This window comes from Ostrea edulis, chromosome 2 (genome assembly GCF_947568905.1).
Source record: "Ostrea edulis chromosome 2, xbOstEdul1.1, whole genome shotgun sequence".
Classification (NCBI taxonomy): domain Eukaryota; kingdom Metazoa; phylum Mollusca; class Bivalvia; order Ostreida; family Ostreidae; genus Ostrea; species Ostrea edulis.
In genome coordinates this window covers 61878321-62018320 of record NC_079165.1, presented here as the reverse complement: position 1 = coordinate 62018320, position 140000 = coordinate 61878321, and the positions used below count along the sequence as shown (strand labels likewise).

At 35.5% G+C, this 140000-nt stretch overlaps 3 protein-coding genes and 1 pseudogene across 7 annotated transcripts; 3 read left to right on the top strand and 1 right to left on the bottom strand.

Annotated features, from left to right (window-relative positions):
• Positions 1-42907: 42907 nt before the first annotated feature.
• Positions 42908-66643, top strand: LOC125648756 (uncharacterized). The gene is made up of 5 exons (XM_056153419.1): positions 42908-42991; positions 43091-43158; positions 47614-47745; positions 59903-60004; positions 66393-66643. The coding sequence occupies exons 1-5, from the start codon at positions 42930-42932 to the stop codon at positions 66641-66643; spliced, it is 615 nt and encodes a 204-aa protein (XP_056009394.1). The 5' UTR covers positions 42908-42929.
• A 325-nt stretch (positions 66644-66968) lies between these two features.
• On the top strand, positions 66969-76026 carry LOC125678180 (uncharacterized). The gene is made up of 5 exons (XM_056154722.1): positions 66969-67945; positions 69618-70556; positions 70656-70723; positions 71675-71806; positions 75365-76026. Exons 2-5 carry the CDS (start codon positions 70495-70497, stop codon positions 75652-75654), a joined length of 552 nt encoding a protein of 183 aa, XP_056010697.1. The 5' UTR covers positions 66969-67945; positions 69618-70494; the 3' UTR covers positions 75655-76026.
• A 30502-nt stretch (positions 76027-106528) lies between these two features.
• LOC125680000 (uncharacterized) lies at positions 106529-119238 on the bottom strand (annotated as a pseudogene).
• Positions 119239-128072: 8834 nt separating this feature from the next.
• On the top strand, positions 128073-135823 carry LOC125678168 (uncharacterized). 5 transcript variants are annotated; one of them, XM_048916407.2, is made up of 7 exons: positions 128073-128708; positions 129729-129775; positions 132743-132821; positions 133833-133897; positions 134004-134141; positions 134246-134445; positions 134545-135823. In XM_048916407.2, the coding sequence occupies exons 1-7, from the start codon at positions 128674-128676 to the stop codon at positions 135088-135090; spliced, it is 1110 nt and encodes a 369-aa protein (XP_048772364.2). In that variant the 5' UTR covers positions 128073-128673; the 3' UTR covers positions 135091-135823. The 5 variants fall into 5 exon arrangements, with proteins under 5 accessions (XP_048772364.2, XP_048772361.2, XP_048772362.2 ...); XM_048916404.2 differs by having other exon boundaries at positions 128075-128708; positions 134246-135823; XM_048916405.2 differs by lacking the exon at positions 128073-128708 and having other exon boundaries at positions 129363-129775; positions 134246-135823.
• The last annotated feature ends 4177 nt before the right edge of the window (positions 135824-140000 follow it).

The following is a 140000-nucleotide window of genomic DNA, read 5'->3' as shown; positions in this document are numbered from 1 at the left end:
GTGGCCTTCAATTCGACTTTTAGATATATCGATGACGTTTTGTCTATTAACAATGATAGCTTTCATTCATATGTCGATTTGATATATCCCTGTGAGCTCAAAATAAAGGACATCACAGAGTCGTCCACTTCTGCTTCATACTTAGATATTTTATTGAAAGTAGACATTAACGGCAAACTGACAACTCAGCTGTATGACAAACGGGATGATTTCAGCTTCTCCATCGTCAACTTCCCATATTTGTGTAGCAATATTCCATTATCACCTGCATATGGTGTTTATATATCTCAACTGATTCGATATGCAAGAGCTTGTTCTGCGTATAGTCAGTTTTATTTAAATCGAGGTAAGCTACAGTAACTGACAAACAAGTTGATGGTACAGGGATTTCAACAGTCTCGATTGAAGTCAGCATTTCGCAAATTCTATGGTCGTTATAACGATTTACTTCGTGAGTACAACCTCGCATTGGGTCAAATGCTGTCTTACGTGTTTCATACCGATTGTTAAGCCGTTCTTAGCACACTGATTTTGACTGCGGATAACTCCGTTTACCTGATCGGGATATAGGGCTCACGGCGGGTGTGACCGGTCAACAGGGGATGCTTGCTCCTCCTAGGCACCTGATCCCAACTCTGGTGTGTCCAGGGGTCCGTGTTTGCCCAACTATCTATTTTGTATTGCTTATAGGAGTTATGAGATTGATCACTGTTCGTTATCTTCACCTTACATAGAACTGTCTGTATCCTTAGTGCATGCTTGTGAAACAGAAGCGTTTTTAGATGTCTGAGTAGATCATAAAACTTGTGCTGTAGATGAATGAGATAAATATAATATCTGTCAATTGCCAAGGTCAAGGCTTCCAAGAAAAAAGAAAAGATGACTTAATTTTTTTAAAATCCAAGAAATTATATATATATATATATATATATATATATATATATATATATATATAGTGCCTACAAGAAACACACTTTGTAGAAGATAGAAGATATGCATAATATTTTCCTAAGTGAATGGGGCTTTGATAAATGGTTTTGGTTTTTTTTTTTTAGTTCTTATGCATCCAATTCAAGAGGGACTGCCATCATTTTTAATAATACTTTTGACTTCAAAGTGCATGAATATGTATGTGATGAGAATGGTAATTATGTAATTTTGAATGTCGCTTTGGAGAACACACGAGTATCACTAGTCAATAGATATACATGTAGTCCAAATAGGGATCGTCCTGATTTTTATAAATTGGTTGTGCAAAAGGCAAAAAATCTTGAATATGAAAATTACCATGATTTGTGGTGACTTTAATCTTATTCTAAACCCAACAATAGATTGCAAGTATGATAAGGAAGATACCATAAATAACCCTAATGCTAGAAAATTCGTGTTGGAAACAATAGAAGAATTAAATCTTTTAGATATATATAGGGAATTACACCCTGATACACTCAGATATACATGGAGAAAGAAAAACCCAAGAAAAATGGCTAGATTAGATTTTTCTCCCCTATCAAATAGACTTTTATACTGTATTCATGACTGCAATATAGATCTTAGTTACAGAACAGATCATTCTATAGTAATTTTATCTTTAAAGTTTCAAGATTATCAGAGAGGTAAGGGGCTATGGAAATTTAATAATTCACTTTTATACGATACAGAATTTGTTCCAAACTTAAAAAAACTATAACTAAAAGTAAATCACAATATTGTCTACCAGTATAAAATCCTGAACATGTTTTTAATATACCTGATAATGAAATTACCTTCTTCTTTAATGATCAGTTGTTTATTAGAAGTATCAAAATTGGTACCGTATAAGTTTTACATTATGACCCCTGGGTCGAGGCCTCTGCTGGTGGACTGTTAGTCCCCGAGAGTCTCTACAGCCCAGTTGCTAAGTACTTCGTTACTAGCTTGAAAATACGGATGTATATTTAATTGCTGTTATAAAATTTAGAAATTCATTTCAAAATTAAGGTTTATCTCCCTTATGCATAGCTCTTATCCTTGGAAGAATTTGGCTCCACTTGTTTGGCACGCTGTTTTTGGCTATATTTAGATCTAAAACTTCATAGTTATTTCGGATTTCAAACATTTCGGTTGAGCATCACTGAAGAGACATTATTTGTCGAAATGCGCATCTGGTGCATCAAAATTGGTACCGTATAAGTTTTACATTATTAATACGATTAATTAATTAATTAGAGGTCAATCAATTTCTCATTCCTCTTTTGTGAAAAAAAAAACTAGGAACAACAAAGAAAAAGATCTACAGGCACAAATACAATGCTTTGAGGATAAAGAAAGTGAAATACATGTAGATGCATCTCATATTGAGGAACTTAATAAACAATTAGAAGCTATAAGAATTGAAAAATTAAAAGGTGCCATAATAAGACCTAAGGTTAAATGGATTGATGAAGGTGAAAAACCTACGGAATACTTTTGTAACTTAGAAAAAAGAAACTATACTAGTAAAATTATACCAAGAATAGAAACTGATAGGGGGGTGGGTATTACTAAACAGGGTGAAATTTTAGAGGGCATATTTGAATTTTATGTAACTTTATATTAGAGTAAATCTTTAAAAGATGATTCACAAAAATGGGATCATGATAATGTATTTGATTACACTAGATAAGTATCAGTAGAAGAAAAATGGAGACTGGAGGGTGATATTAGTTATAATGAGGCAGCATACACTCTGGAAAAATTAAATAATGATAGAAGTCCAGGAAGTGATTGATATACTACTGATTTTTTAAAAAAAAACATTTGGAGGGGTTTGGGACTTTTGTTGTCAGATCTTTGAATTATTCTTTTAGAAATGGTAATTTATCTGTCACTCAAAGACAAGGTAATATAGTATGTATACCGAAACCTGATAAGCCAAAACAATACTTTTAAAAAATGGCGACCGATTACATTACTAAATACTGTTAATAAAATTATGTACATTGCACACAGAATAAAATCTGTCCTACCAGTACTTATACATGGAAACCAAACAGGATTTATATCGGGTCGAAATATGGCAGAAAATACTAGATTAATTTATGATATTATGAATTATATCTTTGGATTAATTTTACTTATAGACTTTGAAAAAGCCTTTGACACGTTGTCATGAAACTTTATGATACAAGTGTTGAAATTTTTCAAATTTGGTAATTCAATAATTAGTTGGGTAAAATGTTTTACCACGATATCATAACAACAATTAACGAAGGTGGGAATTTGTCAAGGTGGTTCAAGAATGGACGAGGTTGTAGACAAGGAGGTCCGATTTCTCCTTATTTGTTTATCTTATGTGCAGAGATTAAGAGGTAATAAAAATATTAAGGGAATTAATATGGGGAAGATACATATCTAATATTCCTCTTATACGCAACTAGGTTAAGGGCTTCCATATTCAAATGCACAATAATCATGGGGTGAAATTGCACCTCAAATTCACAGGTATCATTACACTTGTTACGGTTAAACACCGAAACGTTACTACCCATATGTTGACTGTGACTGAGCTACCGTAAATTCCCCTCATGGTAATTTCACGTGACGTCAGTTAAATATCACGTAACACTTTATTTTTGGAAAACAGCATGAGGCCCTACTTGTGAACGAAAGTTCAGGTTCATGCGGGTAAATTTTGCAAATTACATGTGAAATGTAAGTAAAAGGGCGATATAATTATCAACAATCATGGTATCGGGATATACATACTCTCTATCAAACAAATCAAGGAGACAGAGAGATGAAATGACCGAGAAAGATGGGTTTAAATCATCAATTTCAACTCTGTAGACCTACTCGTGAAATGCGAACGAAGGGTTTGAGGTAAGTACGGGTTTATGAAATTCGGTTACAAATTTGAATGATCAAAATATATGTACCACACTCTATGCAATATGATGTTTGCAGAAATATGGTGTAGTTTATGAAAATCGATCTCATACTCGGTGATACTGCGTTTTCTCCGCTTTGGAGCCGAGCCCTCATGCTCCACAGTGTTGACTCCTCGAATGTAACGTTGTATACGATGTATATGGTATTTCTGATAGATTTGAAACTTTGTACGATGCTTCATTGTCATTTGTAGATTGTCGGGATAGGAGGATCCAACCATTTTCCTAAAAGTCATAGTGAATCTAAGAGGGCTGGATAATGTAAAATAGCTTGTGAACACTTCTCCCAAATGGCTTATCGGATATATTTGAAATTTTGTACACGGATTCATTGCCATTTGTAGGTATGCATATTTGTGGGACGGTAGGATCCAATTATTTTCGTAAAAGTTATAGTGAATGTTAGAGGGGTGGAGGAAACGCTTCTCTTCCTCTATGACTTACCCGAGACCCGGGTTAGAATAGGTCCTCAGTACCCCTTGCTTGTCGTAAAAGGCGATTAAATGGTGCGGTCTTTCGGATGAGACCGCAAAACCCGAGGTGCCGTGTCACAGCAGGTGTGGCACGATAAAGATCCCTCCCTGTTCAAAGGTCATAAACGCCGAGCGTAGGCCAAAATTTTGCAGCCCTTTGCCGGCAGTGGTGACGTCTCCATATGAGCGAAATATTCTCGAGAGGGACGTTAAACAACATTCAATCAATCAATCAAACAATACTCCAATGTCATTTGCAGGTGTGCATATTGTAGTGACAGGATCCAATCGTGTCCATAAAGTTATAGTGGATCTAAAGGGTGGAGGGTGTAAATTAGTTTGAAAACACGTCTCCTATGTGACTTGTGGGAGTTCATAATGTCTATGTTCCTGCTCATGCTTTTTTCTCCATATCGCGCAGTACATTAAGTGGAGGAGGTTTCATTTGGAGCACTTTCAATTTGGGGAGCTGGGGAGACATTTGTTTTTCATCAAATCAATCTTTAGTTCACTTCCTCATTTGTGTTCAAACGATATCATTAAAATACAAACCTTAAAAAAAGTTGATTAACTATCTCCCAAAGCAAGCATGTTTCCGACGGTTCGGATGCTTTTATGGATGGCAAAATTTATAATTTCTCAACAGTCATCTGTAGAAGAGAATTGCTTAAAGTAAGATATTAATAATAGTGTTTTCAGCATGACAATATGTAGTGATACATGTACAAGAATACAGGTAGATTTTACAAACTTTATGAGCTCGTTTGTTGAACATATAACCATTTGTTGTGACCGTGAAACATCAAATAAATTTGCAGTTGATTTACGTATTTGTAGAACTGGTCAAGGAACATCCTGTTGTGCGGACTATTACAACCTTGCGGGAAAATGTGTTCGTAAGTATATAATGGTTTATTTAGACATCATAATTCTGTACATGGAGATTATATTTGTCCCATTTTCAATATCTATCTGACGAGATATTGTATTTTATTTAGCTTGTCCGTCGGGAAAGTTTGGACCCTACTGTATGCACACCTGTCAATACGCAAAATACGGACGCCGATGTTTGGAGGGGAGATGTCGGTGTCCACCAGAGTTTTGTGATCCATCCCTTGGTTGTGGAGAACGTAAATATATATTTTGTTTTGTAATTGATCAGTTTTTAAATCGAGGGGTTTCAACAGTCTCGTTTAAAGTCTGCATTTCGTATATTCTATTGTTGCAATATCGATCTAATTTACCAAAAAACCTGTATTTTGGTCAAAAACAATTGTTAGGCCGTTTCTGTATACACACTGATTTTAACTATGGATTACCCTGTTTACATGAGGCCAAAAAATATGTTTGTTTCCACTTTCACCTCAAAATTTTTAAGGCTCGGTAGGTAGGTAGTTTTTGTTATGTTAATTTTATAGGTTGAATAATTTTCTAACAATTTAGTATTCTACTATGCATAAAATAAAGTGATTATTTATAGTAATCAAATAAAATATATATGATGATTCAATACATTTCTTCACTTTACTGTAAACAAAAACTTTCTGTGTTTTAGAATCTGTCTAGTATTAGTGCTTAATAAATACATAACTTCATCAATAAGTCAATAAATATACTCTTGTTGTAGTGATGACATTTGCAAAGTCTGTGAGAATGGGGAAACATGTGTTAGGGTCGGCAGATATTTTTAGGGTAGATAGGGAAAGTGGAAACCAACATTTTTGTTTTTTGCCTGATCAAGATACAGGGTTACCGGTCGACAGGGGATGCTTACTTCTCCTAGGCACCTGATTTCTCCTCAGATATATCAAAGGGTTCATACTTGTCATACTCGTAAATCTTTATAGGAGTTATTAGATTGATAACTGTACATTATCTTCACATTTTCATCACAATAAATTAGTTGAATAAAAGAACACCAATCATAGTCAATGCAGTTATGAATTTTGACTTTATTGCATATTAGAAGTACTGTTTAGAATTGGAAAATAAATCTGGTAGAAACTTATGTGTTGTAGTTACAGGCAATTGCATCACTTTAGGTCGAATTTACAATTAAAGAGTTGTGCTCTTTAATAGTAAATTTGAATCCAAGATTTGTCATTGCCTGTGATTATAGTCGCAGAATGCTAAATTCATGTTTCCCAACTGTTTCAAATAAAGGGACATATGCAGATACAAATTGGTGTTACTTATGAAAAGTGAAATGAGGTATCTAGGAGAAGAAAGCACCCACGCTTGACCGGTCACACCAGCCGTGAGCCCTATGTCTTTATCAGGTAAACGGAGTAATCCGTAGTCAAAATCAGTGTACCATGAACGGTCTAACAATCGGTATGAAACACGTCAGACAGCATTTGACGAAATGATAAGTTATATTGTCAAACTAGATAATTATAACAACCATAGAATTCGCGAAATGATACAATTGTATCTGGGTTCTCTCTTCCACCAATAAAAACTGGGCGTCACCAGATAACTGAAAAATTGTTGAGTGTGTCGGAAAACATCAGTAAATCAAGTTAGTCATCTTTAGACAATACTTTACAAACTCCATTTCTTATTACATTGGTTACATATATTTAAATTAATTGCATATAATTCATCCAACGTTTCTATAGATTTTACATCCTGTGGGGATCCGGGTTAGATTGATTGAATGTTGTTTAACGTATCTCTCTCGAGAATATTTCACTCATATGGAGACGTCATCATTGTCGGTGAAGGGCTGCAAAATTTAGGCCTATGCTCGGCGCTTACGGCCTTTGAGCAGGGATGGATCTTTATCGTGTCATACCTGCTGTGACACGGGACCTCGGTTTTTGCGGTCTCATCCGAAGAGCCGCCTCATTTAATCGCCTCTTACGACAAACAGGGACCTTTTCTAACACGGGACGATCCGGCAATAGTAACGTATCCATATGAGTAATGTATTCTCGAGAGGGACGTTTAACAAGATACAATCAATCAATAAATCTATAGATTTTAATATATCTGACTCCATAAAAAAAATTCAAAATAAAACTGATTAGCATATAGCTTATCCTTTATCAACTTCCCATATTTATGTAGCAATACTCCATTATCACCTGCATGTGGTGTTTATATTTCTGAATTGATCCAATACGCAAGAGCTTGCTCTTCGTATGATCAGTTTCTAAATCGAGGCAGGCTACTGACAAACAAGTTGGTGGTGCAGGGATTCCAACAGTCTCGTTTAAAGTCAGCATTTCGCAAATTCTATGGTCGTTATAACGATTTAGTTTGCCAATACAAGCTATCATTGGGTCATATGCTGTGTGACGTATTTCATACCGATTGTTAGACCGTTCTTGACACACTGATTTTGACTACAGATAAGTCCATTTACCTGATCAAGATGAAGGACTGACGGTGGGTGTGACCGGTCGACGGGGGATGCGTACTCCTCCTAGGCACCTGATACCACCTCCGGTGTATTCAGGGGTCCGTGTTTTCCCGTCTCTCCGTTTTGTATTGCTTGTAGGAGTTGTGAGATTGAGCACTGTTCGTAATCTTTTCCTTTCATCTATGCAAAAAGACAAACTGTTTTCATTTCTCAAGATCTAAAATTACATGAACTGATTCTCTTTCAGCAGAAAAGCAAACAAAAGGAGTTCTCTCGAACCTGCTGACAATGGGTTCCTTGTCTGTTTCAAATTCTGAATCAACTCTTGGTACAACAAATGTAAACTCTGGAACGCAATCGAAACCAGACCACACGAAATATACCTCAAATCCAAGTTCGTCCTTGGTGATAATCATCATTTTAGTAATTGGTGTAATATTTGTTATAACTAATTCTTTTGAAAATTGAAATACTTATCCTAACCCGAATATTAAGCACCAAACTATTTCCGTCCGTGTAATATTCTTGTCAATTGCATCGGAATATGATTATTAGAAGTATTTTTCTAATTAACATAGTAAGTAAATCAAAATATAATGAGTACATTCCCCTCTAAATAAATCAAATTAAATTGATAACTCTCATCCATGGGGAAACAATCTATATGCATGTATAAATGAGCAATCGACAGGTGAACCCATGGATATTCGATTTTTGATCAGCCATAAAAATACTTGTTGAACATGCACAAGTACTCTGAAGTTGATGGTGAAAAGTGCTAGAGTTTTTCATTGACAACGCATATTCAAATTCTGAATCAATTTTTGATACAACAAATGTAAACTCTGGAACGTAATCGAAACCAGACCACACGAAATATATCTCAAATCAAAGTTCGTCCTTGGTGATAATCATCATTTTAGTAATTGGTGTAATCGCTGTCGGGTTATTTGTTGCAGTTGTATTCTTTCAGCTGAGAGGGAGAATCAAATTACGATTTAATAAACTGCCTAAAAGAGGTTCTCTTGTATCGTCCAAACGACAGGTACATGTAGATACCTACTGTGAAATAGAAGACAGCGATATGGTTCAGGATGGAAGTAACACCACAGAAACCGAACTGGAAGTTTATGAAATCATTGATCAGTCTAAAAAAGACGCAACAAAGTATGCAGCTTTGCCGTCCAGAAATAGTGTCTCTAAGTATAGAAGTAAAACACCATCCAAGATACTGGAATGTAGTGAAGAGGATAAAGAAAGAGAGGTACAGATGAGAGAAGACAAAACACATTTGCAAATTTCACAAAACAGACTCGGTAAAACCTCTGCACAAGTCAGTGGTTATATTGATATGGATAAGAGGATACAGGAGGAATACGTATCCACGGATGGCGATAGTCTCGTCAGCGCCATTGCTGTATCTAGCGAAAATGTTGAAATTGACAAAACATTTAATGGTAATGGAGAGTCAAGGGCATAACAATATCAGTTTAAAAAAAAAACTAAATATGAATTCTGTTTGGTGTATCTGAATAAATTTCAAATAAATATATTAGAAATTAATTTGTCCAATCCAACGAGTTCGTTTTTTGTTTTTCAATAGAATAGTAAAAAAAACCCAAAATGGGTGTGTGAAACACAAATGCTCCCGATAATGGCCAATTCTGAAGATGACCAAGGTCACAAGGACAAAGAAGTACCAGTAGAAATATCTTGTCACAAGAAATGCTCATGTACAATATGAAAGCTCTAATATTTACCATTTAGAAGTTATGACAAATGTAAAAAAAAAAAAAAAAAAAAAAAAAAAACAACAAAAAACCTAACAAAAAAAAACCAAACAACCCCTTAAAAGTAGGTCAAATGTCAAGGCCAAGAGGTTAAGTACCCACGGAAAGGTCTTGTCACAAGGAATACTCATGTGAAATATCAAAGCTCTATCACTTACTGTTCAAATGTTTTAAAATAGCAAGGTTAACATTTCAGACAGAATTACAGAATGACAGACAGGACAAAAAAAAATTACAATTCAAAAACATTGATTCTTTGTTACAACTAATTCTTCTGAAAATTGAAATACTTATCCTAACCCGAATATTAAGCACCAAACTATTTCCGTCCGTGTAATATTCTTGTCAATTGCATTGGAATATGATTATTAGAAGTATTTTTCTAATTAACATAGGAAGTAAATCAAAACATAATGAGTACATTCCCCTCTAAATGAATCAAATTAAATTGATAACTCTCATCCATGGGGAAACAATCTATATGCATGTATAAATGAGCAATCAACAGGTGAACCCATAAATATTCGATTTTTGATCAGCCATAAAAATACTTGTTGAACATGCACACAAGTACTCTGAAGTTGATGGTGAAAAGTGCTAGAGTTCTTCATTGACAGCGCATATTCAAATTCTGAATCAATTTTTGATACAAGAAATTTAAAGTCTGCCACCCAATCGAAACTAGACCACACAAAATGTCTCAAATCCCAGTACTGCTTTGGTGGTTATTATCATTTCAGTACTTGATATCAAATAATCATCTATGTTTTAATGTTATGCACTGATCCTAGCCTGATTGTTAAGCCATTGTGAATTTCATTGGAATATCATCAACAGATGTACTTTTGTAGTTCATAGAGGAAGAAATCAAAATACAATGAGTATATTCCTCTTTAAATAAATCAAATTAAATTATGAAATCTCATCTATTGGGAAACAATATATATATATATATATATATATATATATATATATATATATATATATATTAAAAGAATTAGAATAAACAGTACACAAAGTTAAAAATTTAACGCAAGCGCTTTCATTTTATAATCCTCAGGTGTTACATTTTAAAATAGTCTGACGTCAGACCATTTCAAAACTATTTTAAAATGTAACGCCTGAGGATTATAAAATGAAAGCGCTTGCGTTAAATTTTTAACTTTGTGTACTGTTTATTCTATTTCTTTTAATATTTTATACCGGACACTGTGATTTTTTTAAAAACACAATTTGGAGATATATATATATATATATATATATACAGGTAACTCTCGAATTATCGCCACTCAATTCACCGCCATTTTCGTTATAACGACGTATTTTTCTAGGAACATTTTTCCTGTTACTTAAAACTCTCGTTAAACCGCCAAATTCGCTATCGCCATTTGCCACAGTGTTTTCATTACAAAAGTCTATTTCAGTGTGTTAATTATCTCGATAAACCACCATGGGTGCACGTGGTCAGTGAAGCAGTAAATTGGTCATTATCGATCTCTGGACCACCTGGACAGAAGGATCCCAATAATTGCTGTATTGAATAAACAAGAAAATTACTCGAGATGAACTGTAGTCAAGTTTTTTATACATCATAGAAACACATTTCAATTTAGCTATGGCTTTGCCACGAAAGAGGGTCCTGTTAAATTTTGATGCGAAAAAGCAAATCATTATGTACTAATGACATCATCCAAAATGTACCCATCAGGATATTGCAAATCATTTTTCTGTGGGCGACATCTTAGAAGGAAAGGATGGAATTCTTGCCGACCCTGACCCATCTCTGAAGGCCCGCCTGCCAGGAAACGGCACCGCAGTGGACTTAATACTGACTTAGAAAAGGTGTTGTTTATGTGGTTTACGCAAGTCAGGACAAAAAACATTCCTGTTACCGGGGATATGATAATTGAAAAGGGAAAACAGTATTGTGCAGAGCTAGGAATGTCCAATTTCAATTATTCTGAAGGGTGGCTAACTCGTTTCAAACAACGTCATGTAATTTCTTCCAGAATTATAAGTGGTGAAAATGCCGGAATTTATGTGAGTTTGATCATTGATGGCCGGAAAGAGGCAATAGAAGTGATGAAAAATTATGATTGAAAGATTTATAACATAGACGAGACAGTATTGTTTTACCGAATGTTACCCGATCGCTCACTTACGTAAGTATTGTAAAAAGAGGAAAGATAACTCTTATATATAAAAGAACAGTAACTCTATTTCTTCAAGATGGCAGTAATTCAATTCATCGCCAAATTCGTTATAATGCCATAATTTCATAAGAACAAAAGGCAGGGCTCGAAATTAGCGAGAAATACTCGCAAAATGCGAGTACATTTGAAAAATAGCGAGTAAAAATAATGGACACTCGAAAATCTTAGCGAGTGGTGATTTACAAACTATGATCGTATCGTATCCGTTTTATACGGTGATGCGCTATTCGCTTTTCTTAAACTTGCACTCTGAATCATACAAACGCTTACATGAACGACCGATTTCAATAACCGTTTCTATCCGGATTTTTCTTTTATGATTTTTTAAGAAACTCGGAGTCAAACAAATGCTTTAGAGGTCGGACATCGCATATCGACATGTGCCACGAGTCCTGTTCACCTATAGGGGTGATTAAATTGAATAATTCCAAGTATGATGTTTTTGTTATTCATTTATCTACAAAAATTATCGGAGTCTATGTTTTACCAAGTCTTCCGGTAGTTATTTTTATCAGAATCATGAGAATGTCCTATCTAAATTTATTGTCATATTGAGGTCGGGTTGTAGTGACGACACGGGTGCACTTCTCACCGCGTACATGCTTATCGAAAAAGTCATAGGACTCGTGATCGTGCTGCTTATAAAACCATGAGTCCTGTATTCGCTTTAAAAAATCACTAGTGACAACCCTGATGTGGCATGAAATTGGAAGACTGGATCTAGACCTGCGGTAAACAAGTTGTGGATTAGACTGTTAGAGGTGCGATAATCAAGATACCATATGACTTACGTAACTTAGTGTGTTGTCCAAACGCTGCCTGTTGACCCACTAGGCTCAGTAATGATGGGGGAAATCATTGATTAAAAAACATATATTTATAAAAGAGCACTGCTTCATTATTTTTATTTTAGCTTGTAGGTTTTCATTTTAGCTTGTGGATTTTTTACCCACGGGCTAAAATTAGCCTGTGGTAGAAAAAGTTAATTTCGACCCCTGAAAAGGTGGCGGTTTATCGAGAGTTGACTGTATATATATATATATATATATATATATATATATATATATATATGCATTAATGAGCAATCGAAAAGTGAAATATTCGGTGTCTGATCAGCCATAAATATACTCGTTTTACTATTTTGATTATATGCACAATTACTCTGAAGTTGATGGTAAAAAGTGCTAGAAATCCTCACTGACAGCACATATGTAATCTATAGATATTATGTCACCCAACAGTGTGTTTGAATTGTTATGGACACAAACCATGTTTCTTTATTAGTTGACATTGGAAGTTATTTTCAAAAGCTTCTACAAGAGAAGAGATCTCTTGTTGTGGCCTTCAACTTGACATTTAGATACATCAAAGACGTTCTATCTATTAACAACATTCTTTTTCATTCTTATGTCGATTACTGAACAGAAAACGTCAGCTTTAATGCATATCTTGTGACTTTCCCTTACCTAATCGTCACATTCGTTCAAAATACATTGATGTTTTGCCCATACGCATTGGATATGGAAGAGACCCCATGTACTGTAAATTCAATTTTTTTCTTTTATAACTCCGGAGAAAGCCAACATTAGAACTACTTTATATACATGTATATGGTGAATAAATCTCTTGAAAACTGAATTGTGATGCCTTGGTATAGCTTTGGCATACAGTAAAGCACTACAGATTGCAGTTGTATTTATGAAAGTATAATGCAATCACCTTGAGGCATGTGGAGTATAGGAAAAGGTGCAAATAATGAACAGTGACTAATCTCATAATTCCTAGAACACAAAATTAACAGTAAGGCAACATGGACCCTTGAACACACCAGAGGTGGAATCGGGTCCATGTGGAAGTAAACATTCCCTGTTGACCGGTCACAACCTACGTGATCTTTATGTATTGATAAGATAAACGGAATATTCAGTAGGCAAAATAGATATGTAAAAAACGGTATAACAAGAGGCCCACAGGCCTTATCGGTCACCTGAGTACTAGTGAAAAATTATCAGTACTCCCAAGGGCTATGAAATCTAGAGAGAAAAAAATCCTGTTCTGAATATCTAAGCTAAACACTAAAAATTTTAACACTCAGCAAAAGTACACAAGATTGATTGAATAATGTTTAATGTCCCTCTCGAGGATATATCACTCATTATGGAGACTTCAACACTGCCGGTGAAGGACTGCAAAATTTAGGCCTATGCTCGGCGCTTATGGCCATTGAGCAGGGAGGGATCTTTATCGTGCCACATCTGCTGTGAAACGGGACCTCGGTTTTTGCGGTCTCATCCGAAGGACCGCCCTATTTCGTCGCCTCTTACGACAAGCAAGGGGTACTGAAGACCTATTCTAACCCGGATCCCCACTGATTATAAAACAAGATGTGTTCTTACAACTTCAATAAAATAAGATGTGTTCTTACAACTTCAATACCCTCATAAGTGTATACACCGATGAAAAGCTTCACATAATATAATATTAACATAATATTAACATTAAAACTTTAAAAGATATGGCTAATTTGGACCCATCCTAGAGTTAAAACCCTGGGTTGTGAAATTCATCATTTTTTGTACATCTTTTTCTGCTATTCCATAATGTGCATTTAGATGTTATACAGTATATCAACAAACTTACACAAAGACTATATACTAAGTTCAACCCCACCCTGGGAACCCCTAACCCAGGAATCATGAAAGTTACAATTTTGGTAGAAGCCTTTCTGCTTTACATCTTAATGCATTTAGTTTGGGTTTTTTTTAAACATTTACGGTTCTAGAGAAGATCTATGAAAATTGGTTAATGTTGGACATTTTTTGGCCCGCCTCTAAGGTACCAGTGGTGCAGGAATCCTAAGATTTACAATTTATGTCCCCCTTGTCCCAAAGATGCTTTATACCAAATTTGAATAGAATTGGAATGATGGTTATCAAGAAGAAGTTAAAAATGTCTATTCACACATTTAATAACTGACAATTTTGGCCCCACCCTAATACCAACACCCCTACAAAATAAAGACTATTATGAATCCCAATTTAGTAAGAAATTGAATGTCTTTTTATATTCTTGTGACACATTATAATGGTTCTTTCTCAAATTGTTTCAAACTTAAATTCAGCTCATGAAGCAAACATCCGTGCGAATTTTTGAGGTACTCGATATTAAACACGAGTGTTTGAGAAAAGTAACTACTTTCATTCAAAGTATGGGACATATTCCGTTTCTTAATACTTCTATGCGTTCCATGCGATATATGTTAGACAAAGAAAATTCTCATTTATGTTGTTTTTGAGAAAATTAAAACGATCGATCGCTTCAAATATCTAGAAACCCTGCGTTACTGAATCTTTTCACGATGGTGATATTCACACCTGATGCTGAGCGTTTGGCGATGGAACTGTCACTATCTGTTTTAACGACTTAAGTCTGTTGCGGCTGGGATTCGAACCACAACCTTCCGCATGCGGGGCGAACGCTCTAACCTCTAGGCCACCGAGTAAAATAAGAACCGAACACAAACAATAAGTCTCCAAACTTCGTTTGGGAGACTTAATGAGGGGTCACTTGAGACAAAACACAATCGTGTAATGAAAAGGCCATCAATATATCCTAAATCTACTGACATCTCAATTTAATTGTCTCTCCGAATTGATCGTCATATCAAATATTTTAAGCGGTTTGAAGGTTGAAATGTTTTACTATCGTCATTTGCATCAGGTGGGTGTAAATGACAACTAAATGCATATACATGTATTTATATTTGCTATACACTTGAAATAAACTAGAACTTTCCTAGCGGGACTAAAACGCCCGCAGAGGCACATTGGATAGTGGAAAATGGTGAATTTGTGATAATCGAAGAATAAGCACATCCTTTTGACATGAATATTGTTGAGAGCAATAAATGTAAATGCAATACTATGTATTCTACAGTAGAGTGTTACTCAGAATATTGAAGATATGTTTAATATAATTTTGAATAATATTACATGGATAACTGCTATTCAACGTACATGAGTAAAAAAAAAACGACACATCTTTTATTAACAAAATTATCCATGAACAGACAGACAGATGGACTGATGATTCCATTATACCCTCTCCTTAACTAATGCATTATTACTTAGTCTCTGAAAGAACAGATACAATGTAAAGCACAAGTCAATAAGGTTGAAAAAATCACATGTAAAATAAAAATATCCATAATTTCCTAGAATGTTAATGAATCTCAATAAACATGAAAGGAGCACAAAGTGTGAATCAAATCTGTTCATTGGTTTTAACAAGAGGCCCACAGGTCTTATCGGTCACCTGAATACTAGTGAAAAAGTATCACTACGTCCATAGACAATGAAATATAGAAAAACAATTCCTTTTCTGAATATCTAAGCTAAATTCTAATGTTCAGCGACAGTATAAAACAAGATGTGTTCTTAAACTTCACTGCCCTCAAAAGTACATACACTGATGAAAGGCTTTAAATAATAGGTGTATTAACATTAAAACATGTATTTAGATTTTATACAGTATCAGCAAACTTACACATAAATATTATACACTTAGTTTGTTCCTACTCTGGTGTCAGAACCCTTACTCTGGGGATCATCAAATTTACAGTTTTGGTAAAAGACAACCTGATCTATCCATTTAGTTTCAATTTAGTATCAATAGCACTAAAAAGCTGTTATTCAAGTGTTTTACACATAAGCACTATATAACAAATTTGTCCCCGCCCTGAGGTCAGAACCCCTACTCCGGGGATCATGAAATTTACAAATTTGGTCGAGGTCTTTCTGCTCTACATCACCATGCATTTAGTTTTTCTTGCACGTGTACAGTCCTAGAGGAGAGGAGTTTTGAAAATTGGTCTATTTTGGGCAGTTTTTGCCCCACCCCTAAGGCCCCAAGGGTGCAGGAATCCTGAAATTTATAATTTATGTCCCCCTTGTTCGAAATATGTTTCATACCAATTTTGAAAAGAGTTGGATTGATAGTTACCAAGAAGAAGTTAAAAATGTCTATTGTTCACACATTTAATAACTGACCATTTTGACCCACCCCGATACCAAAACCCCTACCATGGGATCATCAAATTTACAATTTTGGTAAAGGACTACCTGCTCTTTCTAAATATCCATAAACAGTGCGACATTTAACTCTGGACACGACAAAAGTCCGGAGTTTCGCCAACCCTTTTATTAAGGATACAAATAAACCCTTTACAAAAAAAGATGGGATTTTATGTTCACAAGACATGCACCAACATTTACACTTGTAACTATTGTAGTTTTTAAGATATTTCACCTGAAATAAAAAAATCCCATGGGATTTTGGAGGGATTTTTAATCCCACTTGGGGGATTTTCACTCCCACCAAAAATCCTGTGGGAGAAAAAATATAATTTCTCCCATAGGATTTTAACTCCCATATTTAAACTTATTATGGGATACAATGTCCCATAGGAGGAAATGTCCCATAATGAACATGAAATGGCAGTAAATATCCTATTTGAGCATGAATGGGAATATATATCCCAAATAAAGCACAGGATGGGATTTTTATTCCATGAATATAACAATAAAACAGAAAATTGTATCTTAAAAAGTGTTGTTTGTCATGATTCTTAAAATATACTTAAAAGCCAAGGCATGACATTAATTTTTAAATATATATAGTAATTATAAACTCTTATGTGTCGGTCTATGTGTTTGTGAATAAATGTCTAAAAAACATGAGAGATAATAAAGGATATTAGAGATCTGCATTACTAAACTTTTCCCCATGCAATTTTAATTGTATACATATAACCTTGCACAAAAATCTCCATATAAAATTGGACGGGACTATATTATTGCAACAAGCAGACAAGAACACTATGAAATACTCATTCACACACGGGCACTGTAAGTTAATGTAAATATATAGTATGTGCATGTTTAAATATATATACATGCACATACTACATGTATCTATTTACATCAACTTCCATTGCCCGTGCATTCACATGCAGTTGCTCACATTCACAACCCTTCATATGTCGTCAGGTGTTAAAATATGTTCACAGGAACCGGTAATTTGTCAGTGTATTAATAATAGTGTGGGAATACCATATACCGTACCATCCCCTAATCAGCTGCTATTGGGGGGGGGGGGGGGGGGGGGGGGCTACAAGGGCTGATACTTCACTCAAAACTTCGTTTCAAAATAGTTCTTAAAATTATCGTCACCCACCATCCTTGTGGTTTTATAAAGGGTAGCAGTATTATTACTACATATTAAATTACCAGTCCCTGTGATATGTTGTTGAATTACGGAATAGGCCTAACTTACAACTTGTTTACATATTCTAAAATTAGTGTTAAGAGCTTACGGTGAAAGATGAACTCTGCTAGGTGATGCTAAGTTGTTTAGTGAACCGAATCAGACATCTCAAATAAGATTCTCGATTATTTAACAACACAAGAATCGTTTTACAAAATGCATGCTTCGGTCCATCTTTCCCTCCCTTCTACAATCGTATTCATTCTCAAGTCAAAGTACTTTCTCCGATTGCTACCATTACCTTAAGCGTCGAAAAGACTTTGACAGGCGTGTCAGAATAAACGGTTAACAGACGTCTCGGCTCTAGGGAAGTTCGGCTCTAAGTGGTCTAAACATCTCGAGCGATTTTATAGTGATAAACTTCTATGATTTTCGACATTTGTGTATCAATGTTTTATGAATATTGTAGACTTTTTTACTTATAAAGCAAAGCAATGTTATCGCAAATTTTTAGGTCTACTTACAAATGTATTAACCCCGAGATCCGCCATTAATTAGTTACACAAGTTGTGTGGTTACAACAGTCTTCACTTATCATTTTAATTTCATTGGATGATAAAATAGATGACGTTAATATTTTGAATACCTTGTATACGCAAAAGAATTTAACTATACGATGTTTATTTTTCAAATTATAACTTCAGTGGCGAATGGGCGGATCCCCCGTCCCATTCCCATCCCTCACGCATAATACTAATTATTTCCCCAGCCACTTAATGACCAGATATACACGACTATTGAATGTAAAGCACTTTTCAGTCATTGTGTACTCCCAATTAATTAACAATCTACCCTCGTAAATCATAATCGTTACGCTTCGTTGGACATGAAACCTTAAATCAATCCATTGACACTACTTAGTCAACGATTTTGTATTGTGATACATTTCTATGATTTCGGACATTTATATATCAGGATTATCTGATTTATTTATCAGTGTTCAAAAAGCAAAGTACATGTACCGTTACAACGATTTTATACCTACTTCTTATAATACCCCCCTGGATCCGCCACTAGCTAAATTAATTCTGGTGATGCCTATAACAGCGGTACGTACATGTACTCACCTATCATTCTAACTTATTGAAAGTTAAAATAAATGTAGATATAATGTAAACATTTTGAATACTATATATATATATATATATCATATGATGAAGGCATGCCTTCATCATATGATGTTATGATGTTTATTAACTTTAGTGGTGGATAACCGAGAACGACACCCCACCCCTACTTCGCACAATTCAATTTCTAATATTGACAAGCGGCCCATTTTGACCAGATAGACATTACCCTTGAACGTAAAACACTGGTCAGTCATTGTGTATTTCTAATAAACAAACTTCATCATTGAATACAGACCGTTATGTTGCCACTGACACTACTTAGTCGTGAGTTGATTTTGTAGGTGATAGATTCCTATGATCTTTACTCGTATGTTTCATTGCTTATTTGGAGTTTTTATTTGTTTGGTTTTTCCCCCTCCTTCTTCTTCTTCTTCTTCAAGAGCAAAGTATTGATATTGCAGTTTAACCCCCTGGAACCGCCAGTTATTAGGTAGACGTATTGTGTTGATCTACTAATTAGGTAAATGAAGTCAATGGATATCTGCGGTAATATTTAGCGTTATTCACTTAATATTAGCTTCCTAACTATATTGAAAGTTGAAATAAACAACGTTAACATTTCGAATACTTTAAATATCTAGGATACATAATCATACGAGGATTATTTTTTAATATTTTGAAATTAGAAAAACAACTTTAGAGGCGGAGGAGCGGAAGCCATCCCTCTTCCTGCAGGATTTATGGTCCAAAATTGACAAAAGGCTCGTTTTGACCAGATAGAAATGGCACTTTCAAACGGAAAATATTGGTCAGTCATTGTGTACTTCCAATTAAAAAAACTACTCCCATTGTAACTCTACTTAGTCCCTGGTATTCTACAATGTACAATTTGAATATTTCATATCTGTATGGTATAAACAGTCACACGATGTTTAGTTCGGAAATAAAAAAAAAATGTAGTGGGGACACTGGTCAGTCATTGTGTATTCCCAATTAACAAACTACCCTTTTAAATCCTACTCGTTACGGTTCGTCAGACATGACAACATATCCGAACTAGTCTTGTATGTATGGATGTACTTGTTTATTGTAATTAAGGTCTGCTTCGCAATGAAAACCTGTTATCATTGACAATTAATTGTTATTCCACTTAGTCATCGATTTTTTATGTGATACATTTCTATGATCACGGACATTTATATATATATCAGGGTTGTCTTGTCAGGGTTTATTTATCATTATTCCAAAAGCAAAGTACTGTTATCACGATTTTAAGCCTACTTCTTACCCCTCTGGATCCGCCACTAGCTAAATAATTTTGGTGATGCCTATAACAGCGGTACTCATCTATCATTGTAACATTATTGGAAGTTAAAATACAAGTAGATATAATGTTAACATTTTGAATACTTTACATATATACATGTTAAGGAATTCATCATATGATGTTTATTAACTTTAGTGGTGGATGACTGAGAGCGAACATCCCCCTCTCCCTCGCACAATTCAATTTCTAGAATTGACAAGTGGCCCATTTTTACCCTTGAACGTAAAGCACTGGTCAGTCATTGTGTAATTCCAATTAACGAACTTCACCATTGAGTCCTGACCGTTACGCTTCGTCAGACACTAACCCACTAATACTACCTAGATACTGATTTTGTACGTGATAAATTCCTATGATCTTTACTAGTATGTTTCATTGTTTATTTGGAGTTTCTATTTGTTTGGGTTTTCTATTTTCTTCTTCTTCAAAAGTAAAGTATTCATATTGCAATTTAACCCCCTGGATCCGCCACTTTTTTAAGTAAATGTATAAATATAATTGTGTTGATCTATAATAATTAGGTAAATGAAGTCAATGGATATCTGCGGTAATATTCAGCGTTATTCACTTAGCTTCCTAACTATATTGAAAGTTGAAATAGACAACGTTAACATTTTGAATAATTTAAATATTTAGAATAGATAATCGTGTTTATTTTTTAATATTTTGAAATTTAAAAAAAAAAACTTTAACGGCGGAGGAGCAGAAGCCACCCCTCCTCCTGCAGGATTTATTGTCCAAAATTGACAAAAGGCTCGTTTTGACCAGATAGAAATGGCACTTGAACGGAAAATACTGATCAATCACTCTACTTAGTCCCTGATATTCTATACAATGTACACTTTCAATACTATATGTACAGGAAATAATCACACGGATATAAAAAAAAAATATAGTGGCCCAACTGGTCAGTCATTGTGTATTCTCAATTAACAAACTATCCTTTTAAATCCTAGTCGTTACGCTTCGTCAGACACGACAACATAACAGATTGACCCTAACCGAACAAGTCTTGTAATTAAGGTCTTCTGCTCCCAAATGGAAACCTGAATAAGATATCATTAAGGTCTTCCGTTTCCAACGGAAGATTCCGTTGTTCTTGACACTACTTAAATAATAATAATAAAATAAAAAAAAATAGTGGTCCCACTAGTCAGTCATTTTGTATTCCCAATTAACAAACTACCCTATTAAATTCTACACGTTACGCTTCGTCAGATACGAGATCATAAGTCATTGACCCTAACCTATCTAGTCTAGTATATATGGGTTTTTTGATTACTGTAATTCAGGTCCTCCGCTTCCAACTGAAGACCTCATTGTTATCTCTGTTATCATTATGGTCTTCCGCTTCCAAAGAAAGATTTCGTTGTTATTTTTGACACTACCTAGAGACATAATCTCGAACATTTATGTATTGATGATTTGTTGTTTGTTGTAATTTTTGGTGGAAGCTTTACTGGAGTTGAAATAGTTACGGTTGATATTGGAAATAGATTTTACAATGAAGAACTAATACTGTCTTCATTACTAGGAAAACTTTAGTAGCGGACTGATCAAAGCACCCACCCTTTCCCCAACCCCTCGACCAGCCATCACGTATAGTTCATTTTCCAAAATATATAGATGCAACACTTGATCGTAAAATAGTGATCAATCAATGCATATTCCTAATCAACAAAATACCTTTAAAAGTGCGACATTTAACTCTGGACACGATAAAAGTGCGGAGTTTTTTGTCTATGACAACCACATATTTTCTTCAATAAAAACACTGAAATTTCACTCTGTCATTAAATGTACGTATACGACGCGATCTAATCAAGCCGGCATAGAGGCGCCCCATGCGAAAATTACCCTTATCAAATGTTACATACTTCGGATTTTTATTGAGCTTAATCCTAAATATTGCACATCTAGATAATTTTCCAAAAATATATGAAACTTTTTACTTGTATCAAAATTCTTTCTGTTTTATATCTTCTAAATTTTACCATAGAGTTAACTAACAGTCTCACTTGCGGAATTAAGGGGTGTGGAGATCGCACCCCCCCCCCACCCCACCCCCCCCCCCCACCCCCATCATTTCAAAGATAAGAATTTAATGTGCTTGAAATTGCTCTGCTTCAATATTTTCTCCCGTAAGGGAGGGGGACAACCCCTCCCGAACCACCCTAACCGTGATTTGGTTAGTCCTCAATTGCAAAGCCCCTGTAGTCCAATATCCAGTATCCAGTTAATGTAGGGCTTTTACATGTAATATGTATATCAGATATGTTTTATCCCGTGGGGATCCGGTGTTGTATCATAGACCCCCCCCCCCCGGAAAAACGGGCCCGGAATTGCGCCCCAGCATATAATTTCCCCCTATGTACAAAGTCAGTAAAGAGTCTCCCCTTTGGCGGAAAAATCACCCTGGTATATATAGAACCCCCCCCCCCTGTTTCCGGATTTCATTTGTTATAATAGTTTAAGGAAATAGATATGCGCTCATTAATATTACGATATTCATAAAACAAACGAATATTTTTTGTTGTTGACATGATGAAGTTGGATTTACACGCTGAAAACTTTGAAATGCATATTGTAAATACAATATGCTTACCAAAAGACTTTAACGATGGTCAATATAAGTAGGATTTTTCGTAAAAAATCGACTATAAGATGTATAATTAAATATTTGAAAAGTAAAATAGATGAACTGTATAAATAAAAGTTATTAAATTTTCTCGTTTATTTAAATTAAAAAAATCATTTAAGTTCTTCCCAACTTTACTAATTCAAATGTTAGATACTAGTAAATAACGATAAAGACTTTTAAGATGTCTGAATGAATTTTGATATACCATTACACGATTTGAGCAATTTCCTTTTTATAAAAAATCATAAGATGATGATTGTTCACGATACACACACACAAAAATAATCAGAAGAATTACTGGGTCTAAATAAGCAAGATAATTCTAGTAATAGAAATGGAAACAGATACATAGCTAAAATGTAAGAATGGGGGTGTACTGTCATTTAGGGGGAATTTCTATATTGGGACGGTTTTTCCAAGGGGGGTTGGGTTGGACCCGGGTTAATTCTTCGTAAGGGGAAATTCTATTCCAGGCCCATCTTTCCGGGGGGAATGTCTATCCCGGGCCCGTTTTTCCGGAGGGAAAGTCTATGCGGGGGAGAATCTTATGCTTTACAACACCGGGTAGAATATGTCCTCAGTACTCCTTGTCTGTCGTAAGAGACGACCCAATGGGACAGTCCTTCGGATGAGAACGCAAAAACCGAGGCCCACTGTCTCAACTTCTGTGGCACGATAAATTCCCTCCATGCTCAAAGGCCGTAAGCACCGAGCATAGGCCTATGTTTTCAGCCCTTCACCGGTAATGGTGACGTCTTCATATGAGTGAAAAATTCTCGAGAGGAAACTTAAACAATATCCTATCAATCAAATCTGAGTCTGTTTTCATATCCATGTAACGTGTGTCTCTAGTACTTAATACATTCTAAGGAACTAAAGATCATGCACCCAATGTTGGGAACGAACTAAGTAAACTTAATTTGTACACTTTTAATGCGATATAGTTTTATACTTTTTTTTCATTAATGTATATTAAATATGCGCATGCCAAATATACAGCTTTTAAGAATAAAGATATGCAATCAAAATACTTTAGAGAGTACTGGTGCTAGTTTTTGCAATAAAAAGAAGAGAGAAAAAAGCGGGAGCTTTCATAGGCATTGTCCCCTGGAACCACCCAGGACTTTGTCCTGGACTTACTGAGGTCTAAAGGCGGTCTTTAGACCCACCCACCCAGCAATTTCTCCGGGCCCCAAACTGAAATATTGCACCCGCCTCTGAATACAATACATAATTCATGGTTATCTTGCTTTAAAATCAACAAATGTAAATTCATGTAATACTACACAATTGTCTATTACTTGAATGTGGCCATTTGCATGGATCTTGAGAGATAATTCAATTATCCCCTAGATTATAACGCGAGAGTCTGAAGGATAGAGCCAGTCAGACAGCAGAAAGGCATGCGCATGTGCACGTGTGTAGATTCTTCTTTTCCAATATAATTTCATACTAGAGCATTACACACCCGTTTTTATTTGTCAAACTGCGTTTTGGAAATCTTCAATTCAAAATACCCAGTCTAAGCTTCGATGATTCTGGCTGTATGAACTTCGTAATATTAGGGGTGGGTCCAGGAAATGCGGTTACAGGGAGGGGGCGCCACTTTATGAGGCAGGGGGTCTGGGGGCCGCCTTGAGGCCCACAGTGGATCCAGAGCAAAGCGCTGGTGGAGTTCAGGGGGGCGAAGCCCCTGGAAGCTCCGGGATTTTACAGGGCTTGAAATATGTCTTCTATTTAGTCATTTGTGAAATTAATAAAATGACTCAAATTTTATGGGGTTTAGAACAAAATTAAGTTCTCCCAATAAAGTAATGCAAGAAATCAAAAGATTTTGTCATTTATTTCTCCTGGAGTGGAAGAAATTATTGCTTCTTTTATCGTTTAGTACATTTTTCTAAACAAGATACCGCGATTTACCTTATATTTGAAAATTTTAGGGGGGGGGGGGGTTGCACTGAATATAGGTGTATGGAAATGTATAGATCTATGTACGTGCATTTTAATAACCAATTGGGACTTCACTTCAGAGTAACACAAACTGGGACTAAAGCATGCAATTCCTAACACTAAAAGCTGGTCTGAATCCCCCCCCCCCCCCCACTCGCTTATATACCCTACAAAATTTACCTGCAATATTACATAGTATTTACTAATGTCAATTATTATAAGTTCTTTTCATTAAAAACATGGAATTTACAAATGGATGAAAAATACAAATTTCACTACATAGACTTAGGTGTACAAGTGGTTTTCGTCAAGTTTCCGCACTCATTTTTCATCTTGATAGCTTTCTCCCTGCAAAAACTTGGTGTGTCCTGCTGAAACTTGATATATCTACGTTGTTTTCAAGTAGTTTCCGCAACGACAATTTGCTGAAAGCTGATCAAGTTTGCGCAAATTTCGGTTTGCAGAAACTGTTCTGTTTTAGTATGCACATTGCTATACTGATAGTCTACCGCAAAGTTTTGATAAGTTTCCGCAATATTTTAGTTCTGTATCAGTTTGTACAATATGGTGTATACCAATTTTCAGCTTTGTGGAAACTTACTGAGACTTTATCATCGCCATGTAATTATAATAGGATGTTTGTGTTGCAATCAATATATAGAATTTTTAAAAAGATAACTGAAAACACTCGGACTAAATGCAAAGACAGCCTGTTACATGTATATTATAATTTGCGGAATGTGTTTTTCCCCTTTCGTTGTTAGTCTCACCCCCTCCCTTTGGAGGGATGGTGGTGGTGGTGGTGTCCATTTGTACTCATGAAGTATCACCTATAAGGTGTCAGTATATTCTGGTAGATTATTGCAATATACATCAGTGGCGGATTTAGAGGGGGCGTAGGCGGAGAAATAAATGACAAAATCTTTTTAATTTTTTTAATTACTTTATTGGGAGAACTTAATATTTTCCCCCCAAAAAACCTTAAAATTTGGGTCATTTTATTAATTTCACCTTATTAAATTGATAGAAAATACATGTAGTACAAATGACTAAATAGGAGAAATATTTCAAGCCCCATAAAATTTGTAAAACCCAGGAGTTTGCGGGGGCTTCGCCCCCTGGGCCCGAACCAGGGCTTCGCCATGGACCCACTGCCTCATAAAGTGGCGCCCCGTAACCACAATTCCTGGATCCGCCCCTGTACATGTAGATATGAGGAGATACTGTCTGTATAAGTTGATAGCTCATCAAACGCACCTCCTGCGATGTGAAAGTGAAAATAGCTGCAATCCTCGCCGGCGGAATTATGGTAAGGTTCAATTTCAGCAACTATTTGCGATAATGTGCTCCACGAAGATTTCCTTAAAGATTACAATTATTCTAAATGAACCCTGTGCTTCCTAATCCCCGTAATGTAGTTCTTGTTCATCAGTGGCGGATCGAGAGGGTTGTAGTCACTCCACTTTACTTCCATAGTTTTAAACAAAACTGGTCATTTTACCAGTTTGCGATATTCACCCCTCTTTGGGGCCGGGGCGGAATAGGCACAAACTTGGGTCGCAATCCGCTCATCCTTTAAACAATTCCTGGATGCGCCCTTGCCCACAGGCACCTTAAATATGGATATTACTACCCCCCCCCTCAACTTTTTTTCATATTTTTTTTTATGGGAATAATTTCTCTGAAGTGTATGAATTCGTAGTCTATTTCATCCCTCTTCGATTCATGTAATCGTTTCACGTTTTTTTTTTTGTAAGCTTTAGAGATTGTCCTTCTACCGGTATAGAGATTGGCCTTCTACCGGTATAATAAAATTCATTTTATTATATACCAGTAGAAGGCCAATCTCTAAATACATGTATCCATACTTCCGGTGCCTGTGCCCTTGCCCGTGGAGAACAATACGTAAAGTGCACTTGTAAATATATTACCATTTTGTCTGTAATGATATTTCAGGGCCGTAAATTAACTTTCAATTTGGAGGAGGCAGGAAATTAGGCGGGGGTCTGGGGGCCGCCGAGGCCCCCCAGACGCTGAGCACATTTTGTGCACACTGAACACGTTTCGTGCAAAATCCTTGATTCTAGGGCCTTCTAAGATGTTACTTGACTAACTCATTCTAAAAGAAAGATTTGGAATGCTTTTTAAGGGAGGTATCATGTTCTTAGTTATTGGAAACAACATAAATTCTAATGAACTTTAAATTTTAATTTTTTTTGGCTCAAAAGTTGGAGGAGGCAGCTGCCTCCTCCGCCTCCATGTAATTTACGGCCCTGTATTTACGGGTGTATTCAATACCACCTCCTAATAAAAACACGGGGGTGGGGGGGTATCGTATAGACTCTCATTATTATCATTACAAACAAAATTACCGGTTCCTGTGATTAGACAAATATTGATTTATATTCACAAAATAAAAATTAAATCAAAATCGGAACCAGGAAAGCTTAATTGATTCCCAACTACATGGAAATGGACATAAGATTTTAATAGTGATATTGTTTAGCTACAGTTCATAATGCATAAGATATAATTGCAAAAGTCTATCTGTTAGTTGGATAATATCTTGTATACAATATAAGAATTTCATAAGCTAACATCAGGGACCTATATACTAACTAGTATATAGGTCCCTGTTAACATCAACACTGTTCCAAGTATCTGATTTAAATCATTACTTCTTTTTACTGGCTAACAATTTATATTTCTATTAATTTGTCTTGAAAATGAAAAATCCATCGTACCACTGGACTTGTTTATAAAATGAAATTGATCCAACTTCGCCCCAAAATCACAGATTAAACAGTGGCAGATCTAGACCTCACTGTGTGTGTGTGGAGGGGGGGCTTTTTTGGTCAAGCAAAGGAGATATGGTTTTGGTATTAAATGTTAATGAAAATTGAAACATCCATACTTCTTCATTATACTAGCCCGAATATTTAGAAATAATTGTCAAAGTGCACAAATGATCTTACAAAGATTTGGCCTAAAAGCAAAATATGCTTGACCTGGACCATTTAAATTGGCTTTAAAAGTGTTTCAGGTGTTTTCCCCCAAAAAGTCACTAAAATGATTTTAAAAGATTTGAGATGACCTTATAGAAATTAACAAATTTTGCACTAATCAAAATTTATAATCCATAGTTTTGAAATGTTTGAGTGGAGTATGAATGGTTGGTATGAGTGATTATATATCAATTGTACATCTTACCTTTAAAAGTATATATTATGATGCACTTAATTTCTATTTGTACAAATAAATTAAAAAAAAATTAAGCCAAAATAAAATAATTTAAAAAAATTATTATAATCCGAGGATTAATGTGCATTAAATTATACTTTGTTGTACAATATGAAAAAGGTACAAATTAAACAAATATTAGAAAGAGATTACATATCTTAATGGTAGTATAAGTTAACCACATTCACTAACTGCAAAATTGTAGCTCTCTGAGAAAATATTGGGACAGATCTGTACCAATTAATATTTTCTCAGAGAGCTACAGTTCTGCAGCTATTGCATTCACATGATTATGAATTTCACAATATTTCATATGAATTTAAACGTAAAAATTAAAATGTATCCTTTGTCTTTGTATTGGGTGATGTATATTGCAGCATAATTTTCAATGTTCATGCTGAGAATTGCTTTGCCATTATTTTCCAAATATCACCATATAAGCCTACAATATTACATATTATGTATCAAATGAATTATTTATAATATTGACTGAAATAGCATGATATGTTGATCATGATATGAAATGCTTATAAAAGTATTAGATGGCAAATTACAACCTCACAAAGTCATTCACCCAGTAATTGTAGATAAGGAAAAATGAGAAACAAAGTCAGGGGCTTGCTGAGCTGTAAAGAACATCCCATGTGTATTATACACAAAGGGATTAGTTGGGGTAAAATTCACCAGACAAAACCTGGGTACAGATATAAAAAAAAAAATGGACAAAATGACCATGCAAGGACAAAGTCAATATTAGAAGTTTATTAATGCATAATAACAAAATGTCACAGGACATAATACTGATTTTTATATAAATTCAGGGGGGAAATCTGTTCCTTTTGTAAAGTTTACAAAAATGCATGTGTAAAATATATGTTATATTTTTATGAGATTGTTTTTCAATCTTATACTATAGATTTTGATAATTATTATTAAATGCTTATTCCTTTTATCATATCTATTGCAAAATATGAATTAAAATAGGATTTTCTTTTACTGATATAGAATACTAATAGGCTTTGTAATCATTGGGTTTACAAATTGCTACACAAGATCTGACATTTTTCACATAGCTTCTGCGTGCATGCATGTCATTTGATTCCATATCAACATATCAATTAATAAGCAAGATTCAAAATGTGAAATTACTTTGAAAAAAAAAAAAACACAACAAAAAACTTGATGACTGATAATTTATAATATGCATGATAGTTCAAATTTTCTTATGAATATATATGTATATCAAATGATATGTCAGAACAATCAATTTGCTATTATTGTACGTACATGTATATGTTTTCATAATTTTGCTGTTGTGTGATAATGAAATATTGTCAAATTTAAAAAAAATGTGAAATTACAATTTATTGTCCTTAGGTTTGTAATCAAGAATGAAGGAGTAAATGATAACCTAGTGGTGGATCCAGAGGGGGTGCTGGTTCAGGAAATTTTGCTAAAATAAAGTAAAAATAACACATTTTGAGGGTGGACCCCCCTCCCTTGATAACCAAAATTAATGGTAAAATTCCCCTCTCTCAAAAATTCCTGGATCCATCCCTGTAAGCATTAGACAATCATTAATTTGTCATTCCATTATTCATAATTTCTTCATTGGACACATGGAGGCCAACTCTCACATGTGTGTATATAGACATAATTCCAATTATTTTGAAAATAAAGAGGTCAAAGTACCAATTGAATTCAATATAAAATATATAAAGAATATCTTATCATGGATATAAAGATTAAAACATTTCAATCATGTTAATTAATAGATTTTTAGGTCAATTGATTCTCTCATGTGACCTATTGCTAGTGGTCAGCTTCTGTTGTGACAGTAAACAAAACATCAAGCTTGAAAATATCATGATTCCTAGGGTAGAAATTCTGACTCCAGGAGGAACCAAACTTGATATATAGTGTTTATGTGTAAAACATTTAAATTTAGATAACATCTTCCTTAATGCTATTGATACTTTTAGGTAAAGAAGGAACAGGTAATTGTAAATTTCATGACCTCTATCAGTGATAATAATAATAAAATTTATATACATGCAGCCTTATATAAAACAGTTTATTACTCTGAGGTGCTTTACACAATCTGATTAAAATAAGATCTTTGATCCGCTCCGTTATTGTTATGTCGTTTCAATAAGATCTTTGATCCGCTCCGTTATTGTTATGGAGAGGATCAAAGATCTTATTTATAACAATAACGGAGCGGATCAAAGATCTTATTTTAATGAGATTGTGCTTTACAAGGGCAAGAAGAGGAATGCAACAATAAAATAGAATTAAATGACATTATGACAACTTATACATGTATCTGTAAATTAAATTATCAAAATAAAACACTAATGGCTAAAAGTTGGTTGGTTTTTTGGGTGGGTTTTTTTTGGTATTTGATAATTAAAAACACAATTTATATATACATGTTAGAATCTAAAGGTTTTGATACTAGCTTTAAAATAGATGGAACCAAAAATGGTCATAGTAATTACATGTCTTTATGATTTAAAAGAATCCTTCTTTAATTTTGTTGACACTAGAATATTATAAATGATGGATGCATTGTCAAGAAAAACAGAAAGATGTACAAAAATTGTGACACTTGCAACTCCAGGGTTCTGATTCAAGGTCAGATCCAAATAGTGTTAAAAGTGTATATCAAGTTTATAATTGTAAAATGTTTCATCAGTATAGACGCTTTTGGGGGAATGAATTACACCTTATACATGTATTATACTTCTACTGAATATTAGAATTTAGCATATAAATGCATGCCTAGAGCAAGAAAAGTTACTGTATTATATAGATTTCATTCATATTGAGGTTAGTAATACTTTTAACTAAATAACTCAGGTATTTAGTTAAGGTCAGTGTCTTGTTGATATTTTTGATGTGTGTATGCATGTACGTGTATGTGTGCGTGTGTGTGTGAAATACAAAAAAATCCATAAAGATTTGTTTCAGAGTTTTGAGTAGTGATCAGTTTTAGCAATCATCAACAGCTAGGGTATGAATCTGTACACTCATCTTTGTTAATTTCTAAAAAGACTTAAATTGCATTTCAAAAGTAGTCAAGTGTTATGTGAAGGAGATTTGAGGAACATATGTTCCTGCTAAATGTGTGTGATCATACATTTGGAGTGTCAATGGATGGAAAATCATCTGAAGATCGAAGTTTTGAAGAAATTGAAATACTTTATTGAATATTAATCAATCTTATTTTCATTCTAAAATCATGTACTCAAAGGAATTTTCTTTCAATTACATATGTAAGTGCATTAAATTGAATTATTTTTCTATTTCTTACTTACATTTAAAACAGTTATGTTTGTCATTTTGTTTCTCAAAGTAGAAAATATTTTCATGTAGATTTTTCTTCCAAGATTATTATTCCTTAGATTTCAATTTAGAACATTCAAGTAAAAGAAAATAAGACTCTAAAAAAGGAGGTCTCCATGTGAATTGAGAGAAAGAAACGGAAATTATAAATTCTGTGGTGACATTAAATTTCATTTCATAATTTTGCCAGCTATAATAAGGTATGATATGAGATTCAGGGTGGTACATTTATGTGCATACATGTACCTTGTATCTCCAATTGAAAATTGATTGCTTTAAATCAATTTCAACATTATGAATATCCTACAAAAGTAAAACATAATGATTTTAAAGTTTAAAAAATACATTGTTTCACTCCTGAAACCTTGACCTCACATGGATATATATTGGTATTTAGTGTTGGTAGGTTTTGGTTCTTTTTGGGTGGATTTTGGATAATGTAGTGAATTTCAGTTAGTTGTAGCACAGTAACATGGAGTGAGCTTGCTTGCTTCCTGATATCTAGTCAATCACTTTTTAAGACATACATATTTTTCAAACTTGCATTGCACATATTTGTTTACATTTTTGGTAGGAGTGTTTTATATGCTCACTATATATGTCATCTTCATATATAGATGTGTAATTGTTTGCAAAAAGAGGAGACATCTAAATTCCTAATAAAAATGATAATTACATTTAAATCATAATTGTGCACTTCATGTACTTTTTACATGCAAAATCATTTCATATAATTATATGGTTTTTGTATTTTCTGTCCATATCTGTAAGTCTGTCTGTCACAAAGTCTTAAATTGTGCATTAAAATGCTTCTCCTCCTGTATGGATTATCTGATAAACTTGAAACTTTGTACAATGCTTCATTGCCATTTGCAGATGTGCACATTGTTGGGAGAGGATTTATTGTTATCCTAAAAGTTATAGTGGTTCGATCCAAGAGGGATGCGGGTGTAAAATAGCTTGTGACCATTTCTCCTAGTTGCAAACATATTGCAGAGTCTTGAATTTTTTTTTTTTTTTTTTTTATACAATACTTCATTATCATTTAATGATGTCTAGATTTCTCTGACCCAGGAATCTAATATTTTCCTAAATTCTACAGTGGATCAAAAACAAGTATTTTAAGTGTTGTTTTTTTTTTTACCCTTTATTGAATAATCTTTGTAAAATTGCATGTGCAAAAGTAAAGATGCTTTGAAAATTCAATTACAAAATTAAACATTTCACTGGTTTGTTAAGGTACTCACTACACTAAAGCTTTATGACACTATGTTACAAGATGGCGATTTAAATGTTTTGGGAAAGTATTTGTATTGATCGATTTATTCGTCTATAACACCATAGCTAAGTGGTTAATTAATAAAGCATTGGGCAAGAGAGAGAGAGAGAGAGAGAGAGAGAGAGAGAGAGAGAGAGAGAGAGCATTGGGCTGGTGAACTACAGATCTTGAGCTCAAATCCACCAGTCTTTTGTTCATGTGTTGAAATAATATTTTTGAAAATCATGTTTTTATCCAAATTTGCATTTTTTGCTGTTTTTGGCATACACACTTATTGTATATCATCAGATCTTTTTTAAAATATTAAATCTATTTGTACTGATTTGAGAAACTATTTCCCGGTGTAGTGAGCCACCTTAAATGTAAACATAAAAAGACTCCAGTCTTTGTTTACATAACACAGAATGAAGGTTAAAATATTGCTTTTATTCCTGCATCCAGAAGGTTAAAATTTTGGCTGTGAACACAGATTCAGTTATACTTTTCATGTTTAACATTTAAAAAAATGAAAACAAAATTAAAAACAAAACAAAACAAAAAAAACGTAAACGTCCTGTTTGAGAATTTTTCACTTGTATGGAGACGTCACCATTGCCAGTGAAGGGCTGCAACATTTAGGTCTATGCTCGGTGCTTATGCCCCTTTGAGCAGGGGTGGATTAATATTGTGTCACACATTTAGGTAATGTCATATAACTGTAAACAATGTCTCTAGAGGATTTGGGTGTTGCTCAACCGGAAATGTAATAAATGAATGCATAAGATTGGATCATACTTCTTTTTGGACTAGAACATCCAGGACTGAACTTTCTTAGGGTCGAGATGTCTGTTAACCGTTTATTCGTATTTACCTGTCAAAGTCTTTTTGACGCTTCAGGTATAGGAGAAAGTACTTTGACTTCAGAATGAATGTGATTGTCAGAGGGAGAATGATGGACCGAAGCATGCATTTTGTAAAATGATTCTTGTGTTGTTAAATCTTCGAGAATCTTGTTGGAGATGTCTGATTCGGTTCACGAAACAACTTAGCATCATCTAGCAGTAGCAGATTTCACCGTAAGCACTTAATTAACACTAATTTTAATATATTGTAAACAAATTGTAACTGTAAGCTAGGCTATTCCAAAATTCCACAACATATCAGAGGAACCGGTAATTTAGCCTGTACATAATGATAAGAGTAGGGGTATATACCACACACCCCTAATAAAAGCACTGGGATTACTGAATCAGAATGACAATTGGGGTGGGGACGATAAAAGCAGAATTTTCGAATTATTTTGAAGCGAAGTTTTGAGTAAGAAATGGTGCCATTCCTTTTGGGTTATTTTTTTCATTGGGGATGGTACCATAGGGCCTACTATTATTATTACAGACAAAAATACCGGTTCCTGTGAATATTCACACCTGACGACCTGTAAAGGGTTGTAAATAGAGAATGTGAACAGCTGCATGTAAATAAGTTAGTGTTCTAACTGCATAATTTAATACCGTTCAATTTTATTCTAATATTTTTGTGATAGGGTTATATGTATACAATTGAAATTGCATGGGAAAGAGTTTAGTAATGCAGAGCTCTAATATAATTTAATTTCTCATGTTGTTTAGACATTTATCCATTAACACATGTATAGGTCTACATAATTTAGGAATGTAATTACTAGATATAAAGTTAATGTCATTCCTTAGCTTGCAAGTACATTCTTAAGAATCATGACAAACAACACTCTTTAAGATACAATTTTCTGCTTTATTACTATATTCATGGGATAAAAGTCCCCATCCTGTGTTTTATTTGGGATATTTATTCCCATTCATGCTCAAATAGGATATTCACTGCCATTTCATGTTCATTATGGGACATTTCCTCCTATGGGACATTGTATCCCATTTTGAATTTAAATATGGGAGTTAAAATCCTATGGGAGAAATTATATTTTTTCTCCCATGGGATTTTTGGTAGGAGTGAAAATCCCCCAAGTGGGATTAAAAATCCCTCCAAAATCCCATGGGATTTTTTTATTTCAGGTGAAATATCTTAAAAACTACAATAGTTACAAGTGTAAATGTTGGTGCATGTCTTGTGGACATAAAATCCCATCTTTTTTTGTAAAGGGTTTATTTGTATCCTTAATAAAAGGGTTGGCGAAACTCCGGACTTTTGTCGTGTCCAGAGTTAAATGTCGCACTGTTAATATAGTTTCAATGTAGTATTAATAGTGCTAAAGAAGATGGTATTTAAGTGTTCTACATATAAACGTCATATAGTAAGTTTGTCCCCGCCCTGGAGTCAGAACCCATACCCTGGAGATCATGAATATTACAAATTTGGTGGAGGCCTTCCTGCTCTAGATCACTATGCATTTAGTTTGTCTTACACGTGTGTTGTTCTTGAGAAGATTTTTGAAAATATGTCAATATTGGGTAGATTTTGCCCCCTGCCATTAAGGACCCAGGAGTGCAAGAATCCCGAAATTTACAATTAATGCCGCCCTTGTTCCAAAGATGCTTCATATCAAATTTGAAAAGAATTGGAATGATAGTTATCAAGAAGTTAAAAATGTGTTTTGGTCACACATTTAATAACTGACCATTTTGGCCCTACCATGATACCAAAACCCCTACCCCGGGGATCATCAAATTTACAATTCTGGTAGAAGCCTTCATGCATTACATTACCATGCATTTAGTTTTTCTTACACATGTGCGGTTGTAAAGAAGAGAATTTTTGAAAATTGGTCAATTTTGGGCAGTTTTTGTCCCACCCCTTAGGCTCTAAAGTCCTGGAATTTACAAGTTATGTCGCACTTGTCCCTAAGATGCTTCATACCAAATTTGAAAAGAATTGGACTGGTAGTTATCAAGAAGTTAAAAATCATCAATTTTAAACGCACGACGACGGACGACCTCCAATTCCAATAGGTCACCTCAGTTTACTCAGGTGACTTAAAAATTGGTATGAAAGGCGGGTGTAACCGGTAGACAGGGGGTGTGTACCCCGCCTAGGCACCTGATCCCACCTCTGGTGTGTCGAGTTGTCTGTGTTTGCCCAACTCTCTATTTTGTATTGCTTATAGGAGTTATGAGATTGATCACTGTTCGTTATCTTCACCTTTCATCAGATGAATCTGTCTTTTATCTTAAAAATGTGAATGATGCACTGGAACGTGAAAAATTCCATGACTATTATTACCAAATCCAAGGACAACTGTTCTGTTTAGGGAGAAAGGAATGTATTTCTCGTGGTTTATACTTTAAAATATATGAATGGTTCGCAAAGACATTGCTTAGTCTCGGGATCATCCGAAGGGTCTCGGGATTATTCGCGGACCAATCACACGACACGTTATAAATTCGTACTCTGTGACCTCCTTTTTGGCTGCCAGTGGAAGAGATGATCGAAGCGCTGTCTGATCAATGCACGCAAGATTGTGTCAAATAAAAGAGATGAGATGGGTTTTGAGTTAATGAGATTTCTAGTACATGTATGACATCTCCTCGACCTGGGGCTCGCAAAAATTCCTTAGGTAACGCTGTAATTACTTGGAAAATGTGCTCCGAAACGGGGACCCCCTGTTTGTTTACAAATGTTTGTTTCTTACCTTGTGTATTTTATTATACCGGTAGAAGGCCAATCTTTAAAGCTTACAAAAAGCGTGAAACGATTACATGAATCGAAATAGGGATGAGATAGACTGGGAATTCATAAATTTCAGAGAAATCATTGCCATAAAAAATATGAAAAAGAGGGGGGGGGGGGGTAGTAATATCCATACTTCAGGTGCTTGTGGTTTAATACCATTGAAAACTATAAATAGTCAAAATATTACTTACCGTGTGAAGATACCATGCAGAAGTCGTCTTCGGTAAAATGGTTGTGACACACAACACTGTGGGGCCCACGACACCAGAGTTTATCGCAAAATTCATTACAATTTCCTTTGATTACGAAAATTCAAAGTTTTCTAAGCTTTTATCATTTGAAATTGAAAACACCACAGGTTAAGCAACCACGAACAAAGTAGCACGTTGGCATGACCGTTAAAATTATCAATTTTACTTTCCTTGGTTACTACCGAAAGTGTGTATTGAACCTAAATGTCCGTCGCGCCATCTATGTTTTAAGAAAGGAGAAGGACCGACAAATATCCACCATTGACAAAATATCATATAAATAAACGAAAAGCCTCTATATGATTGAAAAATTCCCGAGCGGGAATATATATATAAACCCGAACTATGTCGCATTTACTGTGATGTGAACAATTATATTTATATCATGTACATATATTTTCAGATGCCTGTTTTTGTTCTTGATCTTTATTTTCATTAATAAACATTTTACAGAATGCTAATTTACTTGCAAAGTTATCTGTATCAACGTCAAGTACGGCTGCAACACCTTACAATTCATGAAATGTTTCACAAATTAAATGTTGCATTTTAGACATAGCATAGAAAATTATAAAAATGTAATGCAAGCTTGACTTAACACTGTTTGATGACATTTGTGTAATGTTGGACTGCCACAAGTTTATCCCTCCAGCTTCCGGTGTAAAGGTTGGTTGATTTATGTTGTTTAACGCCCAAGTATAGAATGTTTCACTCATACGGAGACGGCTCCGGTGTAAAGGAAGTAACTGCACAAATGTAGACAATTACGACAAAAATTAGGCATTTATTGCAAAACATCTCTGCATAAATTGTACCATACATTGTCAAAGGTTTGACCGACAATTTACAGATGTAATTTGCATACAATATTTATTCTGTCTATCGTAAAGTAACATACACTGATTATATTTCAGTAACAAAACAAAATCCAGAAGTTCTCTCAGCTTTCTTGACAACGGATTCCTCATCTATTTTGAACTCAGAATCTACCCTTAGTACAACAAATATAAATTTTGTCACTCAGTCAAAACAAGGCCACACAAAAAATGCCTCAAACGCCAGTTCTTTATTGGTGATGATCATCATTTCAGTAATTAGTATCCTCCTAGTCGAGTTTCTCGTTGCCGTTATAGTCTTTCAACTTAAAGGAGGAATGAAATCACAATTGAGAAACCGTCGAAGCTCCCATGTTACATTCCAGCTACAGTTACATACCTATTGTGAAATAGCAGACTGGGTTAGCCTTTTTTTATACAAATATAACGTCTACAGTTAACCAAGGCGGCAATATGTCTGAAGTGTTTGATATTCAGAGAGGGTGTCGACAAAGAAACCCTTTATCACCTTATATATTTCTAATATGTGCAGATATTCTAGCAATACAAATAAGAAAAAATAAAAATATTAAAGGCATAATAATTGGAAATATTGAAAAAAAATTCTCAACTGGCTGACGACACTTCAATACGCTGGTTTCGAGATATTCTCCCTTGACGACACTCTTCAAGGTAGGAGGTTAAATTTGTCCCATAATAAACCGGAAGGTGGGACAGATTTAATTTCATCCAATAGTTTGGGTTTTGACTCTTTCCGAGGAACATCCCACATACATTTCCTGTCAGTACATGTTTCAGAATTCCTATCAAGATGCCTCTCTGACCACAAAGTCAAACTGAACAATAAGGCCACAACATGTTCACATCCACCATCATCTCTGTATAAAAAGATATACTTTATTTAAAATATAATCTTGATTAAATTTTTATGCTGCAAATATTCTCTTACATGATCTATAGCTATGAATATTTTTTATATCCTTAAGAGTATATATTTATTAATATGTTTACTACAAGTTTTCTTACAATAAAGGCCGGGTGATCAGATTCACAATTACACACAAATTTTTGTTTTTCACTGTTAATGATCAAAATGTAATGCCCAATATGTTTAAAAAGTTATGGCAACTTTATTATTATAGAGAGGTTATCATTTGTTGTGTATGTACAAAGATCAAGGTACATGTATGTTATTGTTTAAGAAGTGTTGAAATGTATCTGGTTAATTATCTAATTTTGATATATTCCATCACATTTCAAGTATACTTTAGGTGATATGTGCCATTTAAAATAAAATTTTGTTTTCAAGAATTATTAGGATGGTTTGAATTACAAAATTAACAGTTCATTAGTTTGTAAAAGCTGAGAAGCAAAACTCAATTCTGGTTTATATAACATATAGTTAAGGCTGAAATATTGCTCTTGTCCTTGCATTAAGAAGGTCGAAGTTTTGGTTGTCAACTTTTACTGTTTATTGTTTACTGGTTTTTGTTAGTGTTCATCGTATTTAAATTATGTAATTATAATTGGAAATAGGGTAATTTCAGCTGCTATGGATTATCCTTAAATTCTCTTAAATGATATCATTATAAGTCATGTTCAGTTGTCCAACTCTATTTAGTATTGCTTAAAGTGGTTATGAGATTGATCATTGGTCGTTATATTCACCTTTGATGTCATGTTATCTTGAACTTTTCCAGGTTATTTATTTTTGCGTTGTTATAATTGCATAGTGCAATGATTATGTCAGGTTTCAATTTGTGATTTTAGATTTATAATCATGACAGTTTGTGATATTTTACACCTGAATAAATTGAAACTTGAAATGAGTTATATTTTATTGTTTTAACATCAAAAAATGAAGCAGAAAAATTGTTTTAAAAATGTGAACCTTTAATTGAACAATTAGAATCCTCGAGTACTTACATCTATATCATGTATTCTTATCAGCATGATCAGCCAATATCTATGTTTAATGAATGTATTAATTATAAACAGAATATCATCCTTGACATTGAGCAGTTTTACTTTCTCTGATGACATTATTTCATATAAATGTAAAAAAAAAAAAAAAAAAAAAAAAAAAAAAAAACCCACCTAATTGAAATTGTGTAGTGTGAAACTTAATCGTTATAATTAATTTTGATATTGAACATTACTTACCCAGTGCAATCACAGTCAGCAGAGGTACAACTCCCATCGGTGCAATTAAACAAGCACCATGTCCTATATGGATCAGCTGACTGTGAAGTCTCTCTAACACACAGCGATTTTACATATAGATGGTTGTGAGTTAACTTATGGCAATGAACAGAGTGGATGTGATTAGATTTAAACATTTTGTAACCTCGTTTAGACTTGTAATGTTGAAGACGGACAGGAGACCACTCGGCATTGGCTTTAGAGAGCAAATAAACAAATACATCAGCTTTGGTAAAAAGTGGAATCTGTTTTAAATCCTCAGACCATTTATTCAGTTCCGGAGATGACACAGTTGGGAATTCAATGATTTTTCCATCAATAATCACACGGCTTCTCTGACGAAGAAAGTCTCTGGTGTCATCGGGCGTTTTCAACACGGGTAATTTTAAATCCACGGCTTTTTTTTTTTAGCTAATTCCCGAAGCTGATGGACACTGTAGTCACTAACAGTCATTCCCCGTTCAATAAGAAATTGTTTGAGTTGCGGTCTATGTTTAAAGACATGTCTATTTTTAGCGTGTCGCTATTGTTTTCATTGGTGATGTGTCCCACTTTCGCTTCAACTCGCGTGCTATACGCGCCTCCTAAACAGGAGAGCTCCTATCTCGAAACCGGCGTATTATTCTCGATGAAAGTGAACATAGTATGTTGGAAACTCTAAGGACCTAACAAAGATTTTCGGAAATGTCTGGCTTATATATCAATTATTCTAAAACTCACACCGTATGGATTGGCTAAATAAAATACAGTAATGACGTTTTTATTACCCAACAGTAATCTCAAATGGGGAACTAGTAAATTCCCCCTGTTAGGAATTATTTTTTATGTTGAATTGCACAAAATACCTGAACTAAATTATAATCCAAAATTAGTAAAAATCAAATCCATTCTAAATCAATGGGGAAAAAGACATTTAACCCCCATTGCTAAGATTACAGTCATTAAAACATTAGTTCTACCCCTATTGAATCATATTTTTATGTCCATCCCCAACCCATCTGTGTTTTATTGTAAAGAATTAGAAAAAATGTTCTTTTCCTTTGTATGGAATGGTTCAACTCAAAGAGTAAAAAAAGATGGCCTTGTTAAGAAATATTAAGATGGGGGTCTAAAGATGATTAATCTAAAATCTTTCATAGCATCAATGAAATTATTCTGGATACGACAAATTATTTCTACAAACAGGGGAATGAATAACTTAATACCTGGCTTTGAACTAACTACGTTCATTTCTTGTGGGATTGAATATGTCAAATTATTCTTGAAATCTTTGGATAGATGTATTCAAATCCTGGATTGAACTACAAATTGCTGGTACAGAATCAAATACTATTGCAGATACATCTCTATTTTATAATCATATGATTCATATTGGTGGGAAAACTTTTTTTAAATAAACAACTCTTTAACAGTAACATAAGACACATAAGTATTCTAAATTGGAACCATTGAAGTTTACTATTTTTTGTCATTATGAAAGGTATTTTGTGGATTATTTTCCACTCAGTATTATCTATTTCTAAGAGTTCACTCCATCTTGTTTTGCCTGTTGTCACAGAGGATTTTTTGTTGAGAAGTTCATAAAAGCATTTGGACTTTCTACATTTCGGTACATTGTATATGTTTGACATAATGAATGGAGTTTTTGGAAGACTTTTTAATCCATGTCTTTATTGCATGAACGTTGCTTGCATATTCTAAGAAATTGATTTTCACATTCGGATAAGTATCACAAAAAGTTTCATAGCTTTAAAAAACCACCATCTTCTTCAATAATATCATTTAATAAAATTTTAGTAACAAACTCATTTTCAAAAAAGTGAACTAAAAAATATGTAGCTTTTGTCACAATGAGGAGGAAACAATAGACATATAATATGGGAATGTTATTGTGTTCAATCATTTCTAGCTGATTTTGAAGTTTACTTAGAACAGAGAGCAAGTTGTCAACTAGTCTTTACAAAAAAGTCTTTTATAGTAGGTATCCTTGAGAAAAACAAGGGTATACAAAATATTCTCATCCTTTGGTGAAATATATTTATACAGCAAGGTGTACAGAGAAATAATTGAGTGTGCGTTTTGCAATATCATTTTTAAAGTTATTCTATGAAACACAAAAATTAATTTCTTATAAAAATGGTGATACTGAAAATGTTGATGCCCTTTGGAACAGATGGAACCAAATATTTTCAAAGCTCTCTCTCTCCTTCTTTCTTTCTTTCTCTCTTTCTCTAAAAGAAATAAACACTTCTGTGATTCTATATTACATGTATATATTATGAAGATATACCATGAACTATTTACAGAATGTTGAAAAATAATAAAAAATAAAAATAGAATAAAAAGAAATAGCAGACTACGAGATGGTTGGAGATGGAAGTAACACTACAGAAACTGAATCGGAAATTCAATTAATCAAATAAAAAATATTGACTTCCTCATAATGAGATGCATTGGGAGGGAATTACAAATAAGGAAAGGCAAATAACTTCAAAAATTGCACAAAAGACTACTGGTAAACCTCGGCACAAGTCAGTGAGTATATTGACATGGATTAAAGAACACAGAAGGAGGATTACGTCTCCATGGATGCCTAGAGTCTTGTCAACGCCAGCGCTGTATCTAGCAAAACATGTAGCTGAATATCGCAAAATATTTAATGGCAATAAAGTCAAATGCATGATGTAATTTTTTCAACCCTAACACGAACTCTTTTATTGTATCTAAATAAAGTCTAAATAACTGTAGGGAAAATGGATTTTGTTTATTCAAGCAGTCCCTTTTTTCACTTTGATACCCTCATTCTGGTCAAAGTGGGATATGATTACCATTGAAAACTATACTGGTTCCGTGATATGAAGCAAATTTTATGATATTTGTATGTTTCCTTGTTTCCTTTTGTGATAATATCAATCCACACGTTTCCAATACCTTTTAATGAAGTAGAGTAATAAGAATAATAATTTCCCGATGAAGCATTTCCTTCTCACACTTCTTAAACACCTGTCATACTTCATACACTGATATCCAGATTAATAGTGAATTTATTTACAGAGTATTTACCAAATATGTTAACACGTCTACTGATTATTCTTCTAATACAGGCTTATTTTTCACCCGCAACATATTCGTAAGTCTTTGTTTTATATGAGTTTATACTGTAGTCATCCAAAAATACATTCTAATGCTACAGGACATCAATTAACAAAGTATATCATGTTATTTTAAGGGAGAACTATGAGTCTAGAAAATGCAAAGCTGATTTCATGTGGTCGGATGATACCAGGAGGTGTGTTGGTATGTTGCTTTACGTTGTACTTGTACATTAATCATATCGATGATTAAAAAAGACTATGTTTTAATTCCTTGTTTGTTTTACGTCACAACGAGAATTTTTTACTCATTGCAAGACGTCAACACAAAAGACCAATGCTTGGCGCTTATGGCAGTAGTAGTGAGGATTCTTTAACGCGCCAATGCTTGCCACCATACGGTACCGCCGTTTTTAAGGTCATATCCGAAGGATCGGGGTTAGAATACGTCCTCCGTACCCCTTGCTTGCCGTAAGGGGTGACTAAATGAAGCGGTCCTTCGGACGAGACCGCCAAAATTGAGGTCCCGTGTCACAGCAGGTGTGGCACGATAAAGATCCCCTCCCTGCTCAAAGGCCGAGCATAGGCCTAAATTTTGCAGTCCTTCACTGGCAATGGTGACGTCTCCATATGAGTGAAAAATTCTCGAGTGGGGCGTTAAACAATATAAAATCGATCAGTCTAGATGCCGAGCGTTTGGCGATGGAGCAATCACTACCTGTATAGTTCTTCGGGTTAAATCGACTATGCCACAATCAGGACTCGATCTCACGGCCTTCCGGTTCCGAAGCGAACGCTCTACCGGTACAAACACGTGTATAACAGTATAACAATAGATTCCTATTCCTTAACGGTCACACATTAGATTGATTGATTGGCGTTTTACGTCGTTTTGGCAATATTTCAGCCATTTTACGACGGTTAACTTATTCAATTATGTTTGGTTGTGAGTGTTTGGGTTTCCATGATGGCCCCCAGTGAGCCTACTCTTTTTCGAACATTGGGGAAACGATCTTTTGCGAACCAATGTGGTTGTGATCCTTGACACGGGACACCCTTTAACGTCCCATCCGACGGACATAAAAGTTAAAAATACATGTATATAAACAGGTTAAAATACAAAAAACAAATCGTGTATATAAACAGTTGTATTAAGTTTTTAAATTTTTCTGTAAAAGTCGCATTCTTGTAAATATTGTATATTATAATGATTGTCGATATTTGTAAAAAAAAAAAAAAAAAAAAAAAAAAAAAAAAAAGGGGGGGGGGTTCTTTCATTGATTGTACACTATTAAAAAGTATATTTCGTATAGGCGTAAAATCACTACATTTTAAAAGAATGTGATGTATAGTTAATGGACAGTCACAAGATATGCATATGCATTCAGGCTGAGGTTCTCTGTTTAGAATGTCCAATGCGTATTCTTGAAATAATCATTTCGTCTTGGCGTTTCATTACGATGTTACACGATTTGTTTACTTTGTTTTGAATAGAATAAAGTTTACTTGTATCACAAAAATCCCAAAAGCTTTGACAAGCAGAATTTACATATAGTTTTATGAAATATTTAAAATCAGTGTATGGAATTTTGAAGTGTACAATATCACCTTGAAGTGTATTTTTAGGCACTTTGTCCTCTTTGCTGTTGTCATGGATACCAATCTGACTTGGAATCCAGTAGAACTAAACTATTTTTATACCCCCCCCCCCCTTCAAAGAAGAGGGGCATATTGGTTTGCACCTGTCGGTCGGTCGGTAGACCACATGTTGTCCCCACAATATCTTGAGAACCATTCACTTGATGATAATGATATTTCATATGTGGTTTGGTTATGAGTAGAAGAGGACCCCTAATGTTTTTCAGGTCAAAAGGTCAAGGGTCAATCTACTCTGAACATAGGAATATAATGTCCGCTCAATATCTTTAGAACCCTTTGCTTGAAAGACATCAAACTTGGCACACTGGTACATCCTAAGGAGTAAATGACCCCTATTGATTTTCATGTCATATGGTCTAAGGTCAAACTGGGCATAGGAATATACTGACCATTCAATGTCTAGAGAACACTTTACTTGACAAACATCAAGCTTGGTACACCAGTACATCTTCAGAAGATGACACCTATTGATTTTGAAGTCACATGGTCAAAGGTCAAGGGTCATACTGGACATAGGAATATATTTTCCGTTCAATATCTTGAGAACCCTTTGCTTGACAAATATCAAACTTGGTACACTAGTACGTCTTCAGGAGAAGATTACCTCTATTGATTTTGAGGTCACATGGTCAAAGGTCAAGGGTCAAACCGGATATTGGAATATACTGTCTGCTCAATATCTTGAGAACCCTTTGCTTGACAAACATCAAACTTGGTACACTGGTACGTCTTCAGGAGGAGATGACCCTTATTGATTTTGAGGTCACATGGTCAAAGGTCACACTGGACATAGGAATATACTGTCCATTCAATATCTTGAGAACCCTTTGCTTTACAGACATCCAACTTGGTACACTGGTACATCCCCAGGAGAAGATTATCCCTATTGATTTTGAGGTCACATGTTTAAAGGTCAAGCATTAACCTGGACATTGGAATATACTGTCCGCTCAATATCTTGAGAACTCTTTGCTTGACAGACATCAAACTTGGTACACGGTATTTCTTCAGGAGATGACCCCTATTGATTTTGAGGTCACATGGTCAAGGGTCAAAATGGACATATAATATACTGTCCACTCAATATCTTGATAACCCTTTTGCTTGACAGACATCAAACTTAGTACACTGGTACATCTTCAGGAGAATATGACCCATATTGATTTTGAGGTCAAAAGTGAATAGTTGAACTGGACATAGTAATATATTGTCTCCTATATTTTAAGAATTATTTGCTTGATTGACAGCAAACTTGGTACACTGGTACAGCATAAGGAGTAGATGACCGCTATTGATTTTTAGGTCACATGGTCAATTCACTCTTGACATAGGAAGATACCGTCTGCTCAATATTTTGAATTGATGATACTACTATCAATTAAATGATGTATGTGTTTACCCTTTTCAATTTTGCACCATGGGGGGCATATGTGTTTTAAAAACATCTTTTGTACCTTGTTTAGTTAAAAGATAGTACCGGTGTAAGATATCTAAAATATATGGATGATCAATATTCATGTTGTTTATTAGTCGCCTACCGACGAAGTCGAGGGGACTTTAGGTTTGCGCTTCGTCCGTCTCTCCGTCCGTCAGTCAAGTTGTCCGCACTTTTTTCTTCTGTTCTTGCAGACATTTCTTTGATATTTGGTATGTCGCTTTGCCATAACAAGTTACAGATCAAGTTCGAATTTCGTCTCGGTCCATTGATTTTTCACTTAGTTATGACCCTTGGACTTAGAAAAATAGCATGCATAATAAGTTTTCCAGACTTTTTTTGGATGTACTTGCAGATATTCATTTGATATTTGGTACATTGCTTTGTCATAACAAGTTACAGATCAAGTTTGAATTTGGTCTCGGTCCGTTGATTTTGCACTTAGTTATGGCCCTCGGTCCGTTTATTTTTTCATTTGGAATAAGTTGGTATGTGACTATTTATGCATATCATACATATACCTTACCTGTATTTTACATGCTATAGACGGTAATGAAAGAGCTCAATTCATAGTTTCTAGATGACCTTGACCTGATTTTCAAGGTCAAAGGTCAAGTATTCCATTCCAGTTGATTCTGTCTTTCTACGACTTATATTCTAGGAGTTTTAGATTTTCCTGTAAAAATCGTAAACTTTCAGGGTCATTAACTCCCTTTAAGGATCACCGAAAACTTAAAAGTAAACACTACATCGTTTCATCTTGATCGCCTAAAGAATTTAGTGAAAGTTTCATGCTCTTATCATACACGGTTTTCGAGATGAATTGATAACAAGGGTTTTTTGCGTAAAGTCCCATAAGTTTGTTAGGGGTCAAAGTTCAAGTACGCAGGGTGAAATCTGAGAATGTTTCAAGATGTAGAATATTATGGTCTACTTTGGTTTTCGATAAGTCTGGAGACGTAAAAAACAATTTTTGAAAGAAGAAATAATAATAAGAAACAGAACAATATCAAAATGTCTTTCCACTGAAACGTGAAAGCCCTAATAATAAACAGAACAATATCAATAGGACTTTCCACAGAAAGGAGAAGAGCCCTAATTATGCAATGAATGAAAGGATCTTTCAAAGCTCGGCGGAGCGAATGACTTCTGTTTTAAGAACCGGGAAGTGAAGTAATTTCTTTTTCTTGTTTCTATACTAAATACAGCTAATGATGAAACATTCTCGAGTGGTCTTTCAAACGGCTGGACAAATATCGTCAACATATATTAATCAGTAAATTATATATTTCTCAAAAGACCACCATTCAAGGTCATAAAAAACAGAAGATTCAAGTGTCCTTATATTCTAAGTTAACATCTGATACAAATATTTCTGACGTGTTTCATGGGAATTTTAGCCCGTGCTTTCCACGAAAGGTAAAGATAACGAACAGTAATCAATACTGATTTTGGCGGATTATTCCGACTAGTTAATAAGAACAAGTACATGTTATTACAAGAAGCCATTTGCTGTTATTTTTAACCGTCTAAATCTAAGGAATGTTTGAAAATTGTCTATTTCAGAATGTATGTTGGGTTACTATGGACCAGAATGTATCTACCAGTGCCCTTATCCATCATTTGGTCGTCGTTGTTTGGACGGAGTCTGTTACTGTTCACGAGAGTTCTGTAATGTCTCTACAGGATGTATATCAGGTAATGAAAAATACAAGCTCTGCAAGCAATCAAAATAGATTTATTTTTGTTGGTCAGTTTTTAATAGAACTTGCATCGCATTCTGTGATGTAGACCCTGGTGAACTGAAAGTACACATCTTTAATAAAAATCCATTTATAATGAGCACTTACCGTCCTTATAGATTTAGCACTCTTTCTAATTGAATTAAACACATGGGAACTATTTTCAATGAGACAAATCAATAACTCACTTTGCAAAACACATTAAATACCAATGGAGACGTGCATGCAGTGAAGAATCGTATATATGATTTATGAAGGTATTTCTCATTTTGTATCGTAATTAAGCTGATTTTAATTGTTTTAAAGGTCAACTGAAACGAAATATAACATTTTCTATATTAAGTATGTATTTGCTTCTTTTAGATCGTATAAAATGATTGTGCAGGTTTGTTCGATTCATTTTGGTCATATATCCGCGATACGCGCGGTTAAAGATAGCGCACCTGTGTCAGAGCAGAAAATATTGCGGGAGTTATGCCCATTCAAACGAACCCGCCATATTGAAACTAAAGACGCTAATCAGCAGGTGACGTCCGGTAAACAACGAGTAAATATGGTGTATATGCGGTTACTTAATATGGACAGAGAGTAACAATGTTTAGTTTCCCTACACACACAAAAATTGCGGAGTTTGGGTGAGGAAATTAAAAACAATGGATTAATTATTGGCCGTCGAAGCTCTATTGGGGACTGTTAGGCCTACATAATAAGCCGTCCAAGGCATCGTCTTTGCATGGAACACTCAAGAATGCAATGAAAGAAAAAGGCAATCCCAACTCTCTTTGATTACAAACCGCTACACGTAGATACAAATGCCTGAAAGGGCCGAAAACGGAAAACAAATTTGGACTTTCCCCTTCATAAAGAACGTAAGTTTTGATGTAAATCATATTGGCTTATCTATTGACATTAATATAGTATGACACGATTTATTTGTTCTGAATACAAATATCCTCTACCCCTACCCGTCACAGAATTCTTATTTGATACTGAAGCTTATTTTTATTACACCCCCTCCCCCTCAGCCACACAAGTCATTCATAACTGAAGTTTACTTTTATTAATCAAGATTATTTGATGTATATCAAATAGTCCACAATTAATGAAGATTGGCCATCCCAATTATTACAGTATAAGAAACAACCTCGTTCGAACTATCTAACCACAAGCCTAACGCGGAACGAGTTAAATTCACTTCAGCAGGAAAATCTCCACGGTTTACATCAGAAGAAATTTCAAAAAAATTAGAGAATCCATTGCCATCGAGCCACATCACCGATTTATCACCATCAGGTATCCACCCAAATCATCTTTCCTATCGTCCAGCGACACACAATGAGGCCTAAAAGGAGCCGAGGCCGAGGGAAACAGCCCAACGTATGCATGCCAGACAAGGCAACGACATGGTATCACCATCCCGTGGAAGAGGGACCCGTAAACGACCCCGCCCGTAGTCACCACCACAGTGCCCCCGGAGGCCGTGGGTACCCATCCTTCCACCGTTCAGCCGGTATTAGAAGTCGAGTCCTGGATGAATGACCCCCCCCCCCCCCCCCCCTTGAAAGTCAACCCGATGCCGATATAGCCACGCGTGCAGCCGATGCAGAGCCAAGCACCCTAAAGGTAAGTGTCCAAAGCAATCATTCAATTTACTCGCTAGATCACACACCAATTAATACTGCCGCATTAGCTCATTATTTGCAAGGATACCAGCACGCTAAATTTCTACTACAAGGTTTCACTTTTGGTTTTCGTTTACAATACTTGGATCGACGGGGGGCAAAGGAATGCCGCAATATACCAAGCTTACAGTCCAACTTGTTAGTAGCTCAACAAAAAATCACCAAAGAACTCTCCCTTCAGCGCATTGCAGGGCCTTTTAACAGTTTACTTTTCCCCAATCTCAAACTATTCCCAATAGGCTTAGTTCCCAAGAAGGATGGAGATATGCGTCTTATTCACCATATATCATACCCAGAGGGAAATTCTGTTAATGACTTTATTGACCCGACAGCTTGTTCCGTTCATTATTCAGGCATCGACGATGCAGCCAACTCTACTGCAAAATCCGACATTAAATCAGCTTTTCGCCATATCCCTATACATCCTGCAGACTTCGACCTATTGAGCTTTAAATTCCAAGGGCATTATTAATTTGATAAGATGCTCCCATTTCGAGCTTCAATCAGCTGTTCCTTGTGGGATCAATTTGCGTTCTTTTTTGCACTGGATCACGCCGCAACATTCCCAAAACCCTTGAATTATACATTATTTATATTATTTTTTTGTTTTGCGTCCCAAACTATTCACCACAATGCGCCAACATTTTGCAAACCTTTAGAACGCTGTGTGTTGACCTGGGGGTCCCCATTGCCGAATATAAAACTGTGGAACCAACCACTGACTTGGTTTTCCTTGGCATCAGATTCAATACCCTTAACATGACCATGTCACTACCTTCTGATAAGCTTCACAAATTACGCAATGCTATTTAAGCTCTCCTCCAGGCTAAGAAGGTAACGTTGCAACAAATGCAGTCTCTGTTTGGGCTATTGAATTTTGCCTGTCGAGTTGTAGCCCCCGGTCGTGCTTCCTGCAGACGCTTCATCAATGCCACAATTGGTGTTAAAAAGCAACATCACAAAATTCGGGTATCTGTCAACATCAAACTAGAGCTTATGGTCTGGGCTAGTTTTCTGAAATGCTACAATGGTATTTCAGTTATTAAAAACCCCACATTAGATGACCATTCAATACAATTATTTACTGACAGTGCTGGGTGCGACCAGAGTGGATTTGGGGTCTATTTCAGTGGCAAATGGGCATGGGGGTCCTGGCCCTTACACTGGGCATTACCACGGATATGACTTTCTTAGAACTTTTCCCCGTAGTGGTAGCTCTTACCCTATGGCACCAATATTTCCAAAATTCCAAACTCCTTTTCCACATCGATAACATGTCCGTCGTCCACATTATCAACAACTCTACAAGCAAATACCCCCGAGTCATGTGCCTAGTTCGGAAACTCGTGCTCCTTGCTTTACAACACAATATCCAAATTCATGCTACCTATATCCCCTCAAAATCTAACTCTATTGCTGATTCAATATCTCGTTCACAGTGGGCCAGATTCCGACGTCTCGCACCAGAAGCAGAATTCTTTTCCACTCCCTACCCCGACATATGTGGGACATTTAGAAGAAGAAGCAGCAAGACTCTTATACAACTCTTTATCATCTAACACCCATTCGACTTATAACACTGCAATACAGCAGTTTGAAATTGTTCGCACCCAGTACAAATTGCCTCAAACATGGCCTGATCCCGTAGATCAGTTGTTGCATTATCTAGCTTACTTATCTCTTTGAGAAGGCGCCTTTAGAACAGCCCAACTTTACATCAATGCCATCTCTCACTTTCATAAACTTAAAGGTTATTCAGACACCACAAACATGTACATTGTGTCTAAAACATTGCAAGGTATCCGGAGTTCCGCTAGTCATAATAAGGCCCCAGAGTCCCCATCTCACTACGGCTTCTTACCAAAATTATTCAGGTCTTGCAACCATTTGCAGATCTCCTTACGAAACGTCCCTATTTACAGCTGCATATTGTTTAACTTATTTTGGGTTGCTTCGAGTTAGCGAAGTGCTCCATATCCAGCTATCCGACCTACTTGTCCAGTCATCTGGCCACATTTCACTCACGATTCCCAAGTCTAAAACCGATCAGTTAGAACGGTTAACCACTGTGACAATTAACAAGCAAACCATCAGAGCTTTCTGTCCAGTAAACTTAGTCAGGTCTTGCGTTAAATCAAGACCTAGCATCACAAGTACTCTGCTAGTACATATCAATGGCAAACCTATAACTCGTTTTCAATTTCAATCCATTTTACAAAAATGCCTTTCATGCTTGAGGTACCAGGATATTACAGGTCTCACAGCTTTCGTATAGGTATGGCCACCGAGTTGGCCAAGCAGGGTGTTATGTCTGCTCGGCAGAACAGGATTGACTCGGTCAACAACAGCAGAAATTAAACAACGTGGTATCTGCCATTTTAGGAACTACTTTATTATTGTGTATTCATGCGCATGTCAATACTAATATAAGAACCAACGCATTATTCCGGAATTACATATTCAAATTATAGTTCATAACACAGGGGGGTTCCAGACACTCAGATTAAAGCTATGCCGCGCTGGCATTCCAATGCCTACTTGACCTACATTCGCCCCATCTCCTAGATTAATCTTTTCATAGTATTAATTCTACCAATTACCACCCCTATAGATATGTCAAGGTTCCTTATCACATGTCTAATTCAAACCAAGTATTCCAGGTGTGTCTATCTGGATAATCGTATCATCTGTCCCGTATTGGGCTGGGTTGGCAGCACAGCACAGGTCAGGGGGCTCTGACCTCAACCTACCAGCAAGGATCACTTGGAACGGTGTTTGGGGCCTTAAGTGGAATCAAGTGCAAAAGACATCTCAAACATGGTCAATAATGCCCCCCTCCAGACTTCCTGCTCTTCCATGTTAGATCAAACGATCTTACTTCCCCCGACATCACTACCCAATCCCTAGCCAACATGATTCAATGCACTGTGACCAACAACCAAACTCATCTAGTCAGGCTTACTTGCTAGACGTTATTGGCATCATGTATCATGTATCCTTAAAGGATGGGCCCAAAATCAACAAAAGACGTCTAAGGCTAAACAAACAAATGCTCAAGTTCATGGTCAAGGAAGTTCAAGGTTTTTATTAGCTCTTCTGAGCCGAAGGCTCAAAGAGCTAATCATATGGCCATATGTCTGGCGTGCGGTGTGCATCAACTTTTTGGGAAAAGGGCTATATCTCAAGAACTCCTTGGCCAATTTTTGTCAAATTTGTCACAGGGTATCCTTGGCCCAAGGGCTTACATTTGTACTAAAACTAGGGTTGTGACCCTTTAACAAGGGGAGGTAATTACGAAAATGCAAACAAAAGTAGTGGTTGCTAAAAAATCAAGAACCACTGGGCAAATTATCACCAAACTTATGCATAAGCATAAGGATAAGTTGTAGATAAAAAATTGTTCAAGGCATCATCCTGAGGCAAAGGGTGTGGTCTCAAGGTCACTTCAAAGTTGACCTTAAATTTTGTTTTGTTAAAACTTTGATATTTTGCTTAGGATATGGACTAGGATCATCAAATTTTGTCAGTTGATGCATCTTAGGTCCTAATATCATGTTGTCTCAAAAGTAGGTCATGGTGACCTACTTTTTGAATTTCGCAGGCAATTATTATTAAATGGATTTTGATGCATATCTTGGACACTTTTAAGCCTATGATCATCAAAAGTTGTCAGTTGATGGATCATGGGACCTTAAAGTGCGTCATGTAAAAAGTATGTCACCATGACCTACTTTCTGAATTTTATGGCTAATCGTTTAAGAATACATTTTAGGTTGTTATTTCAGATACCGAGATGTTTAGAATCATCAAACCTTGTAAGTTAATGCGTCTAGAGGCCTCGAAACATATTTATAAAAAATGTAGGTCACAGTGACCTACGTTTTGAATTTTGCAGACATTCAAATTTCACATTTTCAATTTTAGATGCATATTTTGGACACTATGAAAGCTAGGATCATCAAACTGTCAGTTGATGCATCTTGAGTCTTCATGGTTTGTTGACCAAAATGTAGGTCACCGTGACCTACTTTTGGAATTTGACGGCTATATTTTAATATTTCAGATACTATTTGACTTACAATTATCAAACTTTGATAGTTGATGCATGTTGAGTCTTCAGAGTGTGTTACTAAAAAGTAGGTCACTGTGACCTACTTTTGGAATTTGACGTTTATATCTGAATATTTCATATACTATTTGACTTCAATTATCAAACTTTGTCAGTTGATGCATCTTGAATCTTTGGAGTGTGTCGACCAAAAAGTTGGTCACTGTGGCCTTCTTTTGGAATTTGACGGCTATATTTGAATACTATACTATTTGACTTGTCAGTTGATGCATCTTGAGTCTACAGTGTGTCGACCAAAAGTAGGTCACAGTGACCTACTTTTGGACAGTTACATTTAAATTTTCAGGTACTATTTGACTTAACATAATCAAACTTTGTTAATTGATGAATCTTGGTTAGTGATAATTTTTACTGTTCTACAGTGTATCAGAAGAGTGATTCTAGGCCCATGGGCCTCTTGTATAGATCATGATCATAATATCAAGTTCTCAGAAATACCGTTATTCAGTCAAGATGGTACCTATTTATCTAACCTGGGAAACCAAGTATTTCTCAATAATCTACAGGCAGGGTTACAATCTTTCGTCTCCCAAGACTAAAACACCACCCATTCCCCTCAGTGACCCCCTTTTTATTCCATGGTTTGGTCAGACAGCCATTTTCTACTTTTACTCCTGCGTTAAGTTAGGTAATTCACATACATGCCTAGGTCGGCTAGATAAGTAGTTTTTAAGTTCAAGTATTCAGGGCACTAGTGTATATCAAATTTATTGTGGGGGACATTGTCCCAATGTCTGTGGCGGACTGGGGAGTGCGTTGGGGTAGTTGGATCACTAATTCTGCGTCAAAACCGGCTGTCCTCTCAGCTGCTACTAAAGCAGGAGGCAGGTAGTTAAGGTATACCCTCCAGATGACCATTTGCATAGGTCAAGGGTCAGTCAATATTCATGAAAATAGTAATTTCTTAAATAAGTTAGTAAAGTTTATTTCGTGGGGCTCTCGGCTAGTTCATAGCTGGGGCCACATCCACCTCCTACCAAGGGAGGGGTTGCTTCAGGCTGGTGCATGTTGCAACCACTGTAGGAGGATCTAAGGCTTGATCTGCACTTGCTAATTAAAGCAGGTAGCACGCAGGAGACAGGTGAGATGTGCAGAGGTCTCTACACCCCTAAGAACGTGGTCACCCGTTCAGGCTGGGCACCTATGTTCACATAGGGCTCCCGGCGTTATCCCTACTTTGGTAGTTAAACTGGTACACTGGCCGCCTCCTACATAATAAGCCGTCCAAGACACGGTCTTTCCATGGAACACTCAAGAATGAAATGAAAGAAAAAGGCAATCCCAACTCTCTTTGATTACAAACCGCTACACGTAGATACAAAGGCCTCAAAGGGCCGAAAACGGAAAACAAATTTGGACTTTCCCCTTCATAAAGAACGTAAGTTTTGATGTGAATCATATTGGCTTTTTTATTGACATTAATATAGTATGAAACGATTTATTTGTTGTCTATACGAATATCCTCTACCCCCACCCGTCACAAAATTCTTATTTCATACTGAAGCTTATTTTTTATTACACCCCCTCCCCTTCAGCCACACAAGTCATTCATAACTGAAGGTTACTTTTATTAATTTGTTCCTAGTTTATATGCGTTAGAAGTTGATGACAATGTCCGAATCATTCTTCCCCCACCTCCCCAATTCCAAGACAATCAACAAAAACAACAATTTTTACATGCATCCAATTCCATTGATAATCCTGCCATTCAAAATGATTTAATCATGAATGGAACAAACACTTATGAAATAACTACACAAACTACATATGGAATGATTGCAAGATTTGTACTAGAGCCACATAATGACATGAATTGTATTATCAAATTTGTTTTCAAAAATATTACATATTGGTGTAAATTTAATGGATACTTTGAATGTTCATATAACATACATACAAACATGTACATACATTTGTACATGTATACAAGTTAGGTGAAGGATATCAGGCAAATATCTATGAATATTATTCTAGATTGAAGTGAACTTTTGCAAATGTGTGAATTAGAATCATGGCCAAAATGCATGTTAAGTAACTTTGTATAAAATCTGAATATTTTTTCACTTGTGTTCTGCATACATGCCCTTTAGATTTTTTACACCTTGTCCATGATGTTACTCTCGATACTGTTACTAAGTTTGAATACAAACTCAATACAGTGTCAACAATTATTGGCCTAACATAACAAATTCTAAAATTTTCTAAAATTCATATTATTTTTATGCCATAAAGGTAAACGATTTTTAAAACAACTAAATATAGGTACACATAGTTGTACTGAGTTTTCGCTCAAGTATAATTAATATAAAATCAAGAAATAGGTATAGAAAAATCTACACAAGTAGTAGTACAATAAAAACAGCACTAGTCCAGTATACTTATGATATATACATACAACATGACTAAGTACACATGATCCACATTTGATTAATTAATGTGAAGCATATATACTTAGTTGTCATTGGATATATGTTCTCTACTTTTAAAATACCTACACCATGGACTTTTTCTGCAGTTTATATATATATATATATATATATATATATATATATATATATATATAAAGCACATAAATAGCAATGAACTCTTGAATGAACATAACTGCCCTAAGTGAAGAAATATTTGATATAAAGCACAGAAAATTTCACTTTATTTAGATACCCACTTCCGCCCCTACCCGGGGTTGAACTCACGACCTGCGGAACCAAATCTCCTAGCAGCACGTAACCAGCGCGCTTGACTGCTCGACCATCTAGGCAAGTACTATAGTATATATATGTGCGCAATGTATCCATGCTGATACTATGCAAAATTCCCAATTAAGTTGCAGAACCAAAAAAGAGCAATTTTACAATTTACTTAATAAATAAATTATGAATTTAATAAATGAATATTTCTTACAACCATATTTTTATAATATTCTTATAATTATGAGATGAAAAATTAAACTTGACTTTATCATTAAATAAATTCAGTTGTTGGAAAAAGAAACAAAATATATGTACAAATTTTACATGTAGGCCAATTTTGACCATTGGCATACTTATTTTCATGTTTATCTACCATTTGCATTAAATTATTTGAAATACTTGAATGAATTAGCAATTTCAATGAAGAAAATATTAAAGAACATTGGTATTAAATAATCAGACATATGAATGTGTATTTCAGATTAAGCCTTTGAATTGATGCAGGAAGTGATCAGTTTGGCCCCTACAGAAACTCCAGGAAGTTAATATAATGGATGTTGTTGGTAATTATCCTGCCCCGATCACAAATTCCTACCAACATGAGTCAAACTAGGTGACTGTGGCCTGTAGACCTTTTGGATTTAACCCAGATTACATATATGTAAATTGATGTTATATATTATGTACAATATAAAAACTGAACATCAAACTATGTTTACTTGTTTTTATTTATTTATATCACTTATGAAAAATGCATTAAAAATTTATCACACATTTAAATTAATATCAAAGGGTATTTAAATCCACAGTTCTGTTGTGCTGAAATGATTTCTTATTATAGTCACAATGCAAGATAGAAGAACTTTCCGATTGTTTTTCCCAAGCTATTACCAGATCTCCAATATGCACGATGTCTGCAAAATCTGTTAAAAAATTAAAAAGAATTTAAATTTTTCAAATATAATTGATGACTTTCATCAAACAAAAAAAAAATGGGGGAGGTACTTTAAATATGAATGATTTTTCAGGAATTAATTAAAATGTGCACATGGTTAAACAGTAAAATAGGTAAAGATAAATCATAAGAAATTGATCGAGGCACATTTTATGTTTATTTGAAAGGAAGTGCATAAAAGGGTCAACCATTCAGTGGGTTTAGATATTCAAATAGGAGAGGTTCATTATGACTATGGCTCATAGTGAATCAGGAGACCGAGTCCCCCCCCCCCCCCCCTCCCCCCCCCCGTTATCAATATTAACTTTGAGTAATCATAACTAAATACATACTTGTGAATCAATTCCCCCTCCTCCAAGGGACCTTTATTTTGTATGCACTCATAATAAGCTGTTCTTATAACCTATCTGTTGAGACAATTTGCGTGATCTGTGATGCAGGACACGCCCACCTCTTCAATCCTATGCACGACAACATTTGGACTCCCTTCTTGAGGGCATTGCGATGAAATTATTAGCCTTTATGATTACCTGTTAGAATAATAGTAGACTAGTCTTAAAAATACATGCTGATGCACTACTGCATGAGCTTTGAGTAATCGTTTCGTTTTCATTAAAAGTCTCATATAAATAATTAGCCTAAATTAACAAACCATTGCATATCAGATGGTGAGCAGGTGAAGGGCATTCGTCCGATTGATCCTCGCTGTTTTCTGAATTACTATCGTTTTCCGGTAGTGAGGGTGCGTCTCGCTGTACAACTGGTTCGTACTGGCAGGGCTGCACATTAAAACTAAGCGATATATCTATTTCAGGAATACAATCTTCCGAATCATTTTCATATCGTGCCGCCATATTGAAATATCAGGTTAGCCTAAAGGGCAGATAACAATAAAAATTTACGGGGTTGAAATTAACGATGTCGTATCTACCTGGATGATCGAAACAAAAATTATTCTTATGTGAAAACGTTTAAGGAATGGGTTGACCTTTAAGTGTATTCTGTATAAGTTCCATATATTTAGAAACCAATTAATTTCTACCTTACTCGTTGATTATATATATATATATATATATATATATATATATATAATACACAACACCAGCCTACATTGTAAGTGGTAATCATAGAAGCTAAGTATGGTATATTTCTGTCCACATAGATAAAACAACACTCCCCCTCATTCTCCCTCTATTGCAATTGGTTTTCGTCCGTCGTCGTGCGGTAACAATTGAACATTTTTAACTTCTTGATAACTACCAGTCCAATTCTTTTCAAATTCAGTATGAAGGATCATTGGTACAAGGGGGACATAAATTGTAAATTTCAGGACTCCAGCACCCCCGGGGCCCTAGGGGCGGGGCCAAAATTGACTAATTTTCAAAAATCTTCTTAAGAACCCCACACGTGTAAGAAAAACTAAATGCATGGTGATGTAGAGTAGGAAGGCCTCTACCAAAATTGTAAATTTCATGATCTCCGGTATCTTTAGTGCTATTGATACTAAATTGAAAGTAAATAGATATTTAGAAAGAACAGGTAGTCCTTTACGAAAATTGTAAATTTGATGATCCCAGTAGTTGTTTTGGTATCGGGGTGGGGCCAAAATGGTCAGTTATCAAATGTGTGAACAATAAACATTTTTAACTTTTTCTTGATAACTACCATTCCAATTCTTTTCAAATCTGGTATGAAACATATTTGGAACAAGGGGAACACAAATTGTAAATTTCAGGACTCCTGCACCCCTGCGGCCTTAGGGGCGGGGCAAAAATAGACCAATTTTAAAAAATATTCTCTAGTCTGCACATGTGTAAGAAAAATTAAATGTATAGTGATGTAGAGCAGGAAGGCCTCTACCAAAATTGTAAATTTCCTGATTCCCTGGGTAGGGGTTCTGACCCCAGGGCGGGGCCAAACTTGGTATATAGTGTTTATGTGTAAAACACTTGAATAGCATCTTCTTTAGTGCTATTTATACTAAATTGAAACTAAATGGATAGAGCAGGTAGTCTTTTACCAAAATTGTAAATTTGATAATCCCAAGAGTGCTTAGGTTCTGAACCCCAGGGTAGGGCCAAAATTAGTATATAGTATTTAGGTGTAAGTTTGCTGATACTGTATAAAATCTAAATGCATACTTGCAGATGTTTTAATGTTAATACACCTGTTCTTGAAAGCCTTTCATCACTGTATGCACTTTTGAGGGGGCAGTGAAGTTTTAAGAACACATCTTGTTTTATACTGTTGCTGAATATTAGAATTTAGCTTCGATATTCAGAACAGAACATTTTTTTCTAGATTTCATAGCCCATGGAAGTAATGATACTTTTTCACTTGTATTCAGGTGACCGATAAGGCCTGTGGGTCTCTTCTCTCTCGTATACACACAGAACATGAAAAAATATATACGTGTAGATCAAAATATTATGAGCTTCGCCCTTGAGATTTTTAGCAGTCTGGTGACGCAGTCTGGAATAAGCTTGGGGAGAGATTTCTTTGAATTGGGAAACACAATTACTTTGAAGAAATGATATGGAAAATGTTAATGATATGAGCCCATTATCACATTACGATTATATATCCTACCTATACTACACACGTAATTTAATTACAATTTAAAGTACTTTGATAACACATTTATTATCCTTTTGCAGTTGAGGCTAAAGATTCTACAATTTTGACCACGCAATTAGGAAAAAATTTTCAACCCAGAGGTCACAGTGATATCAAGGACAGGACAATTAATGAGGATTCTGGTATTACACATACTAACTTTCCAGCTACTTATTTAGCGAAGTAAGAAGGGAGGGGGTAAAACCCAACCTCGGGAACTCTGATCGTGACAAGAAATCCGAAGACGGTTTTTATCAAAAGCCAAGGAAACACAGACATAGAAACTATGTGTCAGTCATTCTGGTTACGTTCTTCGGAACCTCGGTGTCAGTTTTGTTGATTGTTGTGGGATACCAGATTTGGTCCAAAAATGTACAGAAATTGTGAACAAACCCCAAAACATATATCTGTTACTTCTGACCCATAGCAAAAGAGAATATACTGTACAATGAAATCAACAATACTAGTATAATGTAATGAACAACTAACCAGTGTCTAAGTACATGTATAAGAATAGCCAATAGAAAGGAAACATAACTAAACTACAGGAGTAAATATTCTGTCACGATGTATTCTGAGGTAGTGAGCAGCAGTTGATGATATGTTGAATAAATTTAGGACCATAAAATATTCTTGTCAATATTAGCTTGATAAAAGAAACTTCTAATTCCTGAAATAAGTATTATTGTATCTCGCCTTTCCAGAAGTGGGGCATATTGTTTTGGTGTGACTTCTTCTGCTTCTCATACAAGTTTGTCTGGGTTACTACTTTTTTGTGTTTTGAAATAGTCCTTTGATATTAGGGTACAGCATGATAAGAGAATGTGTCCCGTACCATTTTGATTACCTTTGGCCTTGAGCTTTTATGTAAAGGTCAAATAATAGAATTTTGGGCGGGATTTTTGTCCGAACGATAATTATGTTGTATTTTAAAATAGTCCTTTGATATTTGGTATACCATGATAAGACAAGTGTGCCACTTACCTTGTTTTATCTTGACCTTTTATATAAAGGTCAAATAATATGATTTGGGGGAATGTCTTGTCCTGACCTTAGCTTTTTAAGGTAACCTCAGTAAATTCAGGTGACCTATTGCAATCGGTTGTCGTCCGTCGTCGTCCATCGTCCGTTAACAATTGAACATTTTTGACTTCTTCTTGATAACTACCAATCCAATTCTTTGGAACAAGGGGAACATAAATTGTAAATTTCAGGATTCCTGCACCCCTGGGGCCTTAGGGGTGGGGCAAAAACTGCCCAAAATTGACCAATTTAAAAACATCTTCGTCTAAACAACCGAACACGCGTAAGAACAACTAAATGCATGGTGATGGAGAGCAGGAAGGCCTCTACCTAAATTGTAAATTTCATGATCCCCGGGGTAGGGGTTCTGACCCCAGGGCGGGGCTAAACTTGGAATATAGTGTTTATGTGTAAAACACTTAAATAACATCTTTAGTGCTGTTGATACTATATTGAAACTAAATAGATATTTAGAAAGAGCAGGTAGTCTTTTACCAAAATTGTAAATTTGATGAGGATTCCCAGGGTTATCAGGGTGGGGCCAGAATGGTCAGTTATTGAATGTGTGAACAATAGACTTTTTGAACTTCTTGATAACTACCATTTCAATTCTTTTCATATTTGGTATGAAGCATCTTTGGAACAAGGGGAACATAAATTGTAAATTTCAGGATTCCTGGGGTCATAGGGGCGGGGCAAAAACTGCCCAAAATTGAACAATTTTCAAAAATCTTCTTCTCAAGAACCGCACACGTGTAAGAAAAACTAAATGCATGGTGATGGAGAACAGGGAGGCCTATACCAAAATTGTAAATTTCATGACCCCCGGGGTAGGGGCTCTGACCCCAGGGTGGGGCCAAACTTGTTATATAGTGTTTATGTGTAAAACACTTAAATAACATCTTCTTTAGTGCTGTCGATACTAAATAAACACTAAATGGATAGAAGAGGTAGTCTTTTACCAAAATTGTAAATTTGATGATCCCCAGGGTAAAGGTTCTGACCCCGGGGTGGGGCCAAACTTAGTATATAGTATTTATGTGTAAGTTTGTTGATACTGTATAAAATCTAAATGCATACTTAGGAATAGCAGGAAAGGATGTAGAAAAAAGTGAATTTCAATTAAAACCCAGGGTTATGACTTAAGGATGAGTATAAATTAGTCATATGTTTTGATGTTTTTATGTTAATACACCTATTATTTAAAGCCTTTCATCTGTCCATGCACTTTTGAAGGCAGTGAAGTTTTAAGAACACGCCTTGTTTTATACTGTTGCTGAACAATTAGAATTTAGCTTAAATATTCAGAACAGGAATTTTTTTCTAGATTTCATAGCCCATGGAAGTAGTGATACATTTTCAATAGTATTCAGGTGACCGATAAGGCCTGTTGGCCTCTTGTTGTCTTTTGACATAGGTCGATCTTTGATATCAGTGTGTGGAGTGCCATTTTGATGACTTTATTCAAATGTCAACTAGAAGTTTTTTTAGACTAGACCTTTGATGTTTGGTATGTTGGTAACCATGATAAGACAGTTTGTCGCGTGCCATTTTCGAAGACGTTTGACCTTTTATGTAAAGGTCAAATAATTGGGGGGGGGGTGCCCAGACCATATACGTAACATTTTTGTGTATTTTCACATAGGCTTTTGATATTTGGTATGTTTGCCAGTTTCATTTATTATCATATATTCACAACACCGTTCTTTGGTTGAAGAACACATACTTATAGGTGACTAAGATGTACCGTAACTCTTAATTTTCCACTTAAAATATTATCCCTAAAATGTTCTTTTAAAAAAACTATGAAAGGGGATAAATCAGTTTTAGTGTGCTAAAACAATTCTTCCTAGTTTTGTTTCATATCGAGCACCACTCCGTTAGGTACATGGGTTAACAATACCTTATATACAATTAGATAACAGTTTGTATTTAGATGATATATAGTTTTCCATCATAATACTAAATGAAACACTGACTATTAGAGAGGTGAACTCTTCTGTTATTTTCCATATACACATGTATTATCACTTGTCTTGAAAGCAAGACTTAACGTAACATACATGTATACATACTGTTGAAATTGAAATGCATTCCATTTACACGCGATGTAATTTATACGTGTTGAATTTTTATCCACCGTTGATTTGCAGATGCTCTTTCAAATAAATTGTCAAGAATTGTGAGGAAAACGCATATTGCATGCATATGGAATTATATACATGTATAATCATGTCTCCCAATACTTCTTCATTCTAACTGTAATGAAAATACGTGAATACAAGAAAAAAGGGCGGCTTTGGAATAAAGATGAATGCCGGAAAGCGAACTTCGTAAACTACTTGCTCACGTGATATGTTTGATTCCATTATACATAAACAAATGCTACATGTACTACATTGAAACCAACTGTAATGTGCAAATATTATAAAGGAGCTTGCTATTTTCTCAGATTAATATCTATTGTATATCGCATTAGTTTTGTAGCATTCTTAAAAGTGAACATATTTTCTATGTAAATTTCAACAATGTAAAGAGGGTGTTGCACCAACTTCCCCTAGTCGGAGCACCTTGCCAACACTCGTGACGTAGAACTGACCTTCATTCATATTTATACTCTTATTGCGTATTTGCCATCCTGTAGGATTTCCCTGTACTAAGGACAAGCCTAATACATTTTGTGTGTCAATAGATTATACATGTAGTCTAAACATAATTTTTGAACTCGTGAACATTAAATTGTCTTTTTTTCTCTTTTGAGTATCAGTAACAATGTATACGGTTACATGTTACAAGTGTATCAAATATTTAATATGCTATACTACTACAGTCTAAAATACTCGTATGTATTATTTTCTACAACCAACAGTTGACAACTGTACATGACTCTGACCACAAAACAAACAAGAGGTACTGTGAGCAATGCTCACTAAGAATACCCCCCGCTTACCCCAATCTCCCAAAGGGTGTTGGTAATAGGTATAAACTACCTCTTTTCTGAGTGTAAAAAACAAATGGCATGACAAACCGAACCATATTGCTACTTCGATGTCCAGTGCGCGTGACCTTTGACCTTTTGACCCCAAAATCGATAGGGAACATCTTCATCCCATGGGTAGTCCATATGTATGATATGGTGACTGTAGGTGGAAAGGATAACGCTTTAGAGCCCGGAAACCATATTGCTACTTAGATGTCCAGTGCGCTTGACCTTTGACCTTTTGACCCCAAAATCAATAGGGAACATCTTCATCCCATGGGTAGTCCATATGTATGATATGGTGACTGTAGGTGGAAAGGATAACGCTTTAGAGCCCGGAAACCATATTGCTACTTCGATGTCCAGTGCGCTTGACCTTTGACCTTTTGACCCCAAAATCGATAGGGAACATCTTCATCCCATGGGTAGTCCATATGTATGATATGGTGACGGTAGGTGGAAAGGATAATGCTTTAGAGTCCGGAAACCAGTGCGTCTACAGACGGACGGACGGACGGACAGACGGACAACCCGATTCCAGTATACCCCCCCCCCCCCCCCCACAACTTGTTGCGGGGGGTATAAATATGGGAAGTTCAAAACGCAATAATAAAGTTCAACAGTACATTCACATGTAAAAATTGATTCCCCATACCAATCTGCTACTGAAATACATATCATCTTCTCCACTCAAAGTGTTTAACGGTTATCAATCTTGTTTGGCCTTAACGTTTTTCTTCCCAAGCTATGCAAAGTTCACAATGATTTTCGTAAAAGCCACCATGCCTTTGTCAGCAACTTTCATTCAGAAAATGAAACAAGTTCTTGTTAGCAACCTTGACTATTAAAACACAGGTATTGCATGCTGTGTTCGGCGTGTTTGTTGCGAGTCCTATTCACAAACTAAACAGTGTCCAGGTAGGAAGCTTATTTCAAACTCGACACACATTAATAAACAGAGATTTGACATGAAGCATTTATAAAAACTAGAAGTAAGGGGAAAAAATCTAGATGAAAAACGTAACATGAAAAAATTGGGTTCGTGGGGGATTCGAACCCAGTCGTTTTAAAAAAGAAAACATCTTTACATAGAAAAGTCGACGACATTACAAACATGTACAAAAATTTACAAAAAATGCCCTCGTCAAACAAAATTTCAAAGCGACAGTTTTTTTAAAGAAGAAAATTCGAAGAACATGTTCATGCTAATTTTTTTTTTTCACGGAGAGTTTTTTTCCTGAAATTCGAGGATACTCCTCAATTTTAACTATAAAATTCATATAAATCGCTTATTGCTTGACTTAAACTCGAAATATTTTGGCTAATTATTGTCAATACACGTCTTTTAAACTTATTTTTAAAAATGTTTGACTCAAGAGATACGTTCCAATTGGTTTTATCATATATTTGAATAACTTAATTTTATCGATCTTTCATTCCACACCCTTAGGAAAATTAACATGAGACGTGCAACACCTTCTTTTCCATTTCATCATGGAAATAACCAGAATAACATTAAAAATGGCATACATGTACAGTGTATGAAACGATATTCTGAAGAAATTGAGTTTTGCATGGGAATTTATTAATAAAGATTATTAAACAAGAAATTATTTTTAATTCTTTTTTTTTAATGCATGATAACGTCATAGCAGCTAATATTAAATGAAACTCTAAAAGCAAAACTTCCGTCAATTATAAAATCACCATAACTTCCAAATAAATGACGGAAACATAAAATTTATTATAGGTATATGGTACGAATGCACGTTGAATGACACAAACAATAGGTAAGTGCTGAGTCGTATCCATGTGCGTATGTGTAAGCACATTGTAGGGATACTAAAATGGCCATGACTGTCTGATAAAATATTCAAATAAAATGAAGTTTTCACTGCAGGTTATGATATTAATGCCTAATAAATGTTGGTAAGTCGCGAGCGCGTGAATGTGTTGTAATTTTTAACATATAAAATCAAGTATTGATCTTTTGCGATTAATGAAATGTTTTGAATTTTATGTTGCGGATATATTTCCAGACTTTCTTCCAATTAGTGTCGACAAAATCACTTACAGACGCGCGCAAGCACGTGCACACTATTCTGATTGGCTAAGATTTAAATCCCTGTAGCTGTCGTATGAATGAGAGAAATTGATTGAATATTGTTTAACTCGAGAATTGTTCACTCATATGGAGAAGTGGAAGTGAAATGACATTGACATCATAGGTACATGTAATTACATTCTACAAAAATCTACATGTAAGATCATTCGTTTGCTGAGGTACATATGCATACACGTGTATACACGTACGTTCTTTGACCTCCTGTTTTGGACTTGCTCTTATTTTCTAATTTTTCACTCTCTATATATCAAGACTTGTAACGTAAGCTTGCAATATATATTATGCGTGTCGATTGAAGGATTCAGCTCGGCTTACTCGAGCAAAATGTACCACTTATGAGATGGGGGAACTTTGGGAAACTTCTGTGACGGTTAATTAGCACTTGTTCATTTACTTTTTGTAGTTCAGCTGAAACATTCTACTATTTTGTCCACATCAACGGGAAACACTTTCCAAACTGGGGATCATAATAATGGCAAGGACAACACGATTAATGAGAATTCAGTTACCAACTATCAAACCACTGAGTTTAGTGAAACAGGAAGAGAGGAGCTGAAACCCAATCAGAGGAACTCTGATTATGAGAAGAAATCCGAAGATAATGTACATCAAAGGCTGCGAAACAATAGTTGTACAAATTATAAAGGTATTTAACAAAATAATGAGGGAATTGCAAGGTATGAGTCTTCATGTGTTAATTATTTTTCTTCATAATCCTTCATTGTATTAACATGTACCATGCCTAATCCATAGTCTATTGCGGCGAAGGAAACATGCTTCTTCAACGGTGTCGACTTTATTAGCCCTTTTGTGAGTGCAATAGATAGAAGTCCATGCTTTAAATACCATGACACATAAATGCATGTACTTATGTTGGACTATTGCTCTCATTAGCATCTAAACACCAACACCGTTCTTTGACGCTCAAAGACCACACGAACGGAGTCGCTGACTCGTACATTTTGGAGAAGTATTTAAAACCGATACGGTGCGGTATATGGTTTTGAAATAAAGTAACTTCGGTAAGTACATGGTATCTTAAATCAATTATGTTGTTCATCAATAATAAGAAAAAAACTTTCATAATTTATTTAAAGAAAAAAATGCTTTAGAATTCAAATTCTCTTAAACTACTTACATTAATCTTTTCTTTACCGAGTACCTAGAGCTGTCTGGTTGTATATTATTGATCTTGATCGATATTATTAACTTTGTCCATACTAACTGCTTTGACTTTACATCTCGCATTCACAACGTTGTGCATCTGCTCTTACAAACACAACAAAGAAGCTTAAAGTCTGCTCTGCCTTTGTTTTCTGTTACAATGCACGTTATTTCTGGCAGGGACCATAGCTCAGGAAGTCAGACGCAAACTCTGAAGGAACTGACAAAGATAATGGGATAAGAATGGAATAACTTTAAATGATGTGTTCTTACATGGGGCATGTGTCTAGGTCATCCTTTGCCATGTCTTCTAAATTTTTAATCATGGTTAATGCACATTGAATTTATCTTTATGTATATTATCATGAAAGAGAATGGTACCTTGTCATCATCACTAAAGATACCTGTGATTAAAACTTTTGATAAGTTAACAACTAACAATAAATTGAACTGAATTAACAAGTTTCTGTTTTGCTAAGTATATGTGTCATCTTTTCTTGTACCGTTTGTTGGAACCTTGGAAATTTTTGTCGTCAGTTGTTGCTATAGATTACCAAATTTAGTTAAGAGCATCAAGAAAACTCGAGGCATTTCCGACCCAGAGTCATGAGTATGCATACTGGAACGAGAAGGTGAAGATAACGTAGTGACCGATCTCATAAAGCCTATAAAGAAGAAAAAACGAATTGAGAGCAGGGCAAACACGGGCCCAAGGTGATAGCAGGTGCCAAGGAGAAGTAAACCTCCACAGTTGACAGGTCACACCCGCTGTGAATCCTGGATGTTAATCAGGTAAATGGTTTAATCAGTAATCCAAATCAATATGTAAAGAACAGTTCCTAGCACTCCACACTTTTCCTGCATTTAGGAACAGTTTACTTTATTTCATATTATACGTACCGTTCCAAATATATGTACATATTTAGAACCGAGAAAGAGATTTAGTAAGGATAGCCGCAAAGTGAACTCCATTTATATATTTCCAACTGTTTCATATCAGGAGACAGGTGATAAAAATGATATTCATTTAAGAAATGAAAGGTGAAGATAACGAACAGTGATCAATCTCATAACTCCTATATGAATTTCATTTTTGAAAATGCATAAAAGTATGAACTGCGACGCTTAGTGATTCATGGAAAGTATTGCGGCGTGAAGCGTGGGCAGTTCATACCCTCAGGTATTTTCAAAACGCTACACCATAATGGCATTACAACAAGATGCACATAGGAAAAAAGGGGGTCAGCTAGACTAGAATAAGAATTGTACTGTATACATGTATCTTAGGTTGACCCCTCATAAACCCAATACAATTCCAAAACAGACAAAAATGCCATAAACAGCTGCCTGCCATCAAATAAGGATGGGCGTTAAAATAGACGTACTATATTTATCAAGATTTATCATTAATACATACATTGTTCACAACTGCATAGGTAATTATGGTAGATGCCTTTTATGTAACGTGTTAATTGTGTATGTTCTATTGTGTATGTTTTGGATAAGTATATATATATATTTTGTATAACATGTTAAATTTGTTTCTTTCACGTTTGATGGATGTTAGGTATGGACATTTTTCTGTTTGACCCCCCTCCCCCCTTTTGGGAATATTGGTATGTTTCTTATCGTCGCTGTCTTGGGTGGAAATTTCCGATCAGGCAAACTTAAGATGATGTAATATTTTGTTTTAGGACCCCGTACTTCGCCTATTACATGGGTGACCAATCACAGCGCGCCGTTAGGACGTTTTGGTCATTCCTCTTTGTTTGCTTGGAGTGCAAAAACTTCTCAAGTATTTGTGTACACAAAGAAAATTAATTTGATACCCATCATCCACCTTCTCCTTTGTTATGCTACTTTGATATGTGTGAGCTGTTTTATTTGTAAAACCCACCTTACTTGATTGCAGGCAGCTCTATTTCGATATTTCATTATGAGTTGTAGGGGGTCAGATTGCATAATCATACCTATGTTATACATAGGTTCTTGTATTTTTGTTTTCGACTCATTCTGACCCCCACTAGCTATTCTGTTATATAACTTCGTCATTTTCAAAATCATTAAAAAAAATTTTTTTTTTAATTCACATCACTGTCCTGTTTTCCCTGTCTTTATCAAGTAACAATCAAAGGCTACTTGGCAAGTCATATTAACTAAGGAACATAAATAGCATAAATGAGGAAAGGGCTTTTATAAACTTCGTTCTACAATTACTTTGATACAATATATATCATTTCTAAGTATAACTTCATATAAAAATTCGAACGTTTGAATAAGTTTCAATAAAGTCCACTAAATAAATAATTATGTCGTATAACCATCCATTATTCTATAACAAAATGAAACTGATTACTGTCTATGCAAAAAGATGAAATTGCTTCTATTTATCGAGATCTGCAAAACATGCCCTGATTGTCTTTCAGCAGAAAAGCAAACATCAAAAGTGTTTTAAATTCTACAGATGTGAAATCAGTATGCACTCAACCTTAGGAATACACTGTATATAATCCTCCAACAGTAACAGGTGGCATATTGTTGAGCAACTGATAGTGTCTATATATGGAAAGGGGTTCAGGTGAGTGTTTGATCCATGAACCTCCTATTGAATTTTTTTTCTTGCGCTTCATTTACATGGTAAAAGCTTCATGAACATAAAATACTAGTTCAATATTTTCTTGGATTCCGTGGCCGAGTGGTTAGAGCATCGCGCTTAAAATCACACGGACTGTCACCTCTGTTGGCGCGGGTTCGAATCCTGCTCGCGCCGGTAAGTGAGAAAGTTTACCAGTTTACTTTCGGATGGTTGGTGGTCTCTTCCCAGGTACATTGCTTCAGGGATCTCTCTTCCACCAATAAAAACTGGGCGCTACCAGATAACTGAAAAATTGTTGAGTGTGGCGGTAAACAACAAAACAATCAATCTTGGAGACAGAGTGGCAGCATGCATGTACTATTAAATTCCAATGGAATGTTGCTAGCGAATATTTTCATAGCGTATACGTCTTATCGTCCAGGAAAACGATTCGGTGAGGATGATAACGATTCAAATTCCACATGTTATGTGTTAATAAAATCGGTTCTTCTTTATTCAAGCAGTCTTTATTTTTTTTTTACTGTGACATCCTCATTCTAGTCAAATTGTGACAATATAGTTACCATTAAAAACCATATTGGTCGCGTGATGTAAAGCAAGTTCTATTATATTTATGTTCCTTTGTTGTGATCATATCAAACCTCGCTTTTCGTGATAAAACATTTCCTTAAACACATGGCATACAGATACTTCATACATTGGTATCCAGATCAATAGTGAATTTATTTTCAGAGTATTTCCAGATATGTTAACACGTCTACTGATTCACCTTTTCATACAGGCTTATTTTCCACCCACAACATATACGTAAGTCTTTGTTGTATATGAATTCATACTTAAATTACCCAATAGTGCTTTATAATGTTACAATATCTCCTTTAACAAAGTATATCATGTTATGTTAAGGAAAAACCAAATGCTTCCAAAATGCAGACCCGATTTCATGTGGTTGAAAGATACGGGGAGGTGTGTTGGTATGTTACTTTACGTTGTATTTGTATATTATCATATGATATACGTTATAAGATTATATTTTAATTGTTTGTCACATCGAGAATTTTTCACTCATATTAAGACGTCACCACAAGCAACCTATGCTTAGCGTTCATGGCAGTAACAATGAGGACTCTTAAATATGCCAGTGCCTGTCACAACACGGGACTTCCGTTTTTAAGGTCTTACCCGAAAGACCCGTGTTTCTCATTTTAAATTCCGAGTGTTAGGGGAATGAGCAATCACTACTATCATAAGTTGATGCGGCCACGGCACGTGTGGGGCTCGATCTCACGACCTCCCAGTTACGAAGCAAACACTCTACCACTGAGCTACCGGTACAACAAAGTGTATAACAGTATAACAAGAGAATTGTAGTCCTTAACGGTCACCCTAGTATTAAACGTTAACAATCAGTATATATTGATTATGCAATGAATGAGTGGATTTTTCAAGCTCGGCGGAGCGAATGACTTCTGTTTTAACAACCGAAAGTGAAGTAATTTCTTTTCTTGTTTCTATACTACAGTGTAAATACAGCTAATGAAGTCTCGACCTGTATGTGATGAAAATTTCTCGAGTGGTCTTTCAAACGGCTGGACAAATATCGTCAACATATATTAATCAGTAAACTATATATTTCTCAGAAGACTACCATTCAAGGTCACAAAAATCGTTATGGTCATCAAAAGAAGATTCAAGTGTCCTTACATTCTAAGTTAAGGTCTGATACAAATATTTCGGACATGTTTCATGGCAATTATAGGCCGTGCTTTCCACGAAAGGTAAAGCTAACAAACAGAGATCAATACTGATTTTGGCGAATTGTTCCGTTTAGCTACTAAGAACAATTACATGTTATTACAAGAAGCCATTTGTTGTTATTTTTAACCGTCTAAATCTAAGGAATGTTTGAAAATTTTCTATTTCAGAATGTCTGTTGGGTTACTATGGACCAGAATGTATCTACAAGTGCCCTTACCCATCATTTGGTCGTCGTTGTTTGGACGGAGTCTGTAACTGTTCACGAGAGTTCTGTAATGTCTCTACAGGGTGTGTATCAGGTAACCAAAACTAAAGTTGTGCAAGCAATCAAAAAAGTGGATATATTTTTGTTGGTCAATTTTTAATATAACTTGCATCGCATTCTGTGATGTAGACCCTGGTGAACTGAAAGTACACATCTTTAATAAAAATCCATTTATAATGAGCACTTACCGTCCTTATAGATTTAGCACTCTTTCTAATTGAATTAAACACATGGGAAATATTTTCAATGAGACAAATTAATAACTCACTTTGCAAAACACATTAAATACCAATGGAGACGTGCATGCAGTGAAGAATCGTATATATGATTTATGAAGGTATTTCTCGTTTTGTATCGTAATTAAGCTGATTTTAATTGTTTTAAGTGTATTCTGTATAAGGTCCATACATTTAGAAACCAATTTATTTCCTATTTCCTCGTTGATTATATATATATATATATATATATATATAGATGTGTGTGTGTGTGTGTGTGTGTGTGTGTGTGTGTGTGTGTGTGTGTGTGTGTGTGTGTGTGTGTGTGTGATACACAGCACCAGTCTGGGCAAAACCATTTTTTGATCATGGATTATCTCATACACCCACAATGACTGTAAACATTACAAGCCTACATTGTAAGTGGTAATCATAGAAGCTAAGCTATGGTATATTCCTGTCCACATAGATAAAACCACTCTCTCTCTCTCTCTCTCTCTCTCTCTCTCTCTCTTATACACACAGAACAAGAAAAAAAATTATGTGTAGATCATAATGTCAAGAACTTCGCCCTGGAGATTTTTAGCAAAGGTGACGTAGTCTGGAATAAGCTAGGAGAGAGATTTCTTTGAATGGGGAAACACATTTACTTTGAAGAAATGATATGGAAAATGTGGCAGAAAAACATTTTAAGAATATGAGCCCATTATCACATTACGATTACATATACTACACACGTAATTTAATTACAATTTAAAGTACAGTGATATCAGTGTGTGGAGTGCCATTTTGATGACCTTTTATTTAAAATTCAAATAATATAATTTGTTAGACTAGACCTTTAATATTTGGTATGTTGTTAACCATGATAAGACATTTGTGGCGTGCCATTTTCGATGACGTTTGACGTATGTAAAGGTCAAATAATTGGGGGGGGGGGTGTCCAGACCATATACGTAATATTTTTTGTCTTTTGACATAGGCTTTGGATATTTGGTATATTTGTAAGTTTAATTTATTATCATATATTCACCACACCGTTCTTTGGTTGAAGAACATATACATATAGGTGACCACGATATACCGTAACTTTTAATTTTCCACTTGAAATATTATCCCTAAAATGTTCTTTTAAAAAAAACTATGAAAGGGGATAAATTAGTTTTAATGTGCTAAAACAATTCTTCCTAGTATTGTTTCATATCGAGCACCACTCTGTTAGGTACATGGGTTAACAATATCTTAGATATAATTATATAACACTTTGTATTTAGACGATATATAGTTTTCCATCATAATACCAAATGAAACACTGACTATTAGAGAGGTGAACTGTTCTGTTATTTTCCATATAGATATGCCAATTCTCTCCCGTATATTTAAGCGAAAGGAGGAGGTGAGTTGTTTGTGTTGAATTCCCTTTTCACCATCATGTTAGATACATACTAGCTTGTACCGTAACTCATACCTGTTGAGGATGCTCTCAAGTTCCTTGAAATACTTTCAATACTCTACCATGACGTAACCTCGATATTTTTTTTCTTATGCGAGTAAACTGAAAGTGATTTTGTCATTTGTTAAATGTTAAACAATTTAAAACATCAAATCCAACATATTTTATATCACCTGAGTTACTCGGTTTACCTGTTACTATTGGTCTACGCCCATCGTCGTGCCTCCTCTGTCAACAACTACCCTTTTAGTTCTTTTCAATTTGGTAGTCCCGTGAGGACCCTGGTTAAAATAGGTCCTCAGTACTCTCTGCTTGTCGTAAGAAGCGATTAAATGGGTCGGTTTCTCGGATGAGACCGCAAAAACTGAGGCCTCATGTTACAGCAGGTGTGGCACGATAAATACCCCACCCTGTTCAAGGGCCGTAAGCGCCGAACATTGGCCTCGATTTTGCAGCCCTTCATCGGCAATGGTGACGTCTCCATATGAACGAAATATTTTCGAACGGGACGTTAAACAATATACAATCAATCAACCAAGTATGTTGTAAAATCAATAGAAAATAATTTGTAAATGTCAACGCACAAAAATGTTTTATAATGATTGAAGGTAGAGCGTTTCTCTGCATGCGGAAGATCGGTGTTCGAATCCCAGTGGCGACAGACCTTCATGTAAGTCGATATAACAGGTAGTGACAGTTCCATCGCCAAACGCTCGGCATCAGGTGTGAATAAAAGATGAAGATAACGAACAGTGATCAATCTCATAACTCCTATAAGCAATACAAAATAGAGAGTTGGGCATACACATACGTCTGGACATACCAGAGGTGGGATGAGGTGCCTAGGAGGAGTAAGCATCCCCTGTCGATTGGTCACACCCGCTGTGAGCCCTATATCAGGTAAACGGAGTTATCCGTAGTCAAAATCAGTGTACCAAGAACGGCCTAACAATCGGTATGAAACACGTCAGACAGCATTTGATCCAGTGGTAGGTTGTATTGACGAACTAGATCATTATAACGGCCATAGAATTTGCGAAATGCTGACTTCAATCGAGACTGTTGAAACCTCTGTACCATCAACTTGTTTGTCAGTAGCTTGCCTCGATTAAAAACTATCCATACACAGAACAAGCTCTTGAGTGTCGAATCATTTGAGAGATATAAAGACCATATACAGGTGATAATGGAATATTGATACATAAATATTGGGAGTTGATGATGGAGAAGCTGAAATCATCCCGTTTTACATATAGTTGAGTTGTTAATTCGCCGTTAATGTCTACTTTCAATAAAATATCTAAGTATGAAACAGAAGTGGACGACTCTATGGTGTCACGTTTTCTTGGTGATGACCTTAAAAACAGATGTTCCGTGTCACAGTAGGAGTGGCATACTAAAGAACCCTCACTGCTCAATGGCCGTGAGCGCCGAGCATAGGCCTAGTTTTGAAGCCCTTCACCATACAGTCCTTCTCTGTGAGGGCCATGATATTCAAATCACAGACAATAGAAGATTGCTCATGTTCAAATATAAATATACTATTAAAGAATTCAATACTAAATTCGAAACCAAGAGATATATTTGCCTGTCACATGTTTGAGCCTGATACCCATTATATTGCTTTTGGTACATGCATTCGGAAAGTGCATTGAAATTGACTTCAGCAACTACAATTTCAATCCAATATTTTAACGGTCGTCCGCGCTTAATTATACTTGCCTTTTTCATTTCTTTTAACTACAAGGGACAGTCGCGAACACTGTGTATTTCCAATTTTGCCATTAATATTCCGTGGGCTTATTGCAAAACATCTCTGCATAGATTATACCATAGGTTTGACCGACAATTTGAAGATATACTTCCATACAATATTTATTCTATCTTTCGCAATGTGACAATACATATACTGAATTTATTTCAGCAGGAAAACATACTCCACAAGTATCCTCGACTCTCTTGACAACGGATTCCTCATCTTTTTGGAACTCTGAATCTACCCCTGATGCGTCAAATTTACAATCTACCATCCATTCAAAACCAGACCACACAGAAACTGTTTCAAATAGCAGTTCTTTATTGGTGATGATCATCATTTCAATAATTAGTATCATCCTTGTCGGGTTCCTCGTTACAGTTGTAGTCTTTCAACTTAAAGAAAGATTGCGAAACTATGGAAACAAAGCTACCATGTTACATCCTAAGGACAAGTAAATGTCTATTGTGAAGTAGAAGACAACGAGGTGGTTGAGGATGGAATTAACAATACAGAAACCAAACCAAAGTTTATGAATTTATTGATCGATTTCAAAAAGGACGCAACAAAGTATACAACTATATCGTCTAGAAAATAGTGAAACACCTCGGCACAAATCGGTGAATATATTGACATGGATAAGAGGACTAAGAAGGATAATTACATCTCCATGGACACATAGAGTTTTGTCAAGGTCATCGCTGTATTTAGTGAAAATGTTAATGAAACTCATTAAGTCAAATCCATAATAATATGATAGGTTTTTTTTTTCCAAACCGAGCATGACCTGTTTGTGTATCTGAATATATTCTAAATATATGTTAGAGAAATAAATTTATCCTATAAAACGAGTTCATTTTTTCCCGATAGAAAAAACTGCGAAATAAAGACAATAACTGTTCCTTATAACCATTGTTCCGATCTTTCAAATGTTTTGTTTATCAAAATTTACTTTGAAGGGGGGTGGGGGGAGAGAAATCTGCTATCAAATATATGTTTGAATGAACAAGTGAAGAAAAGGAACACTGATCAATCTCATTAATCCTATGAAAAATACGAAATTAAGAGAAGGGTAAACACGGACCCCTGGACATACCAGAGATGGTTTCGGTTGCCTAGGAGGAGTAGGCATCCCCTGTTAACCTGTCAAACCCGACGTGAACCCTATAATATGTTGATCAGGTAAACGGGCTACTCTGCAGTCATAATCGTTATGTAAAGAACAGTCAACCAATTGGTATGAAACACACCAAACAGCATTTCACCAGGTGATAACTTGTAGATCATTAAAACGACCATAAGATAAGCGAAAATCTTCCTTGAAATGAGATTGCTGAAACTCATAAAGACATGGTACATTAGCAGTGTGATAGTATCGGTGTATATTACAATGTACCTCTATTTCATTATTTTCAACTTACTTGTCAAGGTAAATACCTATCTTCGTATTCGATTTGTTCATTTCATAACCGGAAGAGTTATTTTTATTTTCAAATGTATTTCATTACAAAACTTTTCATTGGTTACGTCTAGCTTTATTTTCAAATCATAATAAAGGTAACTTTAACATTCATTCTTTTATTAAGAACGGTATTTAAACCTGAGCACAACCGTGCTCAGGGTTTCTGCTGAGCCAAACCTTGCCACAAGGTAATAAATATCAGGAGTTGTCTCACCCTTTATTTAGATTAATATTTCTTTATTCTTCCTAATCAGTTATATTTTTCTCTTAAGGTAGGTACTTAGTCCTGGAATTTTGGGTTTTAGGTAGCATTTGTTTGTTTGGAATCAATATATTAACAGAGTAATGAAAAAATGCAAATTATTTAAGGATTTCCATATTAATTTTCATGACAGACACTACTGAAGTCATGTACCCCTATGTAGATTTTTATGAAATTCATTGGAAACAGTTATTTGTCGTTATTTTAAAATAAAAACAACAAGAAAATTGTTTAATTGCATTTATTTATCAAGAAACATGTCAATAACTAAAACACATGTCATTTTCGATATGTTCATCAAGTTTAGAATGATAAGTGCAAAATTATTCAATTAGCGTTATTCTCCAAAATGTAAAAAAAAAAACGAATAAATGTGGACGCATTTTCCTTACAGCATGGTTTACATATCATTGTTTTCTGTTTATATTAGTAGATGTACATCTATTATAGTTATTTATGAAAAAAATTCATACCTTTCCTTAATAATTTCAAATTTATAGCTTCTAGAGTATGTATACTCCCACAAAAAACCTAAGTCTGGCACCATACAACTGAGCTATTCAAAATCACTCATGGATTAAAAGTTTATGTAATTTCACGAAAAGACACAGATAATGATTCCTTATCACCTTGGTAAAATGTTTGTGAAAAATAAAGGAAATCTATCGCAAAATGGACTTGATAAATAATTCATTGAAAACGGAGTTATTGTCCTTGGATTCAATATTTTGAAACATATCATTGACTATTCAGATATAATATAGACTTTTGAAATATTTTATGGCTGAGATTTTTTTTAAAATAACTATTGAAAAAGACTCCAACAAAATTTATGTTCCAGTCATTAAATCATTGACTTTGCAAAATCTTATGACGTCACAGAAGTGTGGAACTACGTTAAGCCACATTCATTCCCCGGGATTATTATTTTGCTATTCATCACACAATTGTTAAATTTCATTAAAGATTTTTAAAAAAACATTTATTATTATTACTAGGCGGACTCAAACTTACATAGATATATCTAAAGAGTTGAATTCTTTACATGAAACATATTTAAAAAGGACATCGCGAAGTAAAACACATATCAATAGCAGTGACCGAATGCCCGACTACAATAGTAGCTATGCCTTCACATATCGAAACAATTGAGAGACAAAAACATCATACATGCCGGTTATAATGGAATATTGTTACTTTAAAATTCCCATAATTCAGTCCCTACTGATAGAGACCATTCAGCTATTCACTTGCTGAAATACAATGAGAGCATTCTGAACAGTCAGGTGACAGATATGGTCTGTTGCATGGAACCACTCATCTAGTCAACGGTAATACTGTCTAAAGTAGGCTTTTACACAAGGTCTCACATCATTTCATGAAAGAGGGGAAATGGATTCAGTCGATAAAATTTTTCTTATACAAATTAAATCTAAAGAAGATAGCTACGGTGAAGATATAAATTCCGTTCTTACTGATATTATTTCGGGATTTAGAATCTGAAATTAAAGTGCACTGTGTTCAGCAAACTTTGACCTGATAGTGATATATCTGATGAAGAATTGGAAATGGATTCACACGGAGTTTTAAATGAGGTCCAAGTAGAAAATACTAGTACCTTTTAGAAAGATAAAAAAGAATACTAGTCTAATAGTCATTTTGTGATACCTATTTCTGATGCGTCTTTGTACCTTCACTCCAGGACCAAAACCAGCTAAAGACAAATGATAAATAGATAAGCCCATTGGAATTAACATCATTTCGGAAGTTGAGGTAAGCATGTGTAAATGGCTTAGCGGGATTTATTCTAATTCACACTGAGTTTGACTACGGATAACTCCGTTTACCTGATCAAGATACATGTATACGGCTCACGTCGGGTGTGACTGCTCGACAGGGGTGCGTACTCCTCCTAGGCACCTGATCCCATCTCTAGTATATTCAGGGGTTCGTGTTTGCCCAACTCTATTTTGTATTCCTTGTAGGTTTTTGAGATTAATCATTTCATTATACTTGCCGTTCATCAAGAACATGGATTGATTAATTAAATATTGTTTAACGTCCTTCTTGGGAATCTTTCACTCATATGGAGACGTCACCATTGCCGGTGAAGGGCTGCAAAATTTAGGCCTATGCTCGGCGCTTACGGCCTATGAGCAGGGGGATCTGTATCGTGCCACACCTGCTTTGACACGGGGTCTTGGTTTATGCGGTCTCATCCGAAGGACCACCCCATTTAGTCGCCTCTTACGACAAGCAAGGGGGGTACTGAGGACCTATTCTAACCCGGATCCCCACGGGATAAGTGGACCAAGAAGCGAGTGACGTTATACATGAGATTATTCGTGTATGTAAAGTTCAATGCGTTTAAATGAACGTGATATTATAAGCAATTCTGTTGTTGTATCAGCTCCGTGTGTACTGCAAATCAAGAAATGTGTTTTTCTGTCTAGTTTAAAATGTAACAAAATTTACGTGTAATCTTTAGTTTTCTCTTATTTGCAAGCTTTAAACCAACCGTTGAATGGTTATTTAAGATTTTGATTTTGACTACGGATAACTCCGTTTACCTGATCAAGATCTAGGGCTGAAGGCGGATGTGATCGATCGACAGGGGATGCTTATTCCTCCTAGGCACCTGATCCCACCTCTGATATATCCAGGGGTCCGTTTTTGTCCAACTCTCTATATTGCTTATAGGAGTTATGAGATTGGTCACTGTTCGTTATCTTCACGTTTTATTCAACTGCTAAGGATTGAATAGTCATACTATTCAATGACTATACACAATGGATAACGTCACTGAATTTTTTAAAGTAAGATAATTAACTCGATGGTATTAAATAGTTCAGAGAAAACATCTCCAATCTCGGTCCTCTGTGGCGATGCTTTCTCTAAACCATTCAACATCATGTCGTTATTATCCATTACACATACACGGGCAGTTAACGATGTGGAAGCTGCATCTTCGCTAGCCAAGGGTTTTCAGTCCACTCCACTCCCAAAAAACCCTTGGCCGATATGCCGCCCAAATTGCCAGTCAGTTTTGAATGGCGAGTTGCAGTCAGTAATGGACCAATGAAATCTGATTTCACATTTTACGACCTTGAACTTTTAGAGCCATGTGTTTATGAACGAGGGAATTCGCATATTGAGGGAATGCAGTCACAGTGCGAGATATGTTCGTCTGTCTCTCCCCCCCCCCCCCCAAAAAAAAAACAACCCAGCACAGAATAATTTCTGTTGACACAAGAACAACTAATAGCGAGCGAAGCTCGCGACGCGACGAGCTCGCTCCAATGATTACACATATGAGTCACGTGATTTGCTCTTCTTCAGCTGAAAAAAGATGAGTATTACCCATAATGCTTCTGGAAAAATGTCGCCGTCACTGCAGTATACTTCATTGACAAACCCGTAATTAAAATAATTAGATTGTTTAGAAAGTACCACAAAACGTTTTTAAATTCCAGACAAGCTTTCTCATATCGTCAAACATTTTGTTTTTGCTTGATTTGAGAGAAGAAAAAACATTGCAGCTAATATGACGTCACAATTTGTAGCTGTTTACATCCACCACGTTATAGTTCCCGCGTTAAATGAAGAGGCGGATAAAATGACTATAAGTCGTTTTGCAAGATTTTAATGGGCTTCGCTCGTCTCAACGGTCACACCGTACAACATATTAGAAGTTTTAGGATTCTATTAGCCGGCGAGAGATAAATCGCGATACGTTTGTATGAAATGTTTCAATCGCTCAACAAATCGGCAAAAATCGATTTTGATTTGAAGAACAAAGTACAGAAGCTGAAACTTGAGAAACAGACTATTATACAGGAATTGAGAGGCTTTTTAAAGTCAGGACAAGATAAGCATGGGTAAGATCATATTTTGACTTTTCAATATATAAACAGTGATAAAATATCAACCACACGAGTCGGCAGGTCTACAATGTAAACAACAACTGAGCTTCGCTATGCTCGCGAAGCTGGTTGTTGTTTACAGATAAATATGAACTTCAAACAGATAAATATGAACTTCAAGAAGATATTGATTACAGCTGTGAAAGAAGCTGACTGTGCAATAGAAAACAGGTCCAGCACAATCTCTATATTTAGCAGGGGCGGATCCAGTAGGGGGATCTACATGTACCATTAATTTTGGTTTTCAAGGGAGGGGTTCCACCCTCAAAATCCATTTATTTTTTAAAGGAAAATTTTCGATTGAATTAGATTAAATTCCTGAAATCATCGACACAGCCAAAAAGTTGCATAATAAATTTGAACATGTTTAAATACTTTGAGCTAACCAAAACACTGTTCTAATTAGAGTTCATAACCATACTGTGGCGTTTTAATAATTTTCATGAATGGAAAATTTCTTTTGTGTTCTTAACTGTCCACTACTTAGTGCGCATTGATTGATTGATTACATATTGTTTAACGTCCCTCTCGAGAATATTTCACTCATATGGAGACGTCACCACTGCCGGTGAAGGGCTGCAAAATTTAGGCCTATGCTCGGCGCTTATGGCCATAGAGCAGAGAAGGATCTTTATCGTGCCACGACCGCTGTGACACTGGGCCATGCGGTCTCATCCGAAGGACCGCCCCATTTAGTCGCCTCTTACGACAAGCAAGGGGGTACTGAGGACCTATTCTAACCCGGATCCCCACGGGATAGTGCGCATTGAAGCATAGATAAGTATGATCATGATGATGGCTTTACAATGTGGAATCTGATTGCCAATCAATGGTTCCATTGATCCTCATTGACTTTCATTCCATACTGAAGATAACTTTTGCTGAACAACTTAATAATCCTAAATATCAAATTAATAATCTTAAACATTGAACAATTTTGAATGAAAATTCTTCTTATGGGACATAGTTTAAGAAGTATGTTTTGTTTACAATGTGTTGTATGAAGTACAGGAATGAAATATTTTCATTCTATGACATTTGATTTTTATGCCTTTGGAAATTGACTTGATAAAAGATATCAAAGTTATCAAGCGATTTTAAATAGATAATAGCTAAATATAGAAACTTTGCTAGGCCTGATGAACTTGTTTACATTTGCCTAAGACTTCTGAAGATGTTCAATACCGCATGTATCTGTTTCATTATGTATCTATCTTCATATATTGAGGCTACCTGTTTATGATTAGTTTCTATATATATTGTTACTTTTCTTTTCACAGAGACCAACATTGTTCTACTAGAAGTGTTTTTGATATGGTGTATTCATGATGTAAGTTTAAATAGACATTGTGTAACCATTGGTCAAGAGTTCGAGCCCCGCTCGTGCCATGGCCGTGTCAATCGGAACATCACTCGGCCTATTCCGGAGAATAAACCTCGGATGTAATAGGTAGCCATTCACGGACTACTTTTTGATCACATGATCATAACATGTCGACATTGGATAGCTGCACGTATTGTTCGAGAGATAGACTTATTGAAAATAGTAGGGACTAAAGCCGCGTCTGAAAGAAATCTTTGGATAAAACTAAAATATACCGTTGGAGAATTTGCATTATCAGAGAAAAATAAGATATGTTTACCATGTGCCAAGATTTAGGATAAATGCTATGATTTTAAATGTATGGTGAGGGATAATGTAAAAGTGCCAGTTGACGATGTCGAGGAAGTGTTAGGTAATGTTAAAAAGTTGTGCGTAACACCCTCAGGCCCGACTCCATAAAGACGACGTGTGTCTGTGATTGACTCCATCAAAAAAAGTATCCAACAACAATCATCAACGTCGCCAGTCACAAACAAAGAGAAGGCCAGGAAAAGTCTGCAGTTTCTGGATCATGCGTATTCAAGTAAGCTTGATTATAGTTGTATTGTATCAGGGGCAGGTCCAATGTTTAAAAAAAGGGGGTTCCACTCCTAATTAACATGATATCAATAAATTTCAAACGCATTGGTCACAATATAATTACATTTTATGTCACTAATAATGTGCCACTCAGGATTTAAATAAAATGTTATACAATGTTATAAGAACTACTCATGCCTTTTTTTCAGATGGTATAGACATTGTGTGAAACCAATTTTGGACCTTTCTCATAGCAGATTTTGTTTTGGTTTTGGTTTAACTTTGTGTAATTTCGTATTTAACCAAGAAAAGTTGGTAAAACTGCAATGAGGGTGTGAATTGTGGCAAATTAGATTACATGTATTTGTACAGATTTAATATTTGCTTGGTAAAAATCCTTCCTAACATAGAGTAGATTCAGGTTTGTTCAAATCATGGACCCCAGGGGTAGGTTGGGGATCAAAGTTTTACATGCAAATATATAGGTAAAATCTTTTAAAGTCTTCTCAAGAACCACTGGGACAGAAAAAGTTGACATTTACATGATTGACCTTGTGACATTGACCTGGAAATTTGACTTACGTTTTATTATAATCTAACTATTTAATTTCTCTTTAACTATTTACGATAGGGCTTTCATATTCTGTATGTAGGTTTCTTATAGCAAGATCTTCATATCATACCATGATAAATGACCTTGTGACATTGATCTTATGCAGAACAGCAAGATCAGGTTAGTCATATTGGTGTTGAGGCATCTGTGTTATGCGAGTTCATTTTCAGTTTTGTTGTGATCCTTTGGGGTTAGATTGGGGCCACACTATGGGGTCAAAAATTTCATGTGAATAATGATTGATAAAAACAAGAGATGTTTGTATTTACATATGCCCCCCCCCCCCCCCCCCCCCCCCCCCCCATGGTGCAAAATTGAAAAGGATTATACACACACACATCATTTAATTGAGAGTAGTATCATCAATTCAAAATATTGAGCAGACAATATCTTCCTATGTCAAGAGTGGATTGACCATGTGACCTCAAAATCAATAGGGGTCATCAACTCCTGAAGATGTACCAGTGTACCAAGTTTGATGTCTGTCAAGCAAAGGGTTCTCAAGATATTGAACGGACAGAATATTCCTATGTCCAATTTGACCCTTGACTTTTGACAATGTGACCTTAAAATAATTAGTAGTCATCTTCTCCTGAAGATGTACCAGTGTACCAAGTTTGATGTCTGTCAAGCAAAGGGTTCTCAAGATATTGAGCGGACAGTATATTCCTATGTACATTTTAACCCTTAACCTTTGACCACGCAACCTCAAAATCAATAAGTGTCATCTTCTCCTGAAGATGTACCAATGTACCAAGTTTAATGTCTGTCAAGCAAAGGGTTCTCAAGATATGGAGCAGACAGTATATTCCAATGCCCAGTTTGATCCTTGACCTTTGACCATGTGATCTGAAAATCAATAGGGGTCGTCTTCTCCTGAAGACGTACCAGTGTACCACGTTTGATGTCTGTCAAGCAAAGGGTTCTCAAGATATTGAACGGACAGTATATTCCTATGTCCAGTTTGACCCTTGACCTTTAAACATGTGACCTCAAAATAAATAGGGGTAATTTTCTCCTGAAGATGTACCAGTGTACCAAGCTTGATGTCTGTCAAGCAAAGGGTTCTCAAGATATTGAACGGACAGTATATTCCTGTCTAGTGTGACCCTTGACCTTTGACCATGTGACCTCAAAATCATTAGTGGTTGTCTTCTCCTGAAGATGTATCAGTGTACCAAATTTGATGTCTGTCAAGAAAAGGGTTCTCAAGATACTGAACAGACAGTATATTCCCATGTCAAGTTTGACCCTTGACCTTTGACCATGTGACCTCCAAATCAATAGGGGTCATCTTCTCTTGAAGATGTACCAGTGTATCAAGTTTGATGTCTGTCAAACAAAGGGTTCTCGAGATATTGAACGGACAGTATATTCCTATATCAGTTTGACCCTTGACCTTTGACCATGTGACCTCAAAATCAATAGGGGTCATCTTCTTCTGAAGATGTACTGGCGTACCAAGTTTGATGTCTGTCAAGCAAAGGTTTCTCTAGACATTGAATGGTCAGTATATTCCTATGCCCAGTTTGACCCTTGACCTTTGACCATACGACCTCAAAATCCATAGGGGTCATCTACTCCTTAGGATGTACCAGTGTGCCAAGTTTGATGTCTTTCAAGCAAAGGGTTCTCAAGATATTGAGCGGACATTATATTCCTATGTCCAGAGTAGATTGACCCTTGACCTTTGACCTTTTGACCTGAAAAACAATAGGGATCCTCTTCTACTCATAACTAGCCCACATATGAAATATCATTATCATCAAGTGAATGGTTCTCAAGATATTGAGTGGACAACACATGGTCTACAGACCGACCGACCGACCGACAGTTGCAAAACAATATGCCCCCTCTTTTTCAAAGGGGGCATAAAAATCTTTTGAAAATCAGAACAACTGGACAATGACAGGGCCAAGGTGACTCAGTGAGCGATTTGGCCTATGGGTCTCTTGTTATTAGCTAGCTTATAACTTGATATTCATAGTTCCTATCATATTTTTTGCAAATACATCTACTTCAAGGGACACTGAAAAGTTTACTATCAAACCCCCAAGGAAACCCATTGCTGAATGGATTTTAGACATTATCACTCTCTAAAAGTAAGAAATTGTGTATATGATATGTGCATGGAAACCATTTCAGAATGTTTACCATTTATCACAAGAATTATTACCCCTTTTGCAACAAAGTTGCACATTAGGGTTCATTACTCCATTCTACATATAAATGTATCTTAGAAACTATAAATAAGCGAGTTAGAGATCCTAGGCGCGACTAGAATTCTGGGTAAGGTCAAAAGGTCAAGCGGGAAAAAATGGATGCCACTTGAAGGAAGAATATACGGCATTATTAGTAATAACGGCATGGGCGACTTGTCATATGACGATTTCGCACAATGGAGGGTACCGGAGTTAAAAGAGTACAAGAAATGCACGACCCAAACAAACGTCAATCACTTTAAAATTGTATAAGTTGTAAGACCACATACACTTATTTACAGATGCACCTGGTGCAGCAAGTCTTAGCTATAGGTCATTGTGATATCGTCTTGGGGAAATAGGTCATTGGGATCTCAATTTTATGCTTCGTAATGGATTGAAAATTTTATGCTTCATAATTGATTGAATTATTTTTTAATTGCATAACATATTTCAATAACTAGTACATTAAAAAGCAGTATTTACAGTACCCGCAACGTTATTCTTGACATGATAAACGATAGAACACGATACACGCACGATAGGATAGGATACACGCACGATACGATAGGATACACGCACGATACGATAGGATACACGATAAACCTGATAAACGCAAAACCTGATAAACGATCTTCACGATAGACCTGATAAACGCAAAACACGATAAACGATCTTCACGATAAACGGAAAACCTGATAGAAATGTTGTAAATTTAGAAACGGTTTAGACGGAACGAAATTTTGATACCTACAACATAATTACATTATGTTTACATTATGTTGATAATAATATTGAAGGATTTCAATGTTCATTATATAACTACATTACGGACAAAGCGGATTTCTTGTTTCCCGCGTTCTCGCAATGGGAAAAAATCTAACGCGGTAATCTATAGGTAACTCAGGAAAACCGCGTTCTCATCGCGGGATGACTATCAGCTACCTGTCCCCGTCGCGGTAACATTTGTTTAAAACATTGATCGGTTTTGTACCATATAATTTCTTTAATCCACGGTCGTACGTTTTTTTTGTTTTTTTAATGCCATCACAGCTAAAATTAAAAAAAAATAAAAATATCTACGGCATTGAATTCATTATTTGATATCTATATGAATTTTATCAGCCAATGATTCTAAAACTTATATTGTCACCTAATGTTTAATATATAGATTATACAGGGAATTAACTAAATGTAATATAATGTAGTGATATCATGCTTCAGTAGCTCTCTTATGCTAATGTATATTACCTTGAGTATGAAATAAAACGAAGTAATATTGTGCGTGTAGCGAGGAGGGGGTTATTTTGCATCAAGCTCTAAGTTCACGGCTCATTCAACATCTCAAGTTATTTTCATAACGACCGCTTTAAAAAAAATCAACCGCACTACACCTGTTAGATATTTTTACACTATGATTGATAATTGATAGTCATAAGTAATTGGAACATATTTATTTGAATTGATATTTTGTTAACAAAACATAAATATACTGTTTAAAAAACATAAACAAAACTCGGCTTGTTTTAAATTCGCAATTTTGAAACGCTTAGTGTGTAAAAAAAATTCAAATAATCATCAAAACCAACATAAATTTCCAGTATCTACACGTACGAGTATTGGTACATTTGTACATGTACAAGGTATATATAAAAAAAACAACGATGACAGCGGAATCGTGCCCAGTTGAGCAGAATTTTGGGGGATGCAACACCCTTGCACCCTTTTAAAACTTAATCTTCTAAATGTGTGAAATACAATGTCCCTGAGAATGTTAGCTGTCAAAACACGGGTGATACACAAAATCAGATATAAGGACGCGCACAAGTTCAGCAGTTGCTATGTAAGTAGCATACACGTGGAAAAAAAAATCGGAAGAAAAAGAACCATTATTAAAATATACATGTATGTGATAAACAATGTAATTTACTGATTTTTCCTTTCAAATCGGAACTCCCTATTTTTCTGTTAGTGTTAATTACAAATAACTGTTTCTAGACAAACAAATGTTTATGAACTTCAGAAGGAGCTTTCAGATTTACTGTGCTCGGTTTACTGTCCTACTTTCCAGACTACTTAGAATTAAATTGTGATAAATTTTCACTCTCTCTCTGGACAGACAAATAGCTCTTCTTCTGCCTTAAAATCGACAACTTTATGTTCTCCTTCAAATATACCGTCTTTCCTCGATTCCTAAAAATAGCTTCTTTAACAAAACGAATAAAGGTTTCGGAAAGTATCGTACTTTTTCATTAGATTTTATATACGATCCCGATAGTTTCCGAAGCTACACGATAAACGATTTTCACGATAAACGGAAAACCTGATACACGCAAAACACGATACACGATAGACCTGATAAACGCAAAACACGATAGAAAACGGAAAACCTGATACACGATAGGATAGGATACACGCACGATACGATAGGATACACGCACGATACGATAGGATACACGCACGATAGAGCACGATAGGAATGTCAAGAATAACGTTGCGGGTACTGTAATATTGAGAAATTAAATTGTTCCCTGAAAAGTGATTCTATTATTTCATGTCAGACCAATCATAATATCACTTTCAATCCAGAAATTCTAAATGTAAAACTTATACGGTACCAATTTTGATGCACCAGATGCGCATTTCGACAAAAAATGTCTCTTCAGTGATACTCAGCCGAAATGTTTGAAATCCAAAATAACTATGAAGTTTTGGAGCTAAATATAGCCAAAAACAGCGTGCCAAAAAAGTGGAGCCAAATTCGTCCAAGGATAAGAGCTATGCACGAGGGAGATAATCCTTAATTTTGAAATGAATTTCTAAATTTTATAACAGCAATTAAATATACATCCGTATTTTCAAGCTAGTAACGAAGTACTAAGCTACTGGGCTGTAGAGACCCTCGGGGACTAACAGTCCACCAGCAGAGGCCTCGACCCAGGGGTCATAATGTAAAACTTATACGGTACCAATTTTGATGCACCAGATGCGCATTTCGACAAATGTCTCTTCAGTGATACTCAACCGAAATGTTTGAAATCCAAAATAACTATGAAGTTTTGGAGCTAAATATAGCCAAAATCAGCGTGCCAAAAAAATGGAGCCAAATTCGTCCAAGGATAAGAGCTACGCACGAGGGAGATAATCCTTAATTTTGAAATGAATTTCTAAATTTTATAACAGCAATTAAATATACATCCGTATTTTCAAGCTAGTAACGAAGTACTAAGCTACTGGGCTGTAGAGACCCTCGGGGACTAACAGTCCACCAGCAGAGGCCTCGACCCAGGGGTCATAATGTAAAACTTATACGGTACCAATTTTAATGCACCAGATGCGCATTTCGACAAATAATGTCTCTTCAGTGATGCTCAACCGAAATGTTTGAAATCCAAAATAACTATGAAGTTTTGGAGCTAAATATAACCAAAAACTCTGATTAAGAAAAATATCATTAAAAACATTGATAACATTATGGCGACATGCTAAAATGTTGTTGAAGAGGTCAAACAAAACCCTAACATTTCCAAACACACTAAATGACCCAATGATCCAAATTGAAATCTTTTTATATTTTTTGCATGTTGCATGCAGGACAAAATGATTGCATTTAAGGTTAAATAAAACTAAGCAAATATTTCGATTCACGTATTGAATAATTTCTTAAAATTTATTTTCTATTTCTAATATTTCAGACAATATCACCATGACAAAAATCATTGAATGTCATATGGCAGCTTTAAGTAGACTTTCATAAAATGTAGTCTCCATTCATTTTACCAAAACCCCATCAGATTTGTGTAACTTGGACCTAGAACCCATCATAAAAGAAATGAAGCTAAATTTACCATTCCTTTTTGAATTGTTGGAGGCTTTGATAAGTGTCACTGCAGGATCAAGAAAGAGTACAATAGTCATGCTATATGGGATGATCATGCATAGCAAGAATAAGCAGGCATCATTAATGCAACGATTGATGTCAACACTTCTAATGAAAAATGGTGCAATTAATACGGTGAATATAATGCATGTGTTTATATGATGCGTGTGTAGATGTATACATATTTTGAAAAATATTTGGGTATAATGGGTAACCACTTCAGTTGATTTAAAACTGGAAGCCATTGAAATGACTGTCAACCAAAATATAATTTGTAAATTTGAGCAATGAACAAACTTTATCATTTATGGAATGCTGAATGTGATGATTTGATTTAAAAGTTACTGTTTTCTTTTTTATCTTTTAAACTATGCACTTCCTATTTCAACTGATGACAAGACTGAACAAGTTTCACATTACTTTGACAGGAGAAAGTAAAATCACACTTGTGAAAGAGTTTGGAAAGTGCAATATGGACAATATTTGTAAGGACATTTCAAGTGGTAAAGATGGTAAGCTGAATGGAGACACCTTGGACATTTATGTTCAAACCAATGACACCAGAATGCCAAATTCAAACAAAAACTATCTTTCTTTTTTTTTTTTTTTTTTGCATCAGATTGGACACCATTTCGTCTAACTGATATCGATTTTCGGAATCATTTGAGTGTAAAAGAAATTATTTCCAAGACAAGGAAAGAAAACGTGTCTGCTGAGAACTTTTTAGTGACGGAAGAAGAACGTGAATTATTTTTGGATTATTTATCTGTCATTCTTGGTAGAGTTATGATGACAACAGTTTAAGTGGTTGAATGCTATTCTTCCAAAACATTTCCCACATCAATTTTCTGATGCTATGTCCAGAAAAACAACAAGTCACATGTTGCCCATAATATTGAAGAATGAAGCAAAGTATGATGATTGCATCAGTATTTTTGACTCTTACATGACACAACTAACAGATTGGTACAACATATCAGGTCGAGGTTGGAATGAAATGCCAAGATGTGTTTGTTACAGTTTGATAGTTCCAAGGTGTTTGTTAATTTTATTGTTAGCAAGGTTAGTATTTGATTTTTTTTCTTAGTTGCACTTTTATTATATATATGTATGTGTTTGTGTGTGTGTGTGTGTGTGTATGTGTGTTTGTGATCTATCTAACTCAAATTTGATTTGAAGCCAAACATTTGCCTGTTAAATCATACTTTATACCAATGTTTTAATATCTAAGGAAAATAAGGAGTATACCTTTTTTGGCTGGGATTTGGGGAATAGCCAATATTTAGTTGTCATTCCGAGCTAGTCAGGATATAATTATTGACACCTCCAATGTACACACACACACACACACACACACACACACATATATATATATATATATATATATATATATATATATATACTTACAAGAAGCCCATGGGCCTAGAATCGCTATTCTGCTATATTGTAGAACAGGCAAAAATTCTCACTAACCAAGATTCATCAATTAACAAAGTTTGATTGTTAAGTCAAATAGTACCTGAGAATTTAAATGTAACTGTCCAAAAGTAGGTCACGGTGACCTACTTTTGGTCGACACACTGAAGACTCAAGATGCATCAACTGACAAGTCAAATAGTATTCAAATATAGCCGCCAAATTCCAAAAGAAGGCCACAGTGACCTACTTTTTTGGTCGACACACTCCAAAGACTCAAGATGCATCAACTGACAAAGTTTGATAATTGAAGTCAAATAGTATCTGAATTATTCAGATATAAAGGTCAAATTCCAAAAGTAGGTCACAGTGACCTACTTTTTGGTCGATACACTCTGAAGATTCAAGACCCATCAACTGACAAAGTTTGATAATTGTAAGTCAAATAGTATCTGAAATATTCAAATATAGCCGTCAAAATCCAAAAATAGTTCACGGTGACGTACTTTTTGTCAACACACTCTGAAGACTCAAGATGCATCAACTGACAAAGTTTTATGATCCTAGCTTTCATAGTGTCCAAAATATGCATCTAGAATTGAAAATGTGAAATTTGAATGTCTGCAACATTCAAAAAGTAGGTCACTGTGACCTACTTTTTAAAAAAATAATAATGTTTCGAGGCCTCTAAGCGCATCAACGTACAAGGTTTGATGATTCTAAACCTCTCGGTATCTGAAATAACAACCTAAAATATATTCATAAATGATTAGCCATAAAATTCAGAAAGTAGGTCATGTTGACATACTTTTCAAATGACGCAGTTCAAAGTCCCATGATTCATTAACTGACAACTTTTGATGATCATAGGCTCAAAAGTGTCCAAAATATGCATCAAAATCCATTTAATAATAATTACCTGCGAAATTCAAAAAGTAGGTCACCATGACCTACTTTTGATACATCATGATATAAGGTCCTAAGATACATCAACTGACAAATAAATTTATGCAGTTTGTATTCTTTGTTTTTAGTGATTTTCAAATTAATTGTTTTGTTAATCATGAACAATTGGGGATCCGGGTTAGAATAGGTCCGCAGTACCCCCTTGCTTGCCTAAGAGGCGATTAAATGGGGCGGTCCTTCGGATGAAACCGCAAAAACCGAGATTCCGTGTCGCAGCAGGTGTGGCAGATAAAGATCCCTCCCTGCTCAATAACCATAAGTGCCGAGCATAGGATTAAATTTTGCAGCCCTTCATCGGCAGTGGTGACGTCTCCATATGAGTGAGTTATTCTCGACAGGGACGTAAAACAATATTCAATCAATCAATCTTTACACCATACAGCAAGAAAATGAGGGAAATGCATGTGTTGAGGACATAAGCAAGTAGAACCAGAGATATAGCTGATGGTACATGAAAATTCAGTCTGATTCTGGACTAGAATTATCAGACCCAGTTACATTGTATATCATCGACCACATCACAGATTATTTCATGAACATGTTTTGCTACGTTGTATGACCAAACATATTGAAGAATGTCTTCAACAGAAACTAGAAAACTGACACGTTCAGGAAGGGCACCGTTGACGGTTATTAGAGGAAAGTGACATATGTTTTTGATATAGCAATGTTTGGTGTTGGTATATATGTTAGAATTGATAATATATAAAGATACATTGAAATGCAAATTTGTGAAAACGGAATCATGAAGCATATTTATGAGAGACTGCTGTAATTTAAATTACTTCTGTTTGACACACTCTCATCCACTCAAACACAACAGAGTGAAACTAAATCCCATTATAAGAGGGGATTCAAAATGGATAACTGGTACAAAATATGGTACATACTATTCGAAAAGGATTATGAATTTGACATATTGATGTCTTGGAATTCTGACATCGGGGCTCTGCGTTTTCAAACACATTGTCATTTGATAAAAGTGTTCTACATTTTTAAAAATAGAAATTTATAGAATATGTCTTTACATACATAGGTGAAAAAGTTTCCATTATTCTTAGCCGAGACATACCATGTATGCGCAAAAAAAAAATCATCCGCAAATATCAAAACACTCACGTAGAAAATGTGGACCTTACCGTCAACAAGCGCTGTGAAACACGCCATTTCGAGATTTTCACCGACAAAAGCCCGGTAACAGTAATGAATAAGGTACACTCATTTTGTATCTATGTTACCGGGTGATAACTCCAACAAGCATACCGGTCACAAGGTTTATTTATATCACAATCTATCAGAATAACATCATTCACAGATCATCCAAATGTTATCCAATAAATATCATCCAAAAGATTCTACAACAAGTAATAACAAATATTAAACATGCACAAATTACATATGACACACGACATAAAATCACGGACAGAGATCACAAAGAAATAATTCCATATTAAGCTTCATTAATCACATAAATAGAATTGTATTTTCTTCATCAGATCAATCATTAATATAAAATCATAATTAATCAAGCTTACTTAATATTCTGCATTTAAAACTACGAACCTGTTCAGAACATATAATGGCAAGACAAACATATCAAACACCACCTAAACAATACATAACACACTCTTACCAAATATGTGGTATTAGAATCCGGATGGATCTAAGTAACACGTAGGTCTGGAGTATATCTATCAATTAATACAAACAAATATATTACTCAGATTTCTGAAGCAATACACTCATTATAAAATAAATAGAAATAAAATGATCATACTACTCTTACTCTCACTCACTATATGCATACAATCCTTAACATAATTAGTAACTGTCCTGATTAGTAAATTGTAGTCTGTAAGTCCAAATGTCCAAAGTTTTTAACTAAAGTATGACACAACTGCCCAATTCAATTTCTAAATTCAAGCTGAATCTTACACTGACCAAGAACTGTCATGTGACCAATAATTAAGAAATGAACCGATGAACCATGAAAAACAATCCGTAACCGACCTAAACTATAGCTGGTCATAAGGGAAATAATCAAATATTAAAAGTTGTTTAATACCAACTATGGACACCTGTTTGTGTATTTATTGCACATATTAAGCTGATATTATTTATCGTAAAATTAAACCACTGAACACATGTAGTATTATAAATTAAACATTTTATTATTCCAGACGGTTAAGGATGCTCTACCACATCTATTTTGTGTCTTTCTTTATTGAAAGAAACAGTTCTCTAAGGTTTAACGTGCAATTACTGCATAATTGGATTTCTTGAAGCGGTTTCACTTTGTAATCGGATATAAGACATTTTATTTCGTATTCCGATCCCGATCGAAAGTTGTTGACTGGGAATGACGTGTTAATTCAATATACATGTAACATTAAGCATTTTTTAAATCACATTAATATATATATATATATATATATATATATATATATATATATATATATATATATATATATATATACATAAACAATGTTGTAGAGTTATTTCTTGTACATTTTCTATATATCAATACAATGCATATCATAATTTAAATTGAATTATCTCCCTTAGACAGTGGTAAATAGATATGGTCATAATAAGAAAGATGATGACATTCAAACAGATAGACAAAGTGGCATGACTCCAAAATCTATAGGTGTCTTCCTCTTATTGTAAAGTGTTTCTGTACTAAATTTAAGGACTGTACAATGAAAACTGTTTGAGTTATCGTATCACAAAGAAAGTGTTCATAATAACAAACATGATGACACGCATACAGACAGACAGACAAAGAAGTGACATGACCCCAAAATCTATAGGCGTCTTTCTCTTATTGAAAGTATTTCTGTTCAAAATTTGAAAACTACAATGAAAACTGTTTGAGTTATTGTGTCACAAAGAAAGTGTTCATAATAACAAAGATCCTGCCATACAGACAGACAGGCAAAGTGAAATGACCCCAAGATATATAGGCTTCTTCCTCTTATTGGAAATTATTTATGTGCAAATTTTGAAAACTGTACGATAAAAACTGTTGGAGTTATCGTGTCACAAAGAAAGTGTTGACGGACAGACGGATGGACACTGTGATTAATATAGAGCTTCCCGCATTTCATGCGGGACCCTAAACAGTTTTAATGCATTCAAACAATGTTTTCCACATTTGATGCCGAAATTGTTTCAAAGTCTGTCAAAAATGATGGCGATGTGTTTCCATCAATGGCTTCAATTAGTAAGTTAAGTTTATGTTTCATCTCTTCTTCAGATATATCTCTGGTTCGAACTTGCTCATCAAGAAACTGATATGTCCTCAGTGGAAAACATTGGATGTATACGAGGGCATTCAATATCATTTACATTTACATTTGGCTTAACAAATATCACAGCAATTGTGACCAAGAACAGTTTCATTTTTTGAGGTGAAATAACAAAAAACAATTTGCAATTATGCCTCTTCGACATTTAGAATGGGAAATTACAAGATTCATCATTTCACGGTCTAAATTCTTGATCTGACATTTGTGGTTTGTATATAAAAATAAGTTAATGAGAAGGTTTCCCATCTCTCCCAGCACGCCCCATTTGTTGAATGAAAGTATCCATATCACGCGGAGGGCTACATTTGAAATGAACAATGTTCTGTAAATCTCTTAAATATACCCCCATTCCAGCAGAACTTGTATTCATTAACACGCCTATATTTCCATTTTCCGCTTCCATATCTTTGTTAACAAATTTCTTCACATCATCAGGAGTTTTGCTATGATGCATGTTTATTAGTAGTGAAGTATGACCAAACTCTCTGACCAGGGCACTGTGCACAATAGAACATTCCTTAATTGTATTACAAAAAATAAGATGTTTGGGGAAGTTTACACCTTCAGATTTCAAGCCACTAAAATAAACTGTAAACTGTCTTCTACTTCAGAATTGTTTTAACTTTTCTTACAGAAATTTTAATATTTTCTCTGTCTGGATTATCAACTATGATGCATGGATTACTTTTAAAGCAGTGGTTTTTCATAATCTTGCATCGATTTCTTGGACTCGATGTTGCTGTTAATGCAAGTACTGGAGTTGAAGGGCACAGAGAGCGAAGTTCTTCAGTTCTGGAGAAACATTTTCTAAAAGGGTCCTCCTGGTTATGACTTTCACCCCTATAAATGTAAAAAAAATTAATATATATATATATATATATATATATATATATATATCATTAAGTGTTTATAAATGTTAAAATATCAGAGTACAGCAGTTTTTAGCTTCGCGAGCTTAGCTCAATGGTTGTTGTTTACATTGTAGACCTTTTATACCGATAAATCTGCCAACTCCTGTGATCAGACCCAAATATCAAAATAAAAAGACTGGTTTCTGTAAAGTAATAGATGCAAATCTCTCTCTCTCTCTCTCTCTCTCTCTCTCTCTATATATATATATATATATATATATATATATCACCATTGCAAAAAAATATGGGCTTCATCCACAACAATAAGTGCAAGTCTCTTTGAAAAGGCAGGATGACGAAAAGTATCTCTCCACTTTGTTTTGTCTATGAGAATTTCAAGACTGCCGTAGATAAATTGTTAAAAAAAAAATTCGCAATAAATTCATTCACGTGAATTCTAAGACTGTTAATATATATTGCAGAAAGACCAAGATTGTTAAATCTATCCGCTTGTTCTTCCATAATACTCTGAAGTGGATCTATCACAACCGTCACCATTTCTTTGTTCGCAACACCCATACTTTCGTTGATAATCGTTTTCCCACTCCCGTTTTAGTCCCAACAAACACATCATGATTATCCAACAAAGCTTCGAATGCCTGCTGTTGAAAATAGTTAAATTTTTCAATTCCGAGGGTTTTTCTTATAATTTCCATATGCGCAGCCATCTGGGTGTATAAGCCGTCATCTGATTGGCTAATATTTTCGATCAGAATTATCGTTCTTTTTTATGACAATGTAGATGGCAGCACGTGTGACCGGCAATTTGGGCGGCATATCGGCCAAGGTTTTATGGAGAGCGGAGTGTACCAAAAACCCTTGACTAGCGAAGATGGAGAAGCTGAAGTTATTTCGTTTGTCTTACAAATGTGGTGTTAGTTTTCTGAGAGTATTGCATGACAATATTGTGAAGCACCCTGAGGTTTTGATGCAACGTGATCCCCACGGAATTTTGTGGTTATTGTTTTAATTTACTAATATCCAATCACAACGTAGTAGGCGGAGTTAAAGCAGTTGTGTTCGTTTGTAAGTTTCTAATGAATCCAAGGATGATTAAAACAGCTGTTTATCAATATCCCCTATCATTCATATTGATTCATTTAATTCTTACTGAAAATGCTTTTAAAAAATTAAAAATGCGCTTGTCAAGTGAAAAAAAAAAAGGTAAATGGAATTGACTATGCGTCTCGTTTGATTTTATTAACTAGTGGTTGTTCTACCATCCTTTACATACATTTGAGAAATTCATACAGTAAGCTACAAGTAATCAAAGGTCCAGGTAATGAACAGTGCGGTATTATTGTTATACCCCATTTCAAAGAAGAGGGGCATATTGCTTTGCACCTCTCGGTATGTCGGTCGGTCGGTACCACATGTACGCTCAGTATCTTGGGAACCTTTCACATCATAATAATATTTCATATGTGGGTCGGTTACGAGTAGAAGAGGATCCCTATTGATTTTCAGGTCAAAAGGTCAAGGGTCAACTACTCTGGACATAGGAAGATGTTTGCTCATTATCTTGAGAAACCTTTCCTTGGCACACATTAATCTTGGTAAACTGATACATTGTGAGTAGATGACCCCTGTTGATTTTAAGGTTACATGGTCAAAGGTTAAACTGGACAAAGGAATATACTGACCACTCAATGTTTAGAGAACCCTTTGTTTGGCAGACATCAAACTTGTTACACTGGTACATCTTCAGGAGTAATGCCCCTAATGATTTTGAGGTCAAATGGTCAAGTGTTTAAACTGAACATAGGAAAATACTGTCCGTTTAATATCTTGAGAACCTTTTTCTCTACAGACATCAAACGTGGTACATCTTTAGGAGTAGATGACCCCCATTGATTTTTAGGCCACATGGTCAAAGGTCAAACTGGACAAATGAGTATACTGCCTTCTCAATATTTGTGAGAACCCTTTACGCGACAGGCATCAAACTTGGTAGACTGGTACCTCATAAAGAGTAGATGACCCCTATTGATTTTTTTCACATGGTCAATCCACTCTGGACATAGGAAGATAATGTTTGCTCAAATATTCTGAATTGGTTTGGCACTATCAATTAAATGATGCATGTGTATAACCCATTTCAATTTTGCACCATGGGGGCATATATGTTTTACAAACATTTCTTGTTGGTACATTGCTTTGCTATATACATGAAACAAGTTACAGATCCATTTCGAATTTTGTCTCGGTCCGTTGATTTTTCACTAAGTTATGGCCCTTGAACTTAGAACAATAGCATGAATTGTCAGTTTTCCTAACTTTTTTGTTGTGCTTAGAAATCTTCATTTAATATTTAGTGCATCATGATAGTTGCTTTGCCATAACAAGTTACAGATCAATTTTGAAGTTTTCCTGGTCTAGTCTTTGTACCTAAATAGTAGTTGATTTCCAACCATTCCTCTACTGGTTTCCAAATGTCCCACAGCTGTTAAGATTTTCGTGAGGAGCAAAGATAGGGGTTTGGTAGAACAGTTACTGGATCCAGCAATGTAATGTATCTTTGTAAGGGTTTCTATGTAGTTTAGGAATCCAGTATAGATACGGTAACTCATTCATTCCACCCATTGACTGGGATATTAAATGTGTCTAAAACTGTAGCATGCTTTTGAAGAATTTCGTCTTTTGAAAGGGCAGTTGGAGTATAAGTACGATTACCAAAAGTGGAAGTAATGCCAAGTTTGTTTAAAATACAGTTGTAATTATGAGCCTTACAACATCTCTTCTATTTAAAATTAATTAGTCATCACTAAACTGTCATCTGTGTTCTTTAATAACAAATAGAAATTATAGAATTCAAGTGAACATAAACAATGGATTGTTTTTAGTCCAGGAGAGCCGAGAGCAGATGACCCTGAAGAGCTAGGATTTGGGGGGAGTCCACGACTCCCAGGTCCGAGTACACTGAAGGGATTTGAGCAAAAATGATGGTCAAGACGGTTTGCCAGGGATCTCTGGGATGAGAAAAGAGGACGAGCCATTTGGGTTTGAAAGGCAGGAAGGAGACTAGGATACATATTATTTCATGTATATATATTATATAGACCCAACTATCTTCTTTATTATGTAACAGGAAGTTATTGTTCAGCCATTTTGATGAAAGGTAGAGTGAAAACATAAAGGCAAATGAATTTCCCTGTGGTATTATAGCTTTTGACTCAAATTTTGATTTTGCTCAGGCTTGCTCTTTTATTTCAGATTTTTCTTTTGATGTTTTAAAAATATATATAGATGAAAAGGCTTATATCTGCTTTTTTCTGTTGCTGAATTTACTACCTGTGCTTTTTTGGTCATTTAAATGGATTTTACTTGCATAATTGCAATATGGATGTATCTGGCACAATGGTGATGCTACAGAAAGGAACTTTTAGTATTCCGTCCATATTTTGTTTTGATACAATGAATTACATGTAAATATTCAGAATATAGAATTTCAATTGGATCGTTTTGCATTCATACATTTAATGTTGGATCCTGGCGTACTACATTTTTTATTTTCCCTTCATTATTTTTTTATTTTTTCTTTTCAAAAAATCTTACCATACCAGTATACCAATACTTTTCTTCTAATGAATGTTCCAATGATGGTTTTAGGGACCCCGATTTCATATGTACTAAAAGTGAAGTGGAGAACTGTTTCAGAAGTGACACTGATGATGAAATTGATGATTTGTTTAGGCACCGAAAAAGAAAATTATGTGCAAGATATGTTGATGGTCACAATTTGAGGGAAGTTAAAAGAAGTAATTTCATAAATGACTTGGGGGGGGGGGGGGGACTTTTGTTTCTGAGAGCGAAGATGATACACGTATGTCTGACATCATTAAACAAGATTTTAACTCCCCTGGCAGCTTCCAACTGCATGCAAAAGTTGGTATTTCCAAGGTGGAATTGGATTGCTTTCGAAAGGACCAAAGAAAGAGGCATGCAAACATATATATGACCAAAAACAAAATTACTGTTCCTTTTGTTCCAAAAATATCAAAAGTAAGATTTCAAGGCATATCTTGACGCACAAGCTCCAACCCAAAGTTATGGAAATTCTCTCTTTACCTAAAGGGTCAGAGGAACGAAGGATTGAATTGGAACAATTTGCAAATGAAGGCAATTTCAAACACAGTTTGGAAATTTAAGAAAAAAAGAAGGATTTCTTGTTGCGAGGAGAGAATCCAAAGACATACGAATATACCGTCCGCTCAATATATTGCGAACCTTTTGCTTGACAGACATCAAACTTGGTACACTGGTAGATCATCAGGAGTTGATGACCTATATGGATTTTGAGCTCACATTGTCAAAATTCAAACTGGACATAGGGAAATATTGTCTGCTCAGTATCTTGAGAACCCTTTGCTTGACAGGCATCGAACTTGGTACACTGGTACATGTACATCTTAAGGAGTAGATAACCCCTATTGATGTTGAGGTCACCTGGTCATAGGTCAAGGGTTAAACTGGGCATAGTAATATATTGTCTCCTATATTTTAAGAATAATTTGATCGATTGACACCAAACTTAGTACACTGGTACAGCATAAGGATTAGATTACCCCTATTGATATTAACCAAGTCATTGAGCTGTGAAATATTGGTGATCATGAATAATTTACCTTAAATTTAATTTAATAAAGATGGCCAATGTCACAAGGACAAATATCTTGGTACATGTACCAGTAGAAAGATCTTGTCACAATAAATGCTCATGTGCAATATTTAAACTCTAATATTTACCATTTAGATGTTATCACTAATGTCAATATTTTAAAAGTATGTCAAGGTCATAGGGTCAAACATTTTGTTACCCACTTAAAGGTCTTGTCACAAGGAATACTCATGTGTCAAAGCTCTAGCACTTACTGTTCAAAAGTTATTAGCAAGGTTAAAGTTTCAGACAGAATTACGGAATTTACAGAATGACAGACAGGACAAAAACAATATACCCCCGATCTTCGATCTCGGGGGCATAAAAACCAGTACCTCTTACGATTTGAAAGATATAGCATATAAAAGTATTTTCCTAAAAGTGGGTGAAAGGTCAATGTAAAATCCACAAGGTCAAATATTTGGTGTCAATGGAAAGGTCTTGCTACAAGGAATATACAAACTAACTATGAAAGGTCTACCTTTTATGGTGTAAAAGATATGACCAATGTCAAAGATTTTGCCACAGACAGATGGATGAACAGGCTAAAAAATTAGATGCCCCGAATCTTCGATGCCGGGGGCATTAAAACAGCACAATGCATTTTGAGTGTATGCAATGGAAATGGAGAATTACGTTTAAAATTGTAAATATGGAAAATCACAATGTTTGAAATGTTATATTTTCATTGTATATACAACTCATCAATTACATTTCATACGTGTATATTTATTTCATACTTTTCATTGTAACAACGTTTTAAAATAGTCATTAATAATGTACCTAAACTACCATTATTTACAACGAGAAAAAGAGACTTATTCTTCCAACCGGTACCATTGTTTGCATTTCTGATATTACGATTCATTTTATTTCCATATATATTGCGACTAAACCAAGCTTTTCTTTCTTTATTTCAGGTCTTCATTTCTACGTCGGTGGGAGGAACATAAACAGGAGGAAATTGGAAGTGGATCAGGAATGGAAAAATGATGAAGATGACGTATCATGCGTTTGGTGTCGGAGAACCTAACGGAAGTGACAGATCTCCACAAGACTGCATGTTCATTTACGCAGGAGAGCACTACACATTTCATGACGTCTTCTGCGACAATGGGACTTACCATGGTGGATACATTTGTGAAAAATACTATTCTGAAATATGATTCATGTCACGTTTCTTGAGAGTGAAAAATTATTAATAAAGGCTATACAAAACATGAAAGGACTGACGGGTCACTTGAGAAAAACACAATCGTGTAAAGAAGTGGCAATCAATATATATCACAAATTTCATAGCACTTATTTTTGTTTCTTTGTTGATCGACAAAAATATTTAGGCGGTTAGACCGATTATTAATTGTTTTACGCTGTTTTTGGCAATATTTCGGCCATTTTACGACGGTTAACTAACTGAAATGTGTTCGGTAGTGAGCTTTGCAGTTTCCCTGACCGTAATCTACTCTTTCTAAAAGTAGGGAAACGATCATTTCTATGCCGAGGGGTTGTGATCCTTGACACGGGACACCCTTTAACGTCCCATCCGACGGACATAACAGTAAAAAAGACGTAAACATGTAAAAACACATCGTTTCGTGTACCGTATATAAGTAATCTAATTAAAATTAGATCTTCTCTAACCGTTACACTAGAGAAGAATATCTGATTTATATTAGATTAGTATATAAACAGCGAATTATAAAGATATTTGCATTCTTTTTCCCGTGGGGATCCATGTTAGAATAGGTACTCAGTATCCCTTGCTTGTCGTAAAAGGCGACTAAATAGGACAGTCCTTCGAAGGGGAACACAAAAACCGAGGCACTGTGTCGCAGTAGGTGTGACACGATAAAGATCCCTCCCTGCTCAAAGGCCATAAGCGCCGAGCAAAGGTCTAAATTTGAAGCCCTTCACCGGCAATGGTGACATTCCCATATGAGTGAAAAATTCTTGAGCGGAACGTTAAACAATATGCAATCAATCGCATTCTTGTAAAAGTTGTATAATAATATCAATGGCAATATTTGTAAAGCGTTTGCATTGATTGCACATGATTAAAAGTCTATTTCGAGTGAGCGTAAAATCATTACATTATAAGCTCATGCGTATCGAATCAGCTGTTGAGAGATGTAAATACCATATGCAGGTGACAATGGAATATTGCTACATAAATCAGTGATTATTGTAAATAATAACTTTTATGTGACGTGCGAGGTATTTGTCTCTCATTTTATCCTATTGTTATGTCTGGGTGGAGTAATGGCTGTTTTTGATCTAATTTTACCTTTCTCCTTACTTGCTGTATTTCATCCAATCAAATGTAACATATTCGTCACGTGGTCATTGTCTGTTTGTTTACTATGTACCAGGAGCCACGCTAGTTCAGAGCAGCAATTTTTGTAGTAAAACATTCCGTATAGCAAGAATTCATTGTCACAAGTTGAGGATTGACTTACGGAAGGATTATTTTTGTTTGCAGAATATTCCATTCTCACTCAACGGTGAGTGTTTGTGTATCTTTGATGGAATTTTTGTTATGATCTAATGGTATACAGATAGTGTGGGTCGAGATAGCGTGGGTTGAGAAAATCCGGTTCTAACTAGTATGGAGATGGACCGCAACATGGACAGCTCGAATTTGTTCAGTGTTTGTTTGATTGGACATTCTTTTATTACACGTTTATATCACTACATGCAATCGAATGGGACTTTACGGAATTTCAACTTAGATGTGGAGAAATTTCAAGTATCTATGCGCTCTCGAGGAGGGTTGCATGTGTCACAGCTGGTGTCTTCGAACTTTTTGAACTTCTCTAACATACCTTGTATGTGTTTTATTCAAATGGGAGAAAATAACATTGCGCAATCCGACTGCACCACTTTGGCCCGTGATATTCTATCATTAGCTGCTTTTATGCACGAGGGACTTGGAATCTCAGTGGTGGTTATTGGTCAACTACTGCGCCGTCAGCCGTGGGCATCTTCATCCCGTTTGTCATAAAGTTGAGTTGTTAGTTTGCTGCCAATATCTCTTTTCAATAAAATATATAAGTATGAAGCAGAAGTGGACGACTCTGCGGTGTATTTTATTTCGAATTCACTGGGATATATTGAATCGACATATTAATGGAAATTATTATTGTTAATAGATAATACATCGTCGATATATCTAAATTTCGAATTAAGTGAAATATTCTCAAGAGGGACGTAAAACAATATTCAATCAATCGAATAGAAGGCCACAGCAAGATAATTTTTCTTCTCACGTAGAAGTTTTTTAATAAATTTTACTTCATAGGAATATAAAAACAGGTCAGCTAACAAAGGAGCACAATTCGTGCCCATGGGAATTCCAATAGACTTTTCCCCCTCTCTATCTTATTATTCAATACAAGTGACGTCGATGAGTTGTAGTCTTCAATGACTTGTCTTTCTTTGGCTTGTTTCGTCGTTGAGTTTTACCTTTGCTTAGTTGACTTTCGATGAGCTGTCCGGTACCGCGGTTAACCGATTGACAATTCTATATTCGATTTAATCTAGCCAATGCACAAGATGACTTCAAACTAACTGGTACAAAAGCTTTTGTTGCTTTAAGTTATACTATAATATAGTCTTAACATCATTTAAAAAATATATATACTGAGGAAGATGATGAAACAGGCCTTTGAAATAGTAAAAAAAAAAAAACACAGGTAAACTTTTTTATGATATGGTTCGTCCTCAATACACTGTATATATGACGTCATAAAGACAAATGAACGTAAATAAATCCATGACCCAACGTTAAAAATCAGGAAAATTGTAAGTTTACATAGAAACTATATAAATCCTTTAATTTTAGCTGAAGCACGTAGGCTAGGACCTGTTAGTGTCCAAAATTTGAAGTTTGGTTTCAGAGTATTTTTTGTTTTTGGAATTATTTCCCTTTTTAACTCACATATCCGAGAACCCCCCAAAATTCGCGCATTACTGGATTCCAGCAAAACTACAGGTTGTTTAATTAGCTCCATAAACCTAAAGAGAAAAGCAAATATTATCATAATGAATTATTTCAGGACCTACGTTCTAAATGATTAGCAAATTACAGAGTAAATATACAACAGACAAATTGATAGATATTTCTGGCCTAATTATTTGTGATAAAAAATAAAATTGTATTGTCTGGCGATATTGTCAAAGCAATATAATAGATACTGACAGAGCTATGGACAAAAATGATACATGTGCATCAGATAAGATATGCTACATGTATATAGATACATATAATGCGCCGAACATACAATATGGCAGCATATATCAGATGTAAAATACACAATTATGAAATAAAATATTTTTATCCGATGAGCCTGGAAAAGACAGTACACACCAGAGACAATATTTTAATCAGAATTATAAGTCACAAATTCCAGTCGATAGTTAATAATCACTGCCTCGATATTTAATGTTCCATCACGCCGTCCAACGACACATTAAATTCCAAGTAAGTTCTCTTGTTTTAAGCAGACATCGCTTTTTATGGTCATGACGCTGTAAAAGAAAAAACGCAAGCCGAAACAAAAGAATCTACAATTATCATGGGATTGGGAGAGAGGGATATTTTTTGCCTGTACCAAAGTTGGATACTGAGGCAGAAAAGGAAGTAGATAACGCGCATGCTCCGAAAGTAATAAGAAGGGGGGGGACTACTGATAAGATATGTCGTTCGTAATAAAAAGGAGAGTAGTTGTGGAATTACTTATAAGGGTTGTCGTTCTTTTCATAACCCATGACTACTATATGCATGGAATAATACGGTTTATCTATATATGATAAACCGGCATTATTTCAGGACCTAAGTTCTAAATAATTAGCAAATTACAGAGTAAACAGACAACAGAAAAATAGATACAGATTTCTGACATAATTATTTGTGATAAAAATAAAATTGTATTTGGTGATATTGTCACGGCCGTTTAATCAAAGATGCAACATAACAGATACTGACAGAGCTGTGGACAAATATGATACATGTGCATCAGATAAGATATGCTACATGTATATAGATACATATAATGCGCCGAACATACAATATGGCAGCATATATCAGATGTAAAATACACAATTATGAAATAAAATATTTTTATCCGATGAGCCTGGAAAAGACAGTACACATCGGAGACAATATTTTAATCAAAATTATGCCAAATGGATCCCAGGACTCAGTCATGGGAACCATCCGCCAATACCAAAAGGCGGCAATTTTGCATTTACTAGATATATATTTTTGAGTTTGTATGTACCATGTACAGAATGTCAGCCAAATACTTATATATAATTATAGATATATGTCATAGCTTCTATGTACACCAATTGATACCCACAGATTTATATATGCACATGTATGTCATAATGTGTGTGTGCCAGATATACAAAAATAATTGACAAGATGTATATATATTTAAGATAGACGAAATGCGCATCTGGTGCATCAAAATTGGTACCGTATAAGTTTTACATTATGACCCCTGGGTCGAGGCCTCTGCTGGTGGACTGTTAGTCCCCGAGGGTCTCTACAGCCCAGTAGCTAAGTACTTCGTTACTAGCTTGAAAATACGGATGTATATTTAATTGCTGTTGTAAAATTTAGAAATTCATTTCAAAATTAAGGATTATCTCCCTCATGCATAGCTCTTATCCTTGGACGAATTTGGCTCCACTTTTTTGGCACGCTACTTTTGGCTATATTTAGCTCTAAAACTTCATAGTTATTTCGGATTTCAAATATTTCTGTCGAGCATTATTTGTCGAAATGCGCATCTGGTGCATCAAAATTGGTACCGTATAAGTTTTACATTCTAACGAAATAACCTTTCCCAAACTGGTGAGTTTTGGAACACTGAATTAAAACACAGATTTGGTCTTCAAACATTTGAATGATCTCTTTGAAAAAAAACCACTACTTCACTCACCCTCAATAAAGCAAAGAATGCAAGAAGTAATGCTGCCTGAAATAATTGGGATTCATACGAAGAGTAAGTCAACCCAGGAATCATTTTGATTATGTGTGTAAGCATAGATAATGTAATGGGTTGCCTATTATTCACAACTTCCCAGGTTCTCTTAAAACCAACCATCAACTTTCGAACCAAAAAGCATTCCAATGGATTTTCCCAACCATGTAAGTTGATCACGTAACTTAAACCACTCATATAACACTTTGCTGTTGTATGTGCCAGACCTGATTCCTTCATAAAAGCTATAAAATTTACAACACGGACTAAAGGGGGTGGCCACATATCATCAAGAGAAGGATGCACCCTAAAATTGATGAATGCCTGAATACCTTGTTTATAAGCTTTACTTGAATATTCAGATATGCCCGCTTCGAATAGCTGATCTATAGTAGCTGAATGATTTCCCAAAATTGAGTAGGAATTGGGGAAGGAAACTTCTCTGCTGATGGGGCCAACTGTCGAAATCTTTCTCACTGAAAACGAGAAATAACATCTGCTATATCGTTGTATTTTCCTGACACATGAGTTGCTCTGACCTGAAGATTAAAACGAAGTGTATGCAAAACTAAAGCTCGAAGCAAAACCATAACTTTTTTTTTTTACTTTTTGACGATTTTGGTTTGTGACGTGAAAAAATGCTAGGTTGTCAATATGAAGCACTATGTTTTTTTTAGTTCTGCCCAAATATGTATCCCTAACACTATCGGAACTAATTCCAAAAATGTTGCATGTATATCTTTGATCATGTGATCAGACCAATGTGAATGTCAGGCCAATGAACACCAATCATTTCCGAAAATAAATCCTAGAACCTGAACTATCTGTATAAAATTCAAGTGTGTCATCCTGCCAAGACAGAGACGGAAAAGTTGTCAACCCATTAAAATTTGACAAAAATTATATCCACATTTCTAAATCCTTTCTAATCTCATTTGAAATCCTAATCAAGTGAGAAGGTTTTTTCTTCTTGCTAGTGTACCATAAATACGCCCACAAAATGTTCTCCCCGAATGTAGAGCTTTGACTACAAATGCTAGTGAACCAGCTGATGACTGTAATTCTTTAAGAGTAACTTTTGTGCAAAGCAAGACCAGGGAAATTTTTAGAAAATGAATAATATTCTTGATATCGTGTCAATACCTAAACCTAGAAAACAAAGACGTGTACACGGAGGTTGAGATTATTCCGGTGCTAGTGTGACTCCTAAACATTCAGCTAACTCAACTAATTGTGACATTAACAAACTACATTCTTGAGTGTCTGCTTTTCCTATCAACAAAAAATCATTTAAATGGTGAGTTATTCCTTTTGAATTAGATCTTTGCTTCAACTCCCAATGAATGAATTATGAGAACATTTCGAATAATGAACACGAAATTGAGCAGAGCAATCCATTGGCAAACATTTGTCAATATAATACAAATCAAAACACTTGAAACCTAAAAAAAACAAAACTCTTCTGGACAAACTGGCAATATCCTGAATGCACTAGAGATATCCGTTTGGCTATTAATGCACCCACTCCAAACTCTTGAATTAATGATACAGCTTCGTCAAATGTAGCATATGACACCGAACAATATTGTTCGTCAATATGATCATTAGTACCATCACCAATTGGATATCACAAATTAGAAATTAATCGCCACCCACCATGTTTTTAGGGAGAATGCCGATAGGATTACATCTCAAATTTGAAAGGGGGATACGGGAAGGGACCCAAAACTCTACCTAGCTCAACTTCTTTGTTTTTTGCTGGAGTTCGACAGCATGTTCTTGAGCTGAAATCATGTTCATAAATTCTACTTTTTTCCCTTAAACCTGAATACTGTAAGGAAAACCCATTCTTGAAACGATTAGATAGAGTTGTTGCTATGTGCTTGAAAGTATGATTTTAAGTAATAAATCCGAGTTTTGAGTTTTAATAGGAGAATATCCAATGTCCCATAACTTATACCACAAACTGCCTGGTGTGTTATTGTATAACTTATACCACACACTACCTGGTGTTTTATTGTATAACTTATACCACACACTGCCTGGTGTTTTATTGTATAATTTATACCACACACTACCTGGTGTTTTATTGTATAACTTATACCACACACTGCCTGGTGTTTTATTGTATAACTTATACCACACACTGCCTGGTGTTTCATTGAATAACTTATACCACACACTGCCTGGTGTTTTATTGTATATTTTATACCACACACTGCCTGGTGTTTCATTGAATAACTTATACCACACACTGCCTGGTGTTTTATTGTATATTTTATACCACACACTGCCTGGTGTTTTATTGCATACATGTAACTTGTACCACAGACTGCCAGGTGTTTTATTGAATAATTTATACCACACACTGCCTGGTGTTTTATTGTATAACTTATACCACACACTGCCTGGTGTTTTATTGTATATTTTATACCACACACTGCCTGGTGTTTTATTGCATACATGTAACTTGTACCACAGACTGCCTGGTGTTTTATTGTATAATTTATACCACACACTGCCTGGTGTTTTATTGTATACATGTAACTTATACCACACACTGCCTGGTGTTTTATTGTATAACTTATACCACACACTGACTGGTGTTTTATTGTATAACTTATACCACACACTGCCTGGTGTTTTATTGTATACATGTAACTTGTACCACAGACTGCCTGGTGTTTTATTGTATAACTTATACCACACACTGACTAGTGTTTCATTGTATAACTTATACCACACACTGCCTGGTGTTTTATTGTATAACTTATACTACACACTGCCTGGTGTTTTATTGTATAACTTAATATACCACACACCGCCTGGTGTTTTATTGTATAACTTATACCACACACTGCCTGGTGTTTTATTGTATAACTTATACCACACACTACCTGGTGTTTTATTGTATAACTTATACCACACACTGACTGGTGTTTTATTGTATAACTTATACCACACACTGACTGGTGTTTTATTGTATATCTTATACCACACACTACCTGGTGTTTTATTGTATAACTTATACCACACACTGCCTGGTGTTTTATTGTATAACTTATACCACACACTACCTGGTGTTTTATTGTATATCTTATACCACACACTACCTGGTGTTTTATTGTATAACTTATACCACACACTGACTGGTGTTTTATTGTATAACTTATACCACACACTGCCTGGTGTTTTATTGTATAACTTATACCACACACCGCCTGGTGTTTTATTGTATAACTTATACCACACACTGCCTGGTGTTTTATTGTATAACTTATACCACACACTACCTGGTGTTTTATTGTATAACTTATACCACACACTGACTGGTGTTTTATTGTATAACTTATACCACACACTGCCTGGTGTTTTATTGTATAACTTATACCACACACTGCCTGGTGTTTTATTGTATAACTTATACCACACACTACCTGGTGTTTTATTGTATAACTTATACCACACACTGACTGGTGTTTTATTGTATAACTTATACCACACACTGCCTGGTGTTTTATTCTATAACTTATACCACACACTGACTGGTGTTTTATTGTATAACTTATACCACACACTACCTGGTGTTTTATTGTATAACTTATACCACACACTGACTGGTGTTTTATTGTATATCTAATACCACACACTACCTGGTGTTTTATTGTATAACTTATACCACACACTACCTGGTGTTTTATTGTATATCTTATACCACACACTACCTGGTGTTTTATTGTATAACTTATACCACACACTACCTGGTGTTTTATTGTATAACTTATACCACACACTGCCTGGTGTTTTATTGTATAACTTATACCACACACTGCCTGGTGTTTTATTGTATAACTTATACCACACACTACCTGGTGTTTCATTGTATAACTTATACCACACACTGACTGGTGTTTTATTGTATAACTTATACCACACACTGCCTGGTGTTTTATTGTCTAGAAGTTTGCTGCTGCTGGTTCCCGAAAAAATTGGTACCATAGTTATTTAAATCTAAACGAGCCTGGGGATTTGAGGAAGCTTCAGAAGATTAACTAAATCTATGACAGTTGATTAATGGGTGGGATGCATTACATTTAATGCACTGGTGGAGGTATTTACAATATTGTTTCTGACAAGAACCCTCATAATTGAAATGATAACATTTTAGATTAAAATTATGGTTGGTTGGACCCATTTGCTGGCTTTTGTTAAAATGCGCTGACTGCATGTAAAACGACCAAAGCTCAGCATCAATTGAACCCCAACTTAGGGAGGCATCAACAAATTAATTAGCTCCATAAAGCAAAGATCATCAAAATGAATTATTTCAATGAGCATGCTACCCCGGATCCTCTCTTTAATGAAATAAAGTTACGATGTGCCGTACACGACATTTCTATGCATTCTACCTATGGGCCTAATGCAAATAAGCATATGCTCACACAAAAAAAACTACAAAAAAGATATTACAAGTAACTAAAATTACAAACTTTTACAGTCCGTAAAAATTCTCATTTTCTCTGAAATACTTGTAAAAATATTTCTATATCGATATTTGAAATAATTTTTCAAACGAAATGCAGAAAATAAATAGATAAAGTAAAACCCTAGAAAAATCAAATATGCACGTGTATACAAAACAAATGAACTTTGATATTCTTACTGCTTTCAAACTTTCAGATGTTTAAACAAGAATGGTTCCTACCAGCCATGTATCACTTGACTCGACCTTAACTTAATGTTTTGGGCGGTTTGATACCATTACTAACAGCTGTGAAGGAGAAAATTCAAATGTACTGTTCGACTACATATGCCAGAAGTGGTGTAAATTAAATGTGGATTCTAAAAAATTCTAAAGAACTTTTAGTAAATTTGATATCGCAAAACTTTTCTCAAATCAACAACATCAAAACGTATGACATTTCAACACTTTACATGAACATTCTTCAAGATAAATTTATGTAATATTCCATTATCACCTGCATATGGTGTTTATATATCTCAACTGATTCGATATGCAAGAGCTTGTTCTGGGTATAGTCAGTTTTTAAATCGAGGTAAGCTACTGACAAACAAGTTGATGATGCAGGGATTTCAACAATCTCGATTGAAGTCAGCATTTTGCAAATTCTATGGTCGTTATAACGATCTAGTTCGTCAATACAATCTCGCATTGGGTCAAATGCTGTCTGACGTGTTTCATACCGATTGTTAAGCCGTTCTTGGCACACTGATTTTGACTGCGGATAACTCCGTTTACCTGATCAGGATATGGGGCTTACGGCGGGTGTGACCGGTCAACAGGGGATGCTTACTCCTCCTAGGCACCTGATCCCACCTCTGGTGTGTCCAGGGGTCCGTGTTTGCCCAACTATCTATTTTGTATTGCTTGTAGGAGTTATGAGATTGATCACTGTTCGTTATCTTCACCTTGCATTAAAGACTAGACTTTTTGACATCATAGGCAGGTGCTTCTTCAACAAAAATGGAAAACGAAATATTCATATATAGTGATCAGTCATCCAAAAATGACTTTGTTAAACACCACTCTTGATTCCACGCACAAGTACTCTGAAGTTGATATAAAAAATATGCTGAAGTTTCTCATTGACAATATATTCGTGGTCTTTGGTGATCAAGTCTTCCAACAGTCTGTTGGAATACCCATGGGCACGAATTCTGCTCCTTTGTTTGCTGACTAGCTGTTAAAATTCCTATAGAACAGAATTTATTCACAAACTTCTACATGTGAAGAAAACAATCTCTTGCTGTGGCCTTCAATGCAACATTTAAATATATCGCCGATGTATTATCTATTACATGTAACAATGATTATTTTCATTCCTATGTGGATTCGATATATCCCAGTGAACTCCAAATTAAAGACACCACAGAGTCATCCACTTCCGCTTCGCACTTGGATATTTTAATGAAAGTAGATATTAACGGCAAACTAACAATTCAACTTTATGACAAACGGGATAATTTCAGCTTCTCCATCGTCAACTTCTGAGAAAGTTTCCCAGTTTACTTTCGGAAGGTCGGTGGTCTCTTTCAAGGTACATTGTATCTGGGTTCTCTCTTCCACCAATAAAAACTAGACAGATAACTGCAAAATTGTTGAGTGTGGCGGAAAATATCAATCAATCAATCACATGCATATGGTGTTTATATCTTTCAACTGATTCGATACGCAAGAGCTTGTTATACGTATTGTCTACGTTTAATCGAGACAGGCTACTGACAAACAAGTTGATGGTGCAAGGGTATCAACAGTCTCATTTAAAGTCAGCTTTTCGCAAATTATTGTCGTTTTAACGATCTAAGTTTGCCGATACAAAATATCATTGGGTCAAATGCTGTCTGACATGTTTCACACCGATTGTTAGGTCATTCTTTGACTATGGATAACTCCGTTTACCTGATCAAAATGTAGGGCTCACGGCGGAGTGAGCAGTCAACAAAGGATGCTTACTCCTCCTTGGCACCTGATCCCACCTCAGTTTCCCAACTCTCTACATGTATTTTGTATTGCCTATAGGAGTTATGATCTTGATCACTATTGGTTATCTTCACCTTTCATTGTCCATCAGTAATGCATAGCATTACCATTCATTATGTGAGACATTGTTAAGCAATGATGGAGTATGTGAGCTTGCTCAAGTTTTCTTTGATGTGTTTGATCCCGTGGGTATCGGGTTAGAATAGTTCCTCAGTACCCCTTGCTTGTCGTAAGTGGCGACTACAAGGGGTGGTCCCTTGGATGAGACCGCAAAAAATGAGACCCCGTGTCACATCAGGTGTGGAACAATAAATATCCCTCCCTGCTCAATGGCTATAAGCGCCGGGCATAGGCCTCAATTCCGAAGACCCTCACCGGCAATAGTGACGTCTCCATATGAGTGAAAGATTCTCGAGAGGGGCGTTAAACAATATACAATCAATCAATTGCTTTTTGTATACCTGTTCAGAAAATATTTTTGTTTCCCTCAATATTTTTGATTGGTCATAAGTTACCTTTCCATCATTACACTCCAATCTTGGTATGCTCTTCTTAGTGAAACATTTAGATTCTAATGTACAAAAATAATGTGATGGTTTCCCCATCTACAGCTACTTTTTAGCTCACTTGAACTGAAAGATCAAGTGAGCTTTTCTGATATCCTGTTGTCCGTCGTCTGTCTGTAAACTTTTTACATTTTCCAGAACCACTGGGCCAATATTAACCAAGCTTGGCCAACAGCATCATTGGGTGAAGGGCTTAATATTCAAGAAAAAGTCGTGAACTTTGGTGCTCTAGCTGTTTCAGTTCTAAAATTTTAAGAAAAAGTTGTGGTGAACTTCTGGCACGCGATTCTGAATACCAAAGAAAAAGCTGTGGTGCACTTCTGGCACACTGTTTCATTTAGGAAAAGTTGTGGTGCATAATAATTTCATAAAAACAATATAGGCCTAACAGTATTCATAACAATATAATTAAACTGTTTCTTCACCGCCGTGGTGGCCGAGAGGTTAGAGCCTTCGCCCCGCATGCGGAAGGCCGGGGTTCGAATCCCGGCAGCTACAGACCTAAGTCGTTAAAACAGGTAGTGACAGTTCCATCGCCAAACGCTCGGCATAAAGTATGAATGTCATCGGAAATGACCTTAAAACGGATGTCCCGTGTCATATAGTAGGTGTAGCACGCTAAAGAACCTTCACTGCTCAATGCCCGTAAGCGCCGAGCATAAGCCTAAATTTGAAACCCTTCACCGGTCACGTGACGTCTCCCTATGAGTGAAAAATTCTCGAGCGAGCCGTTAGGCAAGATACAATCAATCAATCAATCACCAAACCATCTGTAAAAAATAAAGGAAATCGATCACATAGTAGACTTGATAAAGAAATCAATAAAAACAACAGTTACTGTCCTTGGATTCAATATTTTGAAACAGATCATTGATTATTTATATACTGTATAACTTGACTTTTGAAATAGTTTATGTTTGACAAGATTTTTTTTTTTTTTTTACAATAACTATCGGAAATGACTCCAACAAAATTTATGCATAAACCATTGATTTTTATTTTTTATACGCCCGTCGAAGACGGGACGTATTATGGTATGGCGTCGTCCGTCTGTCTGTCTGTCCGTCTGTCCGGACCTTGTGGGCAGGATACAGACTAAATCATAAGCCCTAGGACTTTACAACTTGGTACATTTGATCACCATGATGAGAGAAAGACGCCTATAGTTTTTCAAGGTCAAAGGTCAAGGTCGTAGTATCACTTTTTAGGAAAACCTTGTGGGCAGGATACAAACCGAACCGTAAGCTCCAGGATATTATAACTTGGTATATTTGATCATCATGATGAGAGGAAGGTACCTATTGTTTTTCAAGGTCAGGGGTAAAAGGTCAAGGTCGCAATATCACTTTTTAGGAAAACTTTGTGGGCAGGATACAAACGAAACCGTTAGCATATTTATGAATTAGCGCATTCTAAGGCTATCCCTCTTTATATCTTGATATCCATTTCTACAAGCATAATAATGAATTAGCTCACAGAGGACAGTGCTAACTTCACTAAAATATGAATCTCACTGAAATATGTTTTCCTTGAGCAAAATCTACGGGCGTATTATGCCACGTTGGCGTTATCGTGCGATATCACAGGAGGGTGGAATTACTATAAATCCCATTCTTTTACCACATTTTTAAAAAATCCAATCTGATAATTTTGTCCATAGTGTAGAGACAGAAGAACAATAAAATAAAAGTTATGCTTGTAGTGCACATATTGAACAAAGTGGAGAGTTCTTAATTTTTGATACATATATGTAGGAATTTGTTAGGATCTAATATTCTATGAATAATTCTATAGTGTTATAGTTTAACCATATTAGTCCTGAATCTTTTGTCACAGATTTGATGTTTGTATAATGTATATACATGTTTCCAGTTTAAAGGGACTGCTTCACGATTCCACCCCCACCCCACAATTTTGCTTTTCACTTTTAATTATCAAAAGCTGTCTAATGTGTTTAAATATTTCACATAGAAATAAGGTTATACATTATCACAGTAGCTCATTTTAGAGAGTTTATTATTTGTTTTGTAAACAAAGATTGCGGTGTGTATTGTTTAACGTAGTTCCACCCTCCTGTAACATCATAAGATTTTGCAAAGTCAATGATTTAATAAAATTTATGCATAACAAGAACATAAATTTTGTTGGAGTCTTTTTCAATAGTTATTGTAAAAAATCTTATTAACCAGTCAATAGACACGGGTGTATCACAATGAGACTATGCGTCATGTACATTCTTGACCTATGATCTCAAGGTCAAAATTGTAGGTTTATGCCATGGATTTGTGTTCGGACTATATCTTCCATTTTCTTCTACAAAGTCATACCATATTTTTACACTCAGGAAAGAGGTCATTTATACCCATTAACATCCTTTGGGAGATTGGGGTAAGCGGGGGTATTCTTAGTGAGCATTGCTCACATTACCTCTTGTTTTGAATAGTAGTGTATCGTTTTAACCAGTTTTGGGGAAATTTTGATAATTAATGCTGTATACGGAAAATTGCAAACTGACGTTGATAACAGGTATATGTGTGCGAATTGATAAAAAAAAAAATCATTAATGCCACAACATACTTATTCTATCTTATTTAATTGTTGCTAAGATGTATTATTTGAAGAATCAACAATCAAATATAAGATTGAACCTATAATTCTAGAGGAATTACTTTAGAAATTTTCAAAAGAAATGGATATCGATCTAAATTTATTATATCTTTCACATTTCAAGCATTCTTTGGGCAAAATGTGTGATCTAAATGTTAAAATTTGTGACTATGCAAAATCAAGATGCTTTATATTACGAAATTAATATTTCACTGGTTTGCTTGTACACAATGTATACATAAAAAGACACATAACACAGATTTAAGGCTAAAACATTGCATATAATTCTTGCATTCAGAAGGTCAAACTTTTGGCTGTCAATATTAAATGAGCAAATATAAATCATTTATCCCTATTTTTTCGCGAATAGGTCGATGCTGTGATTTTGACATTAAATAGTCATAAATATTCCTAGAACCGTTTTTGTATTTGCACAATTTTAATGAATTCAAGTTGATATGGTTGAAAAGTTGTATCATGTATTAACAGTTTGATATTTGTCATATAATAGCTTGCAAAATATGTTTTTATTTTGAATCTTTATTTTATCATTATACCATAGGGGATCAAACAAAATATGAAAATTTTATTTTGAACATCTACTTAATTATATATATGTACATAACTTTTCCCGGAGATGTAAAAGAATACTAGTATTCCGCTGAATGGGGTGGGTAGGAAAAATCCTTAAAGATATATGAACCACTGTTTCAATACATACTATGCATCAAGGGAAAGGGTATTCAAAAACCTACAGAATGGGAATCGATCCTCTAGTGTCCAAAGGCCACGGCAAAGGGGTCACTTCCACAAGAAATATGTTCGAACGACTTTTCTCTCTTAAGATGTAAATTATGTAATTTGTTTCACCTTACGCCCTCCCTTTTCTTTTGTCACCTTCTGTTGACGCCGTTCCCTTGCTTGTCGTTAGGGGTGACTAAATGGGGCGGTCCATTGGATGAGACCGCAACAACCGAGGCCCAGTTTCACAGCAGATGTGGCACAATAAAGAACTCTTCCTGCTCAGTGGCCGTAAGCGCCGAGCATAGGCCAAAATTTTGCAGACCTCCACCGGCAATGGTGACGTCTCCATACGAGTAAAAAATTCTCGAGAGGGACTTTAAACAATATACAATTAATCTTAACGCCTGGACTGCGTGTGTACCTATGAAGCGAGACATATATCGGTTCAATTTGAAGGGTATGTAAATCCGGAAAAATACTTTCACGCAAGTCCTCTGCTTGTTGCTTATTTAGAGATCTATAGAATTAGACAGAATGAAAGCAGACCTTTGTAATTTTCACATTCAATACAATACAACGTCCCCGTCTGGACTATGCCAAATATGTTATGATAGCCCCCCTGGGGCCCAGCGCAGGGAGTCCCAATATCTGTGAACATTCCACATTTTACGCTATGGCTGTGCTAAGGATATACACCTTGCATCTTTTCTAATGATTTTAATTCTTGTTTCTTACTACACAATTCGTCAATATAGCTGCCACTAGCATTTTCATCTAGTATGATATTTTCTTTTAATTCCTTTTTTTTTCCTTTTTTTTCTTTTCTTTTGGTTCTGTTTCCATTTCACTTTTCAATTCGAATTTGAGAAAAGAGCATATAATTTTTTTTAATAATGGTAACTGATGCATGCAAGGTGAAGATAACGAACAGTGATCAATCTCATAACTCCTATAAGCAATAAAAATAGATAGTTGGGCAAACACGGACCCCTGGACACACCAGGGGTGGGATCAGGTGCTAGGAGGAGTAAGCATCCCCTGTTGACCGGTCACACCCGCCGCGAGCCCCATATCCTGATCAGGTAAACGGAGTTATCCGCAGTCAAAATCAGTGTGCCAAGAACAGCTTAACAATCGGTATGAAACACGCCAGACAGCATTTGACCCAATGATAGGTTGTATTGACGAACTAGATCGTTATAACGACCATAGAATTTGCGAAATGCTGACTTCAATCGACACTGTTGAAACCCCTGTACCATCAACTTGTTTGTCAGTAGCTTACCTCGATTTACAAACTGACTATACCCAGAACAAGCTCTTGCATATCGAATCAGTTGAGATATATCAACACCATATGCAGGTGATAATGTAATATTGCTACATTATTGAAAAGTCATAGGTTTTAATGTTATTGATTTTTAATGTTCTTTAGAATTTTTTAGAATCCACATGATTAATACCACTTTTGGCATATTTTTTTTATTAAGTTTACTTGTCTTCATACATGTATGGATTAGGGCTGAAACGATACGTATTGCGATACTTGTGACACAATTCAAGATTTTCAATACGATACATTTCAAAGAAGAAACAAATTATAAGGTTGAAGAAAATATGTATTCATTTGTATTCAGAAGGGAAGTCAAAATACACAATTCAAAAACATAAAGTTGGCGATACGATAAAGAACACCACTTGTGCTTTTGTGAATTAAAAGTGATGAAATACCTTTAAATAAAATCCCTGTCTAATATTTAATAATAAAATTTGATTTGAGAAAACTCCGCATGTCAACATTGTTCCCAGTGAGTGAGGACCTTTGTACGCATCCATTTTCCCCTGCTGCTGAGAACACTCTTTCTGAGAGAAATGATGTAGCTGGGATTCCCATTCTAGATAGTATTGGGTATGTTGATGTTGATTGGTGTGTCTTCCACCATTCTAGTGGATCATTGTGAAGGGCTATAGAATCCTCAGCTTTGTATGAAGAAACTTCTGTCTGTATTCTGTCATGCACACTAGGTGGGTTTTCAACACGCGAGACAAAAACATCTCGAAACAAATCATCCATTGGAGGCTCATCATCTGTTTCACATTCTACTGGCGGGTTTGGATCATGGGTCATATCTGGAAGACGTGGAAGCACAGGTAGTTCCTGGTTCTCAGCTTCCTTCTACACCTTCACCTAAACATATTCTTTTCTAATTGTTATATCTTAAATAATATGTTTAAGATTTAATTCTACTGCAAATATTAGTATGTAAATAGCATTTAAGGTTGGAATAAACCCTGTTTACATGTACTTGCCTTGTTTACATCAAAGAAGACTGCTTTGCTCTCTATGTCAGAAATTACAGCTTTGCGCTTCACATTCAAAAGATAACTTCATGAACAAGAGGCCCATGGGCCACATCGCTCACCTGAGTCACCTTGGCCCATATCTGAAGACTTTCCATATATATTTGCATGTAAAACCTTAGTCCCTATTATGGCCCAAACTACCCTTTGCAAACTTGAATCTACACTATGTCAGAAAGCTTTCGTATAAATGTCAACTTCTTTGGCCCAATGGTTCTTGAGAAGAAGATTTTAAAGTTTTTCCCTATATATTTGTATGTAAAACTTTGATCCCCCTTGTGGCCCCATCCTACCCCCGGGGGCCATGATTTGAACAAACTAGAATCTGCACTATGTCAGAAAAATTTCATGTAAAAATCAGCTTTTCTGGCTCAGTGGTTCTTGAGAAAAAGATTTTAACTATATATTTGTATGTAAAACTTTGATCCCCCTTGTGGCCCCGGGCATCCAACCCCCGGAGCCCATGATTTGAACAAACTTGAATCTGCATTATGTCAGGAAGCTTTCATGTAAATCTCAACTTTTCTGGCTTAGTGGTTCTTGAGAAGAAGATTTTTAAAGATTTGTCATATATATTTGTATGTAAAACTTTGAATCCCTATTGTGGCCCCATCCAACCCCCGGGGCCCATGATTTGAACAAACTTGAATCTGCATTATGTCAGAAAGCTTTCATATAAATCTCAGCTTTTCTGGCTTAGTGGTTCTTGAGAAGAAGATTTTTAAAGTTTTTCCCTATATATTTGTGTGCAAAACTTTGATCCCCCCTTGGGGCCCCATCCTATTCCCGGGGGCCATGATTTGAACAAACTTGAATCTGCATTATGTCAGGAAGCTTTCATATAAATCTCAGCTTTTCTGGCTTAGTGGTTCTTGAGAAGAAGATTTTTAAAGTTTTTCCCTATATATTTGTGTGCAAAACTTTGATCCCCCCTTGGGGCCCCATCCTATCCCCGGGGGCCATGATTTGAATAAACTTGAATCTGCACTATGTCAGAAAGTTTTCATGTAAAAATCAGCTTTTTTGACTCAGTGGTTCTTGAGAAGAAGATTTTTAAAGATTTTTCCTATATATTTGTATGTAAAACTTTGATCCCCTATTGTGGCCCCATCCAACCCCAGGGGCCCATGATTTGAACAAACTTGAATCTGCATTATGTCAGGAAGCTTTCATGTAAATCTCAGCTTTTCTGGCTTAGTGGTTCTTGAGAAGATTTTAAAAGTTTTTCCTTATATATTTGTATGTAAAAATTTGATCCCCCCTTGTGGCCCCATCCTACTACCGGGGGTCATGATTTGAACAAACTTGAATCTGCAATATGTCAGGAAGCTTTCAGATAAATTTTAGCTCTTCTGGCCCAGTGGTTCTTGAGAAGAAGATTTTTAAATGACCCCACACTATTTTTGCATTTTTGCGATTATCTCCCCTTTGAAAGGGACATGGCCCTTCATTTGAACAAACTTGAAAGCCCTTCACCCAAGGATGCTTTTGGCCATGTTTGGTTGAAATTGGCCCAGTGGTTCTGGAGAAGAAGTCGAAAATGTGAAAAGTTTAACAGACAGACAGACGACGGACAAAAAGCGATCAGAAAAGCTCACTTGATCGTCAACTTAACGTATTTATGTAGCAATAATACATTATCACCAGCATATGGTGTTTACATCTCTCAACTGATTCGACACGCAAGAGCTTGTTCTGCGTATGGTCAGTTTTTAAATCGAAGCAGGCTACCTACATACAAGTTGATGGTGCAAGGGTTCCAACAGTCTCGTTAAAAATCAGCATTTCGCAAATTCTATGGTCGTTTTAACGATCTAAATTGCCAATACAACATATCATTGGGTTAAATGCTGTCTGACGTGTTTCATGCCGATTGTTAGGCCGTTCTTGGCACACTGATTTTGACTACGAATAACTCCGTTTACCTGTTTGTCATAAACTTGAGGTTCAAATTTGCAGTCAGCATCAATGTTCAATGAAATATGACGCATGTATGGAATACTCTTGTTTTTTTTTTTTTATTATTTCAAAATCAGTCACTGTGATATATCGAATATACATGTAAATGAAAATGAGTATTGTTAACGATGTAGATAATACGTCGTTGTTATTCCTGTAGGTCGAGTTGAAGGTCACAGCAAGCGATTTTTCTCATATAGAAGCTTTGGAATAAATTGTGTCCTATATGCAAGGTGAAGATAACGATTTGTGATCAATCTCATAACTCCCACAAGCAATACAAAATAGATAGTTGGGCAAACACAGACCCATGGATTCATTATATGAATACAAAAACAGGTCAGCTGATACAGGAACACAATCTGTTACTTTGGAAATCCCATCAAACTCCGATGACTTGATCAACAAAGACTACGTAGATATTGTGAATGAGGAACGTCAGCATCTCTTTAAGATTTTTCTGTCTTCCATTCTTATTGAAGAAGCAGCTGTTTATGATGTCAAAAGCCTAGTCTTTAATTCATTGTGAGGAACAGTCTTGTAGTCACACGTCTTGGGTCCGTTTTTGTGATTTCAACCTTACTAAACGTTCCTTCTTCTTTTTTGAATCCACATATGGGACCCCCCCCCCCCCCCCCCCCCCCCCATAAAACATCAATAACAAAATATCCCTGTTAAGAGGCCTTCATTGAGAAACATTGTGTGTATACATTTTGGGGTTAATCAGTTTCCGATGTTTTCCCTCTATCCTTCCCGGTGTCTGCCTGTACCGACTCGGTCAACTTTGTGGTGCTATATCCATCTGTTGATCAAGATAATATAGATTTTTTTATTTATATTTTACTAAATTTCTGGGATAACTTTAAAAAAAAATTCCTGTTTTACCTTCCGTAAAATGAAAATGTAGGACAAAATTTATTTCCTTGTTTACTTTGAAAATGACCTCCTTGTAGAAAGGGGACGATTATTTCTTCATTCCACAAGTAGGGATTGAAGACTTACGAAACTGAGAGATCACCTATAGTTGACATACCGAGAGTAAACAGTTCAGTCTGTTAAATTATGAACGTAACACGTTTTTCTTTCTTAAAGGGGCATGGACAAAATTTTATTTCCCCCTTTTCAACGTTTACAGTTAAATCGTTTTTGTTTACATATATGATTCCTTAATGTCAAATACCATGCTTAAAACAAAATGAGATGCGAAAAACAGTAGAAACTGTTTAATTGTGTTCATAACTTGTAAATTAAAAAAAAAATCTACTATAAACAAAACTCTTATTAGTATGTAAACAAAAACAAGACACGAGCCTTGTTTACATAACAAAGAATTGTGAGGTCCGTATCTTCACTGTCATGATCGTGTGCAGGATTGGACAAAACAAGATGGCAGACGGCATTTCCAAACAAAGGTAGGCTCTTAAAACTCTTCATTTTACCGACTTATTAGACGACGAATTTATGAATTTAAAACACTGTCTGGCCAGGGAGACATCATTAAGTTGATTGGTAGTTGGAATTCTTACTCATGTACACGTACAAGTCTAAATTCATTGATCGAAGTTGACGATGTTGCCTCGATAGAATTCGAAGCGGGCGAAGATGTTTCTAATCATGTTTTCATGTATTTTAAGGTACTTTAGGTAAAATAGACTCTGCACATGTCTTTTGATGAAAACTTGAACCAGTGTATGCGATTTGTCCCTTAAATTGCCGTGATTAAATAGATATCTTGACTTGAACATTTGCTAATGTCCAGGATTGGACTATGGTCGTTTCCACACGGTGTTTTAAATTCATAAATTCGTCGTCTAATAAGTCGGTAAAATGAAGAGTTTTAAAAGCCTACCTTTGTTTGAAAATGCCGTCTGCCATCTTGTTTTGTCCAATCCTGCACACGATCATGACAGTGTATCTTTCTTGAATTGATTGATTGAATATTGTTTAACGTCCCTCTCGAGAATTTTTCACCGATATGGAGACATCACCACTGCCGCTGAAGGACTTCAAAATTTAACCTATGGCCATTGAGCAGGGAGGGATCTTTATCGTGCCACACTTACTGTGACACAGGGCCTCAGTTTTGCGGTCTCTTCCGAAGTACAGCCACATTTAGTCGCCTCTTACGACAAGCAAGGAGTAGTGAGAACCTATTCTAACCCGGATCCTCACAGTAGAGCATATTCGCTTCGCGTGAATAGGAGTTCGTGAGTTCGATGTACATCTACATGTTTAAAATATGCACCTGTATTATACTAACCAGTCCAACGAAATTTGAGTAAGGAAGGTTGGGTTTTCCCCCATAAGGCTGTGTATATTGGATTCGATCAAATATACTTGCAACAATGTTCCCCATTTTGTTGTTGTTTAGACTAATTTTGAATTATCTAGATGGAAATCAAAGTTGTGGAAAACTGCCGGCAGAACCGATTAAAAATGCTTGCGACCGGTGAAAACGCCATTGAACCGGTGTAACCGTGGTGGCTGTCGCTGGTGACCAGGGTCGAAAAGAACTACTCGAATCACCGGCTTCTGCGCATGCGTGGTGTTTAACTCGAAGCGGTGCCCCATTGGTTTTAAATCCATAGTAATAATAAACCCCCTTCTCAGTTTTCTGTTTCGTATGCACATCATAACTTGAAAGATACAAATTAACTTGTTTTATCAAATTCCAAAATTGATATTTTAATGCATAAGATTTCTGAATTATGTCCAAGATATCTAATAACGAATAACCAACTTGAAAACAATGGCTTTTTATTCAAAGCATATTTACAATAGTAACAATTCCTAAGTCATCTTTTATATTTTAATCACATGATAGCAGGTGTGAAAAAGGCACAGCTAGACGTCTTAAACTTCGATTACGTGCAGGTATAAACAATTACCTGTAAACACCAGGTTATTCTACCGTGACCAACCTTCGTAATCGTATATAATTACAAGTACCACTCGACCAACTTACTATCAATATTCAACATGGTTTCATTATTCATTCATTTTTTTCTTCTCTCACACTCTTTTATTTCAAATATATTTTCTGATGATCTGAATTCAAATTATCTCCGATATGCGAACAACCACACATCTACTGCATACAACTCGGAGGTTTACTTTGGGTGTTTTTGTACAAAAGTGGAAGACTTTCCTATTAAGAGATAATTGTTTTTGTGTTAAAATTTAACCAACTAGACTCTGTATACATATAGCAGGGTCGGTCGTGTAAAGGAACAAGCAGGCATCGTGTCATCCTTCTTATTCCCAATAAAAACCATAAGACAACAAAACTAATGTCTGGCGGTTTTTTTCTTCTTTATTTACATGTACCTAATATCTATTTTCAAGGTCAACGTATGCCCAACTATAATTGCTTACAAAGGACACGTTTCAGTTTCACGGAATTAGTCAAAATAGAATTCATGTTTGGTATACGGACAAAAAGTCACAGGATAAACGTCACTGGACAGAAAGTCACAAAATATGTAGAAAAGTCACAAAAATGACTTAGCAAATGAGACCCCATATATACTTTTAAGATAATAATAACAGGTGGTACCCAAATACTCACTAAAGCTGTTGTTCAGACACCAGAAATTTCTTACAGTGGATAGGAGGTAGAAGGGAATACATGTCATCATTATTGGTGTTTGTTTTGCCACATTTAGCACCTTCAGTTCATTATTAAATGTTCATTATTAGATAATAAGAAAGGAAAAATCATTAAGTTGTTTATATAGAAATTATTATATGATAGTTCACTTACTTCTTGTTTTGACAATGGAAGCCATCCAGAATTCTGCCATCAGATTTTGTTTTGACAATCATTACATGTAATATGTAGTATGTAAAACTTATACGGTACCAATTTTGTTGCACCAGATGCGCATTTCGACAAATAATGTCTCTTCAGTGATGCTCAACCGAAATGTTTGAATCCGAAATAACTATGAAGTATTAGAGCTAAATATAGCCAAAAATAGCGTGCCAAAAAAGTGAAGTCAAATTCGTCCAAGTATACTAAACTAAATGATCATCAAGCTTATTTTTATTTTATCTAAATAAGAAATCTCTTTTTAAAAATCAAAATGATATTTTACAATAAATATGACAAAAGGAATAACAATTTTATAATTATTATCAAAATCTCATAGAAAATATAAATTTTGCATATATATTTTCTTAAACTTTACAAAAAGAACAGATATGTTTTCAAATATATATATCAAAATTTTTTATTTTCTTATAAACTGTGACTTTTTGTCCTGTGACATCAGAACTGACTAGTGTAAGTTCCGTAAAAGTTGTAAAAGGTGCAAATAGGTGGCGGTTTGATTTGAACTAGATAATCTAAGTGTAGTTTCAGAATTCGGGAGAAAAAAAATGGGGAAAATAATTATTTTGAATTAATTATGAGCGTCGGTGACTGGAGTTGCACGTCAGAATGACCGCTTCATATTTTGTCAGAACTGACTAGTGTATGGTCTGTAAAAGTTATAAAAGGTGCAAATATGTGGCGGTTTGATTTGAACTAAGTGTAGTTTCAGAATTCGGGAGAAAAAAATGGGGAAAATAATTATTTTGAATTAATTATGAGCGTCGGTGACTGGAGTCGCACTTCAAAATGACCGTTTCATACTTTGTCAGAACTGACTAGTGTATGGTCCGTAAAAGGTGCAAATAGGTGACGGTTTGATTTGAACTAGATGATCCAAGTGTAGTTTCAGAATTCGGGAGAAAAAAAATGGGAAAAATAATTATTTTGAATTAATTATGAGCGTCGGTGACTGGAGTCGCATTTCAGAATGACCGTTTCATATTTTGTCAGAACTGACTAGTGTATGGTCTGTAAAAGTTATAAAAGGTGCAAATAGGTGACGGTTTGATTTGAACTAGATAATCTAAGTGTAGTTTCAGAATTTCATATTTTGTCAGCTGATCCAGCTGCTGGGTCACAGTGCAGTTCAATGGCATACACATCTGTATTGTATGCTTCAGTAACAAATATTTGCTCTTGGTCTGCAGTTGATGCCAACCGTGTTATGTTTCAAGGCCATACCCTGCATACTAATCAATTAATTTCTTTACACAGGGATATGCCAAACTCGGACCTTTGGCTAGCCATTGATGAATTGCCAACACAGCCAACCAACCTCATTGACAATTCACCCTTTTCTTTCCAGGTTGAGAAATCATCTCCAGCATTCTTTCTTTTTCAGGATTTTCAGTCGGAGTTCATCCCAGTCTGTACTAAGTTTTAAACCAATTTCGAACACTGCTTTTCTGTTACTATAATTCAGAAAAATATACTGACTCATGCATAGCTCTTATCCTTGGACGAATTTGGCTTCACTTTTTTGGCACGCTGTTTTTGGCTATATTTAGCTCTAAAACTTCATAGTTATTTTGGATTTTAAACATTTCAGTTGAGCATCACTGAAGAGACATTATTTGTCGAAATGCGCATCTGGTGCATCAAAATTGGTACCGTATGAGTTTTACTGACACCAGCATATTTTAGTGGGGGGGGGGGTCTTCTTTTTTGTTTTACCACACCCAAACATATAAAAGATGCGGTGACTACAAATGAAGGGAAGAAAGAACAAGAATTTCAGTCTAAAATGCATTAAAATGCACCATTTTAAATCATTCTTTTTAAATGGGTTAACCTCCCCACACCCCCCAACCCCATCGTAAGATATAGATTTGCCACTGTATTTGAGTGCAACCTGATGTTATAATAGAACAGACGTAGCTCAAGAATTGCAAATACTTCTCATTACCAGCTCATTAGAGTTATATCGCGCTTTGATGACTCTTGTGCGTCATTGGTAAGAAAATGCAAAAGTCTCGCGAGCAATTGCGAGATTACTGGGACATAAACGAAACGTTCATAGCAACCCCCCCCCCCTTTTTTTTTTAAGTCAAAGTACATGGTGTATTTTAAAATAAAATAGCCATTGGTCAAACTGCATTTTTAAAATATTCTAACACTAGATTATCAAGGATGTTACATTTTTATGCCCCCCTTTGAAAAAGAGGGGGCAAATTGTTTTGCAACTGTCGGTCGGTCGGTCTGTAGACCATGTGTTGTCCGCTCAATATCTTGAGAACCATTCACTTGATGATAATGATATTTCATATGTGGGTTGGTTATGAGTAGAAGAGGACCCCTAATGTTTTTCAAGTCCAAAGGTCAAGGGTCAATCTACTCTGGACATAGGAATATAATGTCCGCTCAATATCTTGAGAACCCTTTGCTTGAAAAACATCACACTTAGCACACTGGTATATCCTAAGGAGTAGATTACGCCTATTGATTTTGAGGTCATATGGTCAAGGGTCAAACTGGGCATAGGAATATACTGACCATTCAATGTCTAGAGAACCCTTTGCTTGACAGACATCAAACTTGGCACACCAGTACATCTTCAGATGAATATGACCCTTATTGATTTTGAGGTCACATGGTCAAAGGTCAAGGGTCAAACTGGACATAGGAATATACTGTCCGTTCAATATCTTGAGAACTCTTTGCTTGACAGACGTCAAACATGGTACACTGGTACAACTTCAGGAGAAGATGCCTGGGTTGTTGGTTTTTTTGTTGTTGTTTTTGTGTGTGTGTGTGTGTTTTTTTGTGTTTTTTTTTAATATTTAGTTTCCTGTAAGCATCGGCGCATTTTTCAGCGCAATTATCTTATAAAACTAAAATGCGATTGCGTAATACTTTTTCCTTAAACGAGATCGAGGCTGATTAAAGCGAAACCATCATGGCCGCGTGGCCCATTAAATTTACAGCTGGAGGGAAACCACTTAAAAAACATAAACTAACAGATGAAGACAAGTTTAAATTAGCTGCAATAATGTAGCCCTCTCTGATTCTTTTTTCGTTTTTTTTGTTTTTGTTTTTTTTTTAGGGAGAGGGCTACAACTCCTTAGGATCTCCGTTATGGTGCAAATGCGGGAGTGATTCACTCCCGCAATATTTGCGCTCATTCTAAACATTTCCTGACTTTCTTTACGTAAATAAAATGATATTCTATGTTTCTTAGTCAATATATAAATTTACAACCTGCAACTTAAGATTAGTGAGGCTCTATTCTTCCGTTTTCAACAATTTCGATAAATTCCAATTTCTCCATTCATATTCGTGCGCCATGTTTGATGTACTGAAGTTTCAACTTCCGATTGTCAAGTCATTTGCATATGCCATATAAGGTAGTATTTACATCAATGGACAAGTATGGAGGCGAAAGCTATTTCGTCGGTATTGAAAAGGTTTGAATTTAATATCAAGTTAAAAACCGAACAGCAGAGTGTAAATTCTTTCTGCAACAATATGATTTTCCTTTCTTTGTCGAAGTGGCTCGAGTAATTACATTTTCGCGTTGATTGTCAATGTTTAAGTTTTTCATTAGATCCACCTACGAGATCTCGCGATAACAAGCATGGCGGAGCAGACGAAGAATTTTGCATGCTGTACATTATATTTAATGAAAAACACCTTTATTAGACATGCCCGAGCACAAAGTTGGTACTCCTTTTGGTGTAAACAACATTTGGGACTAATACACAGAGTTTATTATCGGTTATTCATAAAATTATTTTGCACCATTACGGAAATCCTATGGAATTGTAGCCCTATCCCAAAAACGTCAGAATAAAAAAAAATTGGATAGGGCTACATTATTGCAGCTAAGTTTAAATACGAAAGATCTCGACAAAGAGAATTCAAACACAATTGGACAGAGAGGCGGGAATGGCTGAAATTCGATGGTGAAAATTTTAATGTCGGCTCAACAAACTACAAGTACTCTTCTATACATGTAACAGATCATGAAAATTCTGTTCTTCACCGAAGAGGTGTGGAGATTTCACTAGCATAGAAATGGAGACTGAGTAAATGTAATTATGAAGTATAAAGATGTTTAATAAAGTAAATAAATGTTGTGTAGTTTTTGGTGGTTTTTTTATTTTTATTTTGTGACTTTAGATTTCGGACTGGCTTATGTTGCCTTCTTGTCAGGCCGAATGACTGGCTATCTAGAAAAGTTTTCCACAACTCTGGAAATGCAAAATTCCCTGGGTTGTTGTTTTTTTATTTGGTTTGGTTGTTGTTGTTTTTCCCCTACAATAAGCCATTTGCGAGGGGATGCAGCGATTTGAGGAGTCCTTGCCTACGCTAAGTTACTCTATATGTACAGTGTATATGTTCAAGTACTTTTTATTTTCGCACGCGGAAATCTAATTTAAAATCTTCTCTGCACACATTAATTTAATTTAACGTCGACATTGTAGAGACTGTAAGACAGAGCACCCCGTAATGAATAGAATGGTCAGTAAAGGTAAGCAATATAGATTTTTCATTGTTATAGAGGAAAGAGTATTCATTGTATACATGTATCAAGAAGGAAAATAACCGATTGATATTTTGAATTGGTCGTAAATTTTTTATCGTTTTGATAATTTTTCTTAAGGTTGATAGACCTAAATCACAATTTTGGGCACTTTTGTGTACATCTTAATTAATCCCATGATTTTAGTAATAATGATTGATATGGCAGATATAATACGCTAATTACATATGTATGACGTTTGACGACATCACGAATGCGCATTAGATTTTACTTCCCCCACGAAGAGTCAAAATCTGCCCTGTCACAGAAATTAACGAAATTGATGGAATAAAATGTTGAAGTATCACAATTTAAATACCAGAAGATATTATTCCAAAAAATATTTAAATATGGTATTACAGTGGGTCAATTATCAATATGTCAGAATGTAATTTTGTCTCCCCCCCCCAAAAAAAAAAAGAACAGAGCTCCTTCGTATTTCGCTTTTCATGTAGATCAAAAAATTCTTTAATTATGTATATTTGTTTCTTATTAAATGAATTACAAACAATTGTTATTATGAAAGGTGAAGATAACGAACAGTAATCAATATCATAACTCCTATAAGCAATACAAAATAGATAGTTGGACAAACACGGACCCCTGGACACACCAGAGGTGGGATCAGGTGCCCAGGAGGAGTAGGCATCCCCTGTCGACCTGTCACACCCGCCGTGAGCCCTATATCTTGATCAGGTAAACGGAGTTAGCCGTGGCCAAAATCAGTGTGCCAAGAGCAGCCTAAAAATCGGTATGAAACACGTTGCAGACAGCATTTGGGCCAATGATAGGTAATAAAATAAACATAATAAACTATTCAACAATCTATTGATTAATCCTTCGAATGACAGTATTCCAATTAAAAAAAAAAGAGGGGGAATATCTAACAGAATCACCTCGATTCATCTTCGTATGCCCTTGGTCAATTTCGCAGATCCAATCCTCGTTTTATTTAGTATCGATCGCGAGTAAAAAATAAAATAAAGAAATCCAAGTTTCGCTAGCAGTAGCGATCTCATTAATAACCGCTAATCACAGTCTTCGTAATAACAAGAAAAGTGGGTGGTCAATTCTATATGAACGTTTTTTTCCTCCTGGTTGGTTTGTGTATTGTTTAACGCACCGCTTGGGAATGTTTCATACATATGGAGATGTCACCACTGTTAGTGAAGGGATGCAAAATTAAGGCCTATGTATAGACGGCCTTTGAACAGGGAGTGATCTTTATCGTGCCACACCTGCTATGACACGGGGCCTCGGGTTAATTGTTGGGTGTGGGGTTTTTTTCGGTCTCATCCAAGGGGCCATTCCATTAAGACATTCTTGCATTTTAAATAATGATCTTTATCGTAAAAACTTCATTGCCTCTCCAAATTGTATGTGGTCATATTGAAGATGTCCATCATTTCTTCTTTGCATACATGGGGGCCTCCGTGGCCGAGTAGTTAGAGCATCGCGCTCAAAATCACACGGCCTCTCACCTCTGTCGTCGAGGGTTTGAATCCCGTTCGCGCCGGTAAGTGAGAAAGTTTCCTATTTTACTTTCGGAAGGTCGGTGGTCTCTTCGCAGGTACATTGTATCTGGGTTCTCTCTTCCACCAATAAAAACTGGGCGCCATCGGATAACTGAAAAATTGTTGAGTGTGGCGGAAAAGATCAATCAATCAATCTCCTTTGTATGCAAAAGATATACTCAAGCAGGAAGTTGTTTTTTCAATGAACTGCTTCAATTAAATGATATTGCTATTGTCGATACCCACCTTTTATTATGGGGAAATGAATATTTTTCAAATGATGTAAATTTTTATGTTTTCAGAGCAGTTCAGAAGTTTATTAAGAACTCTTACCAGATTTTAATCAGACCTATATATCATATTTTAAAAATAAGTTTTGCATTTTATGCCTGATTATATACTTACATGAATCTAAACATATATTGTATAATATCATGATTGTATATTATAACGAATATTATATTTCCTGTGGTAGGACAATCTTTATTTGTACATGTATAACATAATATAGTTTGTATATGGGAGATATCTTCTAAGTTGTTAGAACTTGAAACCAATCCCTTTGTATATTTATACAATAAAATATGTTCAAATCATTAAGTTGCATCTTACGACAAACATGGTGTACTGAGGACCTCTTCTAACCCATGATCCCTATTCTGTATCTAGATGGGGGAGACCCACCAAGCGCAACTTTCCGAAGCTTTAACTGTTCTTTTAGAATGGTGAAAACAGCTGATGAATCAATGTTTGTAATATTTGTAAGGTTTTCCACGGTATATCTTGCATCTTCTGAAATTAGTCCTGATCCGGGTTAGAATAGGTGCTCAGTACCCCCTTGCTTGTCGTAGAAGGCAACTAAATGGGGCTGCAAATGTTAGGCCTATGCTCGCCGCTTATTGGCCTTTGAGCATGGAGGGATCTTTATCGTACCACACCTGCTGTGACACGGGACCTCGGTTTTTTCGGTCTAATACGAAGGACTGCCCCATTTAGTCGCCTCTTACGACAAGCAAGGGGTGCTGAGGACCTATTCTAACCCGGATCCCCACGGGAAGTCCCTTAAATTTAAATTCGAAGTAAACTAATGTCCGTGTGAACGCGGTTCAGATTTGATACGTGAAGATGGAATCAATGATTAGTATCACTGAATTGTAATAAAATACATGTATGTTGCTACACTTTCTTTCGCCAATTCCAATGGGCCCATCAATAACACTCGGAATCAAATTTTATGATGCTAACCAAAAGTGCGCCAACATATACGGAACATAAATATTGTTTGTATCTTTTGAACAATGGATAAACAATCTATCCTTAAGCCCATGTCGTGAAATAAAAATGAAGAATATGTAAATGTAAGTGAATGAAGATATTGTCTACGTCTTTTACTTCTTTACAGGAAGTCAAACAGCTGCCATGATAGGCCATGTTCTTCATTTGTTTCTGTGTAAGATTCCAATTACTTCAGCATGTGATGGGTGAGTTCAGAATTATAATCGTTTTGAAATCAAACTAAACGTGTCCTCAGCAATTTATATCTAAATGAAATAAGACGAATTTGTTATACATACATTTAATTTTCGAGAAATCAATTCAAATGCTTCACTGAGAAATTAGAATTACATTCTTGAGAAAATGATTTTCGAAAAGAATCAATAACCCGGAAACAATTATGATCATTTCTTAATGGGCGTTTCCTGTGGAAATGTTAGAGGAAACGCCTTGGACTAGAGTCGCTAAATCTGGTATATGGATGTAACTGTGTATCATCAAGTTTAAGAGCGGGAAGTGGGTTCGTATGAAGTGATCTTTACTTGTACAATGTATACTACCAAGTCAGTCATATTGTACTTCCCTCGCTTCGGCTACTATACTTGATCAGAAATGTCGAATTATTTTCTATTGCTGATATTATTTTCAACTGATCTGGAAGGCTGTCGCAAGTAAGTTACATGTATATATATATATATATATATATATATGATTTTAAGATAATACGAATGATAAACTCATGAAAAGGCGAATATAACGAACAATGATCAATCTCATAACTCCTGTAAAGAATACAAAATTAAGAGTAGGGCAAACCCGAACCTCCGGACATACATGTACCAGAAGTGGGATCAGGTGCCTAAGAGGAGTAAGCATCCCCTGTCAACCGGTCACACCCGCCTGGGCCCTATATCTTGATCAGGTAAACAGAGTAATTCGTTGTCAAAATCAGTGTGTAAAGAACGGCCTAACAATTGGTATGAAGCACGTCAGACATCATTTGACTCAATGGCAGTTTGTCTTGGTAAATTAGATCGTTATAACGACCATATGTTTTATGTAAGAAATATAAGGACCGAAGACATAAGAGAACATACATGTACTTTAAATACTGTGCATATTGGAGTACAAGTAAAATCTTTTTCAATATATTCTATGAAATTCTTATTCAAAGTCATACACACAATTAAATTCAGTCTTTACTCTTTGGTTCGCAGATTGGAAGAATCCACATCTTTAGTTTGTTGTGCCGATTATCATCTCAAAGATGGCGCTTGTGTCGGTAGGATGGAGAAGCAAAATTAAAGCTTGTTTTATGTGAATAATGCCAATTCTTTGTGATTTTAAGCATTTTTGAGCTCCTCTAATATCTAGACTTTTATTTATAGATTGTCCAGTTGGATACTTTGGACCAGACTGTAGGCACACTTGTGGATATCCTTGGTACGGGAGACGATGCCTGAGCAAATGTGACTGTCCTAAAGACTGGTGTAACCCAGCCTCCGGATGCAAAGACCCAGTCACCTGTAAGTTCATAGAGTGTAACACATGTTCAAACAAAATTGAATTCTACCTTTTGATGAAAATCGACATAAAGCATATTCATTTTGTTCGTATTTTGTTTCTAAAGCTGGTCAGAGTAGTAGTCCAAGTCCAGCATCTCAATCCAGAGTACTGACATCAAATACAACGCTACCAACCACAACGACGGAATCTTTTATCAACTCCACTGTGAAAATGAAGAAGCAACAAACTAAAATGTACAATGATTGGAATGACACCACCACCACAAAACATTTAACGACAGGCACGGAAATTGAAGCTAAAATCGTGAATGGTGCTCAGATGACTGATAATGTGAATATTATTGTCATATCCGGGATCGGTAGTCTTGTAATATTGTTACTTATTGTTGTCATCGTTGTGCAGATCAGATGGAAAAGAAAGCAAAAGGTCACCAAACGAGAGAGTGTTGTACTGCATGCCAGAGACCATGTCGATACTTACTGCGAAATCGACGACATCATGGTTCCCTCAACACCAGAAGATAACAGAAAGAGCAATGCTGGAAAGTATGAATCAATTAGCCAGTCAGTAAAGGAGAGGACAAAATATACGACTCTTCCAACCAAACACAAACACATGGCTGACAGAAACAATTATGCTACCCCAGTATCTCTCGCCAAAGAAACAACAGAGAGTGTCGAGAAAGTACATCCCCAGTGCGTCAATATGGAGCAAGACAATCTGGAATCACAAGTGCTACTAAGAAAGGCCAGCACAAATCGAAATCTCAATATTTCGGTTATGCCAGATGCTCCTGCGGCGTCTAAAATTACCAGCGGTTACATTGACATGAACAAAGGTGAAAAGCTAGATGAATATGTAGCCATGGAAGGTCAACCCCAAGTGTTGAAAAACTCCGGTCTCCAAAAAGGTGACAATGCATATCTTATGAATGACACATATACTTGAAAAAAAAAGTGCAGGATATACTTTAGGTTTGCCATTTTATTGATATCGATATTATTTTGTGTAAAGTCCATTATTCTGAGTTTAAAATCATGATACTAAGAACAAATTGTTTGAAAATCTTTAATTTTTCTCACATTATGTTTTTATCCGCATTGTATCTTCATTCTGTACTAAATTCTGAGTGTAGTAGTCATCTTCCATTTCTGATCAATGATAGTGTATTTGATGAGAATCGACAAAAATAGATGAAATTTGTACTGTGCATCTGATAGTAGAAATATTGATAGGGTAATGATAAAAGTAACTTCTGTTTACTTGAGAATGAAATTAGATATTGAATGACTAATATTCTCACCATAGAAACTTTCAGAAAGGATTTGTTGGTAACACCTGGAATAATAACTTTTAAATTCATACATCATACTTTCATTGGATCAATGCTGTCTGACGTGTTTCATACCGTTTGACACACTGATTTTGACTATGGATAACACCGTTTACCTGATAAAGACAATAGAGCTCACGGCGGGTGTGGCTGCTCGACAGGGAATGCTTGCTCCTCCTGGGCACCTGACCCCGCCTCTGGTGTGTCTGGGGGTCAGTGTTTGCCCAGCTCTTTAGTTTGTATATCTTGTGGGAATTCAGACATTGGTCACTGTTCGTTATCTTTGCCGTTCGTTTATCTGTTATATACATGGTATAAATATTCATTTAAATAAAAATGTTCACATTGCATGATGATTTTTTTTGGTTACTCACAAACATATAGTGTACTGAGGGGAAAGAAAAGCTTATTTTATAAAAAAAAATAATTGATTGTATCTTGCTTAACGTTTCACTCGAGAATTTTTCACTCATATGGAAACGTCACCAAGACCGGTGAAGGGCTGCAAATTTAGGCCTATGTTCGGCGCTTACGGCTATTGAGCAGTGAGGGTTCTTTAGCGTGTCACACCTACTGTGACACGGGTCATCCGTTTTTAAGGTCATATCCGAGGACCCGTGACATTCACATCTGATGTCGAACGTTTGGCGATGGAACTGTCACTACCTGTACCAGTTTTAACGACTTAGGTGTGTCGCAGCGGGATTCGAACCCCGGTCCTTCCGCATGCGGGGCGAACGCTCTAACTTCTCGGCCACCGCGGCGGTTGTAAATATGAATGACTAGTGGTACAGACAGAAATGATATTATTTCAACATTCATTTCAATCTCTTACAGGAAGAATGTCATCCATGTTAACATATTCATGTACATTGATGGGTCCAATTAAAAAACAACGGCATTGACCAACATTTGTATCTAGCTTAAATATTCAATCTCTCGTGACATTTTCAATTCTAAGATACATGTACATTTTATTTACACACTAGATATTGTGATGACAAGCATCACAAAAAGCATTATTTACAAAGTTTAAGGATCATAACTCATTCAAAATTGGGTCAAGAGCCCAAACTCAATCTGTATCTCATAAGTATAAGTGTATGTATTTTCAATTCAATAGCTGCAGGGATAGCCAAAACAAAAATCCAGAAAACTGATGGTGCACGTTCGGAAGCATGCACAGGCTGATTACTATGGGACTATTGACTATATGATTACCATGGGACTATCGACTATAATATTACTATGGGACTATCGACTATAAGATTATTATGGGACTATCGACTATAAGCTGGGTCTTACGATTGTACTTTGGAAGAGAAAAGCGTCTGGTCCCCTTCAAAATTTAACAAATAGGATGAAGCCATTTTGAAGTGAATAATATGTATGCATGTTATTTGTTACACGTGCATAATTAAAACCAGTTTGTAAATCTCTTGAAACTATATCTCCGAAAGATACTTTTAGATAACTTCCACATTACAAGTTCTCCGTATTTCCCTGTCTGGTGTCAATGATGTTCTTCCTGCCTTTAATTCTAAAGTCCTAAAGCAAATATCAAATACAAGTGGGTACTTATGCCCACAGTCACACAATATCTCTTTAATTGTTTATTCAAGGATATATGGAAATGGACAGAAAGCACACTTGGGTGAGCGATTGGTCGAATTGAATGCCATGCTCTTTTTTCAAAAAGCTTTATGATGAACTTTCATATTATATATAGACTCCAATACTTCCCTGACTACTTTTGCTAAATAAATTATAACACCGAGTTCCTCATCCTCACAAGTCAAGGGTTACAATGTACCTCGCACTACGAATCAATAACCCTTGACTTGTGAAGAATTGAGTTCCTAAAGAATTGTTATTCTTTGACGACGTGTATATACTAGTAATACAAAAAAGACACAGAGGGGCCCTTACATCATTATCGCAAACCCTCATGAAGTGTATAATTATAAAAATATTGTACAAAATATATTCATGGTCAAATAAGTGACATTTTGAGAAATAGTATACTTTATATGAACTCATACCGTGAAATGTGTTAAAATTGTCTTTTCAACTCTTTCACATCAAGCACCAAACTCGGTACATAGTAATGAGAAGAGAAAAATATATCATTAATGTACCCCGGGTCGGGAACTTTTGTGTTAGGAAGGGTCCTATGGTTCACATAGTGGATATACAATATCTATACTTAGAAATGAATAAATGTTGCCAGTAAACTCTTTAATTCTTGCTCCAGGGTTACTGCATGCATCTTTAATTTTGTTTCATATATGATATAGGTGAAATCTGTAAAGTATAATTGCATTTTAGGTCATCTGAGTAGACTATAAGTTGTAAATTTCAGGACTCCAGTACCCCTGGTGCCCTAGTGGCGGAACAAAAACTGTCCAAAATTGACTAATTTTCAAAAATCTTCTCAAGAACTGCACATGTGTAGGAAAAACTAAATGTATGGTGATGCAGAGCATGAAGACCTCTACCAAAATTGTAAATTTCATGATCCCTGGAGTAGGGGTTCTGACCCCAGGGCGGGACCAAACTTGTTATATAGTGTTTATGTATAAAACACTTAAATAACGTCTTCTTTAGTGTTATTGATATTAAATTGAAACTAAATAAATATTTAGAAAGAACAGGTAGTCCTTTACCAAAATTGTAAATTTGATGATCCCAGGTGTAAGGGTTTTGGTATCAGGGTGGGGCCAAAATGGTCTGTTATTAAATGTGTGATTAATAGACATTTTTTAACTTCTTCGTTATAACTATCATTCTAATTCTTTTCCAAATTTGGTATGAAGCATCTTTGGAACAAGGGAGACATGAATTGTAAATTTCAGGATTCCTGCATCCCTGGGTCCTTGGAGCGGGTAAAAACTGCCCAAAATTGACCAATTTTCAAAACTCTTCTCAAGAATCGCACATTAATAAAAACTAAATGCATTAAGATGTAAAACAGGAAGGCCTCTACCAAAATTGTAAATTTCATCATCCCCGGGGTAGGGGTTTTGACCCCAGGGTGGGGTCAAACTTAGTATATAGGGTTTATGTGTACGTTTGCTGATATTTTATAAAATCTAAATGCATACTAATGAATAGCAGAAAAATATGTACAAAAAATGGTGAATTTCACAACCCAGGGTTTTTACTCTAGGATGGGTCCAAATTAGTCATATCTTTTAATGTTAGGACACCTATTATATTATGTGAGGCCTTTCATCAGTGCTTATGAGGGCATTGAAGTTGTAAAACTAAATCTTGTTTTATATTTTGCTAAATGTTAAAATTTAGCGTAGATATTCAGAACAGGATTTTTTCTACATTTCATAGCCTTTGGGAGTAGTGATAATTTTTCACTAGTACTCAGGTGACCGATAGGACCTGTGGGCCTCTTGTTCTTTCTTAACGCACCCCACCCCCACCTCTCTTGATTGTCCGATTTCAACATTGATCGCTCTGCAGTAGAACATATTCGTTACATGTATTTTTGTCAGGGCATATGGACTCACATTCCCTAACGGCTCGGGAGAATATAAACTTTGACAGGGAATGTGAGTCCATATACCCTGCCAAGAAATCCATCCAACTAATACGATCAATATCATTGTTTTCATAAACCCAGTATATCAAATATGAACTCCTTCTTCATACTTACATTTTTTTAAAAAGAAATTATACTTCTTAAAAATAAATTGAATTTTTTGGTATTTTGTTTGTAGATAAAGGCGTATACATATTTAAATTAGATCCAACTGCAGATTATGTCAACTGATTAAATACGAATTTCAATAGAATTTAGCTTGTCATTAGAGAGTAATCGATGCACCTACATGTAGATGACAAATATTCTGGACCTCTCATTAATTACGTAGGTTATCGAAATTGTAGCTGAGTATGAACAATTGTGATTTTAGTCAGGTTAGTAACAATAAACAAAAAGTTGTTTAACTGATTTTATTTATGCCCTAATAGAAATATAACACTTATTTTTCTTTCCATATGAAAGACCTTATACCTGATTGTGTTACGTCTCTAAAAAAGTTGGCTCAAAAATCTATTGTTTTATTGAATTTTTGACTGTACAATGCAAGGTATATTGGTTGTCATAGCAACCATTTTTGCTGAGATATTAATTTTTTTATTTCAACAAAATTTTATATAAGCCTTGTTCATTTACCTGAAACTTAACAAATATCCAATGGATTGTATTAATTTTGGACTTGAAAAAGGTATATTTCACAGTGTTTTTCCCCAAGGCCTTTGTAACAACAAAGTGATCAATAGAATTGTATTAATACCGATAATTCCAGACGTAATCTGTTTTAAAAACAATGGACACATAGAATTAAAAGCAAAATGAATCAGGCACGCAGCATCGTAAAAAAAATATGGGGGGGGGGGGGGAGGTTGAAGTTAATTTCACAATATTGCCTGAAAATTGACAAGTAAATTTTAATCCAAAGTTATAAAAATCCTTGATGGTGTGTGTGTGTGTGTGTGTGTGGGGGGG

Excerpts from the sequence above, each read along its gene's own strand:
- LOC125648756 (XM_056153419.1), top strand. The coding sequence starts at position 42,930 with ATGTTAACACGTCTACTGATTATTCTTCTAATACAGGCTTATTTTTCA. Across the intron at positions 42,992-43,090 it reads TTTTCACCCGCAACATATTC|GGAGAACTATGAGTCTAGAA; the intron begins GTAAGTCTTTGT and ends TGTTATTTTAAG. Across the intron at positions 47,746-59,902 it reads CTCTACAGGATGTATATCAG|TTGAGGCTAAAGATTCTACA; the intron begins GTAATGAAAAAT and ends ATCCTTTTGCAG.
- LOC125678180 (XM_056154722.1), top strand. The coding sequence starts at position 70,495 with ATGTTAACACGTCTACTGATTCACCTTTTCATACAGGCTTATTTTCCA. Across the intron at positions 70,724-71,674 it reads AGATACGGGGAGGTGTGTTG|AATGTCTGTTGGGTTACTAT; the intron begins GTATGTTACTTT and ends TTTCTATTTCAG. Across the intron at positions 71,807-75,364 it reads CTCTACAGGGTGTGTATCAG|CAGGAAAACATACTCCACAA; the intron begins GTAACCAAAACT and ends AATTTATTTCAG.
- LOC125678168 (XM_048916404.2), top strand. The coding sequence starts at position 128,674 with ATGGAGGCGAAAGCTATTTCGTCGGTATTGAAAAG. Across the intron at positions 128,709-129,728 it reads ATTTCGTCGGTATTGAAAAG|AGACTGTAAGACAGAGCACC; the intron begins GTTTGAATTTAA and ends TCGACATTGTAG. Across the intron at positions 133,898-134,003 it reads CAAAGATGGCGCTTGTGTCG|ATTGTCCAGTTGGATACTTT; the intron begins GTAGGATGGAGA and ends TTTTATTTATAG.